This window comes from Anastrepha ludens, chromosome 3 (genome assembly GCF_028408465.1).
Source record: "Anastrepha ludens isolate Willacy chromosome 3, idAnaLude1.1, whole genome shotgun sequence".
Lineage (NCBI taxonomy): Eukaryota > Metazoa > Arthropoda > Insecta > Diptera > Tephritidae > Anastrepha > Anastrepha ludens.
The window spans coordinates 50263983-50389078 of NC_071499.1; the positions used below are offsets into that span (position 1 = coordinate 50263983).

A 125096-nucleotide genomic window follows, 5' to 3' on the forward strand; every position below is an offset into this window, starting at 1 on the left:
AAACGGGGCCTGAACGCACGCACACAAGCATAGGCCTTGTAAGTAGGTCGATGGAGTTCCGCTCTGAAGCAATGTGAAAGCGGTTTCAGGGTGGATGTCGGTTCCAAACGAGGAGAAGTGTCTAGTCTCTAAACATAACATTGGTGAGCTGGAAGGTTTCATGATACATTAGGCATTTTAAACCTCCTCACACGCAAAAAAAAAACGACAAAAAAAAAAATATTAAATAAAAAATAAAATTATTGAAAACTATCCAATTCGAAAAGATCTATTGTCAAAGCCTGTACTGAGATACTCTAAATTTTAAGGCTTTTAAAAAATTTTAGTACATTCTGGGGCTTATTGTTCCATAATTTATATGCCGGAAGGCTAATAACGTTCCCATACCGCAAGACTGAGTACTGTCGCTGCCCTATGAGTGAACAAGGATAAAACAAAAAAGAAAAAACAAAAAATTATATGGAGTCACGGCAATACCAGCTAGGTGGTGTGTAGCTGTTCACTAGACAGGGCTAGTTTGTTGGAGCGGTAGCCATTGGTCGGAAAAAACCCGAGTCATTCCGGTAAGGTTGGACCGGCTGCCATGGGAACGTAGCCATTTCTGCCTACTGCTGGACATTCACAAAGAATGTGCTCTTAATTGTACGCATCCATTTCACAGAATCGGCAGGGGATGGTCTCAGAGCGTCCAATTTTGTTTAAGTGATATCTCAGGCTACAGGCCTGTAAATACCTATAAAGAACTTAGCTAAAAGTCCGATATGTGAAGGTACCACGCACAACACTAACCACCTTTTCGCATGCCGAACCAAACCCACTCACCCAACACTCTTCTCTCTCTGGACCCAATCTGTCGAAACAGCACGTTTCCTGGGCCTACCACCATTACATGAGCTAGACGAAGACGACCGGTAATATACACTACATTGACAGGGCAAATTTACTGTTACAACAACACAACAACCCAGCTAAAAGTCTTAAATCTACTCTGCTGAACGAAAGTAGCTTATCAGAAATTCTTCTGTGCGGCTTTAGGAATTGTTTCGCTTGTCGCAGATAGATAGAATTTCGCCAGTTTTCAACGAATTTATATTCCCTCCAATTTTCTAAGAAATTCGTTAATGTGGCCCCTTGTAAGTAAACGAAAAGGCTCAGGATCAGTTAGAGGCATGGTATGTTTGCCCTTTCTTAGCTAGATGATCAGCCAATCTAGTTCATTCATATTCCTCATGTCCAGGAACCCAACCCATTTACAATTTTCAAGGTGATTCGAGTTGATAGAAGGGTTTTCAAAGCCGCCTGACTATCTGAAAATATATAAATGTGGGTTCATTTCATTTTTCTACGGAAACATTTCCTCACACATATCTCGATGGCTTGTAAATATTTCTGGCTGGAATAGTGTTGGGTGAAAACCCACAGAAGTCGATTTTTTGGACTTAGGCCCATTGATTCTCACCCCTGCTCTACCATCTTCTAATTTCGATCCATCAGTAATCTATGTTTATATGGGAGCCAGGTTTGAAGGTGATAAATTTCTTTCTTTCTTATTAATAAGAACTTGGAAGACCCTGAAGGGAAGTTTAAAGTTTGCTGTGAAGCTACATACTCGAAATTGTCCTAAAAAATTCTGATTAAAAAGTTCGAAATTTTCATAATAATTTTTTTAATTGGCACATTTGGATTTATATGGTTTTTATAATAAATGATTTATCATTTCATAAAATAATCACTAAAATTAAATAAGTGGCAAATAAATAACCAAAACTTTTCAATGCGTCCCTATGCCTCAGTTACGATACACCCTGTGTTATTATTTAATCATCATCTGTCTGAGAAATTGTACACAAATTGGCTGGCAAAAAAGTAATCAAATATAAATTAATATTAGCAATGAAAACCAGGTCAATAAAAACTCCGATTTGTTCCATTTGACTAATTGTCGCTTTGATTTGATTTAAATTAATTTAATAGTGATTTCAACATGCAAAAACTCACTTTGTTTTATGAAACTGTCATTTGTATGTATGCCTGTGCGTATGTATGTTATTCACAAATGACCCGGGTGGAATTACTGTCAGGCACTGGAACTATTAATTGCCACGCTGGGATTGTCAAAAGGTTATCATCAAAAAAAAAATAATTAAGCCGCACTTGGATGAGTTTTATACCGCAAATACTGGCGTTTCAGATGCCTACATTTTTATGTAGATGTATAAAAGGCGGTGAAGTTACTAGCGCGCTTTGTTGAGCTCGGCCATAATCGCTTGGGCGTTTACTGCGTCAATAAAGAAGAGAAACGGGAGAAAGTTGAATAGTCATTGTTGTTGTTGTTGTAGCAGCATAAACATTCCCCATACTTACATACGGGGAATACTGTTGGAGTAACAGTCCTTGGCCGGATATAAATCCGGGTCGTTTCGGTAACGTAGAACCGACTGTCGTGGAAACGTCATATGAATAGTCATATTTCTGGGCGCATACACACCCTTTTTGGGAGTTTGGCCGAGCTCCTCCTCCTATTTGCGGCGTGCTTTTTGATGTTGACCCACAAATGGAGGGACCAACAGTTTCAAGCTCCTCTGATTGTTTTTATGATGAGCCTTTGCTTGCCAGAAATACTCTCGGAGGTCTGTCATTGGCGACCGCTATTAGAAACAACTTTTTCTTAATTTTAGTGTTTCGCTGGCAGGCCAAAAAATGTAGGTTCTGTTGAGAATATTGCTGCTGTAGTGCAAAGTGTTCCTGAACAAATTCCAGCATCGATATCTCGACGTTCTCAACAGAATTTTATCTGTAGATGTGTTCGTGGTGGACATTTAAATGATGTCACTTTTCACATATAATTGTTAAGAACCGTATTTTGAATTAAAATAGTGAAATCTGAAAGAATTTACCATCTATTTAGTACTTGTTCTTGTAAAGCAAAGGTTCAACGGATTGCTTTCTCTTAATCGCGCCAACTTCAAATAAGATATTTAATACATGACAGAAAATCATTTTTTTTGTTATCCAGAAAAAATATGCATATGCAAGTGAAACTACTTTTTTCATTTCTTTTTTTTCATTTTTCCATCATTTCCATTATTTAAAGCACCTTAAAGCTTCAAAGGGGAAAATTTAAGCAGAGCCACCATTGCGTATACTTTATTTCAAAGGAAGAAAGTTCAATTATTTTTTTACGTTTATTTGAAACAGCGAGAAGAACAAAGTAGAGTTATTTATTAATACATATACATACAATATGTATTTTTAACATATCAAGCAGCAGAGTAGTAGAAAAAGTTATTTCTAATAGCGGTTACTCCTTCGCAAACCTACGAGTATATTTTTGCCATTGAAAAGTCCCTCATAAAAAACATCGGATGATCTCTTTCATGTTGAGAAGTCGCGAACGGCTAGTGGGTTCACCCACTCTCTCCATTTCAGCATGCATATCAAATGGGAAAATCCCACCAGTCAGCACTGCAAAACCTTGTTGCTAGGGTAGAGCAGGCCAGCGACAGCAGGGACTACGCTATGGGCAACTTTTTGGGTACAGAGGGAGCTTTTGATAATGTCACTTTCAATAGTATGTGCAGCTCTGCCAGTAGGCATGGCGTAGACCGGGTGCTAGTAAATTGGTTCCGTTCAATGCTAGCCCAAAGTATAGTCACGGTGCGGGCGGAGGAGAATCTGCTGGTGTCATCCGGGGTTAATAGAGGCTGTCTCCAAGATGGTGTGCTGTCTCCATTGCTCTCGTGCATGATGATCGATCCTCATCTCGCCCCCATAAATGATGCTGGAGTCTACACACAAGCAAATGTGGACGACGTTGCCAATTTGTTGACGGACCTTCGCTTATGAACATCTGTACAAAAGTGCAGAAAACTCTGTATATAATTGACACTACGGATCTACACGGCTATAATAACACCTATTATCACCTATGCATCAGTGGTCTGGATAAGCAGACACTCTCTCGTGGAAGTCAGGAGGACCTTATCAAGACTATATCGCACTGTGGCCATCTGTTGCACCGGAGCTTTTCCGACTACTTGAGGCCCGGCATTAGATGCTCTGATTGGTCTACCACCTCTTGATGTCTTCATCTAAGGAGAGACCTTCAAGACCATTTGCAGCCTGAAACAATGGGAACTGCTATGGCCCCTGTCCGGCATTGGAAAACAGTGAAGGCATGGACTTTGATCCAACGATTCTCTCCGTACTCCATGACTCCATGCCATCCAGAGTCGTGCTTGACAAGAGATACAGTGTGGTGCTGCCAGAGGCTAAACTGTGGTCAAACTCAGAAAATGAGTCCGGCAAACACTGTTTTCGCATTTTCACGGATGGCTCCAAGACCGAGCGCGGCTCCGGCTCTGGAGTCTACGTGGAATTCAGCGAAAAGGTAGGCATTCAGATAGTGTACTCTACCAAGCTTGTGAAGAGGAGGATGCGACGGCGGACCACGACAGTCGGTTCTACGTAACCGGAACGACCCGGATTTATATCCGGCCAAGGACTGTTACTTCAGCAGCATTCCTCGTATATGCACGGGGAATGTTTATGCTGCTACAACAACAACGGCGGACCACTTTCTGTGCATCTGCCCCGCTTGCGCTCGAAGCAGTCTTGAGGTCTTCGGCAATGTGTTAAGAAGCGACCACCTTGGCTCCTTGCCACCACAACAGCTACTCAGATTTCTTTGGAGGTCGGGTAGATTTAAAGAAAATTAAAAGGAAATTCGAGTACAGTACAATTGACCTTATTGTGTCTGAGTGCTGTACTTACTAGTTGTCCCGACAAAAAAAAAAATAAAAAAATGGCGAATGGCGAATGGCCGACTGGCGAGTAAAATCGTAAGGCACACTGGCTACGCAATATAGAGCTTTTCTTTGAGCTAACGTCTAACTTGATTTAACGAAAGCTTCCCAGAAGTTAGTGCCTATTCAGCAGCTAAAGCGAGAATTGGAAGCCAGCTGTTGTAGGAATAATAAGAAGAAGCCTTTATCCCTCTTTCAGAATAGAACGAAAGTTTTGGCAGAACAGTCAACATCAACTAAGCCGCAAATTGATTTTAAGAGAATTTACAATCTATTAGCGAAGCCAAAATCTATTCTTCGCAGCTTTTACTGAAAATTGACCCACTGACACCTACCACCAAGCAAAAATCAGAAAAATACTGAATTAATAGTTGACTTTCATGCCTCACAAAAAACTTCTAAAACACCATTTTCATGTATGTATACTCGTTAATTTCAAATATACTGAGGTATGCATACGTATCGCCTAGGCGCCCATAATACTCGTAAGTGCTTTCACTTATCAAATAACTACATCGCTATATTTATTACGATAACCAGTTTTAAAATCACTCAACTAATTCCGAGTAACAAATCACACATTTAGTAAATAATTAGATCAATTACATTACATTACCTCCTATTTGACGCTAATTATAGGTGACAGTCACTAACTAGCACCGGTTACTAACTACGCCAGCCGCGCTTATCACTAATCACATGCTTTGCACTGAGATTACATTACAAACTCACAATAATGGTTGAAGTGATACTTGTTAATTTGAGACATACAAACATATCTACATTCAATCAAGTCATCCGACTAGTTTTCTAAATTGTACTGAAGTCTTCGGAATAGAAAACAGAGCAAATTCTTAAATGTGTGCCTGTATTAAAAAATATTTTTGAAAACAATAAAATTGAAATTTGTGTTGATTCTAGATAATTCCGTAATGGCGAACAGACAAAAGGTACCTCCTCATGCTATCAATAAGTTATAAGTACGTCACACTTGATAGTTTTAATTTCGAGTAGTTGAGGATTACATTTACTTCGAATGCGGCATTAACAGCATTTGAATTCAATGAAGAATGGCCTTTGTTAAAATAATCTACATATTTTTAGGTGATTAAGTCATTAAATATTAAATAGTATACCATACCCCTCTCAACTAACAAAAGCCGCACTTGATAGGTTATCGATATCTTACCAATTTATATAAATGCACGTTTACGGTAACATATAACTATAGAAATTTTACGAAAATAATTTTTTAATACACACTGGATTCTTTATGAGGCTTGTACTTCGACCTCGTGGTCTTTTGTGCCCTCTACTCATCACAGTACCTCATCCAAGCCCAGTTCGCTTATTAAGCTCAGGGCAGAGATGGGTTGGATTGAGCATTTGTGCTTCTCTTCTGGCTGCAATTGGCCGTGATGTCTCAACCGTCTCCGTGCTATAGCGCTGCATTCCGGGAGAAGGAGTCGCCTGAGATTGGCAGAAACGACAAGAGTCCGTAGACTAAATCTCGATAATGTGCAGATGACTTCGGAGTATGCAGTGGAAAAGGAACACACTAAGAAAATTAACCTTAAACACACTTTCCGTTTTGACTTATTTCTGACGTTTAAGTTGAATTTTGTGCTTTGGTGGATTAAGAGACTTATAGTAGAATTTTATGACAATAATTTTTGTGGTACATTTTAACCCGTTATATTTCTTTGTTTTGAGTATTTTTTACACTTTCTCGCTAAAGAGACAAAATATACCCATTTATTAAGGAGTTGCAGGGTGAAAATGTTCCACTAAAATATTGCCTGTTGGTTTTCACCTACAATTTCTGAACACGTCATGCTTATATAATGTAAGCATCATAGAGTTTCCTTTGCCGATTCACCATGTGAAAACTTTGAAACCTTAAAATCCTTAAAACAAGATTCAGACGCATACTTTCAAATGGCCGATACACGTATGAAATTACATATTCTACCTGCCAGAATCTGTTGTTGGAATCGTGCTACTGTTTTTTGTTTGTATTTTTTCTTTATTTTTTTTTTTTTTGTTTTTTTGGGGTACTGTTTAATTTAAGCTTAAAACAAGTTGCTTTAAGAAAATTGCTTGCTGATACGCGAAAAAATTTGATTAAATCAACATCTAAGTTCATCCATAAAAATGTGAGAAATTCATTATTAGGAGCTAAATAAATTCAGAAATTTATACAGACTTGCCAAATATTGGAATTTCAGCGGTTAAATATTTGTATATTTAAATATTGTTTCATCTTTGCAAAGTACAAGTAAAGACAATTTAGAGCAACAAATATTTTCAACGAGTGATTCAAACTGAAAACAAAACACACGCCACACTCATAAAACACAACCGATGGAATGCATACAAATGCATTGAACCACTTTTGTACAGAAAAGTAAATGAAATTTTAATATCTCAAAGTTCAATGAAATTTTATGGTTGACAAAACGAATGACCGGCCGGCCGGCCGGTAAAGAGACATATCGTCTATGCCATTGACATATGCAGATCATTGGCCATTCAAACATATGTGAGTGGATACTTACTATACATATATCAATATACAGTAGCCGCTCGCTTATATGTATGTAATAGACACTCGTATGAACAATGCTCGTCGCTAAATTTTAATTAAAAAAAAAATAAAAAATTCAAACAACATTAAAAAAATGTTCACCAAAATTTTACACTTTTTAAATTAAATTTAAATTTATTAAATTAAATTCATTACATAAAACAAAATTAAAAAAATATGTCTAGTTAAAGAAATAGAAAAAAGAAATTTACAAAAAACTAACAAAATGTTCATCAAAATTTAAATAGTTTCAAATTAAACTTAAATATTTTTAATTAAATTAAAAAAAATTAAATACAAATTATTAAAAAGTTTAAGAAAAATTAAAAAATGTTCATCAAAATTTCAAACTTTATAAATTAAATTTAAAAAATTAGAAAAAAATTTTAATTTAAACGAAAAAGAAATTAAAAAAATACAAACAAATTTTTAATTAAAAAAATGTTCGTCAAAATCTTCAAAAAGTAAATTTTTTTAAACTTAAATTGTTTTAATTAAATTAAAAAAAAAAATATTAAGAAAATTAAAAAAAAAGTTAATCAAAATTTCAACCTTTATAACTTAAATTAAAATTTTTTTAATGAATATAAAAAATTAGAAAACAATTATAATTAAAAAGAAAAAGAAATTAAAAACAAAAATACAAAAAAAAATTTTAATTAAAAAAATATTCATCAAAATTTCAAAAAGAAATTTTTTTTATGCTTTAATTTTTTAATTAAAAAAAAATTGAATTTAAAAAATTAGAAAACAATTTTAATAAAAACGAAATTTAAAAAAAATACAACAAAAATTTTAAGTTAAAAAAATTCCAAATTTTGTAAATTAAATTTAAAAAATTAGAAAAAACATTTAATTAAAAAGAAAAAGAAATTAAAAAATACAAAAAAAATTTAATTAAAAAAATGTTCATCATAATGTCAAAAATTAAACTGGTTAAAGTAAAAAAAAATGTAAGCTTTTTAATTTAATTTTTAATTTTAATTTTCGAGGTTTTGAAAAAAAAATTTGAATACGCAGTTTTATAGCTCATTGAATTTTGATAGTGTAAATTATTATTATTAAAAAATGTTCATCAAAATTTCAAATTTTATAAATTAAATTTAAAAAATTAGAAAAAACATTTAACTAAAAAGAAACAGAAATTAAAAAAAAAATACAAAAAAATTTTTATTAAAAAGATGTTCGTGAAAATTTCAAAAAGTAAATTTTTTTAAACTTACATTTTTTTAATTAAACTAAAAAATGGAAAAAACAATTTTTTTAATAAAAAAAATAAAAAAAAGATAATCAAAATGTCAAACTTTATAAATTAAATTCAAATTTTTTTTATGGATTTAAAAAATTATAAAACATTTGAATTAAAAAGAAATCAAAAGAATAAAAAAAAAATTTTAATTAAAAAAATTAAACAAATATTCGTCAAAATTTGAAAAAGAAAAGTTTTTAAACTTAACTTTTTTAAATTAAAAAAAAAAATGAAACAAATAATTTTTTAATTAAAAAAACTTAAGAAAATTCAAATTCAAATTTTTTTAATTAAACTCATTGAATTTAAAAAATTAGAAAATAATCTTAATTAAATTAAAAAGAAAAAGAAATTAAAAAAAAACCACACAAATAATAATTAAAAAAATTTTCATCAAAACTTCAAAAATTAAATTGATTAAAGTAAAAAATCAGTTCAAACTTTTTAATCCGAATTTAAACAAAAAAAAAATTGAGTACGCAGGCTTATAGCCCATTGAATTTTGATAGTGTAAATTACAAGTGGCTCCAAAATTACGTTGATTTTTTAGAATATTTTTGGCTGACAGTGTTGGGATTTCTTCATATTGGAGAAAATGCGCTAAACCGCCAGCAAAAGAACATAAACAAAAACAAAATTAGCCGATTTTTGAGCGCAAACTTAATTAGTTCACATAAGCGAAAGGCCACTGTGAATGAGTGCATATAATTAAAGATAAAGTGATGTTCATGCATACATTTGGGTGTATGCGCGCACGCAGAAATAGTCGCTTGCGACTAAATACTCTGCCATCGTAAATAAAAGATATGCAGTGTGCAAAAGAAATTGTACGTACATACATACATACTCGTATATGTGAGTGTGCATGTATTTGGGTGTGCCTAAAGGCACAGCAGTTTCTTTTTCGCACACTGAGCGACTGCCTGCTGCTACGGCTGCTGCCCAGCATTGGTATCTAAAGTGCTTTAAACTTGACACAGCTCAATGACCCTACAGATTTACATCCAATCCAATGAACCCAATCCAGTTCCTCAACCCGAAACGAAAAGCTAAATAACCAGCTACCCTTTTGCAAATTTTTACGCAACAGCGTAGTAAAGTGTAAACAATTAAACTGCACAACAACAACAACAGCAATATGTGTGTACTCGTATGCTGCGAACAGTGTCAACAATTAATTGTTTTAATTAAAACAAGCAGTTCAAATGGGTAACCAGTTAAAATTTATCTACTTGTGCTTGCAAGTTTTTGTTGTGTGCTCAGATACTCGTACTACAAGGACAATGGCTGTTGTCGCTGTTATGCAGGTTGTTGAGCAAATGAGTTCAATACGCGTGGGTGTCAGCAATCGAGTGGTTCAATGATTTTTAGTCCTTAGTTGAATGCACTTTCGCACATACAAACTTGCACATAGCTGAGACACGCGAGGTTGGGGCAATTGCCAGCAGTTTTTATAGTAAACGGTTGCTCGTACGTGGATTATTGAAATAACTGCAGTGAAAGATGGATGGATAGATGCAATTCATAGCGAACATTTTTGTTACGAAAGAACTCTTATGGCCTTTCATAACAATACAGAAATGTTTGTCAAATCTTCAACCGCCTTCGACCTGTCTGAACACACAAGCTAAGTAGCTAGCACTCGGCCTGGCCTAGCCTAATCTAACGTGGAGCCCGCCAAACTTTCCTCTTCTTGGCACAGAACATTTTTTACACATATATTCCAATTGGACATATTCGGATAAAATCTCTCCCCCGTTTTAGGTGTTCATATTGGTATTGCCCTACAGATGTAGAGACATGCAAATTATTAAACCATCGATCACTTTTCAAATGGATTAGAAAAAATTTTAGGTTTGCACTTCGACCTCGTGGTCTTTTGTGCCCTCTACTCATCACTGTAGCTCGTCCAAGCCCAGTTCCTTTATTAAACCTAAGATAGAGCTGAATTAAGCTGAGCATGTATGCCTTTCTTCTGAGTGCAATTGACCGATATGTCTCAACCTTCCCTGCGCCGTAGCGCCACATTCAAGGAGAAGGTGTACTCGAGTCTCGGGCGATGGGTCGCAAAAACGACAAGAGTCATGGAACCATATCCCAATCCTGTGCAGATGACCGCGCAATCTTCAATGGCCCGTGAGCATTCTCAGTTTATCCTTAGGAAAAATTGTGTGTTTCCTAAACCTCTCTTTCAGCATACGACTCGGCTTCGAAAAGTATACATCAGCAAAAAACGCTTTGATTTGGGGCCATAGAGTCCAGCGCCTATACGTTCTGGTGTCTTCGAGCCATCTGTATGCAAGTGCAGGCTACACTCTTGGAGTTTTTCTAATAGGAGTATGCGACACCAATACTGTCATAAGCGTTCTTTTGAATACTTAACAGATAGTGTTTCGAAATACAATAAACGACATTCATCGAGAGACCGTTACCACCTTCCTAAGCTTTAGATGAGCTAGACGAATACGACCAGTGATATACACTACTCTGACTGGTACTGTTACAACAACAACAACTACAACTACACTGACAGGGCTTGTATTACTGATACAACAACAAGAAGATCCAGTTTCAAAGGAAGGTTAGTGAACCAGTCTGAATCAATCTCAACGAAATCGAGCTAAGCAGTCTATGTACATACGTGCGTCTCTGTGTAAGGAGGAATGCAGTCCACACGAACTAAATTTTAGTTTAGCCTCAGCAACACGTCAAGTGATATCCTACATGGAATCAAATCATTGCAGAAATGAGACGCACGTCAGTAATGACGTTAAATCTGCGCCATCTCAAAGTGACGCTGACGAAATAATGGAAGAACTTAAACCAAAACAGCCTAGAAAAATCAACAGATCGATTGGATTAATTCTTAGTTCTTGTTTTTGTTGGTGTTGCTGCTGGAGTGAAAGTTCATGGCCCCGGGTCATTCCAATCCAATAGCGGTTGCTCCTCAGCAAACAATAGCAAACCAACGAGTGTATTTCTGCCATGAAAAAGCACCTCATAAAAAACATTTGCAGTTCGGAGTCGACTTAAAATACTGTGGATCCCTCCATTTGTGGAACAACATCAAGACGCACACCACAAAGTAGGAAGAGGAGCTCGGTCAAACACGCAAAAAGTGTGTAGCGCCTCATTTTGGTCAGTATATAAATTGTGTCCTACTAACATTTCACTCAAAATATGAGCCGAGCATAGGCCGCCCAATCCCTGCCCGACTCAGACTTTTCTTAACTTGATTCATTTTCTCTTTCCGCACACGCAGCCAACTTATTGCGTTGTTTTTAAATAATAAAATTACGTTACTAAAATGTGTAATCCAGTAGGTACTAATATACATACATACACACATTCATACACTCCCGCTGTTGACTGCTTTATTTCGAAATTAGCTGACTCAATTAGTATTGTTATTGTTTAACTGATATTTATGATTAACAAATTAAATATTTAAATACGAATTATAAATATTTATTTATATTTGTACATTTTTTTATTTTCAATTTGCAATCAAGCACACTTCTACGCCTTAAAACACAAAAAGCTTCGGACGAATGTCTCCGAGACGCGCGAGCTACACAAAAGCGCTCTCGCTCTCGCTCTCACTTCCACCGACATATAATGTTAACGGTATCTAGCCTTGCACTTCCTTCGCATACTGCACTTTCTCCTTACAATAAAAAAATGTATATATGTATATACACGTGTATTTGTTTTTAATGTTTATTGGAGAAGAGAACAAATATATGGAAGGTTAATAAAATACTGGCCAAGTCAAGGTTAACTGCCAAAATGCATACAGATGACTCAAATATCTAAGCAAATTTGGTGAGTTTGCTGGATATGGGAGTTTTGCTTATCTACTGTGTGAATGAACTTTATACATACATACATACCTATAATTTGAATGGAAGTACAAAATTGTTACATATTTGATTTTGATGCTTATCGCGGATTGATGGCGTCTAAGTGGCTATTGACTCAGGAGGGATTGACATAGGAAGGTGTGTTGCTTTGGGTAAATGAGTTGAAATGAGTTATAGAGTTGCGCAGACTTTTTCAGTATTTTTCGTCTATTTCATTGACTTTAATTGCGTAGGGGATATTTTATATTCAAATACCAAATCATTTCTAGACGTCTGGTGGGCTTTAATTTACGAGTTTACATCCACAGAAAGATGCAGCAAACAATTTTTATGTCTCAGCTTGGAAAACTTGGCGTGAATTCAATCATATTGCGATGCCTACAGACTGCATCCTACTGCATTTTATTTTATAAAGATTCAGTGCAATAACTAACTTTTTCTTAGCTACCTTTTAACTGCTTATCGTTCTCAGTGCAGTTGAGCAAACTAAATTGTGTAAACGAGTAGTTAAATTTTTTAGCATGAGGTGGAAAAAATATACTAAAATGTCTTTTACTAAAATACATCTTCACAAATTTTTTAAGTAGATTTACTGCAGAGGTCTAGTAGGGCCACATTATACATATGTGAGGACATAGCGAGAAGAAGGAATGACATCGCGTTTTAGTACTGAAAGAAGAAATTCACCTACGTTCAGTCCGATCCAATTTTATCTTAGGTTTACTTAGGGAGCCAGGTTTGGACGAGATATTGTGGTGAAAAGTGAAAGAGTGGAAACCTCCAATTATTCTGTTCTATTTATTAGTAAATGTTCCATACAATCCAATCTTGACGTTTAAAGCTTTGAAATCTAATTCCATGGAAGCTTCGTAATTTTAATCTCCCAACTTCACACTACGAAAAATAATAAGTCAACAAAAATCTAGCTTACCAATTTAGTGGTACATTAATGATTATGAAGTCCTCAACTTACCTGAAAGAAAAGAAAAAGATACAATAAATATGAAAAATAAATAAATGTGAAAAACAAATAAATGTGTACGAAAACAATTGACAAAGTGCAAAGAAAAGAAGTATAGTTGATTAGGATGTTAAGTAGGCAGCAGCACGGTAAAACACTCTGTCAACAGAAAAATCCCTTGGGAGGAGTCTTATCCCCTCTGCTGTGGTTACTAGTTATCAACAATATCCTTACCAAATTCAACCGAAGGCGTATTAAAGTAGTGGCGTCCGCAGACGACATAGTGCGCATGGTTTCAGGAATGTTTCCAGCCACAATCAGTGAGATGATGGAAGGAGCTCTGGTATTACTCAGCAATTGGGCCACGGACTGTGATTTAAGTGTAAACCCGAGAAAAACTGAACTGATACTATTCGTTAAGAAAACCAAGGTACCAAACTTTAATCCTCCAAAACTAAACGGCGTTAGCCTCACGCTAACCCAACTGGCAAAATGCCTAGGTGTTATCCTAGACCCCAAACTCAGCTGGAAGTCCAACATAGAGTACAGGGTAAAGAAAGCGAATATAGCACTTTACACGTGTAAGAAAATGTTAGGTAAAAAATGGGGTCTCCAACCAAAACCAACCAATTGGTCCCACACAGCCATTGTAAGGTCAACACTAACATATGCGGCACTAGTATGGTGGCCAGCAACAGAAAAGAAATTCAACAAAACTGAGCTAAACAAGATACAAAGAACAGCGTGTATCTTAACTACAGGAGCGCTTAGCACCAGTCCTACTGAATCGCTCAATGTACTAACTCATCCGCTACCATTAGATTTACACATTAAAACAATCGCTACTTGCAGCGCGGTGAGACTCAGAGACATAGGAAACTGGACAACAAGGTCGTACGGTCGCAGTAAGATCCTCCTACAGGGACCCTCGCTGCTCAAAAACAGATCAGACTACACTGTCCCCGACCTTAATTTCAAGAAAGACTTTACGGTATGTTTTCCACCGAGAGCCGAATGGAGGAAAGGGAAGGTGATTGGAAGATACGATATCGGAATCTATACCGATGGTTCTAAGATGAACTGTGGTGCTGGAGCTGACTTCCGATCGGAGCCGCTCAACCTATCTCAGTCAATTCGTCTTCCTGACTATGCCAGCCTGTTCCAGGCAGAACTGTTAGCGATCAAAGAAGCATGCAAATCACTAAAACTCTATAAGGAAGTTGGTACAAGAGTAGCTATCTTCTTAGACAGTCAAGCAGCTATAAAGACCTTAGACTCCAACTCCATTTCATCCAAACTAGTCTTACAGTATAGAGAGGAGCTGGAAATGTTTAGACATTGGCTTGAAATCACTCTGACATGGGTTCCCGGCCACAGGAACATACGGGGTATTGAGATAGCGGATGAGCTAGCAAGAAAAGGTTCGACACTAGACTTAGCAGAGGCGGTGGCAGTCTCCACCCCACTGAACACAATAAAAGCATCCATTGCTTCACACTATCATGCTTTAGCGGAAAGAAGATGGAAACAAATACCTACATGTATTACAACAAAAAACACATGGCCGTCATACAAAATCCAAAGAACGAATGACCTGCTAGGATGCTCTCGGCCAAACATCTCACGCATTACTGCAACCCTTACAGGTCATTGGAAAGTAGTGGATCATGCAGCTAAACTCAACCTACCCTTCAATCCTATCTGCCGAAGCTGTCGAGCGGAAGGAGCGAAGGAAAGTCTTTACCACTACTTATGTGAATGTCCAGGGCTAGCTAGGGAACGACGACTCCGCTCCTTTGGTAAGCCTTTCTTTCAGCAAATTAATGAGATTTCAGGCAACGAGATAAAGAATTTGCTGCTATACTTGGACCTCACTAAAAGGATCTGACTTAGAACAAAAAAAAAAACAATAAATAAAATCATTAAACGAGGACGGTGGTAGTAAAACGGTGCTGGTCACTAATTAGGATTATTTCAGTGGAAATACTCAACCACTACAGCAACAACAACAAAAACAACAACAGGTTATTAATTACTAGACCTCAAATTTTACAATTTACGAATAATAATTTTAAATTATTTATTAAAAATAAAACTTCCCGAATAATAAATTCATACAAATCCGTAAATTTTATCGAAAAGCCTCATATTAAACATTTTATTTAATTGTTTATTAACATATCATTATTGCGTGCCTTTTACTTATAATTTCTGACGCTTGCACAGGAAGTAATACATAAAATTCTGCAGCAGGCGACTTTTCATTTCTAAAAATATTTTCACAAGTACATATAATCGGAAACTCGAAAAGATTCATGCACTTGCCTCGTGTGCAAAATGCAAAAATTATCTGTTTTATATGAAAATTCTAAAATAAACACCAATAAATTAGCACTTTAACCAGAATACTTCCTGATTTTCGAAAACTCATATAATAAATTGTATAAATATGGTAAATAAATATTTGCTTCGAAATGTATGGTGCATCCACTTAATCGTTTAATTTGTAATATTACATACATTAAATTTATTTATTTACTCATACGTCAATTCAGCAGACGAGAAAACAAAACAAAAGGCGAGAGTAAAAAACTTCCGGTTCGGCGGGCGTACAATAAATGGAGGCTAAGCAGTTATTGGTTAAATTTTATGTCGAATATGAATTTTTTATTTAATTCAATCTAAATTAACTTAATTTAATTTCCTTTTAATATTTTATTTATTTTATTTTAGTTTTGTTTTTGTTTCTATTTTTTTTTTAATTGACTTTTATTTTATTTTATTCATTAAATCAATTTAACCAAACCTAATTTAACTTCATTTAATTTCCTTTTAATATTTTATTTAATTATTTATTAATTTTATTTTATTTTAGTTTTTTTTCTTGTGTTTTACCTTTTGTTTTGTTTTATTTTATTTAACTTTTCTTATATACTGATGTATACTTAATTCCTTTTTTAGTTTTATTTCACTTTCATTTACTTTTTTTTTCTTTTTAATTGTCATTTTCTAGTTACTTTTATTTCTTTTTTTTTAATTTTACTTACTTTCTTTATTAACTCCTTTTTTATTTTAATTTTATAATTCTATTTTATTTTAAAACATTTTTCTTACTTTTATTTTGTTTTATTATATTTTACTCTTTTTATTTTTTTGGATTTGAGGCTAATATTTGCATATTCCTGTCTTGAATTTTTATTTCATTTCTATTAATTTAATTTAACAAAGTCTAATTTAGCCCATTGTTTCCTTGTTCACTCCTGTTGGGAGCATAGGACCTCGACAAGACATTTGTCTTCCGTTGGTTACGTTAATCTATAGCCCAATTTTATTTCCTTTAATTTTCTTTTTAATTAGTGGTTTTTCATTTTACTCTTATGCTTATTTATTTATTGACTTTATTTTTGTTTTTTCAATTTTGTTTAATTGTTGTTCTTCCAGTTAGGTTTTCTTTTTTGCCTCTTTTATTCTTTCCCATACTTTTTTACTATATTACTTCACTTTATTCATTGCGCTTTAATTTTGCCATACTTTTTTATTTATTTATTTTCCTTAGTTTTTCATTTATTTTAATTTTTATTGTTTATCATTTGTTCTTTTATTTTATTCAATTTTTTATTTTTATTTTACTCCACATTTGTTTTTTTATCTTATATTACTTTATCTTATCTGAAATTCATTTTTTATTTTACTTCGTTTAATTTCATTTTCTTTAAATAATTTTTTTCATTTATTTTTTCCGTGAATTTTATTTTTTTTAATTAAATTTTTTATTTTTATTTACTTTAATTTTTTATTTTATTTCGTTTAATTTCATTATCTTTAAATTATTATTTTTATTTATTTTTTTTAGTGATTTATTTTATTTTATTTTATTTTGATTTATGATTATTTTATTTTATTAAATTTTTTTATTTTTATTTACTTTATTTTATATTTTTAACTGAGGCCAAGTAATTATTGATAATTTTTAGTTTGAATTTTATTTTTATTTAATTACATTTAGCACAACCTAGTTTAAGTCCATTTTTTTTTTTTATAATTTTTTTAATTAAATAATTTTTTAGTGTTATTGTGCTTTTATTTACTTTTGTCAACAATTTTATTTATTGCATTTTATTTGTTGCTTTTTAATTTTACTTTACTTATTTATTTATTTTTCTTTATATTTTATTTCGTTTTTTCCTTAATTTTATTTTTTTTATTATCTTGTTTGAAACTTATTTTCGAATTTTTTTATTCAATTCTATATATTTAGCACAGTCTAATTTAACTCAATTTAATTTATTTTAGTTTTTCGTTTCTTTTTTTTTTAAGTAATTAATTAATTTCCTGTTATGTCATTTGTTTTTTTTTTTCTTTTTCATTTATTTCTTTCTATTTTAATTTTAGCTTTTAATTTTATTATATTTCACTTAATATTTTTATTTACTGTTATTTTATTTTATTTCATTAATTATTATTTTTTTGATTAATTTATATACTTTTATTTAGTTCGTTTTTGTTTTATTTTATTTTAGTTTATTTCATTTTATTTTATTATATTTTATTTTTTGATTTGTTTTTTTATTTTGTTTATTATTATTTATTTATTTATTACTATAGTTTTTTAAACTCTTTTGTCTAATTTGAGGCCATTGAGATTATTGGTTTATTTTTTTTTATTTTGATTTCTTTTGTTTTTGTATTTTGTTTTGTTTCTTATTTTATTTCGTTTCTCTTTTTATACATTTCTATGCTTGATTTAACTTTTTTTTTTTTTATGCTTGATTTAACTTCTTTTTAATTTTTTCCCCCCTATTTTTGCTTTTTTTTAATTTTTTTTCTTTCTTATTTTACATTTTATTTAAACCACTTTTTCTAATTTGAGGCTAATTAGTAATTAATTTTTTTAATTTTTTTTTTTGTGCTTTTTATTTTTTTCTTTGTATGTATTTTATTTTATTTCTTTTCTTTCTTTATACATTTCTATCTCTTTTATTGAACTTTACGTTTTATTTTATTGCACTTATTTAAATTATGTGTTTGTTTATTTTTTATTGCATTTTTGTAAAACAGTTATAGTTTTTAAAGTTAGCAGAGATTTTTTATTGGAGTTTATGTATCGATCGCCACCCAACTCTTCCAGTTGTCTATATTTCACCGCAAATCATTCTTAGTTCTGTACAGAAGGCATTTAATCCAGTTGGGCCTACAAATGGCTCCAGTACAATTAAATAATTCTGGTGCGCTAATTTGTATGGGCTGTTTTCAAGTTGGTTTCCGTGTCACCTTCCCAAAACCCGTTCGGGCATAAGTGTTTTTCTCCAAATAGCAGCCAGTGTCAGTTTTCTTCTCTGACGTCGAGTCATGAGCAAAAAATATTTTAGTCAAACCTAACCAAAAGTACAAATTAGTTTTCGCAGCAAACGTAACTTTTTAGAAAACGACTTCCAAAGAAGTTCAGAAGTTTCTCAGCTCGCTTGGATTGCCCTAAATATCCTGCTTAAATCCTAAACCAGCCAACCTTCCCTTTACAATCAGAAATTTCGTAAAAAAGCATGAAGTAAAAAAAATCCCTTAGCCTGCCTAGTCAAAGAAGGCCTCATCGAAAGACTCCTCCATATCAGCAAAATAAAATCGACTGCGCACCGCCCATCGGTGTAACCATACCCGTTATAAGCGAGTTCAAAATCTTGGGAAAGGTCACGAATTCCGCTTTTACGAACTGACATCAGCAAAGCCTGCCGATGTTCTTCCTTCGTGTTTTATTTATTTCAGTGCTCTACATACATACATATTTATGTATGGATATTTATTCGCCCCTTACCATTTATCAGACAATTCCGCATTTGCATTAACTGAAGATTTCGCACAATCACTTTCTCATAAAAAATTTTACAAAGCATTTCAACTTAATGAGCCGTCTCCGGCAATGATACTGCACTGATATATGTATGTGTGTGTATGCACGCTCACTCACTGAGCTGAAGAACCGCGGCGAGACTGCGCGACACTGCACTTGTTGTACGCGTACTTGTAGGCTATGCCATTTGCGCAGAACGCTGCGCTATGGGGGGCTGCTGGCGACTTTGAAAACGAGCAATAACCCGCACGCAAGACAAACTGTCAACCCACGCACAGACGCTCGTTATTTTGGATATACAGACATACATACCTATGTACATATGTATGTGTGTAATCGGGCGAGTGGTTGCCATTGATGGGGTGCATTTATCCCGGCACTTCTGCAACTGCTGCGCAGTTCATTTATTGTTTTCCCCGTAAATTGTTTGTTTAGCTTTTTATCAGCATTTCGTTTCGCCTATTTGTACAACTTTATGGAAAAGCCTTTCAGAATATATAATATGTACATACATATGTGCCTGGAAAGGAAACAATAAACAGGTAATGATTATAAACATACATACATGCATACATGCATACACACATATGTACATGATTTCATTTCAGTGGAAATTTTCATGTGAATTTGCATAGGTGGTTGCAATTAGCCGGCACGAAGATTACAGAATTGCTTGAACCAGCAGTAGTAAAGGTGCGGAAAGTTTCGAATGTTATGAAAGTTCAGAAAGTTCATTTTTGCAACAACAACAACAGCTGTGTAAAGCCTTGTCAAGGGCCATTCGCATTCTGCATAAGTTTACGCTCATAAAATACGCTTCAAAATTCTGAACTGATACAGATAAATGTGTGTAGAAAATAAAAAGGCAGGAGTTAAAAGTGATAAGTACGAAATGCTTTTTAGAGGCCATAAAATATAAAATGGGTACAAATTTGCCTTTATTACTTTGCAAATTTTATGGCTTCCTGTGTTTATACACCTAGATTTGGAGCCACACTTTTCCCCGAGCCGAATGTTGGCTTTCGTAACTGGTTCATTAGCACATCTCAGTGGCTTGACGTACCTGCACAAAAAGTAGTTATTTGTAAGAGTTCGTTGAAATCTTAATTCGGAATCCAACAGGAATCCAACAGTTCTTCCTCACAAAATGGAAGTCATAGTGCACCATTTCCTTGGAACCATTTGACAATTGCTACTGACCTAGGGCACCCAACAGCCATGAATCAATTGCGTGTAATGTTCAATGTTAGTTGTGCTCGATAACAAAATTAGCCATCAGCCAAGGATGATAGTTTTACAAGGTTTGGCCAATGACTATGATGAAAAACATAATTGTAAATAGAATTTTGGCTGACGCGCCACGGGGAATTCACCAGCCATCATTTCATACATATGTCTTCACACATTCGTTCAATCAGTCGTTGTTCAGATAGCAACAAAGCAACATTGGCAAAGACTGTGCTGATTTTTCAAAATTAATTTTTTTTTAATAAAAAATTATAAATCAAACTAATCGGCTTTTTTCTATTTCTATTTTTTCTTTTGGACCGTTCTAATATTTGACATAAAATGTTTACAGATCGATTTGTTTATTTTTAAGTTTATTTAAATCACCTCGTTTGATTCCTCTTCAAAAACGTCCAGATACTCAATACCCAATACTTTATTGAAAAGCAAAATTAAAAAAAAAATTTAAGCGATCCTGGAAACCTCACGAAATTAAAAAAAAAAATTAGATTTATCAAAAAAAATTTAAATAAAACAAAAATTTAATCAAAATAAGAAATTTTAAACAAAATTTTTTTTCAATTAATTTAAAAAACTAAATTTTATGACTAAAAAATTTTCTTAAATCAGAAAATATAAATTCAAGAAAAATTTAATCAAAACAAGAAATTTTAAAACAATTTTTTTTAATTAATTTAAAAAACTAGATTTTTTTACTAAAATGTTTTTTAATCAGAAAATATAAATTTAAGAAAAATTTAAATACAATAAGGCAAAAATTTAATGAAAACAAGAAATTTTAAAACAAATTTCTTTTAATTAATTTAAAAAACTAAATTTTATGACTAAAATCAGAAAATATAAACTAAAGAAAAATTCAAATAAAAGAAAAATTTAATCAAAACAAGAATTTTTAAAACAAAATTTTTTTTAATTAATTTAAAAAACTAAATTTTATGACTAAACATTTTTTTAATCAGAAAATGTAAATTAAAGAAAAATTTAAATAAAACAAAAATTTAATCAAAACAAGAGATTTTGAAACAATTTTTTTAAATTAATTTAAAATACTAAATTTTATGACTAAACATTTTTTTTAATTAAATAAATAAATAATTGGCGCGTACACTTCTGTTAGGTGTTTGGCCGAGCTCCTCCTCCTATTTGTGGTGTGCGTTTTGATGTTGCTCCACAAATGGAGGGACCTACAGTTTCAAGCCGACTCCGAACGACAAATATTTTTATGAGGAGCTTTTTCATGGCAGGAATACACTCGGAGGTTTGCCATTGCCTGCCGAGGGGCGACCGCTATTAAAAATTGTTTTTATAAATTTTGCTTTCACCGAGATTCGAACCAACGACCTCTCTGTTAATTCCGAATGGTAGCCACGCACCAACCCATTCGGCTACGGCGGCCGAGTTTTTTAATTAGAAAATATAAATTAAAGAAAAATTTAAGTACAACAAAAATTTAATCAAAACAAGAAATTTTAAAACAAAATTTTTTTAAATTAATTTAAAAAACTAAATTTTATGACTAAAAATTTGTTTTAATTAGAAAATATAAATTAAAGAAAAGTTTAAATAAAACAAAAATTTAATCAAAACAAGAGATTTTGAAACAAAATTTTTTTTTAATTAATTTAAAAAACTAAATTTTATGACTAAAATTTTTTTTTAATCAAAAAATATAAATTAAAGCAAAAATTTAATGAAAACAAGAAATTTTAAAACAAAATTTTTTTTATTAATTAAAAAAACTAAATTTTATGACTAAAAAACTTTTTTTGTGAGAATATATGTAGAAATTAAAGAAAAATTTTAATGAAGAAAAATTTAATCAAAACAAGAAATTTTAAAACAACATTTTTTTAAATTAATTTAAAAAACTAAATTTTATGACTAACATTTTTTTTTTAATCAGTAAATATAAATTAAAGAAAAATTTAAATAAAACAAAAATTTAATCAAAACAAGAAATTTTAAAACAAATTTTTTTTTAATTTATTTAAAAAACTAAATTTTATGACTAACAAATTTTTTTTAATCAGAAAATATAAATTAAAGAAAAATTTAAATAAAACAAAAATTTTATTAAAACAAGAAATTAAAAAAAAATGTTTATTAATTTAAAAAACTAAATTTTATGACTCAAAAAATTTTTTTAATCGGAAAATATAAATTAAAGAAAAATTTAAATAAAACAAAAATTTAATCAAAACAAAATTTTTTTTCATTAATTTAAAAAACTAAATTTTATGAATAAAAAATTTTTTTTATCAGAAAATATAAATTAAAGAAAAATTTAAGTAAAACAAAAATTTGATCAAACAAGAAATTTTAAAACAAATTTGTTTATTTAATTTAGAAAACTAAATTTTATGACTAACAAATTTTTTTTAATCGGAAAATATAAATTAAAAAAATTATCTATTTTTTGTTTTGAGCTATTCTAATATAGCACCTCGCGGCAAATGATAGCACATCAACATCAGTTTTGACTACTTTGTTTTTGATTATTCATTATTTTGGTATTAAATTATTAAATTATTAAGTTAAATAAATTTCCATTTAAAATAGGTGCAAGTTAAGATTTGAAATGCACAAAGATCAATAAAAAAATATACTGATTTTTCGTTATGTACGAATTCGTTAATTTAGTTTTAAAATATCCTCTACTGAATGCTCATTATAGCGAGCCCAAAATATGTAGTACTGCTCAATATTATCGACTCAAGCATAAATTTATTTGTAGAGATAAGTGCAAAATTATTTACGTATCATACCTATTACATGAATATTAATTAGAATTTCTGGTACGCAGTTTTATAGCTTACTAAATTTTAGTCTCATAAAGTGCAAGTTTGAACTTGCAAAAAATTGGCGTTGATTTTTTACATTTTTTTTTCCATGATGGTGACGCGCATTTTCTCCAAATGAAAGAAAATATCATACAAAACATTAGACTCTGTTGAGAGAATACAGCAGCATGCATATCGCGGTGCCGTTACATGCCTCTCAGTTTATTCATGGCAGAATGAGATATTGAGCTGCTGTAATAGTCCGGGAGACAGGGGTCGATTTTGGACTGCGTTTTTATACCGTTAAATTCTTGACTATACTTGTGATTTAGCTTTCATGAATAACGAATGTGAACGTCAGCTGGCGCACCCGCGGTGGGTGTGATTGTGGGAGGGTACTAAACGTGTAAAACAAAAATGTCTACCAACTCATTTTATACCCGCTGAAATTTGTTTGTGTATTGTTGACATTTAGTACAATAGAATAAAAAAAAATAGTAAGCTGCGCCGTAGAGGGAGGAAAATACGTCAGCTGAACGCAATGATACATTCTTGCTTCGGCTGACGGTCTTCCCACCGGTATAAACGCAGCTGACCATCATTATTATATTTTCATATGTGCCCAAAATTATGTAAACAAATTTCAATCGGCTAAAAGTAGTTTTACTTTTTAATTTATTTTACAAGTTCGCCTGTTCAGTTGACGTATTTGCCCCTCTCTACGGCGCAGCTGACTATTTTTTTTTTATTCTACTAAATGTCAACATGAGTTGTTAAAAATTGTTTTTCGACACTTTTCGTGGCATCCCACGCACATACCCGCCGCTACTGGACCAGCTGACGGTTGGTTTTGTCATCCATTGGATGGCGTCTGTCTTCAGTATTAAAATCAGTCGGCATGAAATGATGAGGTCAAAATGACCCCTGGCTCCCGGACTATAATTAAAGAGGTTTGTTTTAATTTTGTGTATAAGAACAACTTTTTTCTTTCTCTTCTTTTTCTTTTTTCTATCACCATTTTTACACTATCTTCTTAGTTATCTCACTTAGCCCATCTAAAGTGGATCGAAAAATTAGCAAAAATGGACTTATCATGTTTATACTCAACACCACAGGTATGCTTGTACATACATACATATATATATACATGTGTGTCTACAAATTTATATTACACATAAATGATAAATGTATGCATGCATAAAAGCGTAATAAAATTAAACGCTGTCTGTGTGGCTATTAAACCGCAAGCTCTTTGATCTTGTGCAAGGACCAGCCATACAAGAAAAAAAAATCATTGCAAACTCGCGATCGATCGTTCATCAAGTGACACTGCCAAAATCACGTCACCGCTGAATTTACGTATGTATGTATATGTGCACACATAAGTATGCAGGTATAGCGTGCGATTTTTGGTTTTGAAATTATTTTTTGTTTGCTTTCAATTTTAATGGCAATTTCGGAGGAAATAATTTGCGGGTGTTTTAAGTGCGCGTGACAAGACTTGTGATTTCACTTCTTATGCGAATTGCAGTGAGATAACGCGAGGAAATGAAAGTCACAGGAAGTTGGTTGACCGAAAAGAGAAACAAAAAGCCACTAAGTATGCAGGTGGGAACAAAATTTTTTTTTCTCAATTTTTTTCTGATGCTGAAATCATAATTTTGCTCAATCAGGTGAGTAAGCCATGTGCAGCTTCGAGACGTTTTTTATTGCCTACGGGCGCAATCAATAAAATCTTTCAATAGGCCTATATTGTGACCTTTTGTGTTAATATAAAATCTTTTTAAGAAAAAAATTCAAAAAATTACAGAAAATTATAAATACAAAAGCCCACCAGTTAAGTAGCAAAGCACACTGCTGCTCGCTGAAGTTGTAAACTCCGCTACAACAAGAGCAAACACATACCATATGCATGCATGTATGTATGTGTGCTTACCAATTAAAAGCAAGCAAAAAAACTTTCAACAAAAATAAAATACGTTGGCTGCTATTGTTGTGCCACAAAGAAGGTTAACCAAATACGGTTATGACCTACGTTAATTTCATGTAAATTTACGGCAAAGTAAACAAACAAAAAATCACTCACATGCACATAACTTACAAGTATGACAGACAAAGCCACGTCATAACCCAACAAACCTTTTTGTTTGAAATCAACTTGAGAAGTATTTGATATTAAATAGCGGATTTTAGTGTTCCCAACTTAAAAGGCGGCCGCTGTAGCCGAATGAGTTGGTGCATGACTATCATTCGGAATTCACAGAGAGAACGTAGGATTGAATCTCGGTGAAATACCAAAATCAAGAAAAAGTTATTTTCTAATAGCGGTCGCATTTCTGCCATGAGGTGTTATTTTGATGAAAGATCAATGGTTTCGTTGCTTGTGTGGCATAAAGCGCCGTCTTGTTGGAAATAAACGTTGTCCAGATCAGTACCATCCAATTCGGCCATACAAAATTATTAACCATCTCTCGATAGCGTAATCCATTCACCGTAACTGTTGCTCTAGCTTTATTTTCGAAAAAGTAAGATCCAATGACTCCGCCGGACCATAAACCGCACCAAACAGTCACACGTTGAGGATAGAGAGGCTTTTCAACAATAACTCTTGGATTTTCTGAGTCCCAGAACCGACAATTTTGCTTGTTCACGAAGCCATCGACGTGGAAATGGGCCTCATCACTCAAGATGATTTTTCGATGGAATCCCCGATCATTTCCATGCATTTCAACGACCCAATCAGCAAAGACACGACATTGTTGATGATCGGCCGGCTTGAGTTCTTGTGTTAACTGAACTTTATAAGCCTTAAGACCCAAATCTTTATGCAAAATACGGTGTAGTGAATTGCAAAGAACGACGAGGAATGCACAAACCTGGGTTTTCTTCAACACTTTCGGCTACAACACCAATATTTTCGGCTGTTCTAGAGCGACGTGCACGGGTTTTATTCTTCACATCACTAACTTGTTCCAACAGCCCCAATTTTTTCACCAATTTCTGTATTGCAGTCCGACAAGGTGCTTCACGATGACCCAAAAATGTTCGAGTTCTACGAATCGTCTCCGCGAAATTTTCACCATTTTTATAGTGAATTTTAATAATTTCAATGCGTTGTTTAAGCGGGTATCGTTCCATTTTTATTAATGGCGTAGTTTCTACTTGTCAAATCTCAAAAAATGCCCGCTTCAAGAGTGACATCTACCGAAATAGCGGGCTATTTAAAATAACACCTGTTATTGGAAAACCCTTTACATATAACTTAAAAGGCAATTTCTTTACATGGAGATGTTTTTAGGTACTAAGAGAAGAAGAGAAATTAAAAACTCTCCATTTAACCTGAAGGGGATTTCTCCAATGGGTGTCAAATGAAGTAGGTGTGTGACGGTACGTTTTATTAATGTCATCTTTGAAAACTGTCAAATTTGTCACGCGCGTTTTCAGTGCCCTAAAACATCAAAAAGGATCGACATAAGTATTCCACGGTCTCGCAGAGTATAGTGTCCCATTGCTTGTCTGTTTGTGTCAAATAAAGGGAAGCTCTGTCAAGTGTCAAATAAAGGATATTGCAAAAGTGACGCCTAGATATCAGTAGCGAAGCATTTCTAAACGGCACCCTTTGCTTATGTCATATGTGACAATTGTCCGTAGACAGATGTACAATTTCACACGATGGAATAGCGCGTTAAAACGAGTGAAAATTATTTTAAAAATGGCCGATCTTTAAGAACAACATCTCCCAAATATCGTGATTTTTTTATGGAAATAATCGTCTGAATGAGTCGACAATTCAAAGGTTGGTGAAAAAATGTAAAAAACTGCTTCTGCTGAGGATAGAAAAGGGACTGGCAGATCAAAACCAGGACGTTCTGTTAAAAATGTTGCTGCTTTAGCGCAAAATGTTGCTGAACAACCTTCAACATCGATAATCGACGTTCTCAACAATTAGGCATTCGCAAATCCACTGTTTGGCGGATTTCACCTGTCGACGTGCATTTACCTAGTTGTTTAGTAAGTTGTGTCGACAAGAAAAACACAATTTTGTGGTTTGAAATACACTTTATTATGAACATCAATACACTTGGTCCAATGAGATTACAATTTATTACAATAGTTCCATCCTTGAGTGAGCATCTGGAAGGACTGCAAAATACGCACAGCTATTAAGACCTCATCATTTGATGCAAAACGCTCATCACGCCTGAGCTTTTTTAGGTCTAGAAACAGAGAGAAGTCAGTTGAGGCCAAATCTGATAAATATGGCAGATGCTCCAACAATTCGAACTTTAATTCATGGATTTTAGCCATTGTCAAAGTACTCTTGTGACACAGTGCACTTTCCTGATGGAAGATGATTTTTTTCTATTGCTAACTGGGAATTTTTTCATGAATAATATTCACAATTTATAGTTTTACTAGTTGACAAGTAATCCACAAACAAAATTCCTTTCGCATCCCAAAAAAACTGATGCTAAAAACTTCTTGGCCAATTTCCGAACACGAACTCGTTTCGGAGCCGAAGAACCCCGTTCACTTTACTCTTCAGCCTCCTGATTTGTTTTAGCATCGTGGTGATAGACCCAAGTCTTATCCATACTAGTGAAACGGTGCACAAAATCCACGTTATCCTTTCGAAAACTCTCTAAATGTTGCTGAGAAAATCGCATTCGAATGCGTTTTTGTTCCATTGTTAGCAAATGTGGCACCCATTGTGCACACAGTTTTTTGAAACCCAATGCTTTAGTCGAAATATTGCTTTCACTACCCAATGAGATGCCTAGGGCTTCTACTAAATCTCTGACGGTGTTCCAAAACGATAGAGAAAATGAGAAAACAGTTAATATCAAATGACAAGAAATGCTGAAAAACTTAACTTGAGAACTACGGGTATATCAAATGTTGGAGAATATTTGCTCTTGTGTTTGCTGGGAAGAGATTAAAAGGTGCGCCGCGACGCCGCTACAAAACAATGAATTGAACAGTACATAAAAAGTATTAAAAAAAATCAAATAAAAGAAAGAAGCAGCACCACACAGATATGCACATTAAACAAATCACAAAAGCCCAACAACAAAAAAAAGAGAAACCTTAACGGTTGAGTGCCGGAGTGAATATCATGCTGCTGTCAGTTTTGCTTTGTATGACTTTGTGCGCCTTTAAGTGGGTCAGATAGAGGCTATCAAGACAAATGTACAGCAAAAGATGCCAAATATGGGTTGCACACACGAGTGCCATGGCTAGTAGAAACGACACCATTTGTATTCAAACTGATTTATTTATTTGTAAAACAGTTAAATGTAATAATAATAGGCATAAAAATAAGTGTCTTAATAAAAACACGAAAAGACAGCTGAATTTTCGGGAAAATATTAATTTATGAAATTTTTCAAAATAGTCTACTTAATTTAATTCAATGATGTTCCAATAGTTTTTCAACTTTTTATGCTTTAAAAAAGAAGAAAACGAGAGAAATTTGTATTAACAGCAACTTTGTTGGGTCTACCGTTAGATGAGCTAGACGAAGATGACCGGTGTTCTACATACCACTGATAGGGATAAGAATACTGATACAACAACAACAAGAAACATTTTTTCTTGAACTTTACGCAGTTTTTCATTTAACGTCTTCATTTCCCGAAAATCTCGTGTTGCTGAGCCATTTCGGCTTTTTTTAAGGAAACCTTAGTCAATTTTTTTTGGTTTTTGATAACTAAATTCTAGTTGTTGTTGTTGTTGTTGTAGCAGCATAAACATACTTTCATACGGGGAATGCTGCTGAAGTGACAGTCCTTGGCTGGATATAAATCCGGGTCGTTCCGGTTACGTAGAACCGACTGTCGTGGAAACGACTACTAAATTCTAGTAATGGTTTACGGTTAAAGGGTTAGAGAAACAACTAAAACACAAACAAAAAACAAAACACATCCGAACTTTCTTCAAAATAAGAACATTAAAACAATGAAATATTTTCCATAAACCATTTTTGAAGTTTGGTCGTAAATTTTTGTAGCAGCCATCAAAGTTTGCCCCTTTCTAGGGTGAAACGACAGGCGAAATACGAAAATTTGTACATCAAAAGTATAAAATATGTTCAATGTCTTCTTTTTCGATCATATTAACTATCTACCTCCTTCAACGAACAAAATAAAAAACTGGGGTTTGCTCTTCAACCTCGTGGTCTTTTGTGCGCTCTACTATTCAAATCCAGTTCACTTAGTAAACTCACGATACAGCTGGGTTAGACTGATCGTATGTGCCTTTCTACTGGCTGAATCCGGCCGAGATAACTTATCTTAATTCGCGCTATTGGATTACATTCGAGAAGAAGTTGTGCTGAAGTCTCCGAGGACTGGTCGCAGGAACGACAAGAGTCAGTGGACCATATCTCATATCTGTGCAGATTACTATGGAATGTCCTCAGGTATTCTTAGTTTGTCCTTAGCTTAGAGTTATAAGTTGCACCTATTTTTATTGTACCACCAGTAAGAAGTTCTTCTGTCGTGTAGTCCCTTAATTTGATCACAGCTCAAGTCTTTTAGCTTTAGCCTATCACTTCTAAGCAGCCTCATAGCAAGGAAGAGCTCGGGTCCTATTAATAACGAAGGCATAGCCTCTTTAACTAATCCGTCCGCTACTTCACTCTCAGTTATACCCCTATATCCTGCGACCCATATGAGCCGGATGCGAAGGTGCGTTCCTAGAAAATTTGATTTCACGATGCACTCAAATACTAATGAGAACTTAACTTCAAAGGCTGAGAACGTCTTGGGTGCCGCCTGACAGTCGCTCTCTGAACATAGGCAGATGCCATATGCTCCCGCTTGGAAGATGCTTGGAAAACTACCCACCGTCATAGGCCGCTTTGTTTTGGGACAATACATTCCAGAGCCTACGCCTTCTGATGTCTTCGAACCTTATCTGTACCAGTGTAGGTACACACTTGCAGTTTCGTTTCAAGAGCAGACACACTCTAGTTTACTTTGTAGTTCGGTTCGATCCCGATTTTCTTTACAAATTTAATAGCCTTGCGTAGCTGCGTAAGTGGGAACGAAAGGTTTAACGATTCCACGTTTTTCGATGAGATCACCTTTGTTTTACCAAAACCATTAGATCCATTCGTGGCCACAAACGGCATTGTTTGTCAGCAAGTGAAGCAGGTTATCTACTACTAGGCTCTACAGGAGGGGTGGACATCATTTACTTCTTTAAAGCTGATTAGTACTGTCCGCCGTTCCTGTTTCAGCTATCCTTGTCTGTAGCAGGGACTCTAGCCATTTGCAGTCAATGCAGTGCATGGATAAAAAAATATTTTTTTACACTATGACTATAAATCAACACCCAAAAATGCATCTCTGTTAGGCTTAAATACTGTTTGTAATTGCTTCTAAGTATCCATTCGTTTCTACTATTCTTACTGTATATTGATATCTCAAAGTAACTTATCCTATCTTTGATATAAGGCTCGTTCGGGCACCTGAGCACAGTGACGTTGCAGGAAACTCCAAGGCAGATGAGCTGGCTAGAAAGGGGGCTTGGGATCCCCTTGCTTACCTGCGGTCTGCTCCTGGAAAAATGGGATCCGCATCAACTTAGCGTGCGTTGGGCAAGTGCACAAACTTATAATGTGGTTCGGAGGCGCTCGAGAAAACTCATAAGTTTAACCAAATTTCACTTCTCGAATCTCAGCCCGCGAGATATGCATGCTGGGAACTCGGTATTACTTGGTTCCGTTAACAGTCAGCACTACGTTACCGGAACTTGGGAGTCACATATAAATAATATAACAAAAAAAGCCACGAAATCTTTGTGAACAACCAAACAATTACTAGGAAGATCCCGGGGACTCAGCCCTAGTATGGCCCTCTGGATATACACCGAAATGGTTAGACCAATCCTACTGTATGGGGCACTAGTATGGTGGAGCAAATCTATTCAAAAAACAGCAGTAACCAAACTGGGAAAAGTACAAAGGCTTGCTTGCCTATGCATCACAGGGGCTATGAGAACTACCCCAACAGCTGGCATGGAAGCACTCCTTAATCCCACGGCAACGAAAAGGAAGACTTTCAAGGCAAAAAAGGGGCAGATGTAAATTTCATCGGACCTAGTCCCATGTGTGGATTTAACAAAAACAGCCTAAAACAAAAAGTAAAATACTGGGCAAACTCTGTAATAAATCAGCATTGGAACAACGTAGAGGGTCTTAGACACTCCAAAAAGTTCTTAAGTTTCAATGCTAAAAGAGCTAAGATGGCCCTCACGTTAAACAAAAAGAGCATTCGCACTCTCACAGGCGCCCTCACGGGTCACTTCACCTGCAACAAACACTTACATAAATTAGGCATAACTAACACCAGCACCTGCAGATTTTGCTGCGAAGATGAGCAGTCTATAGAACATCTCATCATCGAATGTCCGGGGTTGACGCATAGAAGGAAAAAGTTTTTAAACAAGTTCATGCTTATAGATGAAGACCTACAATCACTCCCTCAGAAGGAGCTGGTACAACTCATAAGCATACTTAACAGTCAATAGACAGCATAGGGTGCACAATAGTTTAATATGGTCGCAGTGCTAAAGGCCCATACCTTAACCCTTTACTACCATTAACCATTACCCATTAACCGGAACGTACATGTGTGGAGAAGGTTTATGCTACTCCAACAACAACTACTTAGCATTACTTCGAATCCTTTTGCGTTAGCTGTATGGAGGATGAGGGGGGAATCATCTCAACACACTCGATTCCGTCCTACAAATCACGGTGTCGATTAATTAGTAGTTTATTCTCATTAACACGAAGGTGAACTCCCGTGTCAGTTTCGCTAATTTTCGATCTGGTTTCCGACAAGATTGGTTGCCTTTTTTTCCACCCTCAAGTGTTTGTTGTATAAAATAGGCTTAAATTAATTGAATAATTAATTAAAACTAATAAATTAAATAAATAATTAATTTAAAAAAATAAATTAACTAACGAAATAATTAATTGAAATTAATAGTACATTGACACGATCATACGCTCGCTTAAGATCTGATCTCGCTGTCAGCTATATCGTGCATTTTTCATTTCATTCCCTATAACATTCATTAGGTTTCTTCAATTTGCCATTTCCCCGCTCGCTATGTCTATAATCGATTAATTTCACAAAAAATTCTCCTATTGCTATTCTCTCTATTCGTCACTTCTCTACTCGCTAACTCTCTGCTCGACTAATTGAACGAAAAATTTGCAGGTAGAGCAACAACAAAGTTATGGAGCAAGATTCGCCGCTAGCGAGTACGGTTATACCTTAACCCTTTCGACCCGAACGGTACACATGTGTACCACTTAAAGATTCAGTGACACAATAATGACTCAGTGAATTTCTGCTGGTTTATGCTATTCACCTGATTATCTCTACTCTTTTCTAAAAATATACTGATAAGTTCCGTTACAGTTTTTGTTGTCTGTACTAACGAAGTCTGTGCTTTTGCATTGACAAGCAGTGGCAATTAAAATCGCGGTTAGTTTTCGCGGAGTTTTTCTAAGATATTCCGTACTAAGGTGCGAAAAATATAGAAACTATAATAAAATAAAAGTTTTTAAAAGTGTTTACAATTTGTGCATGTAAGTATTTATAAAAAAAAATATAGTTTTGCATTTATTTTAGCATATGGTACTTATGTGTATCATAGTAGGACGACATAAATACTACATAATGTGACTCTTCGTTTTGATCAAAATTTATATTATCCCTAAAAAAGATGAAGATATCCGAAAAATCCTGGAAGACGAAGCTGATAGTATCAGCGACTCAGAAGACTTCTCTAGGGACAATTTTCTTCCAAGTGATTGCACTACTTCCAGTAATAGCGAAGATTTAGTAGACGAGAAGAATGATGATGCTGACGAGAGATTCTTACCTAGTGGTGTCTTGAGCTCTAATAGCGGTAACGATGATACTGAAAGCGACATTGATGGCATCGCTTCGAATCCCGGCGCATCGAAAATAAATACTTGGAATACTCCTGATGAAAATTTTGTACCAAAAAATAGTCTTTATGGACTTCAGAACTGGCGGAAGAAAATGTTTTACCGTCTGATAATGATGACAGCAGTAAACGCTTGGGTTATTTACGAGTATAATGACCTCAACCGGAAAAAGATAGCATTCAAATCGTTTTGAGTTACTTTAGCTGAGGCATTGATCCAGGACGGCTTACAAACTACAGCACAAATTGCCAAATGCAAGGCAATACACCTTCCTGTTGAAGGTACTACACGACATCGTTGTATCAATTGCAGTTCTCAAAAAATTCAGACTCGCACTAAGACGATATGTAAAAAGTGTCAAGTACCGCTTTGCAAAAAGTGCTTCGCACCTTACCATACGTGAATTTTATGTAATATATAAAGATATTTTTCACTAAAATTTTCTTGATTATTATATTAACAATTAAAAATATATAAATAAAAAAAAAATAAATAAATAAAATATAAATTTTTGTGTCCATTATTTCTTATTTCTAAAGTGTGTTTTACCGGACGGCTGGTATTTATTTGTACCACATAACATCATGCAACGGTTTACCACCACCCACCGCAGCACCCTGTTATTGCATCGCAGATTTTTAATAATTTTTAAATTATACCTACATCACCTAATTAACCAACTTCGACAAACAATTTTATACCAGGATTACTGTGCGAATGTCGGTTCGAAAGGGTTAAGACGAATTGAGTACTATTCTATTCGTCTATTCTATCTATTATTGATTATACTATATTATTTCACAAACGTATGTAATTTTAGTCAGCTCTATTCTAGCGCTTCCAAGATATGTTTATTTATACCAGTTGCTTCATCTATTCGACATTTACTAACGCGTGGCGAAAAGAGGAGGCCTTATATCATGAACTTCGTAATAGTTTCTTAAGCAATCGTACATCTGCTAGATTTCATCGTAATCATCAGATGGACTTAAAAAATTTGGTGATGTTCCAGAAATAGAATTAGAAGAAATTAAAAAGCGCTACACAAACGACTTTCATAGTTATTAAAACGCAAATGGTTTTCGGGTCAGTAACCTCTTTAGGTGATGCGATGAATGCCACACATTTGTGATAACAACACTCGTGATTAATAAGTAATTCGTATTCATTTGGTATTTCACATTCATATTTAAATAAGCATTGCAGTGATGGCAATCGATGCCAATCGAGTACGACACAATCGGGTATACCTAATTAGAATTTATAAGTACTCATACATACATATTTAGTTTCTTATAACAATTCGATTCATACAAAAGTAAGTCAGATCATTGGTATGAATGAGTAAACGAGTGACCGATGAGTGGAGTTTATTATTAGAAAGCAGAACAGTTCTTGGCATTTATGTTTAAAGAGTATTTCCCTGAAATGTTAGCAGCAACTATGATTGGTCCACTCTGAGCAAGCAAATCGCGATGATTCTAAGAGATGACGATGTTGAAATATGGTCCGCTTATTTTTTAACTGCCAACAACAATCGCAAACATAAAAATTAAATAGTGGTTTCCCATAGAAGTAATGTGAGTTTTCTCGAAACTCTTTGGAATTAAAAACGACCATTTTGTTGTTGTTCACGTCGTCATTGAATCAGAAACGGATATTAAATATTCTGAGTATAGTTACAGTAGAAACTCGATTCTTGTACGTAATGAAAATCGGGCTCGGTGCAAGTTTCACGGTTGTCGCAATTTCTGACCGCGACCGATAAGTTTAATTTGCAATTAAAGAAATTTTCGATTACGATTTACTGAGCCTCTGCAGTGTCATACCATCATTTAAGCAAGCATTATTTGGCTCTGCGCGATCCAAATATATATTTGAATGCTGACGATATTGCCTCATCCGATGTAATTTTATTCGTATTTAGCATCACGTTGTTAGTTACGTCACCGACTGTTTCGCGGTCTTCATTACAGTGTTCTTCATTTGAAACTGTGGGTTCCGAATGAGGTTCAACAATACATAGCTCGATTTCAGATTGGGAGGTTCTTCTTCTCGAAGCAAAGCTGCAGTGAATGGGATGTTGGATGCATCATAAGCTACCTGTAATCGTAACTCTGAAAAAGGAATGATATCTTTACAATCCCAGTCAGATGCTTTTGCAAACAATTTTTGAAACGATGACTGAATTGAAGTTGCATACATTAGCTAAAAAGCATATTGCATTATTCAGGTCAGCATTTCGCAGTGACTCGTGGATAGTTGTGACGTGCAACAATGTGACTTAAGGGAACCCGGTGGTCTAGAAATTTCAGAAAATCGATTTTTAGTTTTTTCGATATTTCGCAATTATAGAATCTTCAGAATATACTGTGAAATTTTCATGCGGAAATCCCCAATATTATAGCTTCTTCAACCCATTAACTAGGTAGAGAGCGGTCGGCACGCTCCTGTATCTCAAACTTTAAACCCATTTATCTCGAAACGACCTTTTTCGGTCTTGTGTAGTAAAAAAAACCATTCAATCGAATCGTCTGAAATTTGAATATGTTGCTCACAACATCAATGGCTATCGCCTGTACTAGAATCATATTATTATTTCAATTATTTCGTTTTTTTTTATTAAAAAACTGAAAAAAGAACCGATTTTTAGAGTGTCAAATTCAAAACCGCGCCATTTTTTTTTAATTAATTTTTATTATTCTAGTAGCTACAGTCATACTGATTAATAATTTTTTTTTTGTTTCAGATAAATAACGGGTGATTTTTTAGCTATTATCTTTTTAAACAGTTGGTTTAAACAGCTGACGCACGCTTCGTGTTTTGTTTCACTGTCAAACATCTTCAGTTTGGTCTATAATTTAACCATGAATCGTCTTACCAACGAACAACGCTTGCAAATCATTGAATTTTATTATAAAAATGCGTGTTCTGTTAAGAAAGTTTCTCGCGCGCTTCTTCCATTTTATGGTCAGTTTAATCGACCCTCTGAAGCGGCTATTCCAGCTATTGTGACTAAATTTAGAACCAAATTTACATTATTGGTCATCAAACCACCAACACGCTTACGTAGAGTGCGATCTGAAGAAAACATAGCAGCTGTATCGGCCAGTGTTAATGATGACCATCAATTATCGATTCGTCGCCGTTCGCAGCAATTGGGACTCTGTTACTCAACAACGTGGAAAATTTTGCGAAAGGATTTATATGTGAAGCCTTTCAAAATACAGCTGGTGCAAAAATTGAAGCCGAACGACCTACCGCAACGCAGAATTTTTGGTGAATGGGCTCTTGGAAAGTTGGCCGAAGATGCACTTTTTTATCGAAAAATTGTGTTCAACGACGAAGCTCATTTTTGGATCAATGGGTACGTAAATAAGCAGAAGTGTCGATTTAGGAGTGAAGATCAGCCAGAAGAATTACAAGAGCTACCAATGTATCCAGAAAAGGTCACAGTTTATGGGCTGGAGGTATCATTGGACCGTACTTCTTCAAAGATGCTGCGAATCGTAACGTAACTGTGAGTGGTGAGCGCTACCGTGAAATGATATCAAACTTTTTTTTGCACAAAATGCAAGAGCTTGACTTGCATGAAATGTGGTTTCAGCAAGACGGTGCCAAAGCCACACAGCACGCGTAACAATGGACTTGTTGAGAGGCGAGTTCGGTGAACATTTTATTTCACGTTCGGGACCTGTCAATTGGCCACCCAGATCGTGCGATATAACGCCTTTAGATTATTTTTTGTGTGGCTATGTTAAAGCTCATGTCTATTCAGACAAGCCTGCTTCAATTAACGCATTGGAAGACGACATTAAAGCATTTATATGTGAGATACCGGCCGAAACATTGGAAAGAGTATGCCAAAATTGGACTAAGCGGATGGACCATTTTAAGGGCAGTCGCGGTCAACATTTGCTTGAAATAATCTTCAAACATTAAATCATATGGACTGTACTATCGATTTAAATAAAAATTTCATGCACTTTTCTGAATTTTACGTGTGTTTTTTTGAAAAACTTTCCTATAGCTCTTAAAAAATCACCCTTACGAAGACCCAAAATGGGCAACACCGTCCAGGTCCGATTTTTCGGGAGAGTCAAAATCAGCGCCATTTTTAAAACTATTAAAATTAAATCATTTTTGTATATAAAAGAAGTTAAATAAAAAACCTAAAAAAGTTGTTGTAAAAAATTTGTAAAAGAAATTCATGAAAATACCTTAAATTTTCCAGCTCTAGAAGGGCTTTTTGTAACGTTTCCACGGCAGTCGGTTCTACGTTACCGGAGCGATCCGGATTTATGTCCGGCCAAGAACTGTCACTTCAGCAGTATTCCCCGTATTTGTATGGGGAATGTTTATGCTACTACAACAACAACAGGGATTTTTTTGTTTTGAACTAGAACTTAGTAAGCCTTATAACGTTTTGATCCAAGGCCGTACAGTTTGCAGGAAATCAAATTACACGTATTTGGCCGTCATAGCTCTTTAACTCGGCCTCTTTAGGGAGCTCCATTATCAATAAGAAGAAGTGCTTTTTTCGGAAGATGTTGCGCACAAATTCACTCTTTTCCCAGTTTTTTTAAGCAATTTTTGATTAAAACAGTATTCTTTGATTTGCCAAAAAATTATTATACTCGTATATCTCTGGAGCAAATGTTCTGCGAAACCATTTTTCAACTAAAGCTGAGCATCATCCCAGCACTTTTATTTTCTTTGTCGACAACAGGCATATCAGTAGAAAATGTTAATGAACGCGGATTCGTTGATTCGGTAAAAGTAATGATTATTTGGGAATCATTACTTTTACCTTATGATTTCCAGCAGCATTTGTACAAGCAAGAACTTTATTCCCTCCTCGCTGATCTTATGCTGCGGAGCCGAGGTTTCTTTTGAGCGCACAAGAGTTTTATCGGGTAAGAGCTTCCAAACTTTGTCAACTGAAGTCCATAATTGTTGTGTTAATTTTTTACAAAAAATGGGTCGATCGAGTTTCTGTTGTAATTTTTTTTTATGATATGCACGAGTAAGTCTTCCCAAAACAAAATAGGTTCTGGTGAAAAAATATAATTGAGTACTTTGCCAAAAAATCCCTCTTGGAAGTAGTATTCCTAATTGATCACCCCTTATAAGGGAAATGCTAATGTGTCTGCTTATCAGCAAAATTTGTAAAGACGTATACAACACTTGAGAATCATAAAGAAATATCTAAGTGTGTATGTATGCACAAGCAATTGAGTAGACAAAAAATGTTTTCGAGCAAATCAGGTCAAATGCCTTAAGTGACAAAGACTCATATGTACATATGTATGTATGTGAAGCCATCAAATTGTGCTCACTGGCGTATCAATACGTTCTTAAAGGGGGGACCTCACTCACGTGCTTTTGAATACAAAGAAAATATTATATCTAAAATAAAGTTGAAATAAATTGAATGTTAGTGGGTTGAACCTCCGGTCAAGTGGTATTATGAGCAGCCCAAAAATCGGTTCTACGTTACTGGAACGACCCGGATTTACTATATTATGTCACTCCGGCAGCACTCTGCGTACATGTATGGGGAATGTTTTTGCTGCTACAATAAAGCTGCCTAATGCACCAAAGAGAGAGTGAGTGTAGCCAAAAAGAGGATGAACACCAAGGTTGCATTTTTGTTTTAATCGCATACTGACATTCGAAATTGAAAAAAATAAAAAAATAAACGACATACGCTTTTTTTTCTGCGAAAATACTGCTATGAAAACTATTTCGGTTATAGAACCAAAATTTACGACTTTTTTTTGGCGCTTTAGTTAAATAATGTGAATCTGGCCGAATTTTTAACAGAGTCAGCAGACTGGTCATTCAAACAATCTAGCAAATAGGTATCTGTAAGCTGCGATTGTTTTTCGTAATAATTTTTTTTTTTTTAATTATTATATTCAGAGCCGTAGAGAGCATATCCGGTCCCTGGGGGAAAATTGCAAATACGGGCCCTTTCCAATTATGTCTAATTCATATAATTCGAATTACTCTCGAGTCCGGGCCCTTCTGAGAACTCCGAGCCCGGGGTAAAAAGTCCCCGTGGCCCCCCCTCTCGTCGGGCCTGATTATATTTATTAAGCACAAGTCTTCTCTTATCGATAGTCCTAGGGCAAATGATGCTACGAGCCAGAAGTCTGTTTTTATCATATAGCGAACTTCAAACAAATTTTACTTTCCAGTGCACTAAAAACATAATATTATATTGTATGGGGCGAATTTAGCCTCAAGGGCCATCTGCCGGCACCCCTCCTTATGCATGCGCCCTTTGTACGAGCAAATGTATGTAAATAAATTCGTCTCCATATCTTCAAAAAAGAAAACAAAAAAAAACAATCAATATTTTACTGACGCGCCGCAAAAAGTTGACGCTGTAAAAAATGTGTAATTTATTCCAAATAAACCAAAATAAATCGCTGACCCACTAAATTCAAATTTAAATTACAAAAGTTAATCACAAAAGTTCAAGCGTACAAGTGTGATTAGGAGCATGACTAAAGTAAAGCGACAAGGCGGCCAGTCTGTGAAGTAGACACTCTTTAGACGGCTCATCATTAACACGAAAGCTTTTGCCTTCAAGCTTTTGTATTGTCTTTACTTTTTTATTTACACTTTCTTTTTACTATTTTCCACAATTTATTTCAATTTTGCTTTCTTATTCTCAGAAGCTTTGCTTTTGCTTTGCTAGTGCAATGAACTCTTTGCTTGTTTATGTTGTTAGTGTTTTGTACTTATCTTGGCTGTCTTTCACTGTGTGTTTTTTATCTTTCACTCAGCTGATTGAATTTAGCTGCTCTATTGAGAAGGCATTATAAACAAATTTCTTTGTTTTACAAACTTGTTTTTACCGCTAAACTCAGCAGCAGTCACTAAACAAAGGCGGCATGGCATACTTCGGTTAACCCCAACCCCGCTTCACACCCAAAAGGCAACAACCTAAACTCTCACACTCAAGTTGATTCCTCCTTTTTCGCTTCTACATCTTTTTACTTAAAATATTTTTATTTTAGTTTTTTCTATTTGGTTTTGCTATTTTCATTTGTGTATGCCCGTCTAGAGCTTGCTTTTTGCGCTGCTTGCACTCGCAGTCGCATTCGCATGATTATTACTTATTTACTTTTTTCTTATTTTTATTATTGTTATCTTGCATGCCGTGCTGCCTTGATTCTTTGATTGGTGGTTGGTTAGTCGTCTGCACGGTTGCTCGGATGCTTTTTCGGCTCTTGCGCATCGGCGACGAAGGCAGCGGCGGTGACGTCGACGTTATCGGCAGGCAGTAAGTGGTAGTTGGTGAGTGGTGGTGGGGTTTTGACCTCGAAAGCAACCTTAAGCAATTGCAAGTTCAATGCCATACATTGACCTTGAGCCGCTTACACCCCGTTGCGACTCGTGCCGGTCTAAATATACATAAGTGTGTGTGTGTGTGTGTGTGTGAGAGGTGTTGTGTTCAAAGCTTTCCTATGCAATGAATGTTTGTCATTTAGTTCGAAATGAGTAATTTAGATTATTTTATCAAATTGAAATGAGCAAACAGATACAATTGTGCATGTGATATCTACGATAATACATACATACATACAAACATATGTATATACGGTGAATATTCATATTCGCAAATAGCAAAAGGCACTTCATCATTTTATGCATTTATTATCTGCTATGGTGTTTTTATATTCTACTGCTTGTTTTTCAGGTGTCTGGCAGCACTTTTTCTTGTTGAAATAACCAAAATGGCACAAATGCTCAACAATTATACAAAATGTTAGGTTTTTATCGAGAGGTACAATATACAATTTTTCCAATAAAATTTTCAATGCACAGCACTTTGCAAAATATTCCTCATTTTCTTTGAATTACACTTGCATTAGCACAGATAAAATTTCAAAATTAAAGCAACTGCGGAATTCAGTAAAGATTTACTGAAAGAGACGCCTTAAGATGAATGACAGAACTTCATCCATTTTTGCCTGCCATTCTACGTGACTGAGAAAGAAAGAATTTAACCAGGGCAGCTTGGTACTAGTGAGGCCTAGGCTCATTTGACCGATTTTTTTAAAACAGATTTTGTGTTTCTCACATATTAAAAAAGGATAATGCTTCTGTTATATTGTGTCAAAATTTCAAACAAATCTGAAGAAAACTGAAGGAGCTATAGAGTTTCGACTGGAAGAATTTAGCCAGGGCAGCTTGGCACTAGGCTCATTTGAAAGACTTTTTATAACCGATTTTTGTGTTGTTCACATATTTAAAAAGCCTAACTTCCGTAACAAATGAAGTTCTAGACGATATTTCCCACATGGGATTAATATTTTCTACCAAAAACAATATTTCTTTTAATGAAAGTTAATGAATATTTTTTATCAATCATAATTTCCATTTAACTTTGTCTGTCTCTGCTTGGCGGTAGGGAAATAAATGCTGTGGCAGGAGGGGATAGAATCACTAGGTTCGTTCATAGAGGTACACCACAGAGCGACGTCCTCTCGCCTCTCCTTTAGCTAGTAGCTGTGGATGAAGCTTTAACTCGCTTAAACAGGGGTGTGGTAAAGGTGGTAGCATATGCCGATGACTTGGTCCTAATGGTCCCCATCAGTAATGACTGAAATTTTGGAAGGTGCACTGGCTACACTCAGTAGTTGGGCTGCCAGTTGCGGTCTCAGAGTCAACTCTTACAAAACGGAGTTGATGTTATTCACCAGGAAATATAAGCCTCCGCCTTTGAAGCTTCCAAGACTAAACAACCAGTGTCTTACACTCGCATCGGAAGTCAGGTATCTTGGTGTAATACTTGACCTCAAGCTCCACTGGAAGCTGCACATAGAAAATCGAGTTAAGAAGGCCCGTATAGCCTTCTACGCCTGTAAATCTATGCTCGGCAAAAAATGGGGTCTCAGGCCACGTGTCGTACTTTGGATGTACAACTTAGTGGTTCTGCCAATTTTATCATATGGTTGCCAAGTTTGGTGGGTAGCTATTCAGAAGGACTACAACACCACTAAACTAGAGAGAGTGGCAGACAACTGCATGTGTGGGCATCACTGATTCTTGTAGAACATCTCCCACTGCTGCGCTCAACGTTATTCTGCACTTACTTCCTGTGGATCTGCAAGTTAAATCCATTGCTGCTCAGAGCACTATTAGGTTAAAGGAGCTTGGCCTCTGGAGACAATTTCCTATAGGGCATAGTAGCGTCTTGAAGCAGATCTTCCCTTCCTTCTCTGTTCTTCGCACTGATCTCTCCATCCGCAAACTGGAATTTGAGGGTTGTGCTAGGGCTATCTTTCCTAGCAGGCAAGACTGGAACGAGGGTAGAGTCGGCACGGATATAGGTACCTCTGTTTTCACTGGCAGATCCAAGATGGGATCTGGAGTGGGAGCGGGAGTTTTCTCTAAATCAGCCAGCATTTCGGTCTCCTTTAAACTGCCAGAAACGAGCAGCGTTTTTCAAGCAGAGGTCTTCGCGTTCCGGCACGCATGCAAATTGCTTCGGGATCGCTGTCGGGAGGAAGACATTAATATTTTTTCCGACAGCCAAGCTGCGACCAAGGCGCTGTCGACGCCGTATTGCAGCTCTCTTCTGGGGAACTCCTGTAAGGAGGAACTCAAACATCTCAATCGAGCAGGAAACATCTCCCTTATCTGGGTTCCTGGGCACAGGAATATAGAGGGAAATGAAATTGCCGACGAGCTTGCCAAGAAGAGGTCGACAGAACCGGTTTCAACTGTCCCCCTCTCAGACATCGGTGCCCTATTTATTTTCAGAATACTCGTACTAAAAACTGTTGCGTTGTTTGAATAATTTTGCTCCCCTCCGTACATGCCACCTGCAAAAACAAGCCGAGCACTTGACAATTTAGCTAAAACCAGTTGAAAGTCATTGAATGGCGTTGAAAGGCATAAAATCAAATAATCACACCTTTGTTGTTGGTATGATGGTCTTTTTTACGAAAGAAATGTTTTTGTGCTGCCATTTGCCTTTGTGTTTTATTAAATCGAGTTATCTACAATCGCCTTTTCACCTGAGTTCGTTCAAACAAAAATAATCAAAAGCAATATCAAACACTAATTAAAACCTACAAAACAAAAATGCAAAACAAAAAAAGCAAATAACAACAAAGGCACATGCATAAACACTTATAAAGTATATTAATGTGCCGCAATTGCAAGGTGCCTTTGTTCGCGTATCTCAAAATGTTTATTTATGCTTTCGAATCCACTTCGTCCCCTTCAAAGTAATCCACCTCCAACAAAATGCACTTATGCCAACTTTTTTTCGTTTCTAAACACAGTTGTTAAGTAGACTGGAAAAACCCCGATTTATGTCAAATTCAACTCGTGGAGTTTAAAAACCTAAGCAAATAAAGTAGATTTGCCCAGCTTGTTGGAAGACTCAGCTGTTGTTAGCCTATCAAAGTAAATTTTAACCAGAAAACTACTTAGAATCCCACACAATGCCGAACAGGCGTAGGGAAAATATTTCATCGAATTACAGTTACCACACAAAATATTATGATCAGGGAGTCGATTCGCCGTCTGTGTAAGAGTGAAGTGAAAAAAAGTTTCGTTCTCTCTCTCCCTCTTTTCACAAAAGATTATTTTGCGAATCTTGTTCGTGTCATGATAAAAGTGTTCCATTTCCACTGTAGCCATTAAACTGTTGCAAGTGCGATATTCAAATGCCAAATGACATTTGTTTTGCAGCTAAAGTAAATTTAGAAAGAGTAAGAAATAATTATTTTGCTTGATTTGGAGCAGAGTTTGTTCTGGGCAAAGGTAAGAAAACGATTTTTTGTCAATTTAAAACTATTTGAAAAATAATTCAATATTTATAGGAATTTGTTGATAGAGCTGAGACGCTCACTTCGCGATGGACAAAATCCATCAACGATGAGTTTTATTTAGAGAACTTTGAGGAACCTGAGGTAATGCTAGTTCATCTACAAATATTTCAAGTCGGGAATATATAATAATAACAATCAATTGAAAATGTTTGCATGTTCATTTATTATTTTCCATTCGTTCTTAAGCTAAAGCTGGGCTCAGAGATATCGCCTGCCTCCATGAATCGATAGATCTTCTAGGTCGCAGTGCTAAATCCCCTCATAATAATAATAGCAAACATAAGCGCAGAGTCTGGTAAACGCATAAACCACAAGCCATCGATGAAAATTGCTGCAAAATGAAAGCTTCTGCGTATGTGGTACGGGAGTCAATAAAACAACTAGAAAAAAAACTCGCCATTAGCGGATATTTGAGTTCATATCGGGCAGAGCTTTTGTGAGAAGGAATTAAGTCGAAATTGCCAAATGTGCCACTGAGGAACAAGGAGGACTTGAAATGAGAAATAAGTCAGGCAAGGGAACAAACTTCACCATTTTACACACAAACATTAATTGACTCCATGCTGCAACGGGTGCAAGCTGTAATAGATGCTCGAGGTAGGGCACCAACCACTAATCATTTTTCATATTTCTAATTTCAATTTTTTTTATATTATCCTTATTGCGATCTGTTTAATAAAACTTAACAATATTTATACTTACAACCAAGATGTTCCACGAGACATGCGTGGAAGGCACCCAAGGTTTTAGGATAGCTGAGTACAGTGAGAACTGATTTTCGAGGGAAGCATGGGAATTGCAATTTAGCCCTGCGAAATAATTTGTCAGATTGCTTTGGGCATGATTATGTTATTGGGCTTAACAGGTGAGCAAGTATTTCACTTGAGTGTAAAGGTAGGAAGGTAGGTTTGGGAGCCGCATCGCACATAGGGACAGTGATGCCACTTAGACCACGAAATGGATCCGTCGTGAGCCGCAGCGGCTGGGCTACATTTCCCTATCCAGACTGAACCACTCTGAGCTTTGTTCAAAGCCTAAAAGGTAGTTAATACCTAAAGTATATATATAATCTATATCCATTAAGAAGTAGGATGTTCTTGTTATTGTTATTCTAGCAGCATAAACATTCCCCATACTTACATACGGTGAATGCTGCTGAAGTGACAGTCCTTGGCCGGATATAAATCCGGGTCGTTTCGGTAACGTAGAACCGACTGTCGTGGAAACGCCATGGGATCTTAAATATGAGTTCCTGCTTCTGGCTAGAGCCGGGCATGTGCAAAAAAGGTGTTGAATTGTTTCCAACTCCTCCACATTCCCACAGCTACGACAGAAATCATGCATGTAATGTCCACAGGTACTGGCACTAATCCATCTCTGATTTTCAGAATTGAATAGTGCATCCATAGCAAGAAGCTTACAATTGCGTTAAATTTATTTATGTTTGGCATACAGGTAGCTTCTCTTACAAGTTGAGCAGCCTTACAGTTCCCTGGTATATCTCTGTGGACTCGAACCCAACATAAGACAGTACGATACCATTTAGCCATCGCATTAGGAGATTGGCGACTATGTAAGAGACTCCCTGATGTTATTTGGAATGCATCCAGAGCTCATAGGATAAGGTAAAAAGTGTAAAGGTAACTTGAACAGATTTTGTCTTACAAGTATCTATGATCATGATTTTATTTTCCAGTCCTTGAAGCATTGAATTATTTCTATAAGTTTTAACGGTTTTATTTGTTAATAAAAAAAAATAAAAAATATCGGTTCAATACATAGTATATTAATGTTTATTTCCAATCACTTAACTTCTGTGTATACTAAATTTTGAAAACAACTGTATATAACGGTAAATAGGTATACAGACATTGTTTGTTGACGGGACGAGCCAATCTCTCACATTTATACGCCTAGTTTTATAAAATGGTATAAAGTGATGGGAAACCTGCTTAACAAGTTTTGAGGTTAAGAGGTTTTTTGCCGAGAGCATTTAAGATTCTATCCAGAGGAACAAAAACTAGGTGGATATGTGCTATGGAGAAAACACTAATTCTAAAGCTTTTAATGGCGATCACTTCATATATGCGCCATATTTAACTAAAACTTTAATACATTACAAAATTGTATATGTTACAACTTTTATTAAAATTTAAAATTTATTAAAATTTTTGAAATTTTGTAAGACAAGGATTATGACTTATATATGTACATATGCAGTGTACTCTGTCCTAACAGGTGTGCTTTCTCCTCTTCAGTACATACCACAAATTCTTAAGGGGTTAAATGCAGTTAAAATTAAAAAAAAATCGATGTTTATATTTTATTTTCTTACGTATTTATTTTCCTCTACGTATTTAAGAATACACACAGAAAATAAAATATCTTTGCGGTGAATAAATTCGAAGTTACACGCAAATTTGAAAAGGCGTTTCAGAGTGCTTGAAATTAATTACAAGGCCGGAGCGGCAGCGCGTTTTTCTCAAAATGGTGTTTTCAAAGTCGCTGAACAACATTACCCGAAGAGGCATAAAACGGTTAGTTTCAAATTTTAACACGAGCTTCTTAAATATATTTTTTAGTAGTTCATCAAAGATTTTTTCTCACCGATTTTCTTCTTTTTTTTATAAACAATTGAGGGCTGAAATTTTGGTCAAAAATCGATTTTTTGTTTTGGAGAAACTGCCACTTGGCCAAAAAAATTTATTTTGCTTATTTCTTCGATTAATTACTAGGTTTTATATTACCTTGACGAAATCTATTTGGGTTTTTAATTTCAGAAGATGCAGTTCAGAGATATAGTGGCCACCTCAAAACGTCTGTTTTGAGAGCAGCTCCCGGAGATCAGCTGTAGCACCTTTCCAAATAAATATTTTTACTAATACTAAGTTTTAAAATACAGTTAAAAGGTAACATAATGTGTGTACAAATTTTTAGATCAATAAATTTAAAAGTTTTCTGGAAAATTAACTTTTTTCGACCTTCTCGAACTTTATGTTGCCACTTAAGAATATTTGAAATATTTTTGCTTCTGAACGGACTAGCTTTTTTTATACTTTTCTTATAAGCAGACACATTTTTTGGTCCCTAAAGTGTCCGTTTAAGAGAGAGTACCTTGTACTATTTTAGTTAAATTATAAGCTATCGTTTTTCACAAAATAAAAAAGGTGTACGCTTTTCAGTGGCACCCACTGTGTTTATACCTACATATTTTTTAATAGACGCAATGAGACTTTATGAGGTAATCAAAATGCGACATGAACCACAGTAATTTTTTTACGCAGAAGTTCAACAGAGTCCAACACTTACCTTTCTTTGTCGGCTCTTCCGGTTCAGCAACTAATTTTGAAATTTGATTTGATTGATTTGGCAATGCCGCAATCGCATCGCTTATCGGCGTGAGTGTTGTCATATTGTCATCCTCTTTCGGAATGACGACATTGTCATTATTTATGTGTTTGTTTTTATTGTTTTCGCTCAAAACATTTTCGTTTGCAACATCGATGCTGACAATTTCTGCAGTTGATTTCAACAGCAACAACATTGTTGCTGAGTTCGATAGTGGCGAAAACGAATCGTTGGATATGTCCGTTGTCTTATCTTTTGTTGTAAATTTCGTGGCATCCACCTGCTGTTGTTGTTGTTGTTGCTCAAACAGTAGTTGTTGTTTCGTTGCTTGCTGCTGTGTTTTTTGCTTCTTCCTGCTCTGCTGGCTTGGTGAAGATGTCACTTCTGCTGCCATTGCAGCTGCTTTTGTTACTTTGCGCTGCTGACGCTGACCGATTGCGGCGTTTATCGCTTTCCGCTGTGTCCATTGAATGTGAAAATTGGGTAAAGTTCTTTGCCGCTGGAAAAAATTTTGAAAATATTGTTGTTGTTTTTGCTGACAATATTGCAAATAGTTGCTATTCACATCACAGGAATAAAACGCTGTTGCATTATTGAATAAAGGCCAATAGCCTTCCACATTGTTGTTAGTGTCCATATTTTGGCCAACTGTGGTTGGCGAAATGGCGCGTGGCGAGGCATAGGGTGATTTCGGCTCCAATGTGCCGGCAACTGTCTTAATAGCAGCTGACGTGGAGGCCATTGGCGCGCTGTTACGCGGCACAAAAATCGGACTGCCGATATTCATTGCGCGGCGATGTTTCGTTACAACTTTTTTTCGATTTGTATATCGTTTCGTTTGTAAAAACGTTTCTGCTTTGTTTTGCTCTTTGCTGAGTTTTGTTTGTATTTACAGAGAAAAATTAATCGTTCTCTTCCTCTTGAACGTAATTAACGAGGCTGTTGGCGTCGCACACAACAATTGTTAGTGTATCGTTGTTTTTGCTACTGCTGCTATTCTCTTTGCTGCAGCTGATTCTGCTGGGCGCTATGCCCTTCTTTCTAGTTCGCTATGTGTAATCGATAAAATTTCGCAGATCACAGTTCGCGATCAGCAGATGCGCACGTCCGCGCTGCAGGAAGTGTTTGATCAAACGCAATGAATTGCGAATTGCTGGCAATTGTTGCTGATAGGCGAAAGCGCTTGTACGACGTTTATTTAGACAAACTGCGTACAAGTGGTGTCGTTTGTTGTTGCTTGTCTTAACTACTTTATCAAGTTTGCAAGCGTGTTTTGTTGTTGTTGCTGACAATGTTTTTGCTTTTTTTGCACGTTCTGCACTTTGCAATTGTGGCTGACTGAGTGTTGCTGCGGTGTCAGGCGGTGGTTCTTGTTTTAGGTGTTGTTGTTGTTTGGGTCGCTTTATTAATTTTGATTTGTATTTTTGTGGTCGTTGTTGTTTTGGCAGAAGTTCCAATTTGTACATAGTCTGCGTTTATTTGTTGAATGGGTGGTGTTTTTCGAATTTTTTTTTCTTGATTTATTTGCAATGGCTTTACTCAAAAAATGTCCTCCCACACTTGAATAAACTGAAAATACAAAACATAGAAAAAATAAAGTTTTTAAATATATATATATATATGTATATATAATTATGTGTAATGACCCTTTTCTCAACCAGCGCTTAAAGTGAACGATAGAGACCTGGTGCTTCACACGAAGAACCTTTACATTTTGAGGCAAAAACAGACAATAGCGATAGTGACTTTGATTGTGACCTGGGAACACCAAAACCATTTAACCAAGATGATTTAAACGACCTCATTAGAGATCTGGGACTGTCAAAGACTGGTTCAGAAATTTTGGCGTCTAGATTAAAAGAAAGAAACTTAGTCACAAAAGAAACTAAAATTTCTTACTATCGCAGAAGAGAAAAAACTTTCCTTGAATATTTTGCTGAAGAAGATGACTTTGTATTTTGTGAAAACGTACCTGGTTTAATGGCTGCAATGGGATTACAAAATTACGTTTCTAGTGAGTGGCGTTTATTTATAGATTCATCAAAACGGAGTTTAAAATGTGTTTTCTTACACAATGGGAACAAATTGGGCTCATTGCCTATTGCACATTCTACTAAAGTAAAAGAAGAATATACAAATATTGCTCTGGTTTTAGACAAAATTAAATATGCGGAACACAATTGGGTCATTTGTGTCGATTTAAAAATGGTAAACTTTCTTTTAGGCCAACAAGGTGGTTACACAAAGTTTCCCTGTTTTCTTTGCTTATGGGATAGTAGAGCTAAAAATCAACATTGGATTAAAAAAGATTGGCCTGCTCGGGAAGCGTTAGTACCAGGACAACAGAACGTGATAAACCCACCTTTAGTACCAAGGGATCGTATAATTTTACCTCCGTTACATATAAAACTGGGGCTTATAAAACAATTTGTTAAAGCTCTTGACAAAAATGGAAATTGTTTTCTTTTTCTGTCTAAAAAGTTTCCAAAATTGAGTGCACAAAAGATAAAAGCGGGTATTTTTGGCGGGCCACAGATAAGGTCAAATTTCATAGACACTATGACAGTGATTGAGAAAATGGCATGGAATGAGTTTGATTGGCTTGTTCAAAATTTCTTAGGAAATAAGTAAAGTTCTGACTATTCTCAGCACGTCGAACAACTAATGAGTCACTTCCAAAGGGTTGGATGTAATATGAGCATTAAGTTACACTTTCTTCACAACCATCTGGACTATTTTCCAGCCAATCTTGGGGATCTCAGGACCTTCGTACGATGGAGGAACGCTATCAAGGTTACTGGAACACACACATGATGGCCGACTATTGTTGGAGCATTAACAACAGTTCCATGCCTTCAACTTCAGCAAGGAAATCATATAAAATTAAATTTTTTTAAACTTAAGAAGGCAATAGAATAAAATAATCTTTAAATCTATAGTGTTTTATTACAAAAAGTCAAATGTGTCATATAGAGTCATATAGAGCTGATACAGGAATTTCAGTTACAGATTTGAAATTGTCATTAAAAATGCTGTTGTGCAGCGTATGTATTAACGCTATGTTTTTATTTTTTCAAATAAAACAATTAATCGCAAAAAAAAATTATTGAAAGTCATAATTTTTTCGGGCTTCTGACTACCCCTAACCAGTGATGGTAAATGCTTTTTTGAAAAATCCCTACACAGCTCAAAAAAATTCCCAACTTTTCCCGACGCCTCAAAAACGTTTCCCTACAAAATTCCCTACATTTTTTTCTCCTGTGTTTACGCTGTAATGATTGTTTTGTTGTTGAGGCACTTGCAACGTCAAAATTGTTGTTTTGACACTTTATAATTAAAATAAATTGTATTTCAAATATATATAAATACACATATTTATTATACATATTATAAACACATATATAAAGAAAAATTCAGCAAAAAGACTAAAAACTAGACTTTTTCATTACATTCAGTTCTGTTTAAAATAAGAATGAGTTTCAATTTTTTCAGAATCCGGCACGATTACTTTTAAGAGTGGAATTAAATGGTCCACCACTTGCAGCGCGACATTATGCTCAGCGAGTCTTATTTCCAAATTTCTGGAACCATTTGGTTTTCTCGGCTTTTTCTTAAAAAAACTGTTCATTTTAGGTGTTTTTTTTATTGCCTTCATATTTTTTTGGTGCATGTTTGTTTCGGCGTGCTTCTGCAAATCAGACGTGACGCAGTTCAAAATTTTGTGGTACGCAGCGCATTTGCATTTGAATGGATCGTTAGCCACAGCTTTCAACCAGCCACTAAAATTGTCGTCGTCAAGCCACTTGTTATTGAACTTTTGTTTCCGATACTTGAATTTTTTTCCTGGTGTTCCTCCGAAGAGTCAGTTGAAGAGGAGGAGCTCATTTTTGTAAAACATATGCATTTTAAATATAAAAAAAGCTAAGATTAAAATAATTGCAAACTTACTTCAAAACTGAAAAGCACCAGAAAACGCGGGACAACTAACAATTTTCGCGCGAAGAAAAAATCGCGTTAGCGTTAACGAAGAGAAAATGGCAATGTTACCGTATTAATGCTTTAAAAGTATGCTGCCGTAAGAAAAACAAAAATACTGGCATGAAATTTTACTGTAATGAAATGAACTTTTTTAATTTTTCCTCCTATTTTAAAATTTTTTCTGTCGTTCTTGAAAATTCCCAACATTTACAGAATTAAAAAAAATCTGTCCTTTTTCGACAAAAATCCCTACATGTAGGGAATTTTCCCTACATTTACCATCACTGCCCCTAACTCCCTAAGCACACTTCAGCTTCCACTTTCTACAACCCTTTCATGTTAATGATTCGTCACAACAGCGCCATCTATGTTGTTTGTAAACAAAAAACAGCTGATTGACTATTTTACATATTTCGTTGCCGGTATTTTGGTGTATTGAGTAGTAACTAAGGTCACAATATTCATATCTTCTGAAGCATTGAAGTTGTTGCTGCTTTTATAATTTTGTTTGCCAATTAATGAAATATTTAAAAAAAAATTGTCTGTTAAACCAATGCTAGAGCAACAGATTTTAACGACTTTTTTTCTGCACTGCGGCACTGTCGAGTATTTAAAACTATTAAATAAATATTTAACGATTTGTAAAAATTTTTAAGGGTATGCAATCGCCTTTATCGTGTCAAGACTCTAACAGTAGGTTAAGAAAACAGCCCTACATGTAGACTTTACTAATTTTCCCAATATTTACCTGTCTCTATTTACTTGTCACTTTAGCTGCTCCGTTGCAAATTCCAGTGAAAATTAACAACCGTAGTGTATTTCGCAAAACAAAAACTGCACTAAAAGTCGCATATGTATGTACACAAATGTATGTATGTTTATATACAACAAAAATCAATTCTATCACTGTGAAGTGTAGTAAATTATTTTGTAGTTGTTGTTGTTGTTCACTTTCGGCGTTGACACGTTTTCTTGCGTTTTCTTATTATGGTCGCTCGTTGGTTTTTTTTTTTAATATTATTTTTTGATTAGTTTTACTTTTTAAATAATTTCGTTAAGCGCTACTTTCTGCGCAACACAAATACAAGTGGACATAATCGTGTATATGAGGTGTGCGCTATGTCTACAGCACGGCGAAAGTGACACTAACCATGTGTCGGGAGGGCGAACATGCCCCGCATTCCAGAGAGCAGCCCAACAGAAGAAAGTATGAAGGTCTTGCAACTTAACCTCAACCACTGCGAAGCAGCGCAAAGCCTGCTTACCCAAACAGTATACGAACTGGGCATCGATGTTGCTATACTTAGCGAGCAATATAGAAACAGGCACGAGGCGTCATGGGCCAGCAACGTAAATGGCAAGTGTGCCATATGGAGCTGCGGGAGTAACCCAACCCATCTGGGGAAACCAGTTGCAACAACCGGCTATGTGCGTGCCAAAATAGATAATATACACATATACAGCTGTTACATACCACCCAGTACAGATTTGTGTACCTTTGCCAGTATCATGGACGAACTGGTTAATGACGCTAAGCAAAGAAGCGCGGCACTCATAGCAGGTGACTTCAATGCGTGGGCAGCAGAGTGGGGATGTAAGAGAACAAACCCGAAAGGCAGGGAGCTTTTAAATGCACTAGCAGCGCTTGATTTTGTTCTACTCAACAGTGGTACGGAGAACACATTTAGCAAAAATGGTACTGGTTCCATCATAGACCTTTCTTTCATAAGCAGGGGACTAAGTAGAGCTACAAGATGGTACCTCAGCGACTGCTACACACATAGCGACCATAAGGCAATAGTCATTGCCATCGAAAAAGCTCAAGTAGGCACGATACCCTACAAACGGCAAAATGGGTGGAAAGCGAAAAGCTTCGACGAGAAGCTCTTTGAGATAGCCTTCGACAACACCGAGGTAATATGCACGGTTGAAACTGCAGCGTCGGAGATAAGGTCAGCCATCACCAAAGCATGCGATACCGCTATGGTCCGACAAGGAAGACACCAAACACGTAAGCCAGCATACTGGTGGAACGACGAGATTGCGGAGTTGCGAGCACAATGCAATCGGGCCAGAAGGCTATGTCAGCGCTCACGGAATGCAACCAACACTGTAGAACTCAGGCTCAACTACAAAAATAAGCGTAAAGCGCTTAAACTGGCCATTCGCGATAGCAAGCGCAATATGTTCAAAGAGCTATGTGACGACGTCAATAATAACCCATGGGGCTCAGCCTATAAAATAGTGCGGAACAAGATGAAACAGACGGTACAACCAACATGCCCAATTCTCTTGGACCAGATTGTACGAGAACTCTTCCCTCCGCAGCCTGACTTTGTGAGAAAGATAGATAGCGAACCAGCCACCAACATCCCGGCGGTAAATGTAGCCGAAGTGCTCCAACTAAGTAGCAAATTATCGTCTCGAAAAGCGCCTGGGCCAGATGGAATTCCAAACATTGCGTTGAAAAAAGCCATGCTGCAAAACCCGTGCTTGTTTGCGAGAATTTTTAATGTGTACCTGCAAGAAGGCGTCTTTCCAAATATCTGGAAACTACAAAAATTGGTACTTGTACCAAAAAAACCAGGTGCTTGCGCTCCAAATGAATACCGTCCACTGTGTATGCTGGACTCCATTGGTAAGTTGTTTGAGCTTGTGATTAAAAACCGGCTGGAAATATATGTAGACGGACAGCTGTCAAGCTACCAGTTTGGCTTTAGGAGGAAGCGATCTACCACAGACGCGATAGAGGCCGTAAAAGTAATTGCGGAAAAGGCAATTGAAGGCAAGCGATGGTTAGGTGGTGCAAAAGAATATTGCCTAGTAATAACATTAGATGTCAAAAATGCGTTCAACAGTGCCAGATGGATAGACATACTACACGCCCTCCGCGCGATGCAAGTGCCTACCTATCTACAGCGTATCATATCCAGCTACCTGTCTGATAGGGTGTTACGTTACGGCAGCGACAGCGGAATTGTTGACTACCAGGTCACAGCTGGTGTGCCACAAGGATCCGTTCTAGGGCCCCTCCTGTGGAACATTATGTACGACGGCATTTTGCGACTAAAGGTACACAAGAGAGCAACATTCGTTGGCTTCGCGGACGATATATCAATCGTTGTAACCGCGAAAACGCTCGCGGAAATTGTAAATATCGCGCAACAAGCTATAGGCGCGGCTCAAAGATGGCTAGGCGCGAATGGTTTAAAGCTAGCTACGCATAAAACAGAAGCCGTACTCATCAGCAGCCGAAAGAGAGTTGAAAAGGTCAAGATTAGAGTTGGGGACAGCATTATCGAGTCAAAGCCATACATAAAATACTTAGGCGTCTTGGTAGACCACCGAATTAGCTTCCGATACCACTTGGAATACGCTAGCAACAAAGCTGCGACTGCGACAGCAGCCCTGGCTAGAATAATGGCGAACATTGGAGGACCAAGGCAGCAGGCAAGACAGGTCCTGGCTGGAGTAGTGAGGTCTATCCTTTTATATGGCGCGACAGTTTGGCGCGATGCATTCCAACACGCTTCATACGTACGAAGTAGTAACTCCACGTACCGCTTGTGTGCTCTTAGAGTCTGCTCTGCCTTCAGGACAGTCTCAGAGGATGCGGCGCTCATCATAGCCGGTCTATGCCCACTCGACTTGATAGCGCAGGAGATGTATGAAATGAGACGTATGAGGAACAACCAAGCCCAATGCGATCAGCTGGCACTGAGAAAATCCATAAACCACCGCTGCGTGGACCAATGGCAGACGCGATGGGACAGTGCAAATAAAGGCAGGTGGACCCACCGTCTCATCCCCAACGTTGAAGCTTGGCTCCAGAGAAAGCACGGAGAAGTAGACTTCTATGTCTGCCAAATCCTAAGTGGCCATGGTTGCTTTAAAGCGTACCTTCACCGCTTTGGACACGAAGAAAGTCCATACTGCGAGCAGTGCACACCAGCAGTTGAGGAGGACGCAGAACATGTGCTTCTCACGTGTCCCCGCTTCAGAAGAGTAAGGGCTAAACTAGAAGGCAACCTTGGCAGCAGCATCACGCCCGAGAATTTAGTGCCACTGATGTTGATGAGCCAGGACAATTGGAGCAAAGTCCAAAACATGGCTGCTGAAATAATGCAGCAACTTCGAAATAGCGAGCAGGCAAGGAGGATGCGCGAACGTCAAATAAGAACGTGAAGCAGCACACCTATCCAGAGATGAAAACACAGGTAAACTGACGATACCACTATTAGAAACTAGCTTTTCTATGGTAACGAACAGGGACATGGGGGGAGGGGGCGTATAGATCCGACAGGGGTGGTTGTCTTCTGATATGACCTAACAGTGGTGGTAATAGGCAGATGCAGCTTGTGACATATTGCATCAGAACAGTAACTGACGTTGAGTGCAACGCTCAAACCGCCTCCCGACGAAATACTTGACGGTAGTACCGGGGGGATCGGTACTTTGACGGTAGGAGGTTTAGTTCGGGTTAAAGTCCCACACTGACGGGGTAAGGCTTTCGATGCTTCCTCCTCATAAAAAAAAAAAAAAAAAAAAAAAAAAAAAAAAAAATAATCGTGTATATAGCACAAACATACACATGTATGTATGTATGTATGTATGCGATAAGTTGACGCGCCACACTGACTGACGTCAGCGCAATTATTTTAGGGATTTCTACGAAAGTTCTATGAGTGAAACGATTGCTTGTTGTTTTTAGATTGTTTTTTTTTTTTGTAATTGTACCACTGCTGCTGCCGTTTTTCTGCTTTTGTGAAATTATTTCACTTCACTTTCTAAATGAGTAAAATTTTGTATTCTCTTTCGTGCGCACTGTTACCTTTTTACTTGTTTATTTGTTGTTGTTGTTGTTTTTCATATAAACGAAACTTGATTGTTTCACCGAATCAGCTGATTTTACATCACCTCTGCTTTTGTTTACTTTTGCACTGCATTCAAAATGAGCTTGCATTAAAAATCATTGATTTCAAAGTTCAACTAAAATTTACACACGTACGTTCATGCATATGTGCATATATCAATAGGCTGTGCAAAGTGGAAACATAATGGAATTGAAACAAAACAAATCCAACCTTTAGACAATGAACCCAAATGAATGAATGGCGAGCTAATTAAGCGGCGCTTTCTTCACTGCTGTTATTGCTGTTGATGTTTACTGTTCATAAAAACCTTTTCCGAGTGTTAATTTTTTAAGAAATAATCGTCCAGCAAATTTCTTTTTCCCCCTTTTTATTTTGTTCTCGTATTGTTATGAAATTTATTATTTTCTAACTTTCACTTTAACTTGTTGTTTTTTTGTAATCTTCAAACAAGAATTAAGCATTTGAATTTCATCTATGCGACCATACCACAGCGGCCAACGTCTAGAAACTAAAATTAACGTTGACTACTTTCGCTTAGTTCGTTTTACAAATTCTATTTTTGTTGTTATTATTTTATCAAATACAGCTTCCCATTACATGCGGCCACACTTGGCATCTGACACATTTTCTAATAGAATATTTGCAATTTGTAATGTGTATTACATACATATATAAAAATATATACATACGTGCATAATCTTCTCTCAACCAACACCAAACAAAAAATATAGCAGAGCACTTTTCTCAGAGTTCAGCTTATTTAACTTCTTTGAACCGAACTCATCAGAGAAACTGTCGCCTTTTCTTCAATCAACCGTTAATTTGTTCAGTTTGTGAAACGTTTCACATGCAATAATAATTTACTATAAAACTCAATTCATTTTATGAGACAGCAATTCCACAAAATCTAAATAAATTAATATTTTCCCTTCTACATACACACGTACAATCATATAGAACAATGGAGCATCAAAATGCGCCGCGAGTTCACAACACCAAAGAAATTCCCCGCTTTTCAATTCGTTTTTTTTTCGTATCGAACGAGTAGAAATATTATTTAGTAAGTATATTTGTAAATATTATTAAACTCGTAGAGGCATAACGCCAGCGCGTCTTACCGTTAGGGAAACTACGAACGTTTTGAAATGATTTTTGACTTGCACAATTTTTAACAAGTAATTGATAAAAGGAAATCACAGCGAAGCCACAGCAGACCGCAGACAGCGAACAGCCAAAACAGTGAACTCAAGCATAGACAACAAAACAAATGTAGTATGCAAAAGCATTAAGCAAATACAAAGTAAACGCAATCAAAAGCAATAGAGCATTTTAGTGAAAATACACACACACACATACATGCAGTGATAATAATGATGATGTACGCGAGAGCTTTTCAAATTTCTACATGAACTTGCTCTAGCTATAATATTTTCTTAGTGTATGCGATGACGGCAAGAGAGCGCAAAAATTCTTGTTGAGATATAAAGTCAAATAGGTTCTCTCAGAACAAAACAAAAATGCAAGAATAAGCAAAAACTGATGAAAATCAACTACAATATATGATATGCACGAAAAAAAAAAAAATTAAAAAAAATAAAAAAAAATAACAAAAACAAAAACAAAAAAAAAACAATGCATAAAATAAAAACGAGGAAAACAACGAACAATGGAAAAATAATAATGCTGCATCGTTGGAAACAAAGAATTGAAAGATACTGTATGCCAAGTGGGAGATTCAAAATTAGCCGCGCAAAAGATTAAAGCTCTTCAAAATTTTCTGTATACGCACTGATGGCCTCAGTAAGCGAGGCTGTGCAAAAGACTTGACAGCAACGCTGCAATAGGAGCAATTTCTTAGTTTTAAGTTTGAAATGATAATGCAGTTTTTTAAATTTTTGTAACTTCCATCCTGTAGACGCGTTATAAAGAACTTAAAGTCTTACATATAGACACACACTTCTTAGATAAATAAATTAAACAAATAAATAAAAATAAATTTCTCGAAAGAATTTCGGTTTGCAATAGCTTTTTAATTTAAAGTAGGCGCAGTGCAAATTTGATGTTGCTGCAAAATCCCGTTGATTTTTCATAATTTATTTGCTTGACAGTGTTACGCATTTTCTCCAAATAAAAAAAAATTTCGTACATTGACTGTGCTATGGTTTGTATTGACGGTAAATCATTAATAAAATAAATAATAAAATAATTTTTAGTAGCAAATTTTTGTTGAAAAAGATAACTTACAAACTTCACATTTTGAATAAAGAAGTAGTTTTGATGTTTGAAAAAAACAACAAATGATACAAATTTTGGCAAATCAAAGCAGTCATTCAAGCAAAACCACAAGAAGATCCTCAAATCGCTCGCCTGTAGTACTTGGGGCAAAGGCAAAGAAATGTTGCTGGCGACATTTACAGCAAATGACCAGCCGGTATTGAATTACGCTGCGCCCGTCTGGTTGTTGTGCCTATATATGCACAGGGAATTCTGCTGAAGTGACAGTCCTTGGCCGGATATAAATCCGGGTCGTTCCGGTTGCGAAGAAAAAGTGATTTGCAGTGGACAAAGCTTCGGACTTGTTGTTGTTGTTGTTGTTGTAGCATGAACATTCCCCGTGTATATACGAGGGATGCTGCTGAAGTGACAGTCCTTGGCCGGATTTAAATACGGGTCGTTCCGATTACGTTCAGCCGACTGTCGTGGGAACGTCTCTGGACCTGTTAAAAAATTCTGCTTTCAGGACAGGACAACCACGGGATGTCTCTTAACGTTCCCCCTGTAACACCTTCACAACGAGGCTTCCATGTTCCCAGTCAAGGAGCACAACAAAATGCTCAGCAAGCAATTTCTGCTTGGGTGTTACCGTAGGAATCACCTCTGCAAACATTTGCTAGAGCTTGAGCCACCCCTCAGGTAAGTCAGAAGACATCTCTTCAACTACACCGACGTGACCCAGGACCAAACACAACTGCAACTACTAGGCAGGACAGTATATAGAGGGCCACTAAACGACATGGTAATCGGGAGACACACACCACCTTCCCAAACCTTCGACCCCCGAATGCCATTATCCTAGTCCAACCACCACCTATTGCAGACGAAATGATTCAGGTGCCTCGCCAAATCCGCGTAACTTTGGCTCAATACTCAAGATACAATATGTCCGACATGTAAAGGTACATCGCATGATACTAAGCACCTATTCACATGCCTTTTTAAACCCACTCACCTAGCACCCTTCTCTCTCTGAACCCAACCTGTCGAAACAGCACGTTTCCTGGGTCTGCCGTTAGATGAGTTATACGATGGCAGTCTAACCAGCTACACTGCACTGACAGGGCCTAGTGAACTGCTACACAACAACAACAAGAGTAACTATACGGGTTCTGGAAGAAATGATACCACAGAAATCTGAAGTGAATTCTTCCAAAGAAGGGGCATTCGCGCGGCAAGTGCTTATTGGACTCTATTTCTTTCTCCCTTCTACAGTTTGCGCAGAAAGCATTATGACATTCAAGAAAACCAGACTCGTTTCAGAAACTTTTCACCAAAACAAATGCGTGTAGTGTAGTACACATAACAGAAGTGAAACTTTCAAAGCAAACAAAGAAAGAAGGAGAGACCCGATAGAGAATGAGAGAGAGAGAGAGAGAGAGAAAGAATATAAATCTAAATAAATTCTCAACATTTGCAGAGAATACAAATAGATAAAATTTACAAAAAACGGAGAAGGGTCCACCGGTGTAGATAAACGCCGGACACAAATCGGGGCAACAACGCTCACTACTCCAAAAAAAAAAACGCCAAAAAAATTGAGACCAAAACGCGCCCCAAACAGTAGGCACCAAGGAAATATAACGCCAAAAAGTAGGCACCAAAAATATATTTCCTACAAGTTTGCACCGACAAACAAGCGCCAAAAAATAGGCATTGTTATTTCTCACTAGAAATTAGCAGCCACAAGGAAACACTCAGGAAAAATAGCCTAAAGTGTATCTAAGATATATATAAGTAATAGCTCTCTCTCCGTTTCCTCTACGTTATATCTTTTTTCTCTCTCGCTGAACGAAAATGCCCAAAACGTTGGATGGCCTTGAAATTTTACTCTCCACTCTCGCTCGTCCATCGACGCCTAAGAAGTTTCATTTCAAAAAATCTTTAATTTCCATCATAACAAAAACAGCAGTATTTTCGTACTTTATGAACGTCTCCTTCCTTTTTCAGTAATTTATGAACAAATTTACCTTCCCGAAGTGCAATTCATTCAGCTACTCGCTATGTCAGGACATTTGCCAATTGCCTCCGAAATTCCGTAATTGATATTTTTTGGCCGGTCACTTCTTGAAAGCGGAACAGGGAATTGATCGCTGATAATTATTATTACATTACGAACGGTCGCTTTCTGTCAGCCGAGGGAAAGTTCAGATATACAGCTATGGTCAGACATTTAGCGAACTTTATATTATACTGATAAATAATGCAGTTACTTCTAAGAGAGTGCAAATTTTCCTAATTTTGTTTTCAGCATGATAAGAGTTATTTATGGGTCTCTTTAATTAAATTATTGCTAAAATGGCTAGAGGAAAGTGTTGTTCAGTTGAACAAAGACAAATAATATGGAACCTTTACCAAATGGAGACCAATCAAGTGAAGATTTCCAGAATACTGCATTGTTCAAGAAAAATGGTATACAATGCCATCAGAGATGTCAAGTCGGATGCTAATATAATTTATTAAAACAAAAAAAAATTCGTAAAGCTCCGCCATGTAAAAGTTCCCCCCGTGAGGATCAAATAATTGTAAGGAAAAGTCGATCGGATCCTTTTATGTCTTCACGAACGATAGCGGCTAAAGTAAGGGCAGAATTAGGCTTAGTTGTATCCAGTAAGCTCGTACGAAAGCATGAAAATAAAATATAATGTTTGGTCGCATAAGCAGAAAAAAACCGCTCCTATCAAAAAAGAATATTAAAGCGCGTTTATCATTCGCGCGTAGGCACGTCTTCGAAAAGACAGAGTTTTGGGAACGAGTACTTTTTACGGATGAAACTAAAATAAACCGCATCGGTCCTGATGGAAAAACGTATGTACATCGTGAAAAAAATCAGGAAACCAATCCACGGTACACAAAAAAGACGGTGAAGCATGGCGGTGGGAATTTAAAAGTTTGGGGGTCTTTTTCGTGGCGCGGGGTTGGGCCGCTGGTCAAGATAGAAGGAAATTTGGATAAGCATATGTATCTGAATATACTTAGAAATAATATGGAGCCATATTCTTTCGAGTTTATGCCAGTAAATTGGATATTTATGCACGACAACGATCCCAAAAATACTGCGGGAGTGGTCAAAAACTGGCTTTCGCAGGAAAATATTACCCAGCTTGATTGGCCAGCACAAAGTCCGGATTTAAATCCAATCGAAAACTTGTGGAATGATGTGAAGACGAAGGTTGGACAAAAAAAATTTAAAAATATCGATGAACTTTGGGAAGGTGTACAGGAAGCATGGAACTCTATTCCTTTGGACAGGTGCCAAAAGTTAATAGAGAGTTTACCAGAGAGTTTAAGTTATTTTATCTTATAATAAAGTGTTAAATATATTTAGTTAAAAAAACTGGATTTAATTTGGTTTCATAACATTTAATCGAGCATTATATTGAACTCTTTTTAAGTGCGCTAAACGTTTGACCATAGCTGTATGGCGCCGAGCTCAACGTGACATCCGTGACGGAGATTCTCGACCGCCTTACGGCGCGACTTGGCTCCAACGGACTCTTTTCAACTTTCAAAAGTGAAACACCGGGATGGAGCTCCAAGTGTCATCAAAAAAGCTTGCGCGAGTATTCTTAAGGGCTTTCTGAATAAATAAATAATCGAATTAGCCTATCAGAAAGTTTTCGAGTCTTGGAAACCCGCTTGCAAAAATGTGCCGACACTTTGCTTCAACTGAAATAAATAAATTTTTCCAAACTTTGTCCAATATTTTTTATGCAAACGTCGTAAGCCACAAGGAGAGACTCCGATAAGCTCCGCTAGATTTCAACTAATTTCGTCGTCAATTCATTTGTATTTATTTAAATATTGCAAGCAAAAGATTACAAAAATCTCTAAACATACACATGGAAATAAATATTTATTTGCATTTCTTCTGTCACTTGCATATTTTGCAGAACATACATATATACATACTTAAGCGTATATCAGTACGTAAGAAACCCTATTATTTCATTGATTTCAAAGAAATTTCAAGAGCAAAATTTTTGTGAGAGTGTATGAAATAATAAATTTATGTTTTTATATTAAAATAAAATTTTATATGGAAGCAGATGTCTATTAAAACAAGAAAATGCATTAAAAATTCTCTACTTCACCTCTGACATATTTCTTTATCTCTACCCTTGTATGAAACGTTTCCTCTTCGGCAGTGTTGTTTATTATGTTCTCTCATTCTTTACAAATTTCCAATAATGCAATAACAAAAAAAGAAAAGTCATTTTTCACTTTACGATTTCGTTCCAAAGCTCTCACTTCTGAATAAACATAACACATACCGATGCATTTACATGTACTATGAATGTATGCATTTTGTACTTATACTCGTAGTAAAAGCTTCTCCGCCATCAGAGAATTTCTAGTGAGTTTAGTTATTTATGAGTTTATTTGCTCAATTGTAAGACAACAACTTGTAGCCCGCCTTATGATATACAAAATCAGCTGTGTTAGTTAGGAAAAAGTACGTTGTAATATGGCCGAAAAAAAACACATAAAATTAATTTTTTACTGAGCTATAAACTAGAGGTAGTCATAGATCTACGATAACCTCTAGATTCACCGTACTTACATATATAAGGTTGTCAAAAAAGTCTTGCGGTATTTTTATTGAATTTTCAATTGTTCATAAAATTGGTTATAATAATGCGATTTAAGTCAAATATGCGCCGTTTTGTTCGATGACGAGTTCCCAACGAGATGCCAACTTCATAATGCCCCTCTTATAGACGAAAAGGTTGCATAGTACAACTCTTTAGCTTTAAAACCCATTTTTTTAAATTATTGTACGATTTTTTAAAAAAAAGTTATGGCATTTTGAAATTAACAGTTTCAGTTACGTATACGTTGGGTATAACGTCTATTGGCGTAACTGAAACTGTTAATTTCAAAATGTCATAACTTTTTTTTTAAAAATCGTACAATAATTTAAAAAAATGGGTTTTAAAGCTAAAGAGTTGTACTATGCGACCTTTTCGTCGAAAATTGAAAAAAAAAATTTTCTATCCCAAAAAAAATTATCAAAAATGGCTAAAATGGCCATTTTTTGACCATTTAGGCTTCATTTACCAAAAATCCTGACGTGATGGAGCATTTTGAAGGTCAGATTCGTTTTCAGCGCATAAAAAACTACAAGAAACAAGTACAGCCATTCTATAAACTGAAAAAAGTTAAATTTCGCAGGCCTGTGTTATTTAGTGCTCTACGCCCAACCCTGATTCGAAAGCCATTTTCCTATCCGATGTTTCATTTGAAGTGTGACAAACCTATACAGTTTTAATGAGAATATCTGCAAAAGCTAAGAATTAGAAATTGAGACATGGGCGGAACCTAAGTCAAGATAAAAATCTGAAAAAATTGCTATTGTAATAGCGTCAATAAATAACTTCAAACAAAATGTTTATTTTACGATAGAAGTAAATAGAGATGACTAATGCTACGACTTGGTTAGGAGCTTTCCCTGATTAGCAACTTGACGAGATAAGAATGCATTGACAGCTGAGAATGACAAACTGTGTTGACATTTCTATTCAGTAAGATTTGGCAAGTCACAATAAATTGTTTAATTGTGAAATTTTAAACATTCCCCGTGCATATACGAGGAATGCTGCTGAAGTGACAGTCCTTAGCCGGATATGAATCCGGCTCGTTCCGGTTACGTAGAACCGACTGTCGTGTGATCATCGGCCCCTCCGTTATGTTAAATGTTACATTTAAATCGCCCTTACGAGCGATCAGCTTGTCTGCGAATAAACGTGAATACAGACAAGATATCCTCTAGAAATGTTATACACCTTCGCGTCTTTAAATATGAAGACATAGTGGCTCGCTTACACTCATAGTTTAAAATAAAATTTTTTTGTTTCTTATTTCGGTTTAAATTTTGATTCGTTAATTTTGCTTTGAAATGAAAAGAAATTCTTTTAAAAAGTTATTTTTGCTCACTAAGGAAACGAAATCAATTAATTCTGTTTGTTGAGCCTCTCTGGTTAAAATCTATGAAATTGGAGTTTTTGGGTGCTTTCCTTTTTGTGAAAAGAGATATTTTTTAATGACCAAAATATCTGAATGTGCCCATAGTGCAATGATGTGTGTGACATTTACTTTTTCCGCTGCTCAGTGAGTAAAGAGTGTGAGGTGATTGCCACACTTACACACAACATTAGTGTGTTTATTATGTTCCTCAAAAGGAAAACAATAAACAGAAAAAGAGAGTGTAGGTGCTATTTATTAACGTACAGTGCTGTGAAAATTGATAGGCGCAGCAATACCAAGAATCGCAATTCCATGCGAATGCAAATGAAAAATGTTAATAGATTAACAGCAGTTTACTTACTTTTTGACCAGCTCATTACAAATGAAAATTTACCCCGTCAAGTCACATTAAAAATTAACTAAATATTGATGTGGGCACATAAGAAATAGGAGAAACCTCTTTAAAGAAAATAAATATGAAGCCTCAAAGTGCCAGAAAACGGTAGCGGTGTATTGCTTGTTCAACTCGAATCGAGGAGTTCATTAGAAAACCATTCTTCTTCTTAATTGGCGCGATAACCGCTTACGCGATTTTGGCCAAGTTTAACAAAACACGCCAGTTGTTTCTTTCTCGTGCTAACCGGCGCCAGTTGGACACACCAAGTGAAGTCAAGTCCTTCTCCACCTGATCTTTCTAATGCAGAGGAGGCCTTCCGCTTCCTGTGCTACTATAAACTGGTACCGCATTGAATACTTTCAGAACCAGAGCGTTTATTTCCATTCGAACGACATGACCCAGCCAACGTAGCCGCTGTGCTATATCTATGTCGTCGTAAAGCTCATACAGCTCATCTTTTTATCGTCTGCGATATTCGCTGTTGCCAACGAACAAAGGCGCAGAATCTTTCTCTCAAAAACTCCAAGCGTCGCTTCGTCGGATGTTGTCATCGTCCACGCTTCTGCGCCATACGTTAGGACGGTCATGATTAGAGTCTTGTAGAGTGTTAGTTTTGTTCGTCGAGAGAAGACTCAACTGCTCAGTTGCCTACTTAGTCCAAAGTAGCACTTGTTGGCAAGAGAGATTCTTCGTTGGATTTCAAGGCTGACATTGTTATAGGTGTTTATGCTGGTTCCTAACTATACGAAGTCTTTTACACCCTCGAAATTATAACTGTCAGCAGTGACGTGGGTGCCGATGCACGAGTGCGCTGACTGTTTGTTTGAAGACAGGAGGTACTTCGTTTGTCCTCGTTCACCGCCAGACCCATTCTCTTTATCCAGTTTGGAAAGGGCAGAACTAACAGCGCGGAGAAAATCATTAGTCACTTAAAATTTTACATATAATGCAAAATTCCATAAAACAGCCCATTAGACAACTTAGTAGTATGGGTGCAATTTTTAAACAATGTTGGGCACCACGAAATAAACAGATTATGTTGGAATTCTAAAAATATTATGCCACTTAATTGGGTACTTCGTAAAGATCAAGGCTCTAGACATGGGACGAAGTAAACAAAGGAGTTGTTTGAAGCTAACAACTCGCTGTATTTCCACCACAAACTCCGTATCTGAATGCGATGGAAAATTTGCAACCGGTTAAACAAAAGCTCATCGAACAAAGATGAGATTTGGCAACTTATGGAGGCTTAGTGGAACGCAATACCGACTTCCGTTCGTCACAACTTAGTTGGCTCTATTATGTTCCTCATGTAAACCATGGCGAATCTATTCAACGAGGTGGCATTCGACCAACAACAACATTTTCTAAAATAGAAATGTCACGGGAAAGATAATATATAGAAGAATAGAATGAATGACAAATAGATAAAATTAGGTCGTCGCGCATTCTCAACACAACAAATACTTTCCGTCATTCCGTTTTACTGGCATTTCTAAATTAAAGGCGAGATTAAGAAGAAGAAATCAACTAACTCTAATCAAACCACCTTCTATAGATACGCGTTGATGTAAGCCGATACTGGATAATGCAGCAGAAGTGTTAAGAAAGTGTTTCCATGACAGACGACCGGAACGACCCGGATTTACATTCGGCCAGGGACTGTCACTTCAGAATCATATCCTGTATATATGTAGGGGGAATGCTTATGGTGCTACAACAACAACAACAACAACAGGCAACACCGACAACAAATTATATTTATTTTATTTTTTGTTTTAAAATGTTGTTTCCTTACTTTTTTATACGGCAAATGCGATTACTATTTTTAAATTATGATAGTTTTAGATATATAAAAATTCGTATACAACGTACATCCATACATATATACAAACAATATCTCAAAGCGGGAAAACGCTTAATAAAAATATTTTTGTATTTTATAAGCAAGACTTTTGTTTGGTGAAACTGTTAAAGTTATTCAGTTTTTGTGGCAAATTTCAACAATAAAAAAATAAATAAATAATAATAATAATTAATTTCAGCGGCAGGCTAATCACCTATCCTGTCAGAAATAAAAAAAAAAAAAATTGACAAAACCAACGCACGGTTGAGTCTTGTCGAGGCCCTATTCTCCCGAGAGGAATGAACAAGGGGAAAAAAACACTTCTATTAGGTGTTTAGCCGAACTCCTCCCCCTACTTGTGGCGTGCGTCTTGATGTTGTTCCATAAATGGAGGGATCTACAGTTTAATACAGACTGTGAACAGCGAATCGTTTTTTACTTGCATGAGGAGCCTTTTCATGGCAAATTTCAACATTGCACTTATTATATTTCACACGACTGTACGTAGGAGCATAATTTTTGTGTTGTTGCAACATACAGTTTTTAATATGAACTAATGACGCAAAAATTTTGAGTATTAGCTGGAATACAAATTTTGCAAGGCTTTTGCTCATGATAAAAAAGCCAAATATACAGAAATTATCCGTACAATGTATAGAAGCATTTCAACTGCACTATTTGCACAAGAGAATATATGTACGCAATTCCACGCTTCATGCTTGCATGTTTACAAAAAAAAACAAAAAAAAAAAATATTTCAAATTTCATAATTTTTTCACTTTTCAAATTTACCAGCACTTTTTGCTTTTCGTACACGCGCACTTCCGCACAGCTGATTTGCTTACGTTTCGTTTTCGAAATGTATTCGCCACTGAAACGTTTACCGTTCACCATTTACACAACCTACAACACTCAACTTGCCGCGCGCTAACTTTCGTCGCAAACAATCATTCAAAACTAAAATACTCGCCGACGCGCCTAGGTTGGAACACCCAATGTACACGCCGCCGCGTGTACACAACTACACACACACACACACGCTCACTTGTCTCTCATTTGTTTTGCTCCATAAAGTAAAACAGGCCTGAAAGCGGCAAACATTTGAGCCACTTGCACAGCTGATCTGTGTAGGTACAATGAATAGTTCATGGCGATTATGGCGGGGTTATGTGGTGACATGCGGCCAGCTTGTTAAGCTGTCTATCTGTATTCACGTTGGCCATTGGTTGATTATGTCTGATTATGTCTGACTTGGTGGAGTCGGTCGATTCCGTTGTCAAGTTTGCGGTTAAGCAGCAATGTTGCCAATTCATTTGGTAGTTTGTATGTAAATGTGTTAGTTAAGGAATTTACAATATATTTTTTATTCATACTATACAACACCAACAATTTCCTTACTCATAAAAAAGTATTTGTATGATAAACCAAAATTAAATATGAACTTACTTACGTATGTATGTACTCATACATACATACATATGTATGTGTATGTAACAGAAACCAAAATAGTCATGGCACTTGGCCTAGTCTCCATCGTTCTGCACGTCGTTACACACGTGCCCCCACATACATACATATCTACAATCGGTCAATTAGTCAGTCATTTGTGCATTTTCAGCAAGTCAGTCAGCTGCATGTGCAGGTAAAACACCAAAAATAAAAAAAAAATGTTTAAAACATTTCATTATTTTAATTTTGTATCTGTGCATGTCTCATTTTGTATTTAGTCATCTCGCTATCAGATATGAAATAAAAGCTGTAGGGTCATGAAGAGCTTTGACATCAATTATTTATGATATATGAATATACTACATTAGCATATATATACTTATGTATGTATGTATTGATTTTTTTTTTTCAGACAATGCCGGCTTTGGCAAACTTAGTTTTACAGCGATACTCAACTGAACAAAGTGTGAAAGTGATCCAAACGACCAATGGAAATGGTCAGTGTGCAAGGAGTAAATTTCGCGCATTGCTCATTGAACGTTGGGACACATTTTCACCTAAACGGATACGTTAACAAGCAAAACTGCCACATTTGAGGTACTGGAAATCCATGGCGTAATGGTGCAAGGTGATGTATTCAGTTGGGGAATAAGTTCATAGCGTTTTTATATTTTATTTTATTTTACAAAGCTTTGTTTCCTGTTTGGTAAAGGGTAAGTATTCATTCAATAAAACTCTTTCTGCTCTACAAAACTAATAAAATATTATAATATGTTAATTGTATTTTGAGTTACTCAGTTTTTTATTAGTTTTGAGGTTTAGAAATGGAATACCCACGAGACAAAAATCAACATTTTTAACATCTGTTCGTCTTTCTTTTTTTTCTGCTTTTCATCGAAGTCAAAAAGCTGCCGAAGGGACATTTGCGACGTGTATGGAGAAGGTATCTTAGGTGTCCACAGCACGGAAACGGTTTTTTTTCTTCTTTCATAGCGTTACAACGCGGGGTGCGTCAAAGCTTCCTTCAAAATGCTCCTCCAAAGCGGTCTATCTTGAGCTGTTGCTTCGTAGTTACGTATTCCCAGCTTCTTAAGATCGTGTTCCATTGCGTCTATCCAACGGTTCCTCGGTTTGCCTTTGGCCTTCACGCTCATTAGCTTTCCTGTCAAGGTTTCTTCACGGTACAGTCAACAGGCATACGGATCACATGAGCTAGCCATCTTATGCGCTGCGCTTTAACAAAACGCACAGCTGTCTCGTTCTGAGTTAAATCGTTCAGTTCGGAGTTCAATTGGATTCTATAGGTACCATCATCCATTCTTATTGGGCCAAAGATCTTTCTTTCCATGCGAGCAATCTGAGCTCAATCATCAACCTTAAGAGCCCATACCTCACAACCATATGTCTTGTACATAGTAAACTTTGTAGCTTTAGACAAAAGTCGGGACTTGAACAAGTTAAGGTGGGCGTAATACGCTTTGTTGGCGGCGTTGATGCGATCCCTGACGGCGAAAGTTGAATCACCCTACATGCGAACATAACTCCTAGGGACTTAAAATGCTGCACTGCTTCAAAAGTATAGGCTCCCACATGGAAATTCGCCATCTGTGCAGGCCGCCTCGATTTCAACAGATATTTGGTTTTGCCCTCGGTCGCAATTTTGTTAATTTTTAAGAAAATTCCTTTTAAGTCATTCCTATTTCTTGAGAGAATAGCGATGTCATCTGCATAAGCACATATTTGGGTTGTTTTAGTTATCAAGGTACCACCTTTGTTGACTTCCCTTACGACAAAGTGCAACATCAAATTGAATATGACTGTTGATAAGGCTTAACCTTGTTTTACACTTGTTTCAATAGGGATCGACTCTGTTGAATGATCACTTTTGCTTGTGTATTTGTGAGCGTTGCGCTAACGAGCCTTATTAGTTTGGCAGGTATTCCAAGAATAAGCAACATCTGCTGGATCCTATCTCTTCTAACACTGTCAAAGGCTTGTTTGGAAACGGTTTACAAAGTTCAAAAATAGCAACTTTGGCGTCGATGACACGTCCCGCAGCGGAAGGCCTTCTAAATTCAATGAAGAAAGTCCCAACGCACTTTTGAAGGCGAACGACCGGTCGCTAAACTAGTCGTGATTTGGCGAAAAAAATGAGCTGCGATCATAAAACGATGCTCAATCACCTTCATTTAATGGGATTTACCGAAAAACTGGAAGCCTGGGTGCCTTAGGAGATCAGCAAAAAAAAAGCAAGAAAGTCGCCTTCAAATTGCTTCTCAGCAACTCGCTCGCCATCGAGCATCACCCGGTCATAAACAGCGCTTTTTGTGCCAAATCGTCACGGGAGATGAAAAATGGTGCCCATACATCAATTTGAAGCAAAGAAAGGAGTGAGTGGCACGCCAAAGTCGAGAGTCAAGCCGGACCATCATCCAAAGAAGATCATGATATGTCTTTGGTGGGACTGGGAGGGCATGGTGCACTGGGAAATGCTCGAAAAGAATGCCACGGTCAACAAGAAGCTCTTCATTGCTCAGATACATCGCGTGCATGAGGCTATTCCACTGAAAACACCTGATCGACATGGTCAAACTATATTCCTTCACGACAATGCCAGGCCCCTTGATGAACAAGTCGTCAAACTCGCATTCCAAGAACTCGAATGGGAGGTCCTTCAGCATCCAGCGTATTCTCCGGACCTTGCACCAACCGTTTATCATCTTTTCCGCTCCCTGTCAAACCGTATAATAGGCGTTACCTTCGATAACAAAGAGGACCTTAAAGACTTACTCAAAAACTTCTTTGACACCAGACCAGTCGATTTTTGGCGAAACGACATCAACAAATTGTTCGAGAGGTGGGAGAGGTTGTAAACAGCAACGGCGCATATATAATTGATTTCCTTATTGACATAATTATTGCTTTTAGTCTAAATAAAAGTAGTCGGGGAAAACGCTACGAATTTATTCCCCAACCTAATAATATTTTTTTTATTTCTTAATATTAATTCACTTCGTATTTTCAATACTTTTAATAAATTATTTAGCTGCATATATTTTAAAGTAAGTTAACTATATATAAGAACACTTTTTTAAATAAAAATGTTGTATATAACATAAAATTGGAAGTAAAATAGTTGTGCAGCGAAAAATGTATTAAAATATTCTCAATTATTTCTCCAACATCAGCACAAGTTGACTAATAAGGTTTGAGAAAATGGGTAATATCAAATCGTAAGGAATAAAGAAAGTCCACTTGAGAACTAAAGGTTTATCAAGAGTGGAGAATATTTTCGGTTCTGCTTGCTGGGAAGAGTGTAAACACACACTTACATACAATCCGCTATGTAAATTGGTCAAAGCATTGATCTCTCTCCGTTACGTTATATGTATGGGTGTATGTAAGTACGTACAGGGTGAAGACAACTTGCGAGTAAAACTAATTAGCTTTTATTTCGAAGAAAATTTAATGAAGCTTCACGCATTTTTTAAACAACATTAACTTATCTTTTCCATATTTATAAAATTATTCAGTTAAATTTCCGATAGCTGCAATAACCTCCTCGAACCGGGCCCGGAAACCATTGCACGCCAGAAACAAATGCTCCTTTTTCATATTGACCACAACGGTATTGCTTACAGCCTTCAGAGCAAAAAGTGCATCCTCATGCATATTAGTTTTACGCTCAACTACCCCGCATGCTTGTTAAGGTTTGGAGATGCTATTCGAAAAGCAATGAACTTTGTTCTAGAAAACATATGCAGTGGCAGATCTGTATGCATCTGCAGCGACCGCAAAGCTGCGCTCATGGCCTTAGACAACCCTCCAACCACTTCAAGGGTAGTTGAGTCCGGTAAATCTAGACTGAACTATGACGGAAGACATAATATGCTGCTGTTAATATGGTTCCCTATACGAGTAGCGGGTAACGAGATCTCTGATACTATAGCTAGGATGGGCTCTGAGGCCAACTTCTTTTTTGCTGCCTGACCACAAAAAAAAAAACAAAAACTAGAGAGTTAGGCGGCCACAAGTTTGGTATTATGTAGACATGGAAAATTTGAGCCATCGCTTTGTGTGAAGGAGCAGAACCTTGCTGAAAGATGTATGGGCAGTCACCGCATACCTTATCAATCCAGGGTATAACTTCTGCTCCTAGAGCCTCGATATACTTGTATGCAGCAGAATTCATTCGAAATATTGTACTTGAGTAAAGAAGTGTGGTGGCGTGACATGTCCTTTCTTGCTCACAAACTAACCTCAAACCATGAAAGTGGCTGGAAACTTCATCCTCTCTGTAGGATTGCAACGTAGCCATCTCTAATTTCTACGGTTGGGCTTTTATTTTTGGTCAACATTTTTTTGTCAGACAAACCCCCATAAAACCTTCTCAGCGCTTCAGGATGTTTCATTTTGTTTAAACGGCGCTTTCATAGTGTAACTCGCTGCTCTCGTGTTTGCTCCGACATAAACTGTACTCTATGCATTGGATTTATGCCAGAGGTTTTCATGGATAACTCGACGGATAAGACACTCAAAAACATTAAACCAGCTCGCAAGGGCCTTTGTTGATATTGATCATCAATGATCGTTTGCACTTATTGAATAAATTCTACAGATCGCACAGGGTCAGAGCGTTCTTCGTTTTGCAACAGATTGACTTCTGCTGCTTCCAATTCACGGCGAATCTTATGAATGAATAAACGGGCACACTAATATAAGAAAACTAGAGATTTCTAAATAGGTGTAATTCGCACACATAGCGATGGCAACTGCTTGTAGCTTCATTACTTGAGTTAAGTTGTAGTCCTCCATGACTTATCTGAAAAAGAGCAAAACAAAAAATAGTAGTTTGGGGAAGCATTAGCCCCCTCAAATAATATGTGCACCCTGTATATTGTAAACGTCATGCGTCAGCTTCACTGCTCTTTGAAATATGTAACAACTGTTGCTGGCTACTCATACGTAAACTGACGCAACTGTGGGCGTGAGTACGCGTGTCTCCGGCAGCTCTGGCACTGGCACGAGTCTTATTGCGCAAATGGCCCTCAAATCGATGTCGTTGAGCCAGCAGCCCTCAACGTAAGCCATCGAAGACACGTTTTCGTTTTTTATTTCTATCATACAAATAAATATATTATAAAAAAATACAAATACACATGCAAATGCACATTTATATTTGCTTCTCTTTTGGCACACTTCGTAAGTGTTTTTGTTTTGTTTTTAAGTTTCGCCCAATTACATTTGTCCGTTGTTCGGTTTGGTTACACTAATTTAAGAAAATTTATCGTTGGAGAAAAATATTAATTTTAGAAATCTGCGTTACTGCGGTATTTTATAGTACATTTTGTTTCATATTCACCAAATTGCGCGCGTGTATGAGTGTGTGTGTGTGTGAGGGCGTAGGTGGCGCCAATATGTAAATGAACCTAATTGGATATTTGCAAATTCATTTCATTTCGAAAGGTCAAAATATTTGATTTCACTAGCTGCTGAGGTCATATTTGGATTTCAAGGCATTTATGGAGAAAAAGGCAAAATAAATTGGGTTAAAGAGGAACTGACCTTTAATGAACGAATTAATTATTGAGTAAAGATGGATAACGCAAATGAATTCAAAAGATAACTCCAAAGAAGAGTAAAGTAGGAACAAAGAATTTGTTTTAAATTTTATGTTTTGAACGAGATTTCGTGTGCCGAATCATTGAAAATGTTGCAGAAAGCCTATGGCGAATGCGTTTTATCAAAAAAACGGGTCTACGAGTGGTATAGGGCCTTCGCAGAAGGCCGTGAAGTCGTGGAAGATTTACTCCGATCTGGTCGTCCATCAACGGATGAAAGCGTCGACAAAGTCAAGGAAATGGTCATTTAAGTTTGAGGGAGGTAATTCGTGTCCTTAGCGTGTCTCACTACATTTGTTGCCATTCGATTTTTTTCAATGATATGGGCATGAGACGGGTCGCCACAAAATTCGTACCAGAACTGCTCAGTTTCGACCAAAAGCAGAATCTCATGAACATTACTAATGAGATGTTGGACTCTGCCCGCGACGACCCAAATTCGCTCTAGAGGGTCATAACTGGTGACGAATCGTGGGTTTATGATTATGACGTGGAAACCGAAGCTCAATCATCTCAATAGAAGCTGCCGCACGAACCAAGACCGAAAAAACCGGAATTGTGGAGGAACAAAAATTGGCTCCTGCATCACGATAACGCCCCTGCTCACACATCGTTGCTACCGTGCGACTTTTTGACCAAAAACAACACACTAATGATGCCACAGCCACCGTATTCCCCAGATCTGGCCCCCTGTGACTTTTTCTTGTTCCCGAAACTGAAGAGGCCCATGAAAGGACGACGCTACACTACGATTGACGAGATAAAGACGGCATCGAAGGAGGAGCTGAACAAAATGAAAAAAAAAATAATGATTTTTTGAAGTGCTTCGAAGATTGGAAAAAACGTTGGCACAAGTCATAATATCTCATGGGAATTACTTTCAAGGGGACAAAATAGATATTAATGAGTAAATAAATAATTTTTGAAAAAACTCAACATTCGCGATACTTTTTGAACACACCTCGTAAATGTGACCTATAAACGCATTCGATTTGCATTTTAACATAATTTTTTTGATTTAAAGCCATATCACTTGGGTGTCCGAGTGCTTTATTGAGCTACTGTATGTAATTGCGGATCTGTACCGGACATTCTTTGACAAAACTGTCGTCTGTCATAAAAATCTCACTGCGCATCAGAGCGCTCATAAATATACATTAACGCCGCCGTCTGTCTGCCGTATGAAGTCAAGTCGGTATTTTGCATATCGTAAGCAGTTCGCTTTTTAGGAACTCGATATTAATGCAAAGCAACAATCAACTTGGAACTCAGCCATGCATTTTATATGTTGCCATCATTTCATGAATTGCTAGCCCTTCGCAATTATAATTTGTTTTCACATAGAAAAAAATGAGTTAGTGATAGGAAGTTTTTGACAAATGAAATTTATTGAAAATGAAAATTATTGAAAAACATAGAATGCACCTGTGTTAGCAATAATAGCAGCGGGACCTATTGCAAAGTTTTCATTATTTTTTTAAATTTTTTTCCTTGGAGAAATGAAACATAATACAACAAAACCCATAATGATTAAATTAGTGAATTCATTAAACAACTTAAAATTAAAAACTATGTACAAATTTTTAAAAATTAATTTTGGCACAATGAAAAAGTTTTAAGTGCTTAAAAGTCGCGTCGATTTGCGATCTTTTTTTTTTAAACCCAAACCTAATAAAGACGCCTCTGAAGCTTCTTCATATAGACCAATTAGTTTATTGCCATTATTATCTAAACTTTTTGAGAAGCTTATACTTGACCGCCTTGGCCCAATACTACAGGCGCGAAACTTATTTCCTTCACACCAATTCGGATTTCGTAGAAAACATTCAACAATAGAACAGGTACATAGAGTAACAAATAAAATATTGTCAGAAATTGATAAAAGAAATACATGCGTTGATGTGTATCTTGGTGTAGCGAAAGCTTTCGACAGTGTGTGGCACAAGGGTTTAATATTTAAACTTAAACAGTATCTTCCACGCGACTACTATTTGTTAATGAAAAGCTATTTAGCAAACAAATACTTTTATGTGAAATATAGAGACAAATACTCCAACATTCAACTCATGGAAGCCGGTGTACCTCAGGGTGGTGTAAATCAATAGTGGCAAAACAATTCATGTAGTTTATTCTAACAAGAAAGTAGGACACGAGAATCTGACAATAAACAATTCTCAAATCCCGATAGACACCAAAGCAAGATACCTTAGAAGGACTATTGGCTCCAAACTTCTCTGGAAATAACATATTACGTTGAAAAGAAATGAGGTAAAAACAAATTCCGACAAATATACTGGCACCTTGGCAGGCGCTTGAAACTGTCATTGCTGAATAAAACCCTTGTATTCAAAACTGTGATTGTGGCAATCTGGGCATACGGCATAGAAATCTGGGGAACTGCAAGTAAAACTAACATTAACATTATTCAACGTCTACAATCAAAAATACTCAGAACTATAACTAATGCACCTTGGTACGTCCCAAACGAAGATATTCATCGCGACCTCAACATCGATACAGTAGCAAAAATCATCCACAAACGCAGCACAAATCATACTGTCCGTTTAATGAACCATACAAATACTGACATGCGACAACTCCCATCAACAGAAAGGGCAAACTCTAGGCGGCTCAAACGACCAACCCCAACCCAGCTGATAACTAGAATAATTTAAAGCTATGTACACACATTTGTAAACTCACACAATAATGTTGATAATGATTAATGTTATGAAATCAAAGCTGTAGAAAGAATTACTTAGTGTCATATGACAGGTATAATTAATAAAGGAGGCAAAAAAAAAATTTTTTTTTACATAACCCTACTGACGGCTTCAAGATGGAATCGAGAATCGGTGCAGGGGTTTTCTCTAAGCCAGTCAATTTATCTATCTCCTTTAAACTGCCGAATACTGCTTGTGTTTTTCAGGCTGAAGTGTTCGCGATCCTACAGGCATGCAAAATGCTTAGGGAACGTGGGAGGAAGCGAGGGAGATGCATATTAAAATTTTTCTGATAGTCTAACCGCGATCAAGGCTCTGACGACGCCATGGTGCGGAACGAAATTTGTAACTCCCGTAAAGAGAAAATCAAATCTCTTGAGTGTGCAGGTAACATTTCTCTGATCTGGGTTGCAAGACATAGGAACATAGAGGGAAATGAAATTGCTGATTAGCGTGCCAAGAAGGGGACTGAATCGGCATCCCCCTGACTGTTGTTAAAGGGGAACTGCACAAAAAATCTCTCAGGAAAGCGCAGAAAAGATGAAGCTCCATTTCTTCATGTGCTATTTCGAAAACTCTTTGGCCCCAGTACAATAGACGGAGGGCTCAGAAGATCTTGGGGACACCACGCGTTTCCATTTCCAAACTCATCACAGTGTTTACCGGTCACTGGACGTTCGGCATATACGTGGAAAAGCTAGGGTTACCATTTAACCCTAATTGCAGAAGCGGTGGGGACCTTTCAGAGGAGGAGACTGTTGAGCTCTTTCTCTGTAAATGTCCGGGTTTGGCAGTTAGACGATTAAGATCCCTCGGTGTTCCTTTCTTAGTCAGCCTGGGGCAGTGCGCCAACCTAAATCCCTTCAATTTTCTCCATTACATCTCAGGCTGGCTGTAGATATCTGCCTGTTGGGGGCCTCATAATGGTATTAAAACGACGCTTTGGTGCTACTTGGGGAGAGCCAGAAGGGTACTTTAAACATTTCACCTACCTACCTTACATAACCCGGTCAACGAAAACAAATATCAAAAGTCTACACAATTATGAGCTCTTTCAAACTGGTACCATATTATGCCAAATTGAATCGGCTATAGATCGGTGGAATTCGTCGAACATTCTACTACCTCGGCTGTATCATCACGACAGATGGTGGAGCAGATGAAGATGTCAACTGCAGGCTAAACAAAGCAAGAGCGGCATTCGGGCGAATGCATACAGTTTGGGGGAGTTCGCAAATCTCCAGGCGCACTAAACTGCGAATATTCGGCTCATGGGTGAAATCCGTATTGTTGTACGGAAGCGAAACATGGCTGGTCTCTAACACCATCACATACAGGCTACAATCCTTCAACAACAAATGCCTCCGCATCATCTGCAGAATATTCTGGCCAAATACCACCAGTAACGACGCACTGTGGTTAGCAAACGAGAAACCCATCCTTAAGCAAACCAAACGCAGAAAGTGGCGATAGATAGGTCACAGATTGAGAAAGCCACCAGATAGCATTAAGGACTGGAACCCGCAAGGGAGCAGAGGTCGCGGTCGACCAAAAAACACTTGCAGAAGGTCGATGCTGCGCGAACTAGCAGATGCCGACATCTCATGGGACGGTGCAAAAACAACAGCACAGAACCGTGTAAGATAAAAGAGTCTTGTCGAAGACCTATGCTCCCAAGGTAAAAAAAAAATTAAAAATAGAACTGCATACTCACAGTCTTTTGAAATATTGGTGAACATTTTTAATTTTTTTTTTAATTTTGAAATTTCCATGAACATTTTTTTTAACTTTTTACAAAGTTTGAAACTTTAAGTTATATGGTTTTTGTTGTAGTATGAACTATATTTTTCTAAAATAAAAAAAAAATTACAAATCACATAAAAATGAATAAATAGGCGAAGCTTGCCCTGTGCAATAAAAAAAACAATAATATTTATATCCAAGGTGAAGTCCAAAATCAACAAAACTGGCATCATAAAAATGTTTTTGGTGCCTGATATGGCTCCCTTTGACTTCTACCCATTCGGAAAATTGCATTTGGTAATGAAAGGCAAACGTTTTCGTCCGTAGAGGCCACCCAAAAGACTTCTACCGACATCGTGAAGGGCATTCCGGTCAATGACCTCAAACACTCTTTCGAAAAGCTTTTAGATCGCGCAATACAGTGTATCGAGGACAGAAGGGACTATTTTGTATAAATAAACTCGAAGTTATCATAACAAAATCTTGTTTATTTTGGGCTTCACCTTGTAATACGAATATATGTATGATGCAACATTTAAATACGTAATGAAAACCTTTTTCATGGAATCTTTATTTTTACGATCGAGAACCGGAGAATAAACAATAAATTTATATTAGTACAGCCTCAAAGAGCGAGTTGTGGAGTTTTCATTCCATCACAGAATACCTGTGGGTAACAGATATCTTCTTCTTCTTCACTTGCTCGATAACCGCTTAAGCGGTTTGGTCCGAGTTTAACAAAGCGCGCCAGTCGTTTCTTTCTCATTAACAGACATCACTAAATATTACAAATTCCCACTCTGCATTGTACGAATTCACGAGTATTGACTCACACACAAACATTCAGTGAAAATCACAATGATGAATCACTAAGATTCTCAACAAAACGTATTAGCGCACGCCCCACAAAGTCAAAGCGCAGCAAAGCCAACCCAACCAATTGATGCCAATGAGCAAAAGCAACGCAAAAAAATTACTAGCATCAGCAAATAATTAGAAATAAAAAAGTTCAACACAAACAAATTGAGCTAATGGGCTAACAGACGTCAGTTTTCACCACCCTCTGCTCTGAAGTAAAACGCATTGCATAAACACAAGTGATTCCCTCTACGGTTCCGCGTCGAGCTGCCTTCTAAACAATACTACGACGCGGGAATTTCGCTGCAAGCGTTTATTTTCCCCAGTTTTTAAATACGACGTCAGCAATCGTATAAAATATGCTTAGAGTTAGCCGCATTCATACATATTTCTACTATGTATATGCATTTGTAAATGTGCGTCATAGAAGCTCTGAGGAGAGTGGAGAGGCAAAGCTTCGGCGTCCTCGCCGTTTTTTATGCTGTTAATTCATTTGTACTTTGTGTGCTGCTACTATTGAAAGTTCTTGCTTGGTGCGGTAACCACCAAAGCGATTTGGGCCGCATTCAAGAAAGTGCTAACCTACGCCAAGTGAAGCCAAATCCTTCACCTTATCTTTCCAACGCAAAGGAGGCCAAGGTGTAGGTGGAAGCTTTGTGCGCCATGATGGAAATATCATAATAATGAGATGGTGCCTATCGTGGTACCGTTACTTTACTCTCAGCAAATCTGACAATTAGTGACCAGTATGGCCAGATTACCATTTTCGTAACTTGATTTAGCATTTTTTTGTTATTTAGTCTTGGAGTTTTAGCTCTTTCTTCATGACATTTTCTAACCTGTCCTAATTAAAATGTAATGTTTGCTTTTTTAAATTTAGTAAAATATACATTTTTTAAAAATTAGTTCAATTATTCACTCAGTTTTATTTAGCTCTACTTTTTTTTAGCATCTGGTCACATTGCCCGCGATTGCGGTTATTGTTGGTGTGCTTCTCCTTCCAGCAATCAAATCTCTCTCTCGCTCCTGCTGTGTTGCCTAACTTTGGATATAAAAACGCACTAAAATGCCGCATTTAAAGAAAATAAAATACCAAATTCTAATTAAATTACTTAAAGGACTTTGTATGCGTGACAAATTGTCTTTAAAATGTACGTTTTTTTTATTAGTTTTGTAAAGAGAAACTCTTTTGTTAGGAGAACGACTTTTTCCTATATTTAAGGTTATGTAACAAGATATATTAAGATAAAATGTCAGTATAGTTTCTTCAGTATTTTCTGGTATTTTTTTTGCTTATTTTTACTATGAATACACCACTTGATGTCCCACTAAGGATTGAGGACCGGAAGAAACTATTATGCCTCTACGATTTTAATTCACCTTCAGTTAATTCAAACGCTTTTTAAAATATGTAAAAAGGTTTTCACTGTTAAGAAGAGTTGAGAGAAGAACATTTAATGTTCTTGCATTAGCTTAAAAGGAGCAAACAATTAAATTTGCGCAAACAACTTGTTTGTGCGTTGTACTGTATATGTAGTAGACCACGTTGGAGAGAATATAGAAGGTGTGGCTAACATCAGGCCGTTAGCCGGCTCTCAGTGATTTTGAAGGAATCAGTTGATTCGCCAACACAACAGAGGATACGACAGTAGTTTACTACAGGGCGGCAAACACTGAGATTTTGTTGGTGATATACTAAAAACAATTCACGCAAGCAATATATAGCCTTGACAGGCGATGGTGTTAACGACTTTATTCGGAATTATCTCAAGAATCGGATTGACAATTAGACTTATTTCACATAATTTAAGGGGTTACATAGGTTTCGTCGGATAAAAAAGGCCTATTTTCAATAGTTTTTTTCTATATAAAAAATTATTTATTTATTTCAAACTTTTTTCTGTCTTATAGATACATATTGAAAGAATAATTTCTGAAATAAAAAAAAAAAATTAAAACTCCTCCATTGTGACCATAAACACTCGTGATTAAATGAAGGAAAGAAAAAAAGTAAAAATTGGGATTTTGGCAGACATTTTTCCAAAAAAATTAAAATATCAGTCAAATTTGCTTAACATTTTGTTTTTTTTTTAATAGTTGTAATTGAAAAAAAAACAAAATCCTTCGTTCAAGCACGAGTAAATTGTATTTCGAGATCGGTTGAGTAGTTTTCGAGAACATTTGTCAACCGACTTTGAAAACACGGTTCCGAGAAAAACGCGTTTAAAGTTTTGAGTAACAATAAAAGTGGCTTGGAGCGCACACATTCCAAAGGCTGTATCTCCGAAGTTATTATTCGGATCGACTTGAAAATTTTGGATAATATTCCTGAGAAATTGTAGAAATTAATAAGCAAAAAAAAATAAACCGATTTTTTGAACCAACGAAACCCATGTAACCCTTTAAGTGGATTAGAGGAATTTCCGATGGCAACATTGCCGAAAAGTCATACTTAATATCTATTGCGAATGACAAATAGTGCAACTTTTAAAGATGAGAACAAGAACGACTGGGTGCATGGTGCCCATACATCAATATGAAGCGAATAAAGAAGTGAGTGCCACGCCAAAGTCGAGAGTCAAGCAGATCTTCATCCAAAGAAGGTCATTATATGTGTTTGGTGGAACTGGGATGGCATGGTTCACTGGAAAATGCTCAAAAAAAAAATCCCACAGTCAACAAGGAGCTCTACATTGCCCACCTACACCAAGCAAATGAGGCTATTCGACTGAAAAGACCTGATCGACATGGTTGCAGAAGTCGTCAGAGCCGCACTCCAAGAGCTCGAATAGGAGGTACCTCAACATCCGTCGTATTCTCAAGACCTTGCGCCGACCGACTACCATCTTTTTTGCTCTCCTGCAAACTATAGGAAGCGCGTTACCTTCGATACTAAAGCGATCCTTAAAAACTGGCTCAACAACTTCTTTGACACCAGACCAGGCGATATTTGGAAACGGCATCATATGGATGCGTTCACAGTTCACCGATTCGAAGCGTACAGCCGTCACTGTTACAACGCACGCAAATCCTCTTCAACTGGTCGGTGCGTTTACATTCTTCATCACCACTCTCTTTCGAATCTAAGTCCGATGAAGATCAAAGTCTGACTTGAGTGTATCGAATAATCGGTGCGTAACAAAGAAAGTAAGAAAGTGGCAGATATTTATAGATATTGATGCAGCCTTAATGTATGGTACGACGCTCTCGCCCGTATAGCCATGGACATGCAATAAATTCGGATCATTTGCGTCTCTCGACATTTGTCATATCACGACCTGAGGCAATAATAGTTGGTTGGATGGTTCGAATTCATGTTTACAAATATGGAAGTTGTTGGATTTTTTACTGCTCTTGCCGATGTTCCTTTTTAATTGATGAGAAATGGGCCACAAACTAGACGTAGTAAATAATTAATAGTTTCAGTAGGAACTTTGCAGTCGATTTTTCAGCAACTCACCGGTGGCTATACTCGTACACTTTATATTTTGAATATATGTATGTAGCTCAAACCCCGACTCGAATACAATATTCAATATTTAATAGTTTATTTCCGATTTCTCCCAGCTTTATAAAAGAGTAGCGGCTCACGTCCGGGTGAACGCGTTCGCGACTTGCCAATTTTAAGATTAAATGAATGGATGAATTTTCGAATACGTTGACCGAATTTACTTTTAATTGAACCACCTATTTTTTTGTGATGGTAACACAAATGACATGTCAAATGTGTTCATAATTTACTTAAAGGTTTGACATTTACGAAATGGGACGCTATACGCTTGAACAAAATTGGGAAATATTGAAAACCTATTTCCAAAGTGGTGAGTCTTCTTCTTCTTTTCTGATAAAGCTCATTTTCACATCGCTGGCTACGTCAATAAGCAAAATTGTCGGATTTGGGGCTCAGAAAATCCACACGTTACTGTAGAGAAGCAAATGCATCCACAACGAGTCACTGTTTGGTGCGGTTTTTGGTCTGGCGGCATCATCGGGCCATTTTTTTCGAAACTGAGCGAGGAGCCGCGGTTACAGTAAATGGCGAGCGTTACCGTGGCATGCTCAACGAGTTGTTTCCAAAAATTGAAGAGGATGACATGGATGACATTTGGTTTCAACAGGACGGTGCAACTTGTCACACTGCCAAAGTTACACTCGAACTTTTGGCTACCGTTTATGAAAACCGAATAATCAGCCGAAATTCCGATATCAATTGGCAGCCTCGGAGCTGTGATTTAAGCCCGTTGGACTATTTTTTGTGAGGAGCCGTTAAAGACAAATGCTATGCGAACCATCCAGAGACGATTGATGCTTTAAAATACGAAATCGAAGTTGCCATTCATGAAATTGGAGCCCAAACAATCGAAAATGTGCTTAAAATTGGGTTGATCGAATGGCCTACTGTAAAGCCAGTCGTGGCAGTCATTTGAACGATATTATTTTTTATTCATAAATGAAAATGTTCAATGTTCAAAATAAAAAAAAAAGTTTGAAAAAATATTGATTCGTTTTATTTTTATAGCCAATTCAAAAAGCAGATTTTACATGGTCCACCCTATATATGCCGTTGGTCCCTTCGTCGGCTGACGTCAGACTTGTCAAAATCGCGAAAAATAAAGTAACTGTTTTTGGGAACACACCACCTTCTGTTTTCAATTCGCCTTCATATCAGCCGTGATGAAGATGTGTTTTTTGGTTTTTTGACGCCATTTTAGACAAACCTAAAGATAGTTGAAGTTCACTGTGAGTATTTTGAACCCCATATTCTGGGTCTTACTCACTGTTAGGCGATCGAGGCATGCGTGCATGCCGTTATTCATTAGCCACCACACCTTGTATATTATATTACACCATCAAGAAACTGTACACGAATTTAGTGGCATCCATCAGCTACTTTAAAATATTTATTTAACAAATTTTTTCACGCTTTTCGCGTATACCGTTTCGACTAATTTGTCAAATTGCTGTTGTAATTTTATCACTGCATTGCAATCGCATTTTGCGAATCGTTGTGCGTTTTTTTTTTTTTTTTTGTTTTGGAATTTTAGCAGTTACTGCTGTTCGTGATTTATGTGCCAATAACTTTGGTTTAATTTTTTTTTTCTCATGGCGAAAAGGCGAGAAAATGTTAAAGAATATTATTATGCTCAATGGTACGCTGCCATCTGTCAACCAGCCATCATTCCGTTCGCATGTCATTTGACAGTCAGTTAGTCTCGGGTGTATAATCTCCTAACGGACGTCTACAACACCTGAATGGCCGTTAAGGTAATCAACGAAAAACAAAAAAGTTTCTAAGCATACAATCATGTGCGAATTAGCCAAAGTGACCGCAATGGCTAAAACCAGTTGCTGTAGTAATTTTTGTTTAGCTTGTTAAGCGACGCATTACAAACTAAAATACATACGATAAATATCCCAAAAAATACACCAAACTGACAAAAAGTGCATTGGAAAATTCAAAAAACATCAAAAGAATACCTGCCAAGCTGATGCATTACAAATTACCTCTGCTAGTGGACGGCATGGCGTATTTCAGATGCATCAACGACCAAAGCCTAACACCCCGTGTTTTTCGCCTTCTCCGCCCTACCCTCACTCTCCTCCATCTCTATCGCTCTCTATCTCACTATCTGAATATGGTTACTTGACATGTTTACAGACGAAATACCAAATTATTTGACAAATACCAACGCTTACGCATGTCAGCTACATACATACAGTGTACAGCAGAAGTCGTGATACCCTATCACTTCGAAGATGTTTTATAAAAATTATCACGAAAGTTTTTGAGTATTTTAATATTTTGTGAAAATATTGGGTAGTCGAAAAAGTCTTTTCGTATTTTGTCAATAGATGTCGTTGGAGTCATCTATCTCCAGTGCTACCAATCACATTGTGTCATATCATATGGTGTTAGAAAGGTAACATTTTAAGCTTCATTTAACCAAAAACAAATTTAATTCGGAGAAGTTGAAAACAAGTTACAGCTGTTCAAAAATGAGTGAAAATAATGAAGAAATTCACTATATTTTGAAATTTTTGTATAAAAAAGGGAAGAATGCCACGCAAGCCACCAATGAAATTTGTGAAGTTTACGGAGACGATGCTGTATCAGTTCGTGTAGCACAACAATGGTTCGCTCGCTTCCGTTCTGGAAATTTCGATGTGAAAGATGCACCTCGCTCCGGTCGACCTATCGTTGAAAAAGTCGATGAAATTATGGAAAAGATTGACCAGGACCGTCACATAAGCTGCCATGACATCGCCAAAGCACTAAACATTCATGTTTGGGTACCACATGAATTGTCTGTCAAAAATTTAATGGACCGAATTAATACTATAATATTATATATAATATTTGCGATTCTTTGCTGAAACGAAATGAAATCGAGCCATTTCTGAAGCGAATGGTAACAGGCGACGAAAAGTGGATCAAATACGACAATAATGTGCGAAAAAGAGCATGGTGGAAGGGTGGTGAAGCTCAACAAATGGTCTCAAAGCCAGGATTGACGCCTTGAAAGGTTATGCTGTGTTTTTGGTGGAATTGGAAAGGAATCAAGCACTATGAGCTGCTCCAGCCTGTTCGAACGATTTATTCTACACTTTACTGTCAACAACTGATGAGATTGAACCCAGCAATCGAAAAAAACGGCCAGAACTGATCAGCAGAAAGGGCGTCGTCTTCCATCAGGACAACGCTAGGCCACACACATCTTTGATGACTCGGCAAAAACTGGGAGAGCTTGGCTGGGAAGTTTTGATGCATCCACCATATAGCCCTGACCTTGCACCATCGGACTACCATTTGCTTTGGTCAATGCAGAACTCCCTTAATGGAGTAAATTTGACTTCAAGAGAAGCCTGTGAAAATTACTTGTCGCAGTTTTTCGCCGAGAAACCACAAAAGTTTTACACTGATGGAAGAATGTCTCTAGAAGAAAAATGGCAAAAGGTGGTCGACCAAAATGGTGCATATTTGGTTTAATAAAGTTCATTGTAAATATAAAAAAATGAGTTGAAGTTCGATTAGAAATACGAAAAGACTTTTTCGACTACCAATATAAGAAAATATAAAATACCTATAAACTATTTCATTCTCAAATAAGAAGGAAACCTCCATAGAAAATCTGAAAATTCGCACAGCAAAAGTGTTGCAATAAAGTATTTATGCATGAAAAAGTTGAATAACAATTTGAGAAAAATTACATTTAATATCTTGCAGGATATTCTCGTAATCGCATAACCACTTTTCGGTCAGGCATAGAGTAAATAAAGTTTTTTGTGTAACCGAATTTATATTTTGTCATTCGCTTTGAAGCAAGTTTTTTAGTTGATTTTTGGAAGTTATGTGGTTTTTCCTTAAACGTTTTTGCAAATTATCCCATAAGTGCTCTATAGAGTTCATATCTGGGCTCTGTGGAGGTGTTGATCCCATAAATTCTCTATAGGATTCATATCTGGGCTCTGTGGAGTTGTTGATAACAAAAGAGGTACTTTACGTATTAGCCACATCTTCACTATGAGCGTGGAGTGTTTGGGTTCGTTGTCCTGCTGGGAATAAAATCTACCAGGCAATCCCATTTTTCAGCGCTTTGTAACAAGTTTTCTTTAAGGATTTGTAAATATACTTCTTTTGTCATTATTACATCAATAAAAACAAGATTACCAACACCTGATGTGAACATGCAGCCTGAAACCATGACGCCTCAAACCATGACCACCTCCACCTGCTTGTCCGTTTGAATTGTATTTTTTGATTTAATTCTTCATTTCGCTTCCTCCACACCTTAAGTCGCTCATCCTATGCGAAAATATTATATTTCGATTCATCGGAGAAAATTACTCTACCCCAGAAGTCGAATTCTTTGAATTGATAAGATTTGGCAAATTCAAAGCTTTTATTTCTGTTAGTATCACTGACGAGTTTCTTACTTACAGTTACATTTTTGCCGTTGCGAGAATCCAAAGTTGGTTGAGCAACGCTAGTCTAGAGCTGGTACACAAGAAACGTAGCTGATCCGTATCAGTAAATGAAGGCGGAGCAAGAACCTCACTATATCGGTTGGAGGACATGACATTGCATTCCAAACATGGGTAAAGGATCTTGGAGCTCACATCGACGAGAAGTTAACACTCAAGGAGCATCTAAAAATCACCAGTAACAAGGCAATGAGAGTGAATAACGCACTCATGCGTATGCTACCAAGCGTTGGAGGACCCCAAGAAAGTAGAAGAAAGATTCGTTCAATGGTTACTGACTCTATTCTCCTATACGCCGCCCCTGTATGGTCAGGAGGACGAACGAGACGTTCAAAGCAGGTACTGCAAGTTAGCAGACTTAGCGTGATCAGAGTAGCATGTGCGTACAGAACAATATCTGATGATGCCCACTGTGTTATAGCGAGTAAAGTTCCCCACGATATACGAGCAGAAGAACTTAAGCGACTGTATCACTCACGTGGGCACAAACCAACATATGAAGATAAAATAACCGAGCACGAACGTACAATAGCAAAGTGGCAAAATAGATGGGATCACTCCTCCAAAAGACGATGGAAGTATAAGGTGATCCCCAAACTAGATGAATGGATAAGCAGAAAGAACGGCGAAATGGATTACTATCTAACCCAAATCCTCGCCGGACATGGTGGCTCTCTTGCGTACCTCCACCGTTTTAATCTAGCAAACAATTTGACCTGCCCAGAGTGTCACAGCGAAGATGAGAGTGCAGAACACGTGACTTTTTACTGCGCCAAATTTTTTGAAGAGCGTTTCGAGCTCGCAAAAGTCCTCGGCGTCGTCCCTACACCAGATAACCTTGAAGAAACTGAGAAGCTTAGAATGGGAACGCAAAGCGGAAGCAAAGCGAATGCTATCGATATAGAATACCCAACAGATGCCCATATGCGTCGCCCAAAGAAGCCATTTTGAAACAGATCTCCTGTGGTGGTGACTGTATTCACAAACAGACGACAGTGACAAGCGCGTTAGGTAAAACCTCAAGACGAACCCAAACAGTCGGCAAGTCGATATCGAGTAATAATATTGCAATTTTCCGATGCCCCATTGGTGACAAGCCAATGGATGCCATTGATAGCGTATAACCCCAATACGCAATTAAGAGAGGAACCTGGACGTAGGTACCTGGTGAGTCTAAAAGACATAAACACGGCTCCACCTTGATGAAATTGCTTTTAGCAGTCCCAGGTTGGAATCAGCCGAGAGGGGAGGAATGTTATAGGGTTAGTGGGAGCATGCCCCACATACCACTGGTGGGACGGCACCTTTGATGATGTTTCTGACATTTTCGATTTGAACCTCCTCTACAAAAAAAAAGTAAAATTTTTGCTTGCCGTTGTTGATGCAGCAGACAAAGTTGATTATTTTTTTTTTTTAATTACGAACGAGTACAATATCAATAAAGTTTTTCAGAATCTATACTAATGTGTGAAATTTCTTAAAATTATGCTTAGAAATGGTAGGGTATCATGATTTATGCTGTGCACTGTATGTGTGTGCATACGTGCGAAAAGTGTAATTTTTCAATTTCATCGCAAATTGACAGTTTTTTCTTCGCTATTTGACTATTTGACAGCTAACAATTTGGGCATGGCGCACCACCACATGCCCGCTTGTCCACTTGCCCATTTCGACAAGACCACACATTGTTGAATGTAGAGTTTCGCAAGATTTTGCGTTTCGTGTTCGATTTGCTGGGCGAAAATTAGATTTCAAAATATCATAAATGGCAGAAGAAAACAAATATGTGTTGGCTATACAAACATAAAAATACCTCCAAAAATGATGGACAGATTATACAATGCTATCTCGGATTTACCAAAAGTGCATGGGCATTGCAACAGAGCTAGATGAGTTCTGTCAAGGGATCTAGAACATGGACACACGCATGCACACATTTCTTAGAGCATAGAAGACAAGGAATGAAAATGAATTGCAGTAATCCAAATTCCTAAAATAATAAATACATTTAGTTTTTGGAAAAAAGACAACTAGGCGAATGCAACGAATTGGTCAATAGATCAAAACGGATTCAGTTGAGGTTACCATTGTGGTGGGTAGTACACACATAGGTATGTGTGTATGTATGTAAATACCGTTTGGATTTGGATTTGTTACCCAATTGTTTGACTATTATAGCTAAAATAATATCCGTGACATGTCAGACATTTAGTTTATGGTTAGACGTTTACAAAGTGGATCGCTTTGGCTTGAACAAAATTGGAAAATACTCGCAAACATTCGGGAATCGAATAACCAGCCGAAGTGCTGATGTCAGCTGGTCGCCTAGAAGCTGCGATTTGATCACGCTAAGGTTACGGATAAATGTTAAGCCACCAAATCAGAGACGGTCCAAACTGCTGATATCAAAGTTGCCATTGGTGAAATAAGTGCCGAAGCTCGTGAAAAAGTACCGAAGAATTTAATTGACAGGGTGGGGCAACAGCGAAGCTAGCCGTGGAGGTCACTTCAATGAAACTGTGTTCCATGTTTAATAGCAAGGTTTAGGTAGGTAGGTATGTGAAATGGTTGAACTACCAGTCTGGCACTCCTCAAGTAGCACTAAAGCGCCGTTTTGATACCATTATGAGACCTCCAACAGGCGGATATCTACAGCCAGCCAGAGCCGTTGATATGATGGAGGAGATTGATTGGATTTAGGTTGGCGCACTGTCTCAGGCTGCCGAAGAAAGAAGCACTCAGCGACCTTAGTCGTCTAGCTGCCAAACCCGGACATTTACAGAGAAAATGCTCTACAGTTTCCTTCTCTGAAAGGTCCCCACAGCTTCTGCACGGGGGTTAAATGGCAACCCTAGCTTTTCTGCGTTTGTGCCGATCGTGCAGTGGCCGGTAAACACAGCTACGAGTTTGGAAATTGAATGGCGAGGAGTTCAAAGGACTTTCTGAGTCCTTCGTATATCGTATTGGGACCAAAGGGTTCTCGAAATAGCACATGAAGATTTGTGCAGGGGGATGCCGATGACCGGGTAGGAGGTCTCTGAGGCCAATTCAGTCCCCTTCCTGGCAAGCTGATCAGCAATTTCTTTTCCCTCTATGTTCCTATGTCTTGCAACCCAGATCAGAAAAATGTTACCTGCACATATTCCTGTCGCGTTTTAAAGTTTAAAGGACTACCAATCATTGCTCCAGGACTACATTGATTTTGTGCTTAGCTAATTCCAGCTTTATAGACGTCATAGGCGATCCTCTCAATTTCTTGGATATGTTTTGCCACCGCAATATCTTCCGCGAATCCAATGACTTTAGTTCTCGGGGCCTATCCAGTCTTAGCACACCGTCAAACATTAGGTTCCATAGTAGTGGGTCCAGTGACGTGGGTGTCAATACGCGAGTGTGCTGATGACTGAAGGAACTTTGTCTTGTTCTCGTTCTGCGGCTCTGACAATCTTTTCCAGCATCAGGTTAAAGAAGTCACTCGACAGTGAGCCATACTTTCTGAAACCTCGCTTGGTATCAAATGGCTCGGAGAGGTTCTTCCCGGTATTGCTCACAGCCGTACTAGTTGTGCGGAGATACCTTTTCGTGCCGTTGAAAGCGGTTTTAAAATCGACGAAATGATGGTGTGTGTCGATTTCCTTTAATTATTTCCCAGATTGTGGTGCACAGGGTGTGGCACTCGAAGTGCCTGCTAGTTGGCTAAATGACAGTCCAGAGTATTGTTTACAAGCGCACAGAAGCATTTTGCCGAGAGTAAACGCGAAAAAAGAATATCAGTAATGGATTTCAAACGTAATAGTGTGATTGCATTATATTTGGCTGGAAAATCACAACCAGCGATTATTCGTGAGCTGGAGCACCTTAAAGAACTAAAGTTTTTGTTTATCGCACCATTACTCGTCACAATGATACTGGTAGCATCGCGAAATGTTGTGAAGGTGGTCATCAAAACGCTGCAACGTCACGTGAAATGGTTCAAAAAGTGAAGAAGCGACTTGAGCGAAATCCCCGACGAATTGCCAATCAAATGGCGAAAGAACTGAAAATATCGCATACTGAAAAATGATCTCAAAGTCAAGCCCTACAAGATCCAAAATGCGCATGATCTCACACCAAAGTAGCAACAAGTCAGACTTGAGAGAGCGAAGGAGTTGCTTCGCTTGGCCGAAAGCGGTCAAATTCCGAACATTGTGTTTTCTTACGAGAAAATTTTTCAAATTGAACCATTCGTAAGCTCCGAAAGCGATATAATTTATTTGTCTGACCGTTCATACGAGAATTTTAGTCATCGATTGGCCACCAGAAGGCAGCACCCGCCACAGGTAATGGTTTGGGCCGCTGTAACCGCAGATAGGCGCTCTTCAAACGTTTGCATCGAGCATGACGCCAAGGTAAATGGGAAATGTTATCGGGAAAGTATTCTGGAAGCTGCTTTGAAGCCGTGGGCAGACAAACATTTCGGTGGCAAACCATGGACGTTTCAGCAGAACTCGGCACCGTCTCACAAAGCTCGCGTGAACCAAGAATGGCTAAAACACACCATTCAGATCTTCGTAACGTGCACACAATGGCTCTCAAATTCTTTTTGATCCATTTTGGAGAGCAAGTTCCGAACTAAAAGATTCGCCAGTCTCGAGGCGCTAAAAAATCCATTGTCCTCGAGTGGGCCAAAATACCTGCAATCCATATTCGGGCTTCTTGCGACTCGTTTCTGAACCATCTCAAGGACATAGTCCTTTTTCCTTGACTATGGCCTTGAGATGGTTCAGAAACGAATCGCAAGCTGCCCAAATGTGACTTAACATATCGAGCAAAAGTAAATTAATTCTTCATTTTGTATTATTTTCACACATTTTTTACTTTGAATTGAATAAAAGTAATTTTATGGAACTTTTAATTGGTAACACTTCAAGTGCTGGGCCCTGTATTGTGAATATCTGAACAATAGTGGATTTTTCAGGTCTAAAGTCATACTGATACGGGCCAATCAGTTCATGAACTGTAGTATTCAGTACTTCACATAAAGTTCTCGATACAACCTTCTAAGCAATATTAAGAATCCTGCTTAGGAAAGGCATACTTCAATTCCTATCAACAGGTAGGCAGGCATTCATCTGATCGTATTCTGCAGACGAGTTGAAACATACCTTATCACCTGCTTGCCGCCTTATTTGAATAGCTCAGCCTGCAGTTCGTCGATTTCAATAGCCTTCTAGTTCTTCATCTCTATGACATCTCTCATGTCCTCAAGCAAGTTGGAGAAGTGTTCCCTCTATAACCTAGGCACGCAATAGACATCAGTTATTGTATCGCTGTCTTTATTCAAGAAGCGTAAAGTGGTCTTAAAAGCTTCTGTAAGCAGCCGAATATTTAGGTTGAGGTCTTGGTACGCCCATATTTCGATGTCTCTCTTCTTTCTTTAAATAATGCGTCGGATTATTGATATTTGATTTGTGGACTATTGTTGGCTTGATTATGGCAGTTATTCCTTTGAAAGAGTACGTCATCAAAAATTGGATAAGAGGCGTACGTCTTGATCTTGTTTCACAAATAGAGAGAGTTTTAAGCCGACTTCGAACCGCAGATATTTTTTATGAGGAGCAGAAATACACTCGGAGGATTACCATTACCTGCCAAGGGGCGACCGCTATTACAAAAAGCTTTTGCTATCAGAGATTCGCACTTTCGAATGGTAACGACGCACCAACCCATTCCGCTAGAGCGGTCATTGACTGCGTTCCATCTCATATGTGAATATCTAGCCCTGGGTTGAATATAATACAAGTGTTTCGACGGGACAATTCTCATGTATACTGAGAGCGCAAACTCATGGGTATTCTTTGTTTTACGAAAGCAATGCTACGCCTGGTTCATTTATAGAGACCTTAGAGTCCTAGGGAAAGCAGTTGGTCGAGGATAAAAATCACCTATCGCCTGTAACATTGAGTCACTAAATATCACCAAATAAAAAAACAAACTTACACTCATATCGACGTGACGCCCAAGCTGAACACTGCACTCCCTGCACTCCCTCCGCCCTAGAAAGTTAAAACATCACTCAAAAACTATATTATCCTTCTTTATATAATAAAAATTTACATTACATTGTACATTAAAATTAAACAATACAGGTAATGGAATGTATAGAATAATTAAAATAAAAAATGACGATATGAAATGAGCCAATGGCTAACTGCCGCCCCTGTTTAGCTTCTTCACCTCTAGTAGCTTCTCAATCGAATATACCCAGTTCATCGAAACGTCTAAGAGCATATCGTAACGTATCTGTGGTGCGTGGATTCGATGAGAACATCAGTTGCACTTTCTTGCGCGCAAATTCCTGATTACTCAACGCTTCTATGCTGTTGTCTACAGAATCCTCTTTGCGCATCGCCACCATTGGCAAGAAAGCGTAAGACGAAAAGAAGCCATACAGTTCGCGAGCGCGTATTTCCATTTCAATATCGTACAAAGTAGGGATGTGTGCGTAGTGCATACGTTCGAGCGAATCACGTAACGCCTGGTAGTAGGTGCGCACGAGGAAGTCACGACGATTCACAAGCACATCCAGCTGTACGCTACTATTTAGAAAGAAATTTATGTCGCAGCCAGGACTACCGAAGAAGCTGTTTTGAAAGTCGACCTGCAAACGAGAATTTAATATCATTTTGTATAGGCGTCTATGCATTTTTAGTGGTAACTCACGAATATTGCATCGATGGGCTCTGTCGGCTCATTCGCATCGTATTTGTACATGAAATTGTTAACCCACAAATCGCCATGATTTAGCACAGTCAGCTCGCCAGGCGTGGGTTGTCCCGTTATCACGAGGTTCTCTTTGATATTGTCACAGTGGCGATGCAATTTCACGGCAATCGATTCGTAATCAGGCCACTTTGCCACCACATCGGCGAGTGTGCGCAACTGAAGTGTCATGAAGTCAATGAAGCGTTGATTGGTGCGTATGTAGTGCTCGTCCAGCATGCCGGTGGTGAATTGTTCACGAACAGAGGGGTCCTGAAGTGGGAGAATTGAAAATAAATTTTGATTATCATAGACAGTATCACACAAATGGAATGAGATCCAATAGATTTTTAGTTCTAGTGGATCTGTATGGGTGTTTCCTAGGACTAAGTGAAATTATCCTAATTCTATGAAATTATAAGACATAGACATACGAGGGCGGTTCAATAAGTACCCGTGTTTGATGACAGAGGGTGTTGGAGTTAGCATCGGGTGCTGCCATCTATCAAGCGACGGCAAAATAAATTTCAGACTGTGTGGTAGGTTAGTTTGGATTTGGCAGTTATTCGAGTAAGATGTGTTTCGTGATTTTCGCTAAGATGGAAAAAGAGCAGTATCATTCGGTAATTCGCTTTTTGTTTTTGGATGCGAAAAAATGCGAGGAGATAAAAGCAAAGTTGCATGCTGTTTATGGTGACGCTTTGCCTTCTAATGACCACAGTTAAATATGAACATCCGTTTTTGATGAGAAGCCACCAGGACGCCCGATTGACGTGGTTATCGAGGAAATAATTCAAAAAGTCCATGACACGATTCTCGCTGATCGACGAACAAAAGTGCGGGAAGTAACAGAGATCATGGGTGTATCGACCGATATGGTAATTAATATTTTACATAATAAGTTTGCGATGAAAAAAGTGTCGGCCCGATGGGTGCCGCAATTGCTCACGGTGGACAACAAGCGGATGCGGCTTTTAACTTCGAAGCAGTGTTTGGAGTAATTTAAGCGAGATGAAAAGAAATTTGTGCGCTGAGTTGTCACCGTTGATGAAACCTGGATTAATAATGAAGAAATTAAGCAACAATCAAAACAATGGATTGCTTCCGGTGAATCTGCTCCAAAGAAGGCGAAGACAGTTCCATAGGCCGGAAAGGTCATGGCGACGATATTTGGCGATGCGAACGGCGTCGTCTTCATAATTTTTTTTAGAAAACAGAAGAAGAATTACAGAACAATACTACAGTGAGTTAGTGTACCACTTTCACAAAAAAATTGAAGAGGACACGGCCCCATTTGGCGAAAAAGAAGGTGCTGTTTCACCACGATAACGCATCAGCACATTCATCCGGAGTTCGCGCCGTCGGACTTGCTTTATGAATGGCTCACGCACCCCCCGTATTCACCCGGTCTGGCTCCCTGCGACATCTTGTTTCATAACATGAAGAAATGACTCGCGGGAAAAAAAATTTTGTTCAAACAAGGAAGTGATCGCCGAGACAGAGGCGTATTTGGAGAGTTCGACAAATCCTATTTTTGAAGTGATTAGAAAATGGCCGAAGCGTTGGGAGAAGTGTATTTTTCTAAAAGGGACTATGTTGAAAAATAAAAAGAAAATTAAAAAAATGCTGTCCTCATTTCTAACACGGGTCTCTCATATACATAGGTATTAAATGAAAGAAGAAGGTGAAGAGTTTTAAAAATATATTTTTTTTCATAATAATCCATGCCAGAAAATTTGGAAATTTTTTAGGATTTGTTGTTGTTTTTTTTTTGTAAATGTTCGTCCTTCACTATTCTCGTTGGAATTTATTCCAAAAAAATTGTAATAAAGATCAATTAACAATTTTCATGGTATCATTATTATCTGAAAGGTCTGTTGTGCCCTCTTCATGGATTCAGAGTATTTCTCTAAGCCCAACTTCCTCATTAAAGTTTAGTATTTCTACTATTTTATTGAGCTTTATTTGCTCCTCTTAGTAAAGCAACCATATAATTGCACAAAGAAATTGTATCGCTTCGCACCAGTGTGTATTCGGGAAACATCATTCTAACGTCGAGCAGCTCAACTCTTTATAAGGGGTGAACAAACTGATGAAGGTACTTATTCCAATCTGGTTTTTTTTTTTTGACAGATTACTGTCAAACTAAATAGATAATTTTTTTCACTATTTTTTGACATCTCATGAATGACTTACGCCTCAGCAACGTTTACAAAAGGTACAATTGAATTACGAAAATCGACGCTCTTTGAAAAACGTTCATCGCGCGCTCAGGCCAATTTATGATGTTCAGCGATGAGGCCCATTTTTGTCTTAATGGCTACGTCAAAAGCAAAATTATCGTATTTGAGCTGAGCAACCCAAAGCCATATATCCATTGAAACAACCATTTCTGGCGGCCTATGGGCTAGAGGAATCATCGGCTCATATTTCTTCAAAGACGAGGCTATCGCTATCGCACTAGGATAAACGACTTTTTGAGGGCAGAAATTTGAGCTCATGATCTCCACAGTATTTGGTTTCATTATGAGGGCGGATGGCTCTATTTACCATACAGCCCGTGGAACAATGAATTTACCGCGTCGCCGTTTCGGTGAGCTATTTATCTCTCGTCTCGGATCAGTTGATTGGCCACCAAGATCGTGTGATATCATATTTTTGAATTTATAATTGTGGGGGTGTGTAAAGTCTAAATGCTTCGATTAAGGCAATGGAAGCCAACATTATTAAAGATATTCACGAGATACCGCGAGTCAGCGAGTCTTTCAAAATTAGAGTTTACGGATGGTCGAATTACGGCGCAGTTCCGGCAGACATTTGAAAGGGGTTATCTTTAATAAATAAATGTCATGAAAGGATCTACACGAAAATAATAAAGTTTGCCTAATCACTTTTAATTGTCGTTGTTTTATTTCAATTTAAAATCCGATACCTTTTTGGGTGCTTGGTCGAGCTCCTCCTCATATTTGTGGCGTGCGTCTTGATGTTGTTCCACAAATGGAAAGACCAAAAGTTTTAAGTCGATTCCGAACGGCAGATATTTTTTATGAGGGGCTTTGCACTCGGAGGTTTGCCATTGTCTGCCGAGGGGCGAACGCTATTAGAAAAAACGTTTTCTTCATTTTGATGTTTCAGACTCGAACCTAAGTACTCCGAATGATAGTCACGCACGGCGCCCATTAGTTAACCAAAAGTTAAAAACAGTCGAATATTGAAAGACGAAAATTTCAAAAAAAAAAGTAATTGTTTTACACATTTTTTGTCAAGGGTTGTTATGGATAGAATATATTTTTGAATTCCCTTCACATTATTATCTCATTTGATACTTGTGCGTGTGTATGTATGTCTGTGTTATATAATTTTATTGAATTTTTTAAAGCTGGGTTCTAACTGAAACTTTGAAATCCTCAAAAAAAAAACCAAAAAAATCCTGACGTGATGATGAAAAACTAAAAACGTAGATTTACTATTTAGTGTCGCTTATCGATTTGAGAAAAAAGCGTTAAAATTTGCAACACTGTGTAATATAAAAATTGTTTACGTACTTCCATATTTATGCATATCAAACGAAATTAAATAATTGCGCTTTAATCATCGATGCAGCGTCAATTAAAATTTTTACTTGTTTACATTTGGCAAACGATGAACGCTTTATGTGGGCTTTTTTCTTGTTTTTGTTTTTTTTTGTTTGGTTTTTGCTTATCAATTTTCTTGATTCTCAATGCAATGCTCCAAGCTCAAGAGCTAATGCGTAATTTAAAATGGACTGCATTCAATTTACGATCTAATTAATAACTGCAAGGTGTTGCGCCCAAATCAATACGAACCTTTTCTGCCAACACCATTGAAGTCGCGTGGAATTTGCCCAATTTCTGCAGTATAACCACACAGTGTGCCTCATCAAGTCCATTTTGTCGACTGGCCAATTTGTAGCCATACTGGGTGAGGTCATCGAAGACAATGGTCTGTATGGGTTCTCTTGTGGTGTAGAAACATCTGAAGGAAAATATTTTGAGTTAATAATTTTATGTAGGCAAAATAATAATAAAAAAAAAATAAAAATGAGAGAATGCACCGATCGATGTATCGAAATTTTAATTTTCTGCCATATGCGAATGATCTCTACTATATACTACACTCTTTAATGTTAAATATTGCAAATTTGTATTTGTTCTGAATTTACATCTTAAATGTCAGTTCTGAATTTTGTTAGATATTAATGAATAAATGAATACACTCAGTAAATCGTCAATCGGAACTAGACCATTTGCACTCCTCGTACTAGCACAATTGTCTGCCATCAAATGTCAACAACTATTTACACTCTACCCTTGCAAGAAAGCAAAATACTATCCCCACTCCAGCCTTACCACCTTGAGCGAAAACCATAGCGTTACATTAATAAGGGTTCCGGGATATCGGAATATTGAAGGAACTAAAAAAGCAGATGAAATGACAATAGAGGATCTGCCATGAATAACATTCTTGCAGAATTGGAATTCACACCACTGGGTGCAATCAAGAATGCAATTGTAAATGGAGAGATCAGACGGCATGCAAAGTTAGCAGAACGTTATGGCCCACCTACAGCTACGTCAACATTCACAAATATGAAACGAAGGGATGTCTGCAGACTCACGACTGTGCTAACTGGCTTCTAGTCCATAGGAGAGCAAGCAGCCAAAATTGGTATGCCAAACAAAATATACAACCAAAATATCCACCGGAGAAAAAGGAAACTATTTTTCACTTCCTCTGTGAATGTCCTGCCCTATGAAAGGCGAGGAAGTTAATCTTTGGCAAACCGCTTTTTGAACACCTCGAAGAGCTGGCTGATATAGACGTAAACAACATTATAGGTTTCTCAATCGCACAGACTGGATATAGTCGGGAAGGAATAACCCGTAGAACTTGTTGGTAGATGTGACAACAAAATTGTGTAGTGTATACTTTGAGTTTTACTGCTCATATTAATCATCAATTTTATCCGCCGTGACAGAGTGTCGCTCTCGGATCTATGTACTGTTAAAATCCAATATGTACCACGTTAGTACCATCTAGGCTGTAGTATATATAATATAAAGGCAATTACATTCGATGCTACTGGTTTGGCCGCGGTCTTCCTCCTATTTAAGGTTTGCAACTCGATGTGTTTCCACAAAAACGGTAGATGGTTTTTATGAGGAGCTTTTTGATGACAGAAATACACTCGGAGGTTTGTCAGGGCGACCGCTATCAGAAAACAAATATTCCCCCATATGAATGCGTTTCTTGCTTTTGGGTTTGAAAACCTTGAGAGAACAGAAATTTTTTTCTCCTTTGCAGATTTTTTGTTAATGTAATCAAAGGGTACGTTAAAAACTCACTCCATATTACGCAGCTAAAGCGGGGTTGGTCCAGTGCAATGTGTGTATTATACGAATAAGAAAGGAATACGTCAGAGCACCGGCTTTGCCACTGACCTCCTCTAAGCAGAACCCGTTACATTTGCCTGGGATCGGTATATTTTTCATCTCTGAAGGGAAGTGAAGTGTTTGGGTACACTACAAATACAAAATTATGGTGCCCGCACAAGCTCAAGCTTTTTTTCTCAACGTGAGGGAGTTCAGCCGCCGTAGCCAAATGGGTTGGTGCGTGATTACCATTCGGAATTCAGAGAGAGAACGTTGGTTCGTATCTCGGTGAAATACCAAAATTAAGAAAACATTTTTCTAATAGCGGTGTATTTCTGCCATGAAAAAGCTCCTCATAAAAATATTTGCCGTTAGGAGTCGGCTTGAAACTGTAGGTCCCTCCATTTGTGGAACAACATCAAGACGCACACCACAAATAAGAGGAGGAGCTCGACGAAACACCCAAAAAGGGTGTACGCGCCAATTATATATACATATATTTATAAGGGAGTTCAGACACAGATAATTTTTGAAGAGGACAAGCACATTCCAATGCCTTTAAGGCAGTATAAGCATTCAAAGGGCTCGAACTATTGGATGTACCTTACTCTTATTTACTAACACTAACCTTGTATATGCCTACGGCGAAACCCCCAACTAGAGAAAGAAATTCCTTTGTAGTTCAGTACAAGTACTAATGAAAATCGCTTCGCTCAGGGTGCAATAAAAATAAAAATTAAGAAGCTCTGCTCAAAAGTTAGAAACTAGGACCGCCTAGATGTTACGAGATAGATAAAGGAATTGGGATAGATATAGACATATTGTATAGAAAATAATTACTAGGAAAACCTGAACTATACGGACCAGCACTCGAAGTGTAACCAACTTCAGACCGCTCGCGCAGCTGATGCCCGTGCATCAGTTGTCTGTCAGTTGGCTAATTGACAGTCCAGAGTATTGTTTACAAGCGCGCGGAAGCATTTTGCCGAGAATAAACGCGAAAAAGAGAAAATCAGTAATGGATTTCAAACGCAATATTGTGATTGCATTATATTCGGCTGGAAAATCACAACCAGCGATTGTTCGTGAGCTCGAGCACCTTAAAGAAAATAAAGTTTTTGTTTATCTCTCCATTACTCGTTACAATGATACTGGCAGCATCGCGAAACGTCATGGAGGTGGCCATCAAAAGGCTGTAACGTCACGTGAAATGGCTCAAAATGTGAAGAAGCGACGGGAGCGAAATCCAAACGACGTGCAAATCAAATAGCGCAAGAACTAAAAATATCGCATATTGAAAAATAATCCCAAAGTTAAGCCTTACAAGATCCAAAAATCGCATGATCTCACACCAAAGCAGCAAGAAGTCAGACTTGAGAGAGCGGAGGAGTTGCTTCGCTTGGCCGAAAGCGGTCAATTTCTGAACATTGTGTTTTCTGACAAGAACATTTTTCAAATTGAGCAATTTGCAAACTCCCAAACGATAGGGTTTAATTTTCCGACCGTTCATACGAGAATTTGAGTCAGCAATTGTCCACTAGGAGGGAGCACCCGCCACAGTTAATGGCTTGTGCCGCAGTAATCGCAGATGGGTGCACTTCAAACGTTTGCATCGAGCCTGTCGTCAAGGTAAATGGGAAATATTATCGGAAAAGTATTCTGGAAGATGCTTGGAAGCCGTAGGCAGACAAACATTTCGATCGCAGACCGGCGGCATCGTCTCACAAAACTCGAGTGAACCAAGAATGGCTAAAAACAACGTTCCGAATTTCATAACGTCCACACAATGGCTTTCAAATTCACCAGACGCGAATCCGATGGAATATTCTCTTTGGGCCATTTTGGAGAAGGAGGTCCGAACTAAAAGATTCATCAGTCTCGAGGCGCTGAAAAAATCCATTGTCCGCGAGTGGACCAAAATACCTGCAATTCACATTCAGGCAGCTTGCGATAACGAAGACCGTCTCATGGCCATAGTCAAAGCAAAAGGTGGTCATATCAAGCAAAAGTAAATTGATTCTTAATTTTGTATATTTGAATGAAATTGGCTGTATACCTATATTACTCTTGAGCCCAGGTATTTTTGATCCAATTGTATTGAAAATAGGCGATATCGGTCAATAGCCACGTTGTATGCCGGTAATTAAATATATATTTTAAAAACGAAATATCTCTACTATGAACCAAACAAAATTCCAAATTTGGTACAAATTTAGAAAAAGGGGCGGCGCCACACCCACCAACAGCCTGTTTCTCGATAACGACTTAATAAAACTCGCCCAAACTTGATTCAAGTATTATTGCTCTTCAACTCATGTAAATCCGACATAAATATTATTGAAATCGGATAACACCACGCCTACTTTTTTGTAATTTTAGCCTAGTTTTTGTATATTCGTCTGATGTTACAAGCTATAACTCTCCTTGTCTAAGACTTTGTTTGATTCCAATTAACAGCCAGTCCAAATGAAATTTTGCGCAGTTATATTAAGTTCAATCCGTGCTGAATTTAGCCTCCCCTACTTGTTACTAATTCAACAACTTTTGACCCAAAATATCTCACTCAAACTACAGTGTATTAGCTGCGATATCCTCTACTCACTTGGGTCCAAATTTCGCGCCATCCCCTATCAACACTTCCAGCCGTCCAAGCACATCGAAATAGAAAATCTTCTCGCGCAAATATACAGCCAATTCTTCCAGGAACTGTGTGGCCGGTGTTATGGCAATACTTTTCACAATCAACGCCAACTCTTCGTCCAATTGACGTTTGCTACTTCTATACAAAGCTTTTGCGCGATATATTTTACTGCAATAATTCTCGCCGCCACCATTCGATTCGGCGAATATGATTTTCTTTATATCGACACGCATGTCACGCAGACCATCTTCCAGAGCAGCCTTGAAGAATTGCTCATTGAGGTATTGCGGTGGCTCATTTTGTATTTCTAGTTTCATCCTGCCGTTGGTTTTACTTTCTGGTTTGTCTATGAATTGGAAATCCTCTCAGCTATTTGTTTTTTTTTTACTTTTACTTTTATACGTGGCGAAAACACAAAATCTGTTAGATTAATGCAAAACGGTTCGAGCTTGTGAGGCAATTCTACTGGAACTGTGAACGATACCCGGTGTCCACACCTAAATATAAACTCAGAGCTTAGCTGCAGAATTGCCGATGGTTGTTATCTATGAAATGCGCTGCTAACGTCAACGTCACCGCCCTCAATGTGGCATTGCGCTTTCAGCGAACCGTAGTTGCCGTGTTGGGATAGCGGGACTATCATTAACGACTCCCGTATACTTTCATACTTCTATAGCGCCGCGCATACATACATATGCATGTAAGCAGAGCAGCCATACACATAAACAGAGATAAATGCAGCGACCAATTGTGGCCTCGTAGATAGACCTGCATTATCTTTCAAGTGGCTGTTGTATATTATTTGGGAAAGCTTCAAGAAATGTGTGTGTTCGCGAAAAGCAAATTTGGTTGTAGGATGCGTAGTCCCATGCACAAGGAGTGTGAATATTATTTTCTCCTTTTTGAAAGTGATTTCGGATGTTGACTAATGACCTGCGCAGAAACTTATCTTTTCGCTCTCAGTATTCAATTGATCTCCTTTTTTTTGTGTTTTAAAATTTGCTTGCTTTATTTTCTTAAATGAGTGATAGGCTATGCCAATATTGAGCGAAAACAAGAAGGCTTTCGATTTTTTCTTAGATTCAACTTTTTTATTAAAGAAATTCCAAAAAATAATGTCGGGAGTTCCCGGATATTTGTGATAAGCGAATTCAATATAGGAATCGCGATCCACTTCCTGTTTAATTCCCAGTATTAATTTCTGATATTCCATTGACCTGATATGTAAGTGTGTTTTTAAGTTCGGATGCAAAATTTCTTTTTAGATCGAGTCAAAGCTTACCCCTTCCAAAAATAAATCGTGATATGAAATCTCAATGCCCTTACATCTGAGGTGTAATTTGGATTATTTTTACTTTCCTTGCCAATAAAATGAATACAAAAAAATTTATGTAACATTACAATTTAGTGTCGGAAAATTGGACGGAGTGGAATTTATGTGGAATACTGTGCAGATAGTTTTTTGTTACACATTAACACTCTAACTCCTTCACTTAAGGGTTTTTTACCCTTTCAACTTAAATAAAATAACAACAAACAGATGTATAACGGCTTAAAATATATGTAATATAAAAATTTTTGCTATAAAATTCGCAGAAAAAAGTTCGATTTTAGTGTGTAGTGCAATCTTAGCGATCGTGAGGTCGACCTAGTTGATATGCCTAACATGCACACGATAATGGAATTTTACCGATATGACGGGCTCTTTAAATGTCGTGAGATCGCGTAATAGACTGAAAGGATTGCAACAAATTATAGTATGAGTCCTTTATGGGCTTTAGAATAGAACGCAATGCTACAAAAACATTGCTTAAAATAACGAATAATAATATATATAAAAAATATGAGGCTTGCGTCTTCAGCAGTCATATTAGAGGCAAACACACAGGTGAGGCATCAGATGTGACATTTCCAGAGCCGGCATGGTATTGACTAGTAATATGAATTTCATATATCTTTCAGAGTTTTTATCTAGAGACTTGGTAGCGGTTCTCGTACCAATTAGCATCACAGGACTTCAACGAAACGTTGTGGTGGCATCCGAACATTTACCAGTTGATGGTGAGCTCATACACCACCTGATTTGATGCAGCTCTGACAGTGAGTGATAGTGTAAACAACCTTGGCTTAATTCTACATAGATAAGATACTTTTTTCGAAGCTGAACGTTCAGGATAGAGTAAAGAAGGCTGCTATAGCTCTCTACTCCTGCAAAAGAACAGTAGGCTTAAAGTAGGATCTGCCCTCCAAGATTGTTTAAAGCCAGCTATTGTACGATCAATCATGACCTATGGTCTGGTCTGGTGGTCAACTGAGAAGAAAACTTAGAACAGCTAGCCTTAGTATTAGCGGGACTCTGAGAAAAATACCAACAAAAGCGGTAAATGTCATGTTGCATTTATTGCCGATTGACCTATTTTGTAAACAATTAGCAATTAAAGCGGACCTAAGATGAAATAATCAGGCTGTTTCCTTGCATTTTGGTTACTACTGACTTTTACTACATCCACCGAGTACACCTTGGCAGGCCTTGTACGATCAAATTTCATCTAGAGAAGACTGGGAAACTATTTTATGAAAATGGAGTCAGTATATATACCGACGGTTCTAAACTCAATGAAAAAGTGGGAGTAGGTGTCTATTCAGATACTATAGGCATCAATAAGCGGGGACGTATAGCGGATCATTGCGGCGTTATTCATGCTGAAGTCTTGGCAACCAAAAAAGGTCCTTTAGCGCTAAATAAAGACGCAATCACATTCAGAAATTTATAAACATATTCCAATAGTCAGGCAGCTCTGAAAACGCTACAATCACGGAAACATTCTTCGAAAACAGTGGTAAAGAGTTAGGAACAATTAAGAACAGTTTCCCTCTATAACTCTACTATGGGTACCGGGTCATAGTAACATTTAGGGTAACTGTAAGGCGGATGAGTTAGCAAGACTAGATTTCATAGAAAACTATTTTATGATAGAACTGATCCCAACGGTTTTTCATTAATGTCTGAGGGCCGACTGCTTGTTTAAAAAATCTCCGCCGATGAGATGAAGTCTATGGTATGGAAGAACACTTAGTGGGTAAATTGCTAGGTATTCTGTGCACGTGGTTTCCTTAACCCTCTATAATAGTCTCTTCTCTGGGTATCAGCACTGGGGAACCTAGCCAGTAGATCAGCTAAAATTTCCAATACGCTTGAATTAGTTTCTCATCTCACAAATATCAGTGAACTTCCGCCATTTGAGTGATTTGCATTTGAAGGGCAATCAAGAGTGCAATTGTATATGAAAAAAATTATTTTTAATTAAAAAAATACTATATGCGTATGCACAACTCATTCCAATAATTATTAACAGATCAACTGTGTGTTATTCAGGTGCACTGCATATTCTACGAATTTCATACTCATTTTCGAGGGTCCTGAATTTATTGACTTTTTTCTTTGAACTCATTTTGTCAACAAGTCATTCACTGCACTTCTTCCAGAAAATAATAAAAAAGAATCCAGTGATTCCAGAAAAACAAAAAAATAATCCAATAACAGAAAAAACACAAGTCACTTTGTCCGCCTCTCGATAACCTATTGCGCACTCGAAATTATAGGCGTAAATAACCTTGATTATGGCTTAGCTATATTTTGATACATATTTGTAATATTTCATTGCATCATTGCTTTGATTTTTGCCATAAAACAGTACTATGGTGTTGTATGTCGTATAAAATTTAAAAAATTATAATTACAGACATATAGTAACAACACGGTTTTTGCTTTTCAAAGGAAACAAAATATGCAAATAAGATCAATATCAAAAATGCATTGAGTATGGGAATGAGTTTCCGCACTCGTAAAAGAGGTGTCGCTGCGGATACTATTTTTGTGTTCACTCTAGTAATATACTGGTGATTTGAAGGTGCATATGTGAGGTCTCGATCGCAGTAGTTGGCATTCGTTGGAAGTGTGAAGATCCTTTTTTATCTGACGGGAATGGTCCAGAAAGCAAGCAACTGGGTGCCACATCAATTGAAGCAGAGGGAAATCAAGAGGCGTTTGGTGACGGTGTGATACGCTTCTTGAAAGAAAAGGTGAAAGATTTTCTGCATTGCATTGTCACTGGCAATGAAAAATGAATCTATTATGATAACCCTAAGCGTCGAAAATGTTGGAGCCTGCCAGGTGAACCAGGTCCATCCACAGCGAGAAAAAATATTCATGCTTCAAAGGTTGTGTTGTGCATCTGGTGGGATCAGAAGGGTGTCATCTATTATGAACTCCTTAAACCATCTGAAACCGTCACTGTCGATCGTTACCGACTGAAGCTAATACGTTTGAATCGAGCTCTCAAAGAAAAGCGGCCGGAATGGGATGGTAGACATGACAAACTGATTTTGTTGCTTGACAACGCCAGGCCACGCGTTGCTAAATCGGTTCAGAAATATTTAGAGGGACTGAATTGGGAAGTCTTGCTCCACCATCTGATTACCCTCTGTTCCGATCAATGCAGTCAGTCCTTATTGGAGAGCGGTTCCCTTCTTACATGAGCATCGCAAATTGGCTCAATGAATGGATCAAGTCAAAAGAACTCGAATTTCTCGTCAGAGGAATCCGTATGCTGTCTGAAAGATGAGGTAAAGTTGTAGCTTTCAATGGCACATGCCTCATATAATATCGTTTATTATTTAATTGATTAAACAATTCGTAACTTTGCCTAAGAAAGGACGGAAGCTTATTCCCATACCCAATAGAAGATATAAACTTCCGTATTTGCAGGCCACGACTAGTCCATTTCAGAAACCACGAATATACTGATTTTTTTTTCAAATTTTAAATGGGAAGAAAACAGCGTATGAGAACTCGAACAGCAAGATTGATTCTCTAAAGGGAGACTACTTTAATTATTTTCTATTTTTTTCCAAAAATATTTTAAAACTGCTTTCAAAAACAAATCTTATGTGTCTATGAAATGAGAAAACTCACTATTAAAGCAGCCCTCTCTGCTTATATCTTTAAAGAGGTTGATTTAATGAACCCAGCTCCCTTCGAGTTAAATCTTTTAACATCACAAATGAAATTGAGAAGGTCAGCCAGAAGGCCATTTGAGTTGCTTTGACTTGAGCTCTGTACGAAGCCATAAAAAGTAGTGAAGCAATTTCAACTCTATTTGATATTAACCAATTCTTCTAAAATATCCGATTCCAGCAACTTTCCTAACAACTGTCATTGCTTAATGGTGAATTTAATGTCGATTAATAGTAGAATGCTCGATACTTTTTATATGGAAGAGATCCCCGCAACACTGTACAACAGTCCGAGCATTTTACTAGGCGATTTTTGAGACTCTTTAAAATTACATTTCGTTATTCCAAAATTCAATGACCTGTAAAGTTGCAAACTCGACATTTTTTCAAAAATTCTGACCAAAAAGTATGGCATTTTAAGGAAAATTTGTTAAGTATGTTTTGAAATATGTTTTAATTTGCACAAAGTTTGTTATATGGTTTTAGTAATAGAGTGAACTACATTTTCATACAAAAATCATTACAATTAAAAAATTGCCAAGGCTACATAATAAGTCCCTCTGCTATCGGGCAGCAGATTGAATCGGGTGATCGACCAAAAGTGGACACAATTGACGAAAACTTAGAGTGTTACGGTAGGCCACACACACACAACTTTAATATTCGCATCTGAAGCATCTAAAACCACTCGAATGGAAGCTTCTATGGCATTCGCCGCATAATTAAACCCTGGTACTACCTTTTCAACCATTTCCAAAATTTTCTAAAAAATGTACGTTAAATAAGGCTGTGAAAATAAACAGGTCAAGTTTTTTTCCAAGAGGGAAGAAGTCTTCTCAGTCGAAATATTATGAAATTATGTTCGTCTACCGGTGGCTAAAACTGTTTGAGGAGACTGGGGGTATTAAAGCCAGCCACCGATCGGGACGTCCACGCACGGTTTTTACGCTGCAAGTCAGCGGAATCCAATCAGAAATCAGGAACCGTTGCAAAATCATGGACCGGTAGATGAGTCTCTGGCAAAAGTCGATGAGACGAATCATTAAAATTAAGGCTTGGGCCTTCTAAACGCTATGTAGACATTTTCTCTGAAGAATGGTCCTCTAGAAGTGCTGATTTAAATCCCCTGTATCACAAATTATTGACAATTTTAGAGGAGATGGCTTGCCACAAAAGATGCCCCGACATTGATTCCCTTAAGATAGCTTTGTTGCGTGCTGTGGCCTCTTTTCAATGGACGAGGTACGTGGGGTTATTGATGACTGTCGAACATTTTGTCGGAATATTTGGCTTTTGTATGCAATGTACAGGGTGTTTTATTATATTTATTATTTAATTAAATAATTTATTTATAATTTTATAGCAATAATATTTATGTCCCCAGTAGTGTCTGTATTTAAGTCTCAAGTACATAACGGGTGTTTTTTAAGCTGCATGAGAACTATCAATATCGATAACTATGGTATACAAGGTAGGTAGGTAGGTAAGGTGGCTGTCGCAATGGCACACTTAGGCCTTTCATAGGTCCATTGTGATACCACTGGAACTTATCCTTACCCTATGGGTTCCTTTTCAAACCATCCGGTAGCTTTAATAAACGAGCAGAGCTTCGTTAGTTTTAGATGGGCTATGTCCGCTACATCGGTTAAAAATGCCATGTCAAGAGTGCGGAGGCTCCTTCTCGCTAAGCTTTCACACTCACATAAAAGGTGTCTGACTGTTTCCTCTTCTTCTGTATTAAGACAGCTTCTACAGAAATCGAAGTACGGGAGTGATAACCTTCTAGCATGGCTGCCTATTAGACAATGACTAGTTAATATCCCTATCATTTTTCTTATAGTCTCTCTGTTAAATCTTAACAAGCTTTTTTAACGACCGCTGTTCCAGTTCGTTCATATCTGTCTGATTAGTTCGCATGCTGAGAGGTTTTACCAAATTGATGGTTTCCCTATCTATAAGTAGTTTACAAGTGGCTATAGGTATGGGTATAAGCGTCTTATCCACTTGGAGGACGAGCGTTTTACCGGTTCGAGCAAGTTCATCTGCATTGCAGTTCCCTGCTTTATTCCTGTCACCTGGCACCCAAATAAGGTATTATGATATACAAACTGTGTTGACATTTCTGTTCTGTAATGTTTGACAAGACATCATGAATCGTTTAATGCCAGAACATTCCAAATTGTGGAAATATGCTTCGAAAAAAAATCAAAAAACTAAATCTATTCTTGAAGTTCACAGAGCGAAGAGACGCCGAAATGTCGATTCGTCATCTATCTCAACGGTTGGGCTTTGTGCTTCGGCTACATGGAAAATTTGACGCAAGGATCTTGGCTCACGTGCCTATAAAATACAGTGCGTTCAAGAATTGAAGCGAAATGACCATCGTTTGCTTCGCATTCTTGCTCATTGAACTCATTTCGATTCATTATTCACATTTATCGGAATGAGTATTCAAAAATTGGACTACCGCGGCGTGCACATGCCATATATCATATTTAAAAAATAAATACCATGAAATTATCTACAGGATTATAATAAAAAAATGCATTCCAACAATATTTATATTGTTTATTATCGTTTTAAGTTCTCAAGCTCTCAAAAAACACCCGGCACATGCAGCTGTATATAAAAATGAAATATTATTTTGCCAAATTTTAATGATATAGCCTTCATGTCATCGAGAATTATGTTAGTCTTGAAGGGAACTTAACTCCAAATGACGTTATTTACTATTTTCGCAAAACTCGTTTTTTCTACAGGCAGTATTTCCTCATTCTCTATGTTTACAATACGTCTGTACATTAGTGAATATAGCATTTAATTGAACTATAATATTCTAGAACTTTGCTTAGATAGTGCTTTTAAACTTTTATAACTGTTTATAACCTACTTAAGGAGTGCACTTATCATACTTTATCTGCTATTGACATACATATATTTAACAAGCATTTTCACACTATATATACATACTCATGTGTGTATGTACATTGCACATATCACATATGAAATACCACAACTATCTTTGTAAGTGCGTCCAAAAGGTTAATTGCTTCGGCCAACTGTCTGAGTCTTCAAATGGGCCTGCACGAATGGCCCATTTCAGGCCGATGCATTCTTGTCTAGAATGAAATCACATATTTGTATACACACAAACATATTAGGGTGCTTCTTATTTTTCAACTTTCGAAACGTAGTCACGGCAGTCTAGCGTCAATAGCTCGCTTAAAGTTTAATGAGAGAAAAAAGTGTATGCATTTGTTGAGTTTAAGTCAACAACACAATAAGTCAACAACACTAAGAGGCACCATCATCGATTTGCCTTTTTCAAGACACTTTACACTCGAAACACTCCCTTTCATTTCCTATTTTTTCTATAATCGTCCTATTCTCAACAGAGAAATGGTTCATTACGATGCACACAGGAAGAAGGCATATGCAAATACAAGCATGTGAATTCATATACCTACATATGCGCATGTACATACATATATATGCTCACTCAAGTAGGACAGAGCCAGATGTCGAACGTTGCCGAACGCGGGGGCCGATTGTGCTCTTTGTCGTTCGTTCCGCGCTCTCGCTTGCAGTTCAAGCACATTAGCTTACATTTGCTTGCGTACGGAATAGATTCGTATATTTGATATGTCCATATGACTTGTATGCATCTTTACATATAGATTTGTTCTTTTTGAAAATTGCGCGAAATTGTATATGTATATGCATGTTTATATACATATATTAGTATACAACATATCTTATAAGGTATGTGGTAAATATTACCATACATTTTTTCCTTATATATAATAAAAAAATTATTAATAATAACATCAAAACAACAGGTATTATTAACAAACTTGGTTTTATTTTAAATTCTTCAAGTGAATCAAATTAATAATAATCAATAAGAAGGCATATGCAAATACAAATACGTGAATTTATATATGTACATATGCGCATATACATACATATATACGCTCACTTAAGTAGGAGAGAGCAAGATGTCGAACGTTGCCGTTCGTTTGCTTTGTTCGTTCCGCGCTTTCGCTTGCAGTTCATTCAAGGTAACGGCAATGAGCAAGGTAACGACAAATGAGCAAGGTAACACTAATGAGCAAGGTAACGACACATTTTTTCGTGCGTGCAGCCGGCTAAATCGAATTATAAGACGTTATCACGTCAAAAAAAAACTTTACCGACAGTTTTGTATACCGTGAAATCAGTTGGGTGTTACAGGCTGCGTCCCAAGAAGGCTTTACTGTGCGTTTGGTGGAATTGTAAGAGAATCATCTAAAGGGTTTTACAATAACAATAATTCAAATGGGCCTGCACGAATGGCCCATTTCAGGCCGATGCATTCTTGTCTAGAATGAAATCACATATTTGTATACACACAAACATATTAGGGTGCTTCTTATTTTTCAACTTTCGAAACGTAGTCACGGCAATCTCGGGTCAATAGCTCGCTTAAAGTTTAATGAGAGAAAAAAGTGTATGCATTTGTTGAGTTTAAGGGGACAGATACCTGTAAAATTTCGAAAAATGTTAATATAATCCTTTAAGAATATGTCAAAAAAAATTTTAGATCGTAAATTGAAGTATTTCTTATATTATAGATCGTCAACCGTGACGACTCTATTCTTTGCGTTCGAGCGCTCGGAGAGGTATAGTTACGTTGCTGACTTTAGACGCGTTTTTCTCAAAACTATATTTTTCGAATTGGCTTATACGATAAATCGAAAAGTTATTGACCGATCTCCCTCACATTTTTTTTATGATATTACTTTCTATGTGAATTTACAATTTCGAAAATAATTTTTTCGAAGCAAAAATAGTAGGAAAATTCGCCCAAAAGCATTTTATCCGCGAATTTTTTCACCCATATTTGCTTAATTCATATAGAAATTGTGACATTAATAAACAAAAAAATGTTTGTTTTTTGTATTCAGGTCACTGACGCCGATGCTCAATGGCCGCCGATAGAGAAGCCCCGCTGCGACCTTCCTGGAAGAATTGAGTGTATATCCGCCATTTTAAATGATTAAAATAAAATAAAAAATTTATATTATTTTAATGTATAAATAAAAATAAATGTAAATAAACTGTATGCCAATTTTGAAAAAAAATATTTGACTTCTTCATTTAAATAATTTTAATGAAAATCAGGGAAAATATGGCCGTTTACAGGTATCTGACCCTTAAAACCGCCTTTGACAAGGTACCTAATCCATTGCTAATTTACAAATTACGCGATGAGAATTTCGATAAATTTTATTAACTTTATTGAGAAAATATATCAGAAATCTAGCTCAATTATTTGGGCAGGCAATAGTATATCTGAACAATTCGAAACAACTTGTGGGGTTAAAAAAAGTAGTCTCTTGTACCCAATGCTTTTCGCCTTATTCCTCAGTGGCCTGCATGCGGAATCCGGAGGTGGTTTATTAATTTATTAGTCTTTTACTTTAGTAACTGGTATCATTATCAATTATCATCATATAGTGATTCTTTCGGACGATATATAGTATTGGTTGGCGAATAAGTTCATAGCACTTTTATATTTTCTTTTAATTTACAACGATTTGTTTGCTGTTTAGTAATGGTAATGGTTGCACTGCGACCAGATTGATCCAATGTGCGGACCTTATTACTTAATTATAATTATTAAGTATACCGAGGAATCGAGCCAGCTCCTTAGGAGGGAGCAATTGTAGATCTTCCTCTTAGAGTAGGTACGAGCCCAGGATTCTGTGTCTCCTGTGGCCTAATGCCTCATAGTTAGTGATTAAGTGTTCCATAGACTCCTCTTCATCACAGCAGAACATGCATGATTTGGTACTAGATAACCCTATTTTGCTGAAGTGTTTATTACAGGCAAGTAAGTGCTCCACAGAGTAATCTGAGGCCCTTTTTATCTAGGGTTAGAGCGCATTTTGCTCTGTTGGCATTGAAGTTCAAAAACTTTTTGGAGTGATTAGGACCGCTTGTGCCGTTCCAGGGTTCCCTGATTTTTCTTTCGATCCATTTTTTGGTTTCCTGTTTTATATTAGGTGCGCAACTAAGTTCTCGCTGTTTGTCAATAGATGCTGCCATCAGTGTGTGCTAGTCGATTCTAACATAACCTAAACGTCATAAACCAAGCTCAGACATATCGTAAACACACTGCTTCGTCACATTAGTGATTTTGTTTTGGTATTATATACTTTTGGTTTTGTGAAAATGTCTGATTTGGTGCCAAATAATCGTCATTTGCGGGAAGGGTTGATTTTCCTTCATTCTCTCTCATTCGAAAAAAAAACGGCGGCTGAAGCGCATCTAGAGCTACAAAAAGTTTATGCAGATGCTGCTTTAAGTGAAACAACGAGCCGAGATTGGTTCCGTCGCTTCAAAGACGGTGATTTTACTGTTGACGACCGTCCGCGTGAAGGAAGGCTAAAAACCTTCGAAGACGCTAAATTGGAGGCATTGCTCAATGAGGATCCATGTCAAATGCAAGAAGAACTTGATTCAGTATTAGGAGTTATTGCATGCTTTGGGAATGATTGAGAAACAGGGGACTTGGGTTCCTTATGAGTTAAAACCAAGGAATGTCGTTTTTTTCGCCTGTAAACAACTGCTCCAACGGTAAAAAAAGAAAGGTTTTCTTCATGGTATCGTGACGGGTGATGAAAAGTGGATTCATTACAGAAATCCAAACAAAGTCATGGGGACTGCCCGGTCTCCCGGTCATGCTTCTACGTCGTCGCCTCGACCGAATACTCACGCTGCGAAGGTTATGCTATGTATTTGGTGGGACCAAGTTGGTGTTATTTTTAATGAACTGTTAAAACCAAGCGAAACCATCACTGGGGATCGGTATTGACTTCAATTGATGCGATTAATCCGAACACTGCACGAGAAGCGGCCGCAATACGCGGAGAGACATGGAAAAGTGATTCTACAGCATGACAACACTCGGCCTCACGTTGCCAAACCCGTTAAAATCTACCTGGAAACACTGAAATGGGAAGTTCTACCCCACCCTACATATTCTCCAGATATTGCGCCGATCGATTATCACCTATTCCGATCGATGGCACATGGTCTAGCTGACCAGCAGTTCCATTCATATGAAGACATCAAACAATGGCTTGATCCGTAGATAGCCTCAACAGATAAACAGGTTTACCGCGACGGTATACGAGATCTACCAGAAAGATGGGAAAAAGTAGTAGCCAACGATGGGCAATACTTTCAATGATTCACTTGTAACCATTTTTTTCAGAATAAAGTTGTATTTTCATCAAAAAAACTGCGTGAACTTAGTTGCACACTTAATATTATTTTTGTTAAAGCCAAAAGCTGCCCCTTTTTTGGCATAAAAGTCTGCGTTCTCGTTTCCTTCGTGTCCTTCATGTCCTGGTATCCATATCAGTGAGGCCTGATTATGAGTGGCCAGCTTGTTGAGTGCATTGTTACACTATTACTATTAGGTCTTTTGACTTGAATGTGAAGCTATTCAAGGCTTTGAGAACCGATTGGCTGTCCGAAAGTATTTTAATTTTTTACTTTCTCGAAGCCTCTTTTGGATATGATTTCCACTGTTTCCATTATGGCGAAGAGCTCCCCATGGAAAATTGTGGTATCTGCACTTAGTGTTAGGGATTTGTGTGCTCTAGGCCCCACTATCCCAGCTCCTACTCCTTGGAGCTTTTTGGAACCATCTGTGTACCATTTTTGTGAGACATCATTTAGCTATGTTGGGTTAGAGTTCCACTCTTCCCTAGACGGGAAGATAACCTGCTATCTCTTCATAAAATTGAGTACGGGTTCCGTGTGGTTGTTGTTGTTGTTGTTGTTTTAACAGCATAGTTAGCCCTGTCAGTGTAGGTATATCATCTGTCGTCTTCGTCTAGCTCATCTAGGGGTAGGCCCAGGAAACATGCTGTTTCGACGGGTTGGGTCCAGAGGGAGAGGGGGGTTAGATGAGTCTGATTAAGGGGGCATGTGAAGAGGTGGTTAGTGTCGTGCGGGGTACCTTCACATGCCGGACATGTGTTTGGTATGTCGGGGTCAATTCTGGATAAGTAGGAGTTTAACCTGCTACAATATCCAGAACGTAATTGTGCCAATGTTACACGAGTCTCACGGGGAAGCTGGAGCTCTTCATCTGCAATGGGTGGTGGTTCGACTCCGATTACGGCATTCACGGGACGGGAGTTCATGAAGGTGGTAACGGACTCCCGGTGAATGTCGTTTATTGACTGTCTGAATACTGTCCGGTCCAGTAGGTCTCGGTCAGTTTTGTCCTGGAGTTCGTCAGCGTAGTCGAGGTGTGGTCATTCGCCTGGGTTATGCATACTGCATGTTGAACTCTGTTCAAGATATTGAGGTACCCAGAAAGATCTCCTGGTTTAAGTTTTTCTTTCATATGAAAAGAGAGTGCTTGCATAGTAGTTTCCTCTTATATTACTAAATGTAGCGGTGGTAAATGTAAACGCGCTTCCGTAGCCCCTATTATGCTTAGGTATGCTAGCCTTTGTAGTGCGTGCTTCATCTTCCATACATATATATGTGGTTTTTTCTTCATTAATGGCGACTCCTACCATCCTACCAGGTGATTCTAGGCGCATAAATATTTCTCTCAGAGCTTATTTGTTTCTGGCTACAACTGTGATGTCATCCGCATAGGCACACATTTGCGTAGAATTGTAAGGAGACACAGACCCATATCAGTCATAACAGCGTTTAGTACCACGTTGAAAAATAAGAAAATATTAGGTACTTTAAAATGCCAATAAATACTTAACGTTTTTTATGCCGTAGAATGAAATAAAAGTAGGGCACGTGACGAAAAAAAAAAAATTAAGTACCCTAATAGGTATACATCCGCACCTTCTTATACATGTGTTCACATATGTTACATAGGTACATTCCATTGGTTATATTTATTAGCAATAACGGTGATAAACGAAAGATACAAAGTTGCAAATAGAAAACCATTTAACGACAATTTACAATATCTGCAAAGTTTAATGTATTTTATGATTACTTACTGCAATTGCATATTTTTAACAAACGTCAAGCAAACTAAAAAAATGGTGATAAATCGAATGGCTCACATTGTATAAAATTTATGGGATGTCAGTGCACCTTCTAGAACCACACGCAAGAGTACATATGAACTATATATGTATGTACTATATATATCTATATGACGGTCGTTAAATGACTATATCGCAGTTTCTTATTTAATTTTTATAATTTTTTATGAAAATATAGTTGACCCTCCTACAAAACTCATATAAATACAAGTCTCAAACTTTGTGGCAATTAAAAAAAAAATGCAAATCAGATTTTTAGACAAATTTCAAGTAGTAGTAGAAATTCGACAAATTAAAAAAAATTTGTAATATTTTTGTCTATATATATGTAAGTAGATTTATGGCCCAATTGCGTTAATTTTAGAGATTTTTTTCTGGCGGTTCTGTGCATTTACATAACGATTGCGCCACATTTTTTTATCTGAAAGAAAACATCTATAAGTTCGTGCGCAGTATTTTACCCATAATTTCACTTTTGTATGATTTTTGCATACAAAAAATTATTCGTAAAATATAACGGAACTATGTATTTACATTTTCTTTAATGTATTGTGCATTCAACAAGTGATTTTAATAGCGGATAAACACTGTTCATGGAGAAGATATCGTGAGTGTAAGGACTGCGCAAAAGTGGTTTTCAAAATTCCGAAGTGGTAATTGCGACGCGCTGGTCGTCCTGAAGTCTTTAACTCCGACGCCTTGCTCGAACTCGTGGAAGCTGAGCCAAATTTGACAGTCGAAATGATAGTTCAGAGGTTAAATTCATCGCATGGAACAGTTCACAGGCACCTGGTTCAGTTGGGAAAGGTTTCAAAGCTGGGAAAATGGGTGCCGCATAGACTTTCCAACCTTAAGCAGAGAGTGAATGTGTGTTCTCAGCCTCTGCAACGGCTTGAAAATGAAAGTTTTTTGAACCGTATCGTTACTGGTGATGAAGAGTGGGTCCTGTACAATAATCCTGTTCGCGAACGCCGATGGTTAGATAAAGATGAAACACCAGAACCGACCCCTAGAGATGGCCTTCGCCCCAAGAAGATTCTCCTGTATATTTCGTGGGATATGGCCGGTATTGCTTATTATGAACTTCTGGAACCAAACCATACGATAACTGCTGATTATTATTCCCATCAGCTATCAAACCTGAATAAGGCACTTAGAAAAAATCGACCGTCTTCAGAGAATAGACGCAAAGTTTTGTTTCACCACGACAACGCAAACCTCATACCGCAAGGTAAACATTAGGCAAGCTGAACGCGCTCGGATGGAAGCTAATGCTGCATCCACCATACTCTCTGGATATTGCACCTTGTGATTATCACCTTTTCCGTGGACTTCAATCCCTTATGAGTAACAAGAACTACTCCTCAAAAGAAGCAATAAAAAGGGATATCGAAGCGTATTTTGGCTCCAAGGACAAGAAATTTTTTGAACAGTGAATTAAAAATTTGCTTAACGTTGGGAAGGCATTGTAAATAATGAAGGAAAATAAGAAAATAAATACTTTAAACATCTTTTTATTAATTTTAAAACCACCTTTAAAAAACGCACGAACTTATGGACTGGCCTGGTATTATAGCCACTTCCTCCTTATAAAGGGTGATCAGATTGGACATACTTTTTCCAATAGGGTTTTTATTTTGATAGATTACGCGTGACTTCTGTCAAGCTAAATACATAATTTTTTTCAGTATTCATTGACATTTCATCATGGAAAGACTTACGCCCCAACAACGTTCACAAATCGTACAAATGTATTACGAAAATCGATGCTCTGTGAAAAGTTTCCAATGCGCGCTCAGGCCAACTTATGGTGTTCAGCCATAATGGCTACGTCAAAAGCAAAATGGCCGTATTTGGGTTGAAGAGTAACCCGAAGCCTTTCAGAAAAGCCATTACATCTATTGAAAACAACTATTTGTTACAGCCTACGGGCTGGAGGAATCATCGGCTCATATTTCTTCAAAGGCGAGGCTATCACTATCGCGCCATGATAAACGACTTTTTGATGGCGGAAATTTGAGCCCATGGTCTCCACAGCATTTGGTACCCGTGAAACAGTAGATTTACTGCGTCGTCGTTTGGGGTGAGCAAATTATCTCTCGTCTCGGACCAGTAGATTGGCCACCAAGATCGTATGATGTCACATATTTCTAATTTTATTTGTGAGGGGATGTGAAATCTAAATACTTTCTGTATAAACCAGCTTCGATTGAGGCATTGGAAGCCAACATTACTAAAATTATTCACGAGATACCGACCGAAGTCCTCCAGGGAGTCATTTAAAATTGGAGTTTACGCATGACCGAGTTACGGCGCAGTTGCGGCCAACACAACACAAAGGGATTATCTTTAATAAATAAATGTCATAAGAGGCTATACTCGAAAATAATAAAGATTGACCAATCAATTTGAATTTTCGTTGTTTAAAATGCGATACCTTTAAATTGATCACCATTTACTTTATATTATTAAAATTCAATGGGCTAAAAACTCAACATTTTTCTAAAAATTCAGATAAATTCTGATATTTATTTTTCGCACAAAGTTTAAAACTTGGATTTATATGGTCTTTAAGGGAAAATGAACAATTAAACTAAAAAAAATAAAATTAGAAAGAATAAAATTGTCTATAACGTCATATGAATTCAAAAAAGCCCTAAGTTACAAAAAATTCAAAATCGACTTTTTAGTTGATTATTATGCACCGTATCATTATACATGTTCCTTTAAAATTTTATAATCCAACAACCAATAATGACGTTGGTATAAACAAAATTCGAAAAGCCGGTGACGGTGACGGTGAATAAAACATTTTCATTTTAAAAGGTTTTTTGCTTCTCCTGTAAAATTTTGAAAATGTAACTTAGGGCTTTTTTGATTTCATGTGACGATAAATATTTTTGAAAATTGAAATGTATGAGTACGTACACATAGAGGGGGATACAAGCGCTAAAGAAAACATGGTATTAAAAACATTCAAATTTATCGGCATATTTTGACGCTATTAGTAAAAGCAAACATTTCCATTAGTTAACACTTTGAGTGCCATTCGTATAGTCATCTTTCCACAATTAACTCAAAAGTGATTATTTCCTGTAACACTACATCGGCAATTAATATCCCATACACAGTGTCTTTTCTTTCGAACGTAACTTTACATTTAGCTATCACGCATATACAGGGTGGGCGATATAGCGTTTGCTTTTTGAGCCACCTATTTTTTTGAGAATGGTAACACAAATGACATGTCAAATGTGTTCATAATTTACTTAACGGTTTGACATTTACGAAATGGGACGCTATACGCTTGAACAAAATTGGGAAATATTGAAAACCTATTTCCAAAGTGGTGAGTCGTCTTCTTCTTTTCTAATTTTCTCATCGGTGGCTACGTCAATAAGCAAAATTTTCGGATTTGGGGCTCAGAAAATCCACACGTTACTGTAGAGAAGTAAATGCATTCACAACGAGTCACCGTTTGGTGGGTTTTTTGGTCTGGCGGCATCATCGGGCCATTTTTTTCTAAAATGAGCGAGGAGCCGCGGTTACAGTAAATGGCGAGCGTTACCGTGACATGCTCAACGAGTTGTTTCCAAAAATTGAAGAGGATGACATGGACGACATTTGGTTTCAACAGGACGGTGCAACTTGTCACACTGTCAAAGTGCTTTTGGCTACCGTTTTTGAAAACCGAATAATCAGCCGAAATTCCGATATCAATTGGCCGCCTCGGAGCTGTGATTTAAGACCGTTGGACTATTTTTTGTAGGGAGCCGTTAAGGACAAATGCTTTGCGAACCATCCAGAGACGATTGATGCTTTAAAACACGAAATCGAAGTTGCCATTCATGAAATTAAAGCCCAAACAATCGAAAATGTGCTTAAAAATTGGGTTGATCAAATGGCCTACTGTAAAGCCAGTCGTGGCAGTCATTTAAACGATATTATTTTTCATTCATAAATGACACTGTTCAATCTTCAAAATAAAGAAAAAAGTTTGAAACAATATTGATTAATTTTATTTTATAGCCGATTCAAATAGCAAATTTTACATGGCCCACCCTGTATAAGATCGCTAGAATATAGCAGGAAACTCTGTGGCAGCAGAGCTACATAGCTAGGCGGCTAATCAATAAAGTTGTTCATCACTGCAAAGAGGCGGTAGGTGTTCCCTTGGTTACATATGTCCTGCTCTTGTATGTGTAAATCTCGAGTCAATTCAGCTAGCTCGAGCAAGATCACTGACTTTCCAAGGGGCAAGGATGATGACAGGTAATAATTTCAGCATCTTCTCCTTGTTGTTGTTCTTGTAACAGCGTAAACCTTCTCCATAATTTTCCATAATAATAATAAAAAAAATAAAAAAAATAAATTATCCCATCGGAAGATTTATAATTCTTGCAAATGGCTTTGTTCGCCAATCATATTTGACACTTGTGAATAAGACAGCAGCAATCCACCAACAAACAAGCAAAGGAGCGCGTAAAGGTCAAATTCAAAATTCGAGAAATTCACTCAAAATCTTTTTTTTAGTAAAAAAGTTATTCAAAACAAAATTGGATGATTAAATTTGTGCCAACTGGTGTTTCTCATTAAAATCGTCAAATCATTAGAATCGTTCATGCAGCCAGGCTGAGACTGTGGAACAACCTCTCCTACTGTAGTTACTTATATACAGGGTCCGGCCTCGAAGTGTAACCAATTAAAAAGGCCATAATTTTAGTTTGGAAAATTACTTTTATTCAATTCAAAGTAAAAAATGTGTGTGAGACCCCTCGAGACTGGGAAATCTTTTAGTTCGGACCTTGCTCTTCAAATTAGCCCAAAGAGGATAATCCGTCGAATTCGTGTCTGGTGAATTTGAGAGCCATTGTGTGGACGTTATGAAGTTCGGAATGTTGTTTTTTAGCCATTATTGGTTCACTCGAGCTTTGTGAGACGGTGGCGAGATGTCCATCGAAATGTTTATCTGCCCACGACTTCAAAGCAACCTCCAGAATACTTTACCGATAATACTTCGCATTTACCTTGACGTCAGGCTCGATGAAAACGATTGGAGAGTGCCCATCTGCCGTTACCGCGGCTCAAACCATTACCTGTGGCGGGTGCTGCCCCTCCTGGTGGCCAATCGGTGACTCAAATTCTGGTAGGAACGGTCGGTCAAATAAATCCTATCGCTTTGGGAGTTTACGAATTGCTTAATTTGGAAAATTTTCTCGTCAGAAAACACAATGTTCGGAAATTGAACGCTTTCGGCCAAGCGAAGCAACTCCTTCGCTATCTCAAGTCTGACTTGTTGCTGCTTTGGTGTAAGATCATGCGTCTTTTGGATTTTGCTTCACTTTTAGATCATTTTTCAATATGCGGCGGATCAGATACGGTCAGATATTTTCAGTTCTTTCGCCACTTGATTGGCATTCGTCGGGGACTTCGCTCAAGTCGCTTCTTCACTTTTTGAACCATATCACGTGTCGTTGCAGTATTTTGATGACCACCTCCATGCCGTTTCGCGATGCTACCAGTATCTTTGTAACGAGTGATGGTGCGATAAAGAAAAACTTTATTTATGATGCCCGTGCGTGATTACACTTCGAGAGCCGAACCCTGTAACACCACCGTTTTTGATGTTTCCAGTTAGCTGAGCCCCTCCATATGACTTTTATTACGGTTTCCATCTGTCGTTGATGCATCTATAGAAGTCCTAATACTAAAATAACACATTTTTAACGTCAAATGGTGATGTAATTACAGGTCCTGACCAGACAGAATGCGACGCAAGAAACCTAAATTATTTGCTTGTATTTTTTCATTCCAACCAAACTTAGAATGGAAGCACTTCGCTAATTAATTTGCAATTTTTCATTTCGTACTAAGAGCAAATATTTCCAGCCTTACAATACCAGTACCTGTGTGAAAACCACTTACGATACATATGGATGACGAAACCAACCGTCAGCTGGTCCAGCGTCTGACGCAGCTGACCATTATAATTATATTTTCATATGTGTCCAAAATTATGTAAAAAAATTTCAATCGGCATAAAGTAGTTTTACTTTTTAATTTATTTTACAAGTTCGCCTGTTCAGCTGACGTATTTTCTCCCCTCTACGAACAGCTGACTATTTTTTTTTTTACTCAATGTAACCAATACACACAAAAAATTTCAGCCGGTATTAAATGAGTTGGTAGAAATTTTTTTTCGACACGTTTCGTACCCTCGAACCCTGACTCCCGGACTAATAAACGATATTTATATTTGGTACACCCTGTTTTTTGTAAAATTACATTTTCTCATTGGCATTTCAACACTAATTGCAACTTTTGAAATATTAAAGCTCTGATTATTTTATGACCTCTTAAATAGCATACATACGTACATATGGATAGAGAAGGCGGAGTGTGCCTAGTTACTAAATTCTTCAATCAGATAAGTGGCTCATTTAACTGCGCAGCAAATCGAATATACGTACATACATATGTAGATACATACATACATATGTGCATACTTGAAATACACTAATGCCTTGGTTTATTGTGCTTTCTATGATTAATTTTCCGTCTGCAGTTGCTTCATAGGCCTTTTAAACGCCGCTTGCATATAATTTGAAAGGTCAAATCTGTGGAAATGAAGGCACAGTAACTGGAAAGCTGGCGCAATATTCAATTGTTACGCTGCTCGAAAGATACAAATAATGCAATACTTTATGCATGTGCGCACTTATGCGTCTTCAAGCAAATAGGCACAAGCACATAATTGCCATGTACATACATACGTATGCACAAATGTATGTATGTATATATGTTGTAATATTCAGTTGCAAGCTTGAAAAGTGGGTCAGCAAACTGTATCAGCTACCATAAGTGGCAAACTGTTTTCAAGTTGAGTGCGTTTACAAGCTAGAAGAGCTTAATAGCTTAAGAGGCTTCTTTTGGAGTTATGTAAACATGTGTGCGAGTATGTATGTATGTGTGTATATATGGTGGGATAAAAGTATGCTTTTATTTATTTTATTCGTATTTCCAAACAAGGAAGTAAAGTAATCAGTGACGGTTCTACGCTTAACTTAATGTGGCGCATTTTCATAGAGCAGAAACACAAGATTAGATGTTTATTTAGATTCTGATGAAAACGTATGTATGTATCTTGATCCTGAGTCCATTGTAAGACCACAAAGGGGATGCGAATTATCTCTCCGATAAGCCCGTGCGACAGTAAAGGCCCAATGCATGCTGGATTTGCTTGCTTGGCCTCGATAACTGTAAAAAATAAATAGACCAATACTAAGATTTATGAGCGCTTTGCTTCAAGCGGTTAAAGTACGGCGAAGTTTCCAATAGCAGCGCTTTTGACATTAGGAATTGAACTTCGCTGTCTTTCATTTAATTTGATTCGATGTAGCCTCATTTGTGAATTTTAGGCAAATTAGAGACATTTTTCATTTATAAAGGGTGGTTAAGTTTCAAGGGCTGGTGTTGATTTTGAATAAAATACAATTTTTTTTACGAAATTATTGCCATTTCTCTTTATTATGATAATACTGGTACGGCTCAATTACGTAAAGAACAAAATATTGGCCAAATGGTCGCCGCGGCTTCGGCGACACACCTCCATCCGATGGGCCAAATTTTCGATGACGCTGAGGCATAATTGAAGTTCTGTGCCGTATTATCTCATCCTTTAGCTCTTGAATTGTTACTGGCTTATCGACGTACACCTTTTCTTTCAAATAACCCCAAAGAAATAAGTCCAACGGTGTCGTTGACGTTTAGGTGTGGTTCACATTCAATATCGGTCCTTGAAATTTAACAACCCTTTATAAAAAAAGAGCAAATAGCATGCATTAGGAAGTACTTATTCCAACATTTATTTCCTTTTTTGCCTCTTTTTGCTTATTATTCAATTGACAACTCTAACGTTGCTGAGTATTGCTTCTGTGGTCATATACCTACATATGCTTGTGTGTGTATGTTTACTTGTATGGACGTGCATCTCTTCAGAGTCTCTTTTTTATTCCTCTCTTTTTAATAATATTGATCACGTAACACCACGACCTTGGTGTAATGTTTTCCTCTTTTTTCCGTCAAAAAATTATGGCAATGAACAGAGAATAAAGATGTCAATGATTTTAAAGATGTTCAAGATGTTCGTTGAGAAGTGCCATCATGGGACTCTAATGACAAAGCAGTGACTGCTGACGGCTTTATAAATTTAGTTAAGCAACTATTTTTTGACTGACTCTTCATTTTTTTTCAAGGTGAAGTCAGTAATTTTTTTTCAATTTTGAAACGTAAACAGCAATTCACTTTTAACTTACCAACTTATTTTCAAACAAACAAATATTCGTATATATATGAATGTACATATACTACATAGATATGAGTGACTGTGCTATAGAATTTACAATTTCATCACAAATAACACCCCAAGTAAACATGAATTTTTTAAGTGGGCGCCACTTGATTCACTTAAAATATTGGAATTGTAAAATATTTGCAAGAATCTACAAATTCACTTTTTAAAAAATAACAGTTTAACACTTCAACTATTTTGAACTTAAACCCAATTGTCTACTCACTGCCGTTTTTCTTTATAACCCAACTGAAAATGGTCTTCTAAAGTTGTTACTTACCTAGCTTGTTCTTGCCTCCTTTCAGAAATATTGACGGGAGCATTACTGAAAGGAAGTAGAATTCCTCTTGAGATTACTGGGTAGGTATACGAGGTGTAGCTATATAAATAACTAAACTATTGATCCTATAGGAGAAGAATGCCTTGCCAATTCCAGCGGCCGCTAGCTGCTTGTCGTGAAGTCTACTCTTTCGAATACAGTTTCACTCGCTTCTGTAAACCTATCGAAAGATCCATAGCCTTTATTGGCATGGAAGTTTTTTTGTTTCTGCTTCATAGAAAGAATGTCAAGTGTAATAAAAGAGGAAGACAAAGCTACAACTCTTTTCGCATTGTATTTGAACGAGTTTCGAGTCAGGGGC

General features: G+C 37.1%; 2 protein-coding genes across 5 annotated transcripts; both read right to left on the minus strand.

Moving 5' to 3' along the window:
* Positions 1 to 11987: 11987 nt before the first annotated feature.
* Positions 11988 to 67792, minus strand: LOC128857916 (uncharacterized). Of its 4 annotated transcripts, none has more exons than XM_054093760.1 (3): positions 67650 to 67792; positions 47483 to 49090; positions 11988 to 13477 (listed from the first exon to the last, which is right to left on the minus strand). In XM_054093760.1, the coding sequence occupies exons 2-3, from the start codon at positions 48306 to 48308 to the stop codon at positions 13458 to 13460; spliced, it is 846 nt and encodes a 281-aa protein (XP_053949735.1). In that variant the 5' UTR covers positions 48309 to 49090; positions 67650 to 67792; the 3' UTR covers positions 11988 to 13457. The 4 variants fall into 4 exon arrangements, 3 of the variants coding, with proteins under 3 accessions (XP_053949735.1, XP_053949734.1, XP_053949733.1); XM_054093759.1 differs by lacking the exon at positions 67650 to 67792 and adding an exon at positions 57063 to 57928; XM_054093758.1 differs by lacking the exon at positions 67650 to 67792 and adding an exon at positions 52248 to 52681.
* A 25514-nt stretch (positions 67793 to 93306) lies between these two features.
* LOC128856431 (uncharacterized) lies at positions 93307 to 102490 on the minus strand. The gene is made up of 4 exons (XM_054091733.1): positions 101971 to 102490; positions 97803 to 97971; positions 93937 to 94248; positions 93307 to 93874 (listed from the first exon to the last, which is right to left on the minus strand). The coding sequence occupies exons 1-4, from the start codon at positions 102324 to 102326 to the stop codon at positions 93464 to 93466; spliced, it is 1248 nt and encodes a 415-aa protein (XP_053947708.1). The 5' UTR covers positions 102327 to 102490; the 3' UTR covers positions 93307 to 93463.
* Between the last annotated feature and the right edge of the window lie 22606 nt (positions 102491 to 125096).

What these genes read in the sequence shown, in the direction of transcription:
- LOC128857916 (XM_054093760.1), bottom strand. Translation starts at nt 48,308, where the DNA reads ATGAATATCGGCAGTCCGATTTTTGTGCCGCGTAACAGCGCGCCAATG. An exon ending in GGAAGAGCCGACAAAGAAAG is followed by an intron (nt 13,478 to 47,482) that starts GTAAGTGTTGGA and finishes CTTTTCTTTCAG; the next exon opens with GTAAGTTGAGGACTTCATAA.
- LOC128856431 (XM_054091733.1), bottom strand. Translation starts at nt 102,326, where the DNA reads ATGAAACTAGAAATACAAAATGAGCCACCGCAATACCTCAATGAGCAA. An exon ending in GGCGCGAAATTTGGACCCAA is followed by an intron (nt 97,972 to 101,970) that starts GTGAGTAGAGGA and finishes ATTTTCCTTCAG; the next exon opens with ATGTTTCTACACCACAAGAG. An exon ending in AGCCCATCGATGCAATATTC is followed by an intron (nt 93,875 to 93,936) that starts GTGAGTTACCAC and finishes TCTCGTTTGCAG; the next exon opens with GTCGACTTTCAAAACAGCTT.